The sequence below is a fragment of the Triturus cristatus genome, chromosome 9, assembly GCF_964204655.1.
Source record: "Triturus cristatus chromosome 9, aTriCri1.1, whole genome shotgun sequence".
NCBI lineage: Eukaryota > Metazoa > Chordata > Amphibia > Caudata > Salamandridae > Triturus > Triturus cristatus.
Window position 1 is genome coordinate 1,181,089,316 of NC_140592.1, and position 144,179 is coordinate 1,181,233,494.

Sequence of the window (144,179 nt, forward strand, 5' to 3'; positions counted from 1 at the left end):
TCAGGTGAGATGTTAGACCAGGCACCTTGGCGTGAGTCTCCCTTCCACTTTTTGTCGCTGTGCCTCATGTGTTTTGCTGGTGTTAGCTGCTCAGAGCACTGTGCCACTGCCAACCAGTGCCACAGTGCAAGTGCTCCCTATTTAAAATGTATATGTTGGTTGGATTCCATGATTGGCTTATTTGGTTTACTGTCAGACCCCAGTAAAGTGCACCAGGAGTGCCCAGGGCTTGTAAATACAAATGCTGCTGGTGGGCTTGCAGCACTGGTTGTGCCACCCACAGAAGCGGCCTGGTAAAATGTATCTAAGGTCTGCCATTGCAGAACCTGCGTGCAGTCTGGTACTGTCATGCTGACTGGGCAAGTGCACACACTTGCCAGTCCCTAAACCTTCCCTTAACTTCATATTAGTCACCCCTATGGTAAGCCCAAGGGCAGGGTGCATTGTAAGCATAAGGTAGGACAAGCCCTGATGTATGTGGCATGTCCTAATAGTGAATTACAGCCATTTTCGTTTTTCACTATTGTAAGGCTACCTGTTCTCCATAGGCCAGAATGGGCTGTCAGAATTGTTACATTCTATGATCCTAACAGACCCAGGGAACATGGTAGAAATTCGAGTTTAGTATGCCTGAACTCAGAATAATAAAATACATCTTTTAGTAAAGTTTATTTTAATATTCTGTGTTTGCAAATACCACTTTTAGAAAGTTGGTATTTGCTTGCTTGACCATTTCAGCCCGCCTCTGCTATGATGTGTATCTGCCTGTCTGGTTGTGTGAGTGACAGGGCTGGGGAAACCCAGAGGGGCAGGGCTAGGTAGCCTGGTGGTGAATAGGAAGATTGGCAGTCAGATGGGTGGGAGGAGTACCCCTGGGCTCTGAATAGGGTTGTGCTCTGCTACCACAATGCTGGCTCCACCTCCGGCGGAGCGGCTGATGTCTCTGCTCTGCACCCTGAATAGAAAGGCAGAGTCATGTCAACAGAGTGCTCAAGAACTGGTTTGGACTGGGCAAAGGCCCCTCTACCCCAGAGGAACAAAGGAATTAGGGGTATAAGTATTGGGACTCTGCTCCCAAGAAATGAGATCCTGCTGAAACAAGAAGAACCTCTGCCAGAGGAGAAGGAACTGGGAAGGCTGTAGGAGGAGTACTGTCCCTGACCTGGGGGATTGGCCTGCAGTGGTTGCCTTGCTGCTGAAGGAGAGGAGAAAGACTACTAAAGACTTTGCTTCAACTTGTGCTTTGAAAAGATCTCCAAGGGCTTGAGCTGAGCTTGCCCCCTGAACGAAGTCCCAGGACCAGTGGACTTCACCCCCAGCTCCCCAGAGTCTTTTGGAAGTGCCTGCTGCTGTTGTTGGGCCTTCTGAGGGACTGCGTGTCGCAAGGAGCTGGAAGCGCGACGCAAGGAAGAGAAGCGTGCCGCCGTCGGAGCTGTTGCCGTCGCATCTCGCAGAGAGTGTCGCCGCTGCAGCATCGAGCGGAAGCGTCTCGCATCATTCCGGAAGTGTCTCGCAACGCCGAAGAAGCGTGTCGCCATCGCAGCCATCGTAGCTGTCGCATTGCACCGCATCGAGAGAAGAGTCTCGCATCAAGGAGGAAGCGTGTCGCCATCGTAGCCATCGTAGTTGTCGCATTGCTCCGCATCCAGAAAAGTGCCTCGCATCCACGGAGAAGCGTGCCGCCGTCAGAGCCGCTGTCGTCGCATCTCGCAGAAGGGGTGTCGCCGCTGCAGCATCGCATCGAGCGGAAGCGTCTCGCAACGTCGGAGAAGAGTGCCGCGGCCAAGGCCGCTGTCGTCGCATCTCGTCAAGGGTGACGCCGCTGTAGCTGACGCATCGAGTCGAGCCTTCTCGCAACATCGGAGAAGCGTAACGCATCTGGAAGATCCCGTCTTTATTTCTTTTGCACAAAGAACTTCAACGCATCTGCATCGCTGCAACACATTCGTTGCCCTGCGTGTCGCATCAAAGGTACATTGACTTAAAGTGTCGCATTTAAGAACTTAAGAGAAACTAAGCAATCTTCAGCCAACTAAGCAACCATATTGTGTATTTTTAATCGTTTAATGGTCTTGTGATAATCCTATATAAAGAATCCTTATTTTTAATATAAATACCTGTGTGGTGTCCATTTGTAGTGTTGTCACTTGGTTACTGTATGTGTTCACAAATGCTTAACCTATAACGCTCTAAGATAAGCCGTGCCAAGCTACCTAGAGGGTGAGCAGGGGTTGTTTTAGTAGTGTAACCCCTTGCCCTGACTAGAGGAAAGGTTCCCTGCTTGTCACAAGTACCTACCTGTGCCAACCAGAGAACCCGGATTCTAACATGAGAGAATGCCAGACGAGGGATCCAGGTATTACAGCGGCGGCTCCTCCATTAAAGCGGAGAAGCGTTGCCCCACTGCTTTTCAGCAGTGCAAACAAGGAAAAATGATAACACAATGTTATTATAATTTTTTCTGTCCCTGATGAGGCAGTTTTGCGGGGCGGGGCTGGGCTGCTCACAGAGCAGGGGAGGAGTGGATGGGACTCTTTCTAAGTACGCATGGCTGTTTGGCTGGCCGTCTCGGGCCGGCCAAAAAGTAATGAGCATTTAGCATGTTCTCCACCCGGCTGCATTGCACAGCCTGGGTGGAGAATGGGCACAGGCCTCCAGTCCCTGTGAGCACTGGATCACAGCGCTAAGATCAATTGCAACACTGCTGTCATGCTGGTGTCAGCAGAGTCGTGATTGGCTTAGGGTGGCCTGTGTGCTTTCTGCTTCCGTTCCAGGACTCATCGGAAGAGAAGTGGAGGAGAGATACGACCGAGAAGAGGTAAGTGTATTTTTTTCTTCACACCCCTCCCAACCCCGCCACCCACAATCCATGCCAGCTGCCACTGCAGGTAGATACCCTTTTATTTAAGCTATAATGAAACAAGCAGGATGGCCTGGGGAGCAGTCATGCATTTCCAAGGTCTAAGGGCCTCTGGGCCATACAGACTGTGAGGTTAGAGAGAGGTTTGACAACTTAGAGAGGGGAAATAGAGGAAGGGACTTCAGTCACTGAAGGGGATATATGCCTGGTGGAACCCGGTAGCAGGGTCACGAAGAAAAAAGCAGCCCAGGCAGCAGGGTCACAGAGAAGACAGCAGCCCAGGTACCGGGGTCAGAGAAGAAAGAAGCCCAGGTAGCAGGGTCATAGAGAAGAAATCAGAGTAGGCAGCAGGGTCACAGAGAAGACAACAGCCCAGGTAGCAGGGTCGCAAAGAAGAAAGCAGCCCAGACAGCAGGATCGCAGAGAAGAAAACAGCCCAGGTAGTAGGGTCGCAGAGAAGAAAGTATCCCAGGTAGAAGGGTCACAGTAAAGAAAGCAGCCCAGGCAGCAGAGTCACAGAGAAGAAAGCAGCCCAGGCAGCAGAGTCACAGAGAAGAAAGCAGCCCAGGCAGCAGAGTCACAGAGAAGATAGCAGCCCAGGTAGCAGGGTCGCAGAGAAGAAAGTAGCCCAGGTAGCAGGGTCACAGAGAAGAAAGCAGCCCAGGCAGCAGGATCACAGAGAAGAAAGCAGCCCAGGCAGCAGGGTTGCAGAGAAGACAGCAGCCCAGGTAGCAGGGTCACAAAGACGAAAGCAGCCCAGGCAGCAGGACCACAGAGAAGAATACAGCCCAGGTAGTCGGGTCGCAGATAAGAAAGTACCCCAGGTAGCAGGGTCACAAAAGAAGCCCAGAAGAAAGCCTGCCCTACTTTGATTCAGAAGCCAATCAATCCCATGTATTTCTGTATATGATATTTATAGGGTGGATAATGGATACTTCCCTTTCTGTGGGTGGCATAGTATAATTCAGGTCCAGAATGTACACTGCATTACAACTCACATTTGATTGCTCTCACATGCTATCATTTGCAGTGCAAATATAGCATTCATAGCCTCTAGTACTGAAAACCACTAGCTAAGTGACACAGTTGGGATGACTCTTTCTTTGATGCCACACAAAGCACAAAATGGAAAATATTTGTGTTTTAGTTTCCGTGCATAGCAAAACAGTGCACCAGAATGGATAAAAAGTCAATAGCATTCTTCATTAACTCTGAAGATTGTAAAGATGCTTTAAGCATACCATCTAACAAGTGGCAAGGACCTCTTACAGGGAAGCACTTCAAACAGAATAATGTTAGCCCAGACTTTCTTACTGCTACCTAATATTACAAAGTTACATTGTATTGGCCCCTTCAGGAAGAAATAAAAATGACTCTTTCACTCTCCTTTTCCTTTCTTTGAATGGAATTTAGTTTGTGGTTGTGCAGGTTTTTTTTAGTGTTTATATGTTTACACTGGTGAGGGATATTTCCCTTTCGGTGGGGTTTTATCAGTTACTATAGGTTTAAACCTAAAACCAGACAGCCTATTCATGTGTTAGGGAGAGTGTATATGTGTGTCCCCGACACCTGGCAGAATCTCCTGTCAGTGACCTTCAGCATTTTGAGCCTGGTGCAAGCTAGGTGCAGCTTGTCTGGGACCAGATTTGATTGATGAGGTCCACCTTTGCTATAGTGGATGCAATTCATGGGTTATTTGGGGCATCAATGACATGATGGTGCATACCCCAGCAAGAGCCACCCCTTCCATATTGTAAGGATCTTTCATACTTTGGTGCCCAACCCTATCTAGTGCAGGGCATGGCAAAATGGTGGTAATTATTGCCAACTTGTGAGCATTTAAGGCATGCCATGGGGATGGTGGAGATCTATTGCATGCATGTGTCCATCCTGATATAATGCTGGCCGTGGAATAATTGTGGTCATTCTTGACATATTTGGAGACTGATTCAACAGAGGTCCACAGCACGACATAATGTTTGCACTGGTATAATGCCTACTATGAATATTCAAGAGACTTCAGTGTCCATCCCCAATATAATGTTATCCAGACATGGCATACTGTTGGACTTGGCCCTTTTGCAGGGTCATCCCTAAACGTTTTGCCTTCCTCCTGTATTTTGTCTGACCTGTTGTTGGTTGTTTTATGACTCTGGGCACTTTACCACTGCTGATCAGTGCTAAAGTGCATATGCTCTCCCTATTGTAAATTGATATATGAATTAGTGATTCAATAACTGGCTGGTTTGGTTTACGTGTCAGACCCTAGTACAGTGCACCAGGAGTGCCCAGGGCTGGTAATCCAAATGCTACTGTTGGGCTTGCAGCACTGGTTGTGCCACCCACAGAAGCAGCCTGTAAAAGTGTGTCTAAGGCTTGCCATTGCAGAGCCTGCATGCAGTCTGGTACTGCCATGCTGACTGATCAAGTGCACCCACTTGCCAGCCCCTAAACCTTCCCTTTTCTTCATATCAGACACCCCTATGGTAGGCCCAAGATCAGGGTGCATTGTTAGGATAAGGTAGGACATGCCCTGGTGTGTGTGGCATGTTCTAATAGTGAATTACAACCATTTTCGTTTTTCACTATTGCAAGGCTACCTGTTCTCCATAGGCCAGAATGGGCAGTTTGATTATTACATCCTATAATCCTAACTGACTCAGGGAACATGGTAGAAATTCGAGTTTAGTATGCCTGAACTCAGAATGATAAAATACATCTTTTAGTGAAGTTGCTTTTAACATTCTGTGTTTGAAAATACCACTTTTAGAAAGTAGGTATTTTCTTGTCTCACCATCCAAACCTGCCTCTGCTAGGCTGTGTATTCCTTGTCTGGAGTTTGAGTGACAAGGGCTGAGGAATTCCAGTGTGGCTGGGAAATTCCCAGAGACAGAGTGAGTCAGCACAGGGCTGAATAGAAAGATCTCCATGTAGATGGGTGGGAGGAGTTTCACCTGGGACCGGAATAGGGCTGTGCTTTCCCTCCACAATGCTGGCTCCACCTCCTGTGGTGCGTCTGATGTCTCTGCCCTGCACTGTGAAAGGAAAGAAGGAGTCATGTCAACAAAGTGCTCCAGGACTGACCAGAACTGGTTTGGACTAGGCAAAGGCCTCTCTGCCTTCAGAGGACAAAGGATTTTGGGGTATAAGTATTGGGACCCTGATCCCAAGAATTTAGATCACTTTGGGAAACAAGAATAAAACTCTGCTGAGGAGAAGAACCAAGAAGAAACTGAGGAGAAACTACCCCTGAAACTGGGGGATTGGCCTGCAGTGGTTGCCTACTGCCAGAGGGAGGAAAAAGGAACTGTGGGGCACATGCATCAACAATGCCATTTGCGATTCCTTATTAGCGAAAAATAAGGAATCGCTAATAAGGAATAGCAAAAGGCTATGCATGTAGGAATCGCTATTCAAATAGCGATTCCTTAACTTTCCTTAATTGCGACTAGCAAATTGCGAGTAGCAATTAAGGAATGCCGTCCCAATCATTCCTATGGGCCTCCAGGCTCACCAGCAATGCACCCTTGGCTGATCAGTGTGGCCCCGGTCTTCAGTCAGCTCTCCAAGCAAATATCCTTGAAAATGTTCAAGGTTTTAGGGTTAGGCAGGAGGAGTACACTCTAACACTTATCTAAGGGCCCCAGGACTTTAGGGACACCATGTAGCTGCCAGGACTCACTCCAGAAGAAACCACCAGATGGGTCCACGACAGGAACATTTGAAACTGGCCAGCTGGGATCTTCTTGCAGCTTTTGTGTCCTTGTAGCTCAACAGGAAGTATGCTACTGACCTTTGGAGTTTACTTGTTGGGTCTGGGTACAAATGAGAGCAGATCCAACTCCTACTGTTGTCCTCACAGGTCTCAACAGCAGGTTCATGCTTCCTCTGTCTTCTACAGGTGCAGTAATGTGCTCAACAGGGTGAGCAGGGGTGCCACTTGTATTCCTGTCCCTAGCCAGGGGCATAACAGGCCCGCATCCCCTGCAGTGCGGGGGGGCCCCAAGCTGCAGGGTGCCCCCTCAGCACAGTACTCTCAGGCCTCAGCGCTCTGTATTAAATCCGAAGCGGGGGCCCCTCCGCGTGCACTGCCAAGAAGCCATGTGTGAAATCTAAACTCAGTCATTGCTTTTAGCCAACAGATCTTTGCATTCTGGAGTGTGTGTGTGTTTGCTTTTCATTTGAAAGTGTGGGCTTCAAAACCCATGTATGAAAAGTGGCATTGGGTAAAAAGCCCGCACTGACTGAAGGTGTTACTCAGGAAATGTACCGGGTGCTTCTGTAAAGCAGCAAGAAAACATAAGGGTTAAAAAACTTTTAACATCACTTCACGTTCTCTTGTGTCTGCTTACCAATGACACAAGGCACAGAAACACACACGGCTCTTACCCTTCGCTTGTTGAAGGAAACGTACTGTTGACAATCATGCCTTTCTCGCCTGCCTTCCTTGCCCCTAATTAAACAAGGAAACGTCTGACGGGGCCTTCTTGACGCTCTGCATCTTCGAATGTACACACGGAATACACAGGAGGAAACAAGCGTCCGGTGGGGACCTCGGGAATACGCACCCCTCCGCCTTAAAGGAGGTACTCCGAGATTGTTTCCGGAAGGAGTGTGGTTGTAAGCACTGAAGACAGCTGGGTATGCTAATGCACCGAACAGCAATTACAGCGGAGATGACGTGTGTCATCCAAAATTCACAGGTACAACTCTAAGGCAGAAACTTTGCCTTTATTTATCTTTTCAAGTTAATAACGTTGTCACTCTGACTCTTTATCGTTATATAGTCTACTGGAGAAGGGGGGCGTAAAATTATGCGGCACGGTCCGACTGGAATCTGATGATACCTTTTTTCTACAAGGCTTTGCATAGAATCTGACACACCTAGCCTTTTAGTTAATAGCTCGTTGAATTCGGGGACTTGTAGTTTCACTTTTTACACAGTAAATGTGCCCTCAAAAATCTCACCATGCAAAGCGTTGTTGGCTCCAAATTGAGCACTGTCTGAAGATGTCACACATGGCATGGGGCACTTCTAACTATGGGGCATATCACAACAATCAGCGATAATAATCGCTAAGCGCTCTTATCGTGAGGATAATTATCGCCGGGTAACGTGGATTTTTATCGCTGAGATAGCGTGCTATTAGCAACGCTTATCTCCTCAGCGATAAAAATCCTCACGCTAACTGCCTAACGTGAGATTATCACTGGAAACCCAGCAAAAATCTCACGTAGTGTTGAGTTAGCTTGCTGATAGGGACTCACAAACTTAGCCATGATATCCACCTTCCATAGGATATCATGGCTAAGTCAGTCCTGATCAGGAACAACAGGGCTATACCCAAATCACCCTATGATACCTGGGTATAAGGGACAATATATATATATAGAAAAGGGAGTACCACGGAAAAAATATACATACAATTATTCATAGAGAGAGCACATTTAATTACCCTTTCAAAAATATTAAATAATCGAGATAGAATACATCTGGCACCACGATTAAGTTGGTGAAACGGTGTTCTGATCACTGCCGAAGGCAAAATTATGAAGCGCGATTAAGTTTCTACTAGAACGTTCCCATCGATTGCGAGTGAGCTTATTTTGGATTTGAATTTGGAAGATACATTTGCCATTTAACCCCTGTCCTGAAGAGGCCTGAAGTTTACTTTGGCTGAAACGTGGTCACGTCGACAGATATTGAATGGAGGAGTCACTTGAGTTTCAGTGATTTACAGACTGTCGCCGGGACACATGTAACAAAGTTCGGGTTATATTTGCCCTCATTGCTTGTGTTCCCCATTGTTTAGTTTGACTACCTCCGAGTGGTCCGCCTGATACCTCGTAAGGGGACACTCTCAAAAAAATGTTTTTGTTTGGGTTAATTGTTTGTTGTTATATATTGTATTGATGGTATGTGATATATGTGTCTGTATCTTCCTTTGTATAAACGCCTGTTTCCTTGTGATATACTGCAAATGATGCCAGATGTATTCTATCTCGATTATTTAATATTTTTGAAAGGGTAATTAAATGTGCTCTCTCTATGAATAATTGTATGTATATTTTTTCCGTGATACTCCCTTTTCTATATATATAAGTCAGTCCTGAAGCAGGCGTAAGGAAAGTAGCGATAACAGGGGTTATAGCTACTTTTCCTGACGCTATGCTTCATAGCGTGGGGCTTGATGATAGGAGAAATGGCGCTTAGCGACATTTCTCCTGTCATGTTAGGTCAGGAATGCCCACTTTGCATCTCATTAGAGATGCAAAGCTGGGCGTTAGGAATCCCGACACTAAAGCAAGGTTTCACGCGTTAGCGTGGCCTTGCTAATTAGGCGATAAAATTATCGCCGCTTTTCAGCCGAAAACGGCTGAAAAAGCGGCGATAATTTTTTATCGCCAGCTTGTAAATATGCCCCCATATTTTTAGAGGGACCCATCGAATGAGCAAGTTATGAGTGTCTTGCTTATGTGGGACGCTGTGCCCCTGGGGATCGATTAAAAGAAGCTGCTGTGCTGAGTGGGCGAGAACTTTCAGGCAGAAGATTGCAAACAGCTCTGGTCACTAATTGGGTGTGATTCACTCAATGTTTAGTCCAGCTGTTCCCCTTTCTTTTGTTTGTTAGGTATAATGCACACCTAGCTCAAAGAAGGAAGGCAGTCCTTAAAGAAATATAAGTTCTGTGCTCAAAATGCCGGCTTTGAGTAGTACCAAGGCTGCCAGATTGTATTCCATCTCACACCCCTTTATTCCACCATCCTACAGTTGCAGTCTCTTTATTTCACTCTTGCATAATCTTTTCATCCCTTTCTCTCGTTGTCACAGTTATCCTTTCTTGTTCTCTTCCTCCGTTTTCTGCCTTTCACTCTCTTGCTCTGGGTCAAAGTCTGATGATGAAAAATACCACAGCCCCAGAAATGAGCCCCAAACCTAATGTATGAGCATCGATGCCTACCACTCTCAACCACCCACAAATTAGGCACCGGCAGAGGAATGCTGTACAAACTTTTAAGTAGGAGCATCAATCTCAAACACAAGGAGTTATACTTCGAGCAACCTAGGGGCCGATTCCGATCCTGGAAAAACCGGGTACGAACCGTCGGTCGGAGCGTTTTCTCCGTCCGACTCGTACCCGGGAAAAAAACCCTACAAACTTGCAAGTACGATTCGTACGGAAACACCATTTCCGTACGAGTCGGACAAAACACCGACCGACAGTAAAATACATACGAATGTGATCCGGGACACCGCAGACGTGACGTCCGGACGGAGTTAGGCATGTTTTTACGTACCAGCAAGTACGATTCGTACCGAGAGCAGTCCGGACGGCAATATTTTTACGGCACCCAAAAAGTGCCGGAAAAGGTAAGTACGCCGCGATGCGATTGGTATAGGGGGCCTGGTACACGCCGCCACCCTCCCCCAGCCCCCGTATGTATGCGCCATCCCCCCCAGCCCCCCGTGTATGTACGAGACGTACCCCCACCTGTGTATGTACACCCGTGTATGTACGAGACGTACCCCCCCGTGAATGTACACCCGTGAATGTACACCCATGTATGTACGAGACATACCCCCACCCATGAATGTACACCCGTGTATGTACACCCGTGTATGTACGAGACGTACCCCCACCCGTGTATGTACACCTGTGTATGTACACCCGTGTATGTACGAGACGTACCCCCACCCGTGAATGTACACCCCTGAATGTACACCCGTGTATGTACGAGACGTATCCCCACTCGTGAATGTACACCCGTGTATGTACACCCGTGTATGTACACCCGTGTATGTAGGAGACGTACCCCCACCCGTGAATGTACACCCGTGAATGTACACCCGTGTATGTACGAGACGTACCCCCACCCGTGTATGTACACCCGTGTATGTACGAGACGTACCCCCACCCGTGAATGTACACCCGTGTATGTACACCCGTGTATGTACACGAGACGTACCCCCACCCGTGAATGTACACCCGTGTATGTACACCTGTGTATGTACACCCATGTATGTACGAGACGTACGCCCACCCGTGTATGTACGGTGCGGACCCCCAGCGCATACATACACGGGTGTACATACACGGGTGTACATACACGGGTGTACATTCACGGTGGGGGTACGTCTCGTACATACACGGGTGTACATACACGGGTGTACATTCACGGGTGTACATTTACGGGTGTACATTCACGGGTGGGGGTACGTCTCGTGTCTCGTACATACACGGGTGTACATTCACGGGTGTACATTCACGAGTGGGGGTACATCTCGTACATACACGGGTGTACATACACGGGTGTACATTCACGGGTGGGGGTACGTCTCGTACATACACGGGTGTACATACACGGGGGTACATACACGGGTGTACATTCACGGGTGGGGGTATGTCTCGTACATACACGGGTGGGGGGACGGCGCGTACATACGGGGGCTGGGGGGGACGGCGCATATGCGGGCACATGTCTCCATGGTTGCTATAGAAGTTCGCTCCGTACGGTGTTTTTTCCATACGGTTGTACAATCGGACGCACGGGACAGATCGTACTTGCGCGCTCGGACTTCAGTTTTACGATTCGTACGGAAAATCATCCGGGGACGTGTCGGACACTTTTCCCGACCCGAGGACGTGTCGGGGAATTTTCCCAATGCGATTCGTATGTTTTTTTTCCCATACGAATCGTACTTGCCAGTTTGTACGGTACTTGTACGGAAAAAAATCCGGATACGATTCGTACGGGGAAAATTTCTCCAGGATCGGAATCGCTTGAGGCACCAGGCCATAAAGTGATTTGTCCTGAGTCACAATATATATATATATATATATATATATATATATATATATATATATATATATATATATATATATATATATATATATATATATATATATATATATATATATATTGATCATTCTCAAAAATTAAATTTGGTTTCAATGCCTATTGAGTAAAAACTCTGCAATGCAGCCAACAGTACCCTGTTCTGTGGTGCTGCAGGCATGGTGGTCGGTCTGCTTGTGACTATTCAGCCTACAGAGGACTCGAGTACAGAGTTCAACCCTCCTCTTGATGATAATGCCACAAGCGGTGGCGTCACTAGGGGGGTACGGGGGTGCGGACCGCACCAGGTGACACCATCGCATGGGGTGACACCGACAGACGGTGCCCTGTGTGACACAAGGCTTCGGCTTCGGTACTCATTACGTGTTCTCTCGGGCCGGTGAGAGCCGTGTGACACACGGTGAACTGTGGGGTGAGGTGGAACCACCGCGCTTTGTATGTTCCCATCTCGTGCGTGTGTGCGTGCTCCGAGCTGCACTAACCCATTTACGCATACAAAACAGACCAGGACAAGACAGGCAGCTGCAGAGCGCTTCTTAATTGAAGGTGCGGGGGGGGGAGTTTCAATTAGTTATGGCTATCTGTGGGTAGAAAGGCGCACCCCTCAAAGCGCTATTTCCTCATTCTCCCTACCGTCACATTGTGGAAATGATTTAAAAGTTGACAGGCTCGCACCTCTTTTCACCCACACGATGCGCTGGCTCAGGCCTGTGCCACCTTCGTGGGCACCAGAACTCCAAATAGCGAGTACCTGCACTTCTATATTTCTTTTTAAATCACTGCACAACTACTCACCGCTCCACAAACCACGGAGCCATACACATTCTCTCAAAGGAAGCCACGCTTCACAGCTGCAAACCTCTGACAGGTGGAAACCCCGAAGGCTGACTGCATGACAGCATGCAGGCAAATCCTGGAGGGGGTTCGCAAACTGCCATGGAGAGCGCACCTTTCTTCTCAAAGCACACTGCCTGTTAGTGCATTGCTGGGATTAGATATAACACAGCAGCTTTCCAGGTTACAATACCAAATGTAGGGCCTAATGTGGAGAATGGAGGGCGGGATATACTGCGTCAAACATGGTACTATCCCAAATCCGCAGTACTATAAGTGCCGAAGTCTATAAAGCAAAACTCCAAATAAGGCCCTTCGTTCTTTATGAAAGCGGACGGCATTTCTTTCGTTAAGGTCACATTATAAGTGTGACCATTGACCAAAAGTCCCTGTCTGCAGATCTCCCAAGTAACCCACAGTGCGCACTCACTCCTTCAGTCATCAGTTTCACCTAATTTATCAATAAATAACTAGACCGTGAAAGCGTCCCTCCCCTACCTGAGACGATGTAGACAGGCGCGAGGACAGCCTCCTCAGCTGCCCCTGGCCAGCAAGTCGACCACGGAGTTCGTCTCCAGCCCAGGGACACATTAGCCCGGAAGCGTGGGCGCTTCTCACCTTACACCAGATCGCTCCCTACGGGGAAACAGAAGAGCCGAAGCCCCACCGGTGTCATCAGCAGCAGTGGCGTCACTAGGGGGGTGCACCGTGCAGACCGCACGTCACCATGAGTTACCGCACTGGGTGACACCAACCCAAGTGACGCCGCTGGCCACAAGTAAACTATGAGGCAAGTCAATTGTCACGTGTACCCTATATTCCTTGATTTATATTATTTTGCACAGAGCATATTCTGAACTTAGACACTTGAAGGCGCTCTCATATGTGATAATGAAGGTAAGGGAGGCTCAGTAAAGTAAAATATTTTCCTAGGATCACACAATTTGGTGTAGCAGGGAAGTCAGGATTGATCCCAGGTTTCTGGTTTCATTCAGCTACTAGATGGGCATTGTCTATTTTTTACATTAAACATCACTACTGTTTCTTTAATTCTTTGTCAAACACAAAAGTTAAATCAAGCTCACGAAAGGTGATGGAAGGAATGCTTGCAATTTGTTTAACCACTGGCAGTCGCTCGGGGTAGCATCGTAACCCATCGTTCTTTTGCTGACCAGCCACCCCAGTTCAGACTCAGCCATATGCAAATCAGTCCTGACCCTTCTCCTCATGGGAACAGTCACGCCCAAGCTGCCAAGCCAGGTCCTCCCTGAACTGGTACACATGCAACCCAGGACCGGTTTCTCCAAGATATGGGCTCATCAGCTGGGTATAGCTTGGTTCCTGTGACACAGTGAGCATGGGACCCACGTCTGGGCAGAACCATGCCACTTGGGGTGGTATATGAAAAACACAAATGGTGATGGAAGGAATGCTTACAATTTGCAATGCTCTGGGTAGCACTCCAACCCATTGTTCCTTTGCTCCACATGCCACCTCGGTTTGGACCCAGCCATGTGCAAATCACCTAATTGCACATGGAGTTAGAGCGTGACTGCAGGCAGAAGCCACATTAAATCTTGGAAGCCACATTAAATCTTAAAAGCCACATTACATCTCTGCTTGTCTTGGGGTCCAGGGTCTAAGAGGGTCTCAAATTGAGCTTGAGCCAGGTATTCTGCTGGAGCCTGGCTCGAACAGTGGAGCAACAATAATCCCCACAGCCCAAAGGATACAAAGGGCGCGGAGCTCCAGGGGGTCCTCTGCGGCACTGTGAAAGGGTGGGCCTGAGAGCTCCTTACTTGATCCGTAATGTGGGGGGCCCCCTCCATGCACTTTGCAGGGGGGCCCCCGCAAGTTTCGTTACGCCACTATCCCTAGCCTGTGAGTTAGAGCGACCCCTACCCCTCCCTGAGCTAAAAGGGAAAAGGTCCCAGGGGTTCCTCTACCGACTATTACAGCAGTTCCTATATGCCATATTGAAAATGATTCCACAGTGCCTTTCTCTACCTAAAACCAAGATGACAGAACCTTTCTTTCTGCAGAGCTCCTGTGCACTCTCTAGAGGTGTGGACAGGCAAATGAGCAAACCTTCTCCTGTGGTCAATCCAAACCTGTTCTGGGAACAGCTCCTTTCCCACTGAGATTTGTGCCTGGCTAGCTTGAAGGACAATGGGGGGATGGAGGGAGGCAGGCAGGCCCAGGTGCGAGCTACATTTGCCAGTAGCAGGGTAGGCATTCTTTTAAGTTAATTAAATCCCTGGGCACAGCCCTATGGTTATCCTGTCAGGAAATGGTCAACCTATCTGTATTGGCTCTGGGATCCACTTCAATCCTAATCCTATGAGAGATCCAGCCTTGCCACAATGAAAAACAAGGGTTTTCACAGCCAAGACATGTAAAACCTAAACTACAGATGTCTACTTTTTAAATACCACTCACCTTGCCTATGGGCATTTAGGACCTACCTGAGGTGTGAATTATAAGTATTAAGAATTAAGGTTTAGGCAAAACAAAAGATTGATTTTGCCATGTCAAGTTAGCAGTTTTTAAACTGCACACCTAGTCTGCAGAGATATATATGTATACTGTCTCTGATGCTTTTGGGACTCTGCCATGCAATGAGCTGCAGAGCCCCCACTTGGGATGTGCAGTTCATGTGGAGATGAGGAGAATGGGAGAGGAGGAGTCAATACATTCCTCTTCATGTTTACACTAAGTGAGTTGGGAACAGGGGCATAACACGGGACCCTGCAGAGTGGGGGAAGTGGGAGACCCTAAAGGGGGCTCCAGGAGCCCAACCCTCCAGAGAGACCACCAACCTTTCCAGGGTGTCCCATTTAGTCCAAGGTCAAAAAATATCTGTGAGATATGGGAGACTCAGGGGCACCTTACAACATTCTGCAGGGGGACGAAATCATGTTACATACCATTGGGCCCCTAGCTGGCCAAATACTAAGGGAGGATTTCCGACTTATGGCTGAGTCTGTGTGGGCACGTCTATGTGCGTGGGTGTGAATGTTTGAGTGTGCATCTGTGTGTGTTTGAATGTGTGCATTTGGTCTGTGTGTGTGCGCACGTGTGTGCATTTGTGGATGTAGGGACATGAGGGGCTTTAAGTGGGCTGGGTCCTGCTGGTGCTCAGCACCGGAAGTTCTAAAAAGAGAGATTCATATCACACGCTCCATTTTTTCCCTCACACTTATTGAAAAAAAAATGTTACGTCTGCAGCAGTACCATCTTTATTGCCTTTGATGTACCTTCACAGAAACTTGTTATAGTTCCTTTACAGTCTCGTCATTTCAGAACTGAAGCATTTTCAATATTGTATACAATGGAGCCACAGTTGCTGCATTTTTTTATCTACCAGCTATGGATGCAATGACAGAAGCAACAAAATACCAGTCGGGTGGCACCCTATGCTTAGGGCCACTGGAATTATGCAATTGTGTGGCCGCTGTGATTTTTAAATAATCGTAGATTTGCCGCATTTGCCACATAATCTATCATCTGCTGTATAATCTGCAGATTTTAAGAAAACATTTTTTTTGTTTCTAACTCAAACGTCTCAAAAGTTAGTAAAAATGCAGCAACACATTTTGCTGTGCAGTGGAAGGCCCTTTGCAAAGGCTGTCTGGTCATCTTTCTATAGATTATTGCTAACTTTTGTTGTTAAATTGGAACTAATGAGGTACAACTAATGCCCAGATAGTGATAACAAGTTTAACAAGCATTTGCAATGCAATAGGTCTCGCATTCGTGAGAGTTTAAGCTCTTGGCATTGAAAACAACAATGCCTTTTATTTATCAGTTTTCAAACCCAACTCATAAATAAAGGGCGTCATTTACAATGCCAATAGATCAAACTCTCACAAATGCAAGACCTATTGCCTTGCAAATGCTTGTTATATAAATGCCTGTACATTGTGTATTATGAGTGAAGCATATTGGTTTTACACAATTTAGTAAGGTTTTACTACCAAACACCGTTCTTTTATGTGGGTCCTACATATAAGATAGTCGCACTCTCTGCTGTCTCCTATATTGTTTGTCCTATACTGCACCTTTACAGGACACAACATAGACTAGGACAGCTGTCACAGTTCTATAGGCATATGACCCTTTCCAAAAGCTGTTGTCAGACTTAGTTTGTACTCTACTATGCCGTTGCTAACCTCCTTAAGTTTCAGTCTATATATAGTAGCCAGTTCCCACTCCCATCTCTACCAATGAAGTACCTAACTAGCGTTTCTCCTGTTTCTCATGTGTTTTTAAGTAGAGAGTCCTTGATTTTAGTTATGGTAATGAAGGTTGTGAAAAGCACCTGATGGCGTGAATAACGTCACAAACTTCAAGTCAAGGTGTCTGAATGAAACATTTATTAGAGGGACTGCAGTTTTCCCCTTTAAAGTTTTGTATTTGCAGTTATTCGGCCCTTCATACCCCTGAGGAGGTGCCAAACTGCTGTAGCATACGAGGAACACAGTACTCCGTCAGTGTGTGGAAGACTGAGTCTGTGACGTGGCCTGTATGGGAAATGTTTTGATGTCCTGCATGATGACCAGAGTTGTTCACATATTAAGTTTAGTTGCAGTACCCATGTGTGACTCGAATCAGAAAGAGGAAGAACAGGCATTTAAGCTTTAAAGGTAGGTGAATGTAGAGGTGGAAAGAAAGTATGCGAGTACAGTGTGACCTATGAGGGAAGCGTGTTTGCATAGTGTATGTTTGCAAGAGACTCATTCAATCCCGTTGCTGCAAGTGTGTACATACACATGAGTGTAGGAGCAAGAGGTGAGATACACGGCTGTGCATCTACATGCCCATTCCAGTTTAAGTGGGCTATAAACATTTATTCAGTGAATCTAAGTGCTCCTATTGAGATGCCACCCAGCACACCTCTCGCAGATGTCTCCTAGCACACTGAGAGAGCGTCACTGGTGTTAAGATTTGTAGGGGTGCACCATATTCACTGTTAGTCAGCACCCATATATAATTCAAGAGTGTTTAGAATTAACATAGAAATATATTTGTCGAGATAGAGATGTAGAAATGTAATCAGGCCTTGAAAGAAATAGTGGCCATCAGTTATTATGAAATGTATTTGTATTACGTTTAATGTTTAAGTTCTGCAATGATGCGATGTATTAAGCAATTGTAGATCATGTTAAAAAGTTAGAATGTAGGTTGCTCACGTATAAGTATGCTGAAATAATGATTGTAATGCGTTTTATTTTTGCAAGGCCTAATTGTCTATGTAAAGGAGAAGGCCTCTTTGTTCCTTCTTTTAGCTATGCTTATTAGGCTGACAGGGCTTTTAGTAAAACTTAAATTGCAGTGAAATGTAAAACTTCATGATGTGTGGGTTTTTCCGTTCCCTGTTTTATTGCAGGTGCAAGGACATTTAGCTCGTTAGTTAGAATAAGTCTTTGTTGAAGGAATCGAGACAGAAGGAGTAGACTGGAGGGGAGTGAATTTGAATGTGAAATCGCAACTCCTGGTACGGAAGGAGCCTGGGACGCAAGGTCGAATTAACGAACAAAGAAAGATGAAAAAGTCTAGATGGAAAATCACAGAAGGAAGACCTGCTTGAAGGGGTGTGCTGAAGGGCGTGTACACAGATTTTGGGGTTTCGTATTAGGGACAGTGCCCCGTGGGTTGGGCAGACGAGACTTAGGAGGGAGGCTAGAAGGAGCACCATAGATCGAGCTCTCATTAAGTGAAGACTTCTTAGGAAGTTTCACTTCTGACACCTTTTACGCTTTTCTCACCTGAAAGGGAATGTGATGTAGGGATGTCACTTTAGAATAGAGTAGGGACAGAAATGATTTGATTAATGACTTTGAAATTTGACATCACAATAGCCATTTTGTACCTGATGCTTTTAGAAGCTGTAATCCTTTTTATCTTTAGTCGAATGCGGATACTTCGTAGAATAGCATTTGTGTTAGTTCCCATTTATCTTTTGTGCCTTGTATTGAGGTGCCTTTATATTCAGATGTTTTTTTGCTGATAATAAAAGGTCAACTTCCCAGACTTTGAGTCATCCTTTACGAGTAATGTCAAATTGCGGTAAATACGTTCTGATAATTGTGTTTCTTCCCTCTACGCTATTAAGCAAGTAAAAAGATCCTGGCGACCAGAGTGGGTTCTTGTAGATAATTGGGTAGAAACGAGAATCCGGCTTTATCAGTTGGTAGCAGAGGATGGTTTATTTCTGGTAGCGAGGGAAGATTTAGACTAGGATAAGTGACCCTCGAGGCCCATAAATTTTAAGTGACGGTGAATCATCAGAAGGTGGGCCGCAGACGACCTGGCGGACGGACATTGATGGCGAGTAGCAGTGCGGCAGAAAGCAGCAGTTCGAGGAGTGAGTATGAATAGGATGCGATGTTGTAGATTGCGGTGTTGATTTGTGTGAGATGTCTTGCGGAGTTGGTGTGAATGTTGAGTGATTGTGAGATCAGGCTGTGAGCGCGCGCAGCCCGGGAAAGTCTTAGGCGATGAGAAGCCTAAGCGATTGGGTGTAGAATACACCTGTGGTAGATTTTGTGGACCACCCGAAGGGGATCGTGAGGTACCATCGATCACCTGGACCGAGATAGGGGGAGCGAATGTGTGAGTGTATGACAACCTGATGCTGGTCGTGGGTTGCTGTATGTGGATTTGAGTATCTGTAACCTATCAGAAGCAATCTGTCTGCCCGGACGGGGACAGATAGTTGCCAACCGAGGTTGACAATTTCGAGAGACTGTGGACGGACAGTCAGAGGCTGTGGATGGACAGCCAGAGAAGTAACTTGTTTGGGACAAAAGGTTATTTCAGTGTATGGATGGGACGAATGCAAGAGTAAGAAGTGAGTTGAGATTAGGGAAAACGGCTGCGAGTGGAGAGAGAAGTGACGTCAAGAGGTGTCGCGCTGCGATAGGTTGGTTGGTGTGCGAGACGTTGTCATTGGTGGACAGTTTCCAAGTAGTAAACCGAAGATTGTACGTGTTCAGAATTTGGCCATTATGAAATGTTTTAAAGTTTTTCGAGAATTGTGCAGAGGTGATGAACATGTGGTTACTCGTGAGGGAGAAGAAGCCCCTCCCGAGGATACGCCAGCACACTACATGGCAAGAAATGCCATTAAATTATCGGAACTATGGAGTCGATGTATGAACTTGAGCCAGAGAAGGTGGAAAGCTCAGAGCAGTCAGAGGTAGGGGTGAGGAGTGTGGTCGAAGGAAGTGGGTCGGTGTGGAGAATGGAGCAGACTCCGAAGCCTGTAGAATGGAGTACGCCGCTGCCAGCTACAGCCGACTCCTCGGGAGGACAGGGAGAGTCGAGACCTGGTAGATCAAGGTCTTTAGCTGAGTCAAGATCAGACTTAAGAATGTGGACGCCACCAGTGAGAACCCAAAGTCAGGGCGTGTTACAAGCAGAGAGGGAACGAGGGACGATTGTAAATCGTTCTGTTCCCATGGGTATGTCAGGAGAGAGTAGGCCACAGGAACGAGAATGTGGGTACGACAAAAGAGATGGTGCAGGTTGTCGAGAAGTCCTGAGGGGAGCCCTGAGAGGGAGGATGCTGGATGTCGTAAGACTAAAGGTAGAATTGGACGAGATAATATGTAGAAATTTACCCCTTGAGAGAATGTTAACGTACGAACAGGATGAATTACTCTTTGTAGCGAAGGATGTGACTCGCAAAGCGAGGCCAGCACATGAGAAATTGTCAGAGCTGGCAAAGAGATATGGGGTGGACTTGTCGAAGACTAAAGCATTGCAAGGAAATCACAGGTTACAGTACAGTGAGCAGGAATTGGAAGAGAAAAGAGTCATTGGATTGAGAACCCATGTCAAAGATCTAATCATAGCAATGAGGGCATGGATCATGCTTGATAAATGGGAAGAAAGGTGGTCAAAGAAGAAAAGCTCCAGGAGTGTAGTGGGAGAGACGCCACCTCCGGGTGGAGGCCTAACGGAGATAGGGAACTTCCCTTTACGGGAGGTACAGAATGGAGGGTACGTTCATGTACCTTGGAGTAGGGGTGATTTGGCTGCCTTTACGAATGATTTTCCCCGTTTGAGGGAAAAGCCTGTGGAGTGGTATAAGCAAGTTGATCGCTTTGTTAAAATCTCGAAAGTACTGTGGATTGATTTGAATACGTTGTTTGACATAGTGGTTCCGGGTGATCTGTGGTCGGCATGTAAAATTGCGGTTGAGTGGCCGGCCTCGGAGCCTGACAGGAACCCGATTACAAATGGTCCGTCGCCGATAGTGATGAAAAAGTTCGAACAGGTAATCACATGGTTGAAGTCGAAAATCTCACCTCAAGACATTGACTGGGTGAAGATAGACAGGACAGTGCAAGAGCCTAGGGAGACAGTGCATGAGTTTTACGAGAGGCTTTTGCAAGCTTTTAAACAGTACAGTGGCTTTGATGCGTTGGATACCAAAGACATGGGACAGTTTGTTTCTAAATTTGTGTTGGGGTTGAGGCCAGAGGTTAGCCTCATGATACTGCAGCATTTGATTTGTTGGCAGAACAAGCCAGTGGATGAGATTCTACGGTATGCTAGATACTGTAGCGATGAGATAGAATCTAAGCACAGGAAATTGAAAGACAACTTGCTATTGGTACAGATGCAGACAGCCCAGGGACAGCCTAATGGGGGAACTTTGGGAAGGAGGCAGGGAAATTATCAAGGAGGAGCACAGAATGCCCAGGGACAGGGAAGGCCAAGGGGAGTAGACCCTAGGACAGGAATAGATGTGGCGATATTGAAAAAGACCACAGCTTGTCATCTTTGTCATCAGATTGGACACTGGAGACGCGAGTGTCCTTTGAACGTGATGAACCAAATGCAGCAAGAAGGGGAGATAGCTCAGGTCCCTGTGGCGGAGACAGTCCCTACAGTGACGCGACCTAGGATGACAAAAGGGGGGATGGGTGTTCCGCAGGTGCAGGTTCCCCAACCGGCCAGTATACCGAATATGCAGCAGGGAGCTCGGACCTATGTGAAGATGCCCCTGTTCGAAGTAAATGGGGAAGATGACCCAGATCTAGTGGCGAGACCCTGCTGGGAAAGAGAGGATGATTGTACGCTCGGAGCTGTCTTAGAGGTAGATCAGAAGAGACCCTTTGTGGAAGCTGAGATTGATGGACACCCTACGACCTTTTTGGTCGATACGGGAGCTACGAGATCGACTGTGAGGTCTGCAGCGGTTCCGGACCTACCCCTTTCTGGACAGATGATCCAAGTTATTGGTGTGGCAAATAAGAAACTGACAAGCCCACTGACGGAACCCATACCCATCAGGATAGGGAATTTCAGGGATCAACACCAGTTTGTGGTGTGCGATTCTAGCCCGGTCGGCTTGTTAGGAAGAGACCTATTGTGCAAGCTTAACTGTACTATCTACTGTACCCCAAAGGGAGTGGAAGTGCAGACGAGGGACGATGATGCGACCTTTAAGGTTGCGAATCAACGTTGGTGTGTGGAAATGTATCCAGCGCTAACAGTGGACGAACTCCCATTCGACTTGAGGGATTCCGTGTCAGTCGATGTATGGGACCTCAGTGGTGAAGAGACTGGACTTGTTAAAGGAGTAGATCCAGTGAAAATTCAGGTCAAACCAAACGCAGAATACCCGAGAACACTCCAATATAAGTTATCACCTGAAACTATTGAGGGAATTAGACCTGTAATCGAGTCTATGATTAAGCAGGGAATCTTGAGAGAGATCATGGGTAGCCCATGTAATTCGCCCATTATGGGACTACAGAAACCGAGCGGAAAATTCAGGACTGTGCAAGATTTGCGAAAAATCAACGAGATAGTTGTCCCATGTTGTCCCATGGTACCGAATCCATCTGTGATCCTGTTCCAAATCCCATGTGAAGCGGAATGATTCACAGTGGTCAATCTGTGTAAAGCCTTTTTCTCGATCCCTCTGCATGAGGAGAGCCTATTTCTTTTTGCGTTTCGGCTGGAAAATCGTGTGTTAACATGGTGTTGTATCCCACAGGGATATACTGAGAGCCCGTCTATTTTCAATCAGATAATGAAAAGGAACCTTGAAGGTCTGGTGCTTCCACAGGAGTCTGTCCTTGTGCAATACATTGATGATCTGCTTGTGGCGTCAAAAACTGAAGACACCTGCAGGATTGATACGGTAGCGTTGTTGAACTACCTGGCGGAGAATGGGCATAAGGTGTCTCCGCATAAATTACAGTACTGCTTGAGTGAAGTACAGTATTTGGGTCACCGGATTGAAAAGGGTAAAAGGAAGGTGTCGCCAGATCGTATGGACGCTATTTTGAAAATGCCTGTTCCAACTACCCAGAGGGCAGTTCGAATGTTTTTGGGAATGGTTGGTTATTGTCGCCAATGGATCCCAAACTTTTCCTTTGAAGCGAAGCCCTTACAGCGGCTGACGCGCAAGGATGTGAGTGATCCGGTACCATGGGATGAAGACTGTCTAAGGTCCTTTTTGAGACTGAGAGAGGCCTTGTGTTGCGCCCCAGCTTTGGGGATGCCGGACTATAACAAGGCATTCGCACTATTCTGTTGTGAAAGGGAAGGTTGCGTATTGGCAGTGTTAACTCAAGTTCATGAGAATGTCCGTAGACCAGTCGCCTATTTTGCGGCTACTTTAGATCCAGTAGCCTCTGCGTTGCCCGGATGTCTCAGATCCGTTGCTGCAACAGGTGTCAGTATCGAAAGATGTGAGAGCATTGTAATGGGTCACCCGCTTACTGTGCATGTACCACATTCTGTTGAACTTTTGATGACCAGGACTAAAACACAGCACCTCACGAACAATAGGTTGACGCGTTATGAACAAGTCATCCTTGCAGCAGAGAATGTAACTTTGAAGAGGTGTTCTGTTTTGAATCCTGCCACATTGTTACCTACCCCAAATGTAGATGATGAAGATTGTGAGGATCATGATTGTCTCGATGTGACTGAATTGTGCACCAAACCTAGACCTGACATTGTCGATGAACCACTTCCAGAGTCAGACGAAATCTACTTTGTGGACGGTTCATGTTTGAGCACAGTGCTGGTCAGTTGAGAGCAGCGTTTGCTGTATGTACCATCACTGGAGTGGTTGAAGCCGCTTGCCTAGAAGGGGTATACTCGCGCAGGTGGCTGAGCTTATTGCCTTGACTCGTGCCTGTTTGGTCACTGACAAGATCCGTATAACGATTTATACGGATAGTCAGTATGGGTTTGGTGTCGTTCACGGCTTCGGACAGCTATGGTCCCAGAGAGGGTTCATGACATCTTCTGGGTCACCCATCAGAAATGGGGATTATGTGAGACAATTGTTGGAAGCGTTGCAATGTCCAGATGAAGTTGGGGTTGTGAAATGTTCTGCTCACACGGAGGGAAATGATTTTGTGTCGCTAGGCAATAATTATGTGGATGAAGTTGCTCGATTTTGTGCAGAACAGGGATGTAATTTCACGGAAAGACATATAGAGGGAGGCCAAGAGAGAACCGACTTTAGTGTGATGTTAGCCATGGCTGATACATGGGAAGAGCTAAAACAGCTGCAGAACGAAGTGCCTGACCAGGAACGGGATAGCTGGGTGGGAGCTGGATGTGAGAAAGGAGATGTGGATGTTTGAGTTTCCAATGATGGGAGAGCTGTGTTACCGGAGTGTCTGTTGAACCCAATGGCAAGATTAATACATGGTGCTGTACATCTTGGTAGAGATGCGATGGTACGAGTGTTTCGTCAAACATGGTATAACACGAAATTTAGAGCAGTGGCCAAAGCTGTGTGCCAGAGGTGTGTCACTTGTCAACAAATGAATGTAGGGAAGAGAACAGCCGTGACACTGAGTCATATAGGGAGATCAGGTGGGCCTTTCAACAGGATGCAGTTGGATTTCATTGAGATGCCAAAGTGTAATGGGTTGAGGTACATATTAGTCATAGTATGTGTCTTTTCCAGATGGGTGGAGGCTTACCCAACACGTAGATGTGACACACTGACTGTAGCTAAGTTACTGCTGAGGGAGCTTATTCCGAGGTTCGGTTTCCCGACCTCTCTTGAATCAGACAGAGGAACGCATTTCCACAGCGAAATCATGAAATTGCTTTGTGCTGCCTTAAACGTAGATCAAAGGTTGCACTGCAGTTACCGACCTGAGGCTTCTGGGATTGTGGAACAAGTTAATGGGACATTGAAGGCCCAGATGGCCAAAGTGTGCTCTTCGACTTCTCTGAAGTGGCCAGACGCATTGCCTTTGGTTCTCATGAGTCTCCGGAGTGTGCCTGATAGGAGAACTGGATTGTCACCCCATGAGATCCTCATGGGGAGAGCGATGCGTGTGCCAGCAATACCTGCCTCTGCTTTGATTAATATCACTGATGATGTAGTTCTCGACTACTGTAAAGGCCTGGCTGATGTGATCCGTTCTGTGTCCCAGCAGGTGCAGGCAGTAGCTGTTCCAGCCGCAAGTGACCTGTGCCACGACTTGTGCCCAGGCGATTGGGTATTGGTGCGCAAACACGTGAGGAAGAATTGCTTGGATGTTCGGTGGCGTGGGCCCTACCAAGTCATCCTGGTCACGAACACGGCAGTGAAGTGTGGGGGATTGCCAAACTGGGTGCATGCCTCCCATACCCGTAGAGTCCCAGCACCCTTGGAAGATACAGCCCCTCTTGTGAACGAAAACCCAGCTGAGGTGGCAGAGCCATTTGAGAGGGCAAGTCAAGCTGTAGGGGTGGCTGACGCAGCTGGTTGTGCACTAGACCGAGCCGAAAGGGGATGTGAGAGTAACTCTGAATCGGAAACGGAGGAAGGAGAAGTTGCAGTGGGCGGCATTGAGTCAAATTCTGCCGAAGGAGAGAGCAGTGCACAGGGTATTCGGTTGGAGGGCAGTGGTGTCACCGAAGCAGAAAGAGTTTGCCCGTGAGCCAGAAACGGGTAAACTTGAGATTGGCACCAAGAAGAGATCTTGCCCCAGTTTCTGAAGTGACAGAGTCAGAGCAGAGTGACGAAGATCAAGCCCCGGATGCTCTGAGAAGATCGAGGAGAACAAGAGTGCAGTGTCAAAGGTACGCCTCGCCAGAGTGGACATACGTAGTGACAGATGCCAGGTTTGCAGAATACGAGGAGGCTGAGATCGATCATATTGGTCAGCAGTTATCTGACTCCGAAAGTGGAAGTGCTGCTGAAGATTCCAGGATTGGAGATCGAGGGGATATTGACCATCAATATTCCGGATCCACCGCTTCTGAGTAATGTCCGTGGTCTGATCCTGGATACTTTGGCTTTCCCGACCTTTGCTGTTAATCCCGCTCCCCAAGAACTGAAAAATCTCAAACTTGAAATCTTACAGGGGGTCCTAGAGCTGTTGGGACCGGCAATTATTCTGGACTAATGAACTGAAATTTTGTTAGGGAATACTATTTACAGAGGACGATTGCCTTGGGTTGAGACGCAAATCTGGATGAGGAGGAGACTCTCGCCCATTGTCATTGAACTGGGCTTTGAGCACAGTGGGAAGATGGCTGAAGTTGGAGATTCTCATCGTAGAGCCAAATTAGTGATAGGTACACTTTTAGGTGTAGTGATAGTTGCTATTTTTGCAGTAGTTATAGCGTCTTATGTAGTGGCACACAAGCAGGAGGAGGAGGTTCAGGGGACACCTACACCTACCACTTCCAGTAACAAGGGGGATACCGTAGGAGACCGAAGAGCTTCGATGTTAGAAGAAAGTCGTATGTTTCATATAGATCTGTCTAGAGGCGATTTCAAACTTAACGCTTATGCAAAGCTGTTGTATGAGTATGTTGATGCGATGGACACGAAGGATTGCTATGTGTGTATGCAGCTGCCTGCTTCCGTAGATGAGGGTATTAGATACCATCACCTTCCATTGACATATGGGATTTCTTGCAGTTTATTGCCTAGTCTGTTTTATGAAAGGAAACAGTTCGAGTATTATTTTTCTAATTATGACACAGTGCTTCCTGAAGTATCGGCATTTAAGCATTTGAATAAGTATGATTATTATAAGTCAGAAGAAAGACTTCGGACTTATTTCATACCGACTACAAGTTTAGATACAGCTTATGCGCATAGACATAATCTGATGTGTTCGTTATCGGACACCGAAAAGAAATGTATTGGTCAAGTTGAAGACAGGTATAGAAAATTAACCCAGAATCAAGATGAAGGAAAGAAGTCAGTAGACTGGACTGATGAGGAAAAACTTCATAAGTCAAAGGAAAGTTATGGACCCATAGCCTTAGATCATGTACAGAAGGGGAATTTGTGTGTTGCTCGTCCTCAGTCTGATAAGGACAAAACCTGGGTTGGACATAGTACGTGTGATCATACCTTTACGATGGAAGACTCAGCTAGGAATTTCTTGCAAGGCCCGGTACAAGTGATTCAGACAGTGTATTATGTATGCGGAAGGAATGCATACGTGAGATTGCCTGCGCAGTGGTATGGTACTTGTTATCTGGCTGTTATTTTCCCGAAGATATATCATGCAGAAGATTTGAATTTGCTGGAGACTGGACAGCATTCTAGAGTGCGGAGAGCTGCAAGTGCAGGAGTAGTGATTGGTGATATTTTTGGAGCAATGATACCCAGTTTGGGCGTGGTCTTGAATGATGTGAAAATTCGAAAGTTAGCAACCGTGGTTGATGAGTTGTCAATGAACACGGCAAAATCATTGCTTTTGGTGGATGGAGAGATGTTATCGATAAGAACGATGGTTTTGCAAAATCGTCTTGCATTAGACGTATTATTGGCAAAAGAGGGCGGAGTCTGTAAATTGTTGAAAGTTCAGGAATGTTGCACATATATTCCATACAATAGCAAGGAGTTGAGGAAATATATAGTCAACATTACTACGATTCACCAAGAGATTGCAAGTTTGGCGGAAGAGAATGTGTGGGAAAAGATTGCCAAGGGATTTGGGCACGTAGAAAACTGGTTTGCAGATTTGGGGAAAGGAGTTCTCGGATACGTGCTGAAGCCAATAATCATTGTTGTGGTTTGCGTGATTTGTTTGTGGGGACTTGTAAGAGCGTTTAAGTGGTACAGAGGAAATAGGGCTGAGAGGACTCTCAGAGCGCATGAAAGACGAAAGGCGCATATACAGGATAGTCAATATCAGGACCTTAAAAGAATGGAGGGTTTCCGACAGAGCAGGATGGCTACCACTTCTGTTTAGATGGATTTCTTCAGGATGAAATAAGATTGAGATGATGTGATGACAGTTGTCATCAAAGGGGGGAACTGAGAGAGCGTCACTGGTGTTAAGATTTGTAGGGGTGCACCATATTCACTGTTAGTCAGCACCCATATATAATTCAAGAGTGTTTAGAATTAACATAGAAATATATTCGTCGAGATAGAGATGTAGAAATGTAATCAGGCCTTGAAAGAAATAGTGGCCATTAGTTATTATGAAATGTATTTGTATTACGTTTAATGTTTAAGTTCTGCAATGATGCAATGTATTAAGCAATTGTAGATCATGTTAAAAAGTTAGAATGTAGGTTGCTCACGTATAAGTATGCTGAAATAATGATTGTTATGCGTTTTATTTTTGCAAGGCCTAATTGTCTATGTAAAGGAGAAGGCCTCTTCGTTCCTTATTTTAGCTATGCTTATTAGGCTGACAGGGCTTTTAGTAAAACTTAAATTGCAGTGAAATGTAAAACTTCATGATGTGTGGGTTTTTCCGTTCCCTGTTTTATTGCAGGTGCAAGGACATTTAGCTCGTTAGTTAGAATAAGTCTTTGTTGAAGGAATCGAGACAGAAGGAGTAGACTGGAGGGGAATGAATTGGAATGTGAAATCGCAACTCCTGGTACGGAAGGAGCTTGGGACCCAAGGTCGAATTAACGAACAAAGAAAGATGAAAAAGTCTAGATGGAAAATCACAGAAGGAAGACCTGCTTGAAGGGGTGTGCTGAAGGGCGTGTACAAAGATTTGGGGGTTTCGTATTAGGGACAGTGCCCCGTGGCTTGGGCAGACGAGACTTAGGAGGGAGGCTAGAAGGAGCACCATAGATCGAGCTCTCATTAAGTGAAGGCTTCTTAGGAAGTTTCACTTCTGACACCTTTTACGCTTTTCTCACCTGAAAGGGAATGTGATGTAGGGATGTCACTTTAGAATAGAGTAGGGACAGAAATGATTTGATTAATGACTTTGAAATTTGACATCACAATCGCTATTTTGTACCTGATGCTTTTAGAAGTTGTAATCCTTTTTATCTTTAGTCGAATGCGGACACTTCGTAGAGTAGCATTTGTGTTAGTTCCCATTTATCTTTTGTGCCTTGTATTGAGGTGCCTTTATATTCAGATGTTTTTGCTGATAATAAAAGGTCAACTTCCCAGACTTTGAGTCATCCTTTACGAGTAATGTCAAATTGCGGTAAATACGTTCTGATAATTGTGTTTCTTCCCTCTACTCTATTAAGCAAGTAAAAAGATCCTTGCGACCAGAGTGGGTTCTTGTAGATAATTGGGTAGAAACGAGAATCCGGCTTTATCAGCACACCTCTCACAACTAAGTCTCTCCTCAGGAAATGAAATATCCGAACCCTGTAATGACTCTCCACCATTTTACTAATTTTGAGCTCGTTTAACGGTCACATACACAGCCTTTACTTGAGCCAAAGGGGTGACAGCATGCGTCCTGGAGCGGATACAAGGACCTGCAGTGATGAAGTGCACAAGCAGAGTCTGGGGCCTTGGGCTTTATGTGTGCTGGAAAGGAAGCTTTACCACTATGAGGAAGTTAAGGACAGCTAGCTACAGCAGACGTTAAGCCCACTGGTTATCACGTAATGGACTCTGCCTCCCGCTTTAGCCTCTGACATTCTGCGTATTTGTTCACCATGAAGGCATCTTTCTTTGTTCGCCCTGGGCTCACCTGGACACTCTCTCTGAGATTTTGCAGAGCAGTGCGGGGACCTGCTGGTGCATTCCGGCAGGACCACATGATGAAGGAAAACATGGATAAGGCACCAGAACGGTTGCTCAGTGTGTGCATTGCTTGTAAACGTGGGTGAGGGTCAGGCGCGCAATGCTCATTGGATCGGTAGGGCTTCAGCACCCCTCTCCCCCGCCCAGTTGCCATGGACCGTGCTGGGACTGCAACCGGTAACCCAGAGTACTGCACTGCCCGTCCAAAAGCCCTGGCATTCACAAGCAGAAAAAAAGCCTCTATAATTATGATTTGTCATTTCTTTTAGCATCTTCCCCTGTTGAGCCTTTTCATGGCTTAATCGCTGCATCTCTGCATGAGAACAGTGAGGAGATGGGCTCGAAGATAAGCAATGGGTGTTACGTTAAGGCAGACCTCACCATCCAGGAATGAACAGTAAGAACAAACAAGCCTAACATAAATTAAACAACCCCGTCCCATGAGTGGTGTACGCGCGCTGGAAAAACTAGTCACATGAGGTGATACCAATAATAAAGCTGCATGATCGCACTGGAAATCAAAAGTGGTAACTACTCAGCTCAGCTTCACTGCAGTTGTGTTAAAACAAAGCACAAATTACTACATTTAAGTTATAGAAAAACTTACCTTCCCTTCACCACTGCCCCGTTTTTTTTTTTGCAGTTGTGTGCCAGTTTTACCTTCGCAGTAGACACAGAAGTGAATGCCTGCTTTGGCCCATGGGGGACTACTAAGTATGCAATGATTGAGCAGCACTAAAGCCTGTGCGTGATTGTACCCTGGGGGGGACTACTGAGTGCGCGCTCCATCGGAGCGGAAATACCTTTTGAACCACGCACAAACATTCAATCAGAATGAAGTCTAGCCCCATAACTATTGAAACGCCACTTTAAAAAAAAACATTACCTTTTTAAGCCACGAAAAAAGAACACCGCAAAATCCAGTGTACAAAAACCGTGTGTCCATTGTAAAAAGAAGGGGGCAGGTTAGCATTGCAGTCTGGGAGCCGCATACGGCTGCGAGCATGAGCAGCGCTCATGAAAAGTACTCATAAAGAAAAAAATAAAAGAAGCAGCAACAGGTGGAAAAGCACACGCGGGTAGAAAGCTGCAATAGAAAAAACAAGGAAGTAGTCCCTACATGGAATAATAACAGCCCAGCAGTGTAACTAAACAGTAGTTGGTCGGTGCTGCTTCCTGCAAAACGGAAGCAAAACGGAAGTGATGTTTTGCATCACGAGCCAACCATAAGCAAGGTAAGAAGAGCAATGCAACATGAAACAAATGGCGAGTAGGAGGATATATTAGCCTCCAACAGGCAGAGTTTCACTCAACATATAGATTACTTTATGTCTCGGAGAGACAGCGTATGAGCTGCCTAGGCGAGACCTAATACTGATTAAATAAATTAGTAATACTATCACCAGATGTTCCACTTAAAACGGCATAATTTGGATTTTCTTGCCACATAGTTTACTCAGCCCTGCCCCATGCCACATAATTCCAGTGACGTCTCCCATGCCAAACATGAAATTTAGACCCCTCCAAATTTTTCATCACACATAAAGCCCTGGGTAGCCCTGAATATATATCTGGGGAGTGTGTGTGTGTGTGTGTGTGTGTGTGTTTCTGCACGCATGCAGGCAGCTCCTCATGAAGAATATTTACACTGCTAATGTCACAAACCAGGGGCGGTGATCATTCCTTGCAATCTAGGACTCATTATTATTCACTTGCCACGCATCTCTGAAACAAAATTCCCGAACCTTGTCAAACAATCAGTCAGGATTTAATGCAAACATTTCATGCATATGGAGATCCGACGTGCTCCATCCACAGGGTTTAGGGAGCTCAAGATGAAGCAAGCACCCTACTGCACATTCCTAATTATCATTTCTCTTGTGCATGTAAATGCTCTGGCTCACATTTCTTACATGAATTCAGGCTCATCTTCAGGCTCTTCCAAGGGCAGATAGACATATTGAGCATCTGGGAGAAGAGGCATTCTCAAAATTCGAACATGAACATGTGAGATAATGTATTTACAGATTTTTTAATGACGTTTTATACAGGCCATAATGGGTATCAGGGCGCTATACCGCAAAGCATCAGGGACAATCAAGCACAGCAGTAGGAATACAGAGATAACACACTCCTGGCAGGGAGCTGTAGTGGTAGGGACAGATAAACATAGCACAACTGGTTGGTTATAAAAGACGCATCTTGTATTAGTATGTAATCATAAGAGCATCTTGCCGCTATGTCAGACGTCATGAGGTTCGTCAACATCCGTTTATCCAGAGCGCTAGCAAAATTAATAGGGTTTCAGAACCTTTTCTGAAACATAAGTGATCTTATATGCCATAAAAAAGAATGCAGATGCATCCCTACAATGAGCTAATCTACGTCAATGCGCAAATACAGGGGGGCAGATTTACAAGAAACTGACGCATCTGTAGAAATGCCTCAGTTTCCCTGCGCCAGCCTGCGATACCCTAGCGCCACCATGGATGCGTAGTATTTACAATATGGCACACCATGGCGCACGGATTGACAGATGCGTCAGAAATTTAGACGCATCTGTTGGCCAAAAAGTCACGCATTGTTGGAGTTGTTTCGCAAGCACAACGCAACTCCAGCAATGGATGGGGGGCCCTATATTCATTATACTGTGTCACTACTTACGCCTGCTTCAAGCAGGTGCAAGGTTTGGACGCAGAGGCATCCTAGAATTGGCCGCGTGAAATCTTGTAGATTTCACTGCATCACTTCCCACAGGCTTTCCTGCGTGGGAACGCCTACCCTGCATCCATTATACCTGATGCAGGTGTAATGTGACGCAGGGCTTTACAACGTGACGCATCTCCCTAGATGCATAGATGTGTCATGTTGTAAATTGTGCACATTGTTTACACTGCCGCTCAGTGCTTTAAATGGGCCGGTTCGTACCGGTACTGAGTACCGGCACTTCCGAATTTTTGGCCCGTCAGTACCGGCACTTTTCTGTAGACCAGGAGAGTACCGGTACCCTGATGGACGGCATGCTCAGGTTAGGCATCTCCTACAGGGCAGGGCTTCCGAGCAGCTTGCAAGTAAATGAGCCGTGAAGTAGCCGCCCTTTTGCAGAGTTGCTGCAGAAGATTAGCAGCGCCCATTTCAGTGTTTCCAAACTGCAGGGGTTTGAGTGGGCACTTGTCACACTGATTTACAGGGCAGGGTCTCTAGACAGGCCCTGCACTGTCAATCTGGTGTGAAGCTATGAAAGTGCTTTAGCGCCCCTACCCCCACCCCTCCCTCAGGTGTGTGAAATGAGTTGGGGCCTCCAGTCACTAATCCAGTCCTATTTACGGTATGGCACTGGCCGTAGTAAAGTGAGTGGCAGCGCATGACAGTCTTCCACCATAGGTAAAGTCAGGGTTTTTTCTTTTCATGTTTTGTTCAGCACTGTAACTGATTCCCTTTGTGTGTTCTTCCAAAACTAATCGCTGCATTTACATGATAACAGCGACTGCCCTGGGTAATAGGTTCATGGTGTGAAGTTAGCCCTGCCTTTAGGGCAATTAATAGCAGGGAACCTGCAGCGCTCCAGCAATGAGCTCCCATGACAACTGGTGATGTATTTGGTTTGGGGAATAATGGCAGATATTTGTTGAGTTCTGAAATCATAAATGGGCTTAGAAATGGTATTTTAACACACATTTCTGTAAAGTCAAAACTCTGGTGCATTTCTTGGGTATATATAAAACATCTTGCCTGAAAAAACAAGTGGTTCGTATCTCTTTCTTCGCTGCCGAGGCTTTGGTAGAGGTGGAAGGAGTATTTTTGATATATATATATATATATATCCAAACTATTGCCGATTCCTTTCATTCAATCAACAGCCGAAGACCATAATGTTGCAGAAAGCGGTGATTTATTGTCGCTTCACACTCAACCCAACGCGTTTCGGGGACAACCCCTTGATCACGAGTAACAGGTATCGTTTGGCCAATCTACTTGAAATAAACAAACCATCATGTGACAAATAATAATGGAAAACAGACTAAAAGAGTTACCATCACTCCAACAGTTGTTTTAAAATTAAATAAATGTGCCAAAAAACATGAAATGTTCTTTAAAGTATTAGAAACAAAATAATTGCTGATTTAAATTGTTTTTCACAGTGTTTGCTTTCACAGTGGAAAGATAAATAGTCTCAAGGATAGGCTTGAAATTCATTAACCATATCATTATTAGCTATTAGTCCATTCAATAGAACCCTAGGAAAACTTTATTGTTCCTTTCTTAAATTAATGAATCATAACTTGAGTGATGCTACAGAAAATAATAAAGCCCCAGTGGGCAATCATTGTGTATCTCAAAATGATTATATATAAGGGTGTTGGACGGAAAATCAGCTGATCTTCTATAATATTGAACAGAACTCCATCCTTTTCATGACTGCTTCCTAATCCAACCAATCTGTGATCTAAACAAAAACCAACAATGATCAATAAATTTCATAAATATACATGTCAAACAGATACACATAAACATACAAAAATGTGTGATGTTGAAGGCTATAAAAAAGATCTTGCTACTTAGAATAAGAATGTTAAAAAACAGTGTTAAATACAATCCCTAAGGAAAGTCTGTTGTACTGTTAGAAAAGTCAAGTAAATGCAGCTCAATAAAGTTTGTGAAAAATGCCTATCACAATAAGTTGCTTAAAACATTGACAATTGTGGAGGCATGGATGCAGAAAAAACTAGCAGTAATAAAAGGCGAGAGTGATGTGGACTTCTATCCTAAATGTACAGACAATTCTTCGTCACAATTATGTCCTTCAGGGGCCATCGTGTGGTATTGGATAATGAGCCTTGATTCTAACCGTCTTAGATCTTGTACACGATTGCCTCCTCTTATGTTCACATTAACCGAATCCAACACCACAAAGGATAATAATCTTTCATCTTTGTTGTGGGCTGCTTGAAAATGTCTAGCCATGGGGTATTGTTTGTCGCCATTTCTTATGGCTCTCAAGTGTTCTAGTACTCGTTTCTTGGCTTTATGTAGAGTGCTCCCTATATATGTCTTTTTGCAAGGACATTGCAGAGCATACACTACGTGATCTGTGTTGCAGGATAGATGTTTTTGGATTGTGAATGGTTTGCATGAGGGTGATAATTTGCATTCTTTGCAGTTTTTGCTGTATTTGCATGCTTTGCAATTGCGACAAGTGAAAAAACCCCTGATGTTGAAACCTTTCTCTTTAGATGGCTCTAGTGTTTTGCAAATAGTGTCCTTTAAAGACTTAGCCTTTCTATACGTGATCTGTGGGTAGGTTTCCACTTGTGAAACCAGGTCTTTGTCAGTGGAAAGTACATTCCAAAATTTGTTGAGACTCTGTCTTACTTGCTGGGCCTGTCTGCTAAACGTGGTTATAAATCTGATCTTATCATCAGGGATGACAGCTTCTATATTGGCTTCAGTCAAAAGATCAGTTCTGTTGCGAGCCCTGACTTCAGTTTTAGCTTTTCTAATGACTGTCTTGGTGTAACCTCTCTCAAGAAAGCGTTTAGTCATAGCTTCCTCTTCCAGGTGATAGCTGTCATCTGTGCTGCAATTGCGTTTTGCGCGCAAAAATTCCCCCAAGGGGATGCTGTGGATCAGATTTCTTGGGTGGCAGCTTCTTGCGTGTAGAAGGCTATTCCCTGCTACATATATATATTATCTATAGTTATAGTTAGGACCGTGTTTCCATAGGAAATCTCAAAATTCTATTTTGAATAACTTTGGCGCTGGTTGACGAATCTTCGCGAAATTTTCAAAACTAATGGGGCGCTCTGCTCAGCTCCTACCCTGAAAGTCTCGGGGGGATTTGTCAAGCGGGGGCCGAGAAAAAAGGGGGTCCCAAAACGCGTTTTCCCCATGCATTTTCCCATAGGACGTTTAGTCGAAGGTACAGCCCGAACGGCTGAACAGAATTACTTGAAATTTGGCAGGGAGGTAGCCCTCAGTGCAGGCATGTGCCTTTTGGATATATGGTGTCAATCTGTTCAGTAGTTCCTGAGAAAATTGCAGGTAAAAGCACATACATATCTATAGCCGCGCACCCTAACGTGCGCGGGCGTAATTCTGATTGGTGGTTACATGTCAGTCAACATTCGAATCGGTCGAAATCAGGAAGTGTCGGCCGCCATTTTGTTTGTTTTTAGCCGCGCACGTTAGGGTGCGCGGCTATAGATATGTATGTGCTTTTACCTGCAATTTTCTCAGGAACTACTGAACAGATTGACACCATATATCCAAAAGGCACATGCCTGCCCTGAGGGCTATATATATATATACACACACACAAATAATGAAATATAGCAGAACAAAATAGTGGCCATGTGGCAATCTTGGGGATGAGTACAGCATGGAGGGGAGAACTGGAGGCAAGTAGGGGGAAAAAAAAGTGAGAAAACGTAAGAGACTTGTGGAGAGAGTAAGGCAGAAGTGGGAGTAAGAGAGACAGATATGTGGATGTAAAAACAGGGAACCAGCAAGAGAGAGGAAGAGCCTGGTCGTAGGGAAAAGGGCTGTGGCAGTGCTTTGAATGGGCCAGCACTCACAGGTACTGAGTACTGGCAGTTCTTATTTTTATCACTATAAGTACTGAACTTCTCTACTGTGAGGAGAGTACCGGTACACATGAAAGGTAGGCGGATTGGCTGCAAGTGCTGGTGAGCACTAGGCTGTCAGCGTTTGAACCTATCTGACAGCCAAGGCCCTCTGTATTCCTGAGCTGAGCTGCGGCTGAACTATTCAGGGTAGGCTTTTTTGCATGATGTCCCTTGTTCACCATCGCATTGTGTTTGACAGTGGAGGCCCCATTAAGGCCCTGTGCTGATAATCACATTCACACTATTATGTGGATTTGTGCAAACACAGGTATGGAGGCAGCAGGCTGACAACAGCTATTAAAAAAGCCATGGAAGGGTGGAGTTTAAAATGGCTTTAAGCCCACCTGAGACTTTGTGTGAGCGTTTGCATATGGCTGTGTGCTTGCCTGCTTGTGTCTGCCTGCTTGTGTGTGCCTGTTCTTCTGTGAAAGAGGGAGAGAATCAGGACACTCTCAGGAGATTTTTTAAGGGGACTGTGTGGAATGCTTTTTTGTACATGTGTGCTTGTTTCTTTCTGTGTGTGTGTGTGCACGCTTGAGAATTTATAGTATTGTGCCAAACAAGTAGAAATAACAGGATAGCATTAAGAAGTAGCAAATATTACAAAACGAGGAAATGTTAACATATCACTGTTTGGCTTTCATTTTGTGAGAGGAGTTAATCTGTTTTGTTCACATAAACACATTTCTCATGTGTTTTGATATGTGCTGCAACTGGTACAGAAGTTATTATGTATGATCATAACTTCCTGTAGCCCCGCCCTCTAGCCCCGCCCACTTGCCACACCTCTAGTTCATTTTAATGAGTACCTGCACTTATTTTTGACCATTTAAAGCACTGCTGCCGCTGCATCACAAAAGTGACGCAACGGGGGCGCAAAAGTGTCGCAAGGTGCTTGTAAATCTGCCCTAGTGAGAACATCACCGGGTAAAAAGTGATGTGCTACATGCCAGCACACAGGCAATTATGTAGAAGACAGTTATGTTATGACAGGTCCTCCAGCAGAGCCGGGGCTAAGTTAGGGAGCAAGGGAGAGCCTTGGCAAGCATAATAATACTACATTCCATTATTCCATCCTTCACCTTCCAAGTGGATTGTCAATATTACAATATGACCGGCAATCGTGTGCCGAAAATTACACACACCTTACAAGTTAGGGACGTAAAAGCATAGTTAGGCAGACCTTGAAGAGTCACATAGCAGAACTACCAGTACAAATCACGCAGGCTCAGAACTCAAACATCAATAGTCATAATGTCATAAAAAGCATAATCAATACAGTAGGTACAATGCCTCCACAAGTCATGAAAAGGAATCACATGAAGGGAAAAATATCAGCAATAAGCATTCAATACACAGCATGAATTCCAATAATTTTGTCCGCAGACATTGGATTCTCTGTTTTTAGAAACATATACACTTTGTCATAAACTGTAAAGTTTTATTTGAAATACACCAATTCAGCAGTTTAAAAACGCATGACATTCTCAAGAAAAATACTATTTTGTCCAGAAATCCTTTCATTTTTTAGTAAATAAAAATCTGATAACAAAATACTAGTGTGTCATCTGTGGACAGATTCTACCCTGTATGCCTACCACTTTACAGGCACTGTAAGTTTAGTACATGACAAGTATTTTCCCCACTGGTATTTCAGGGGTGGACATCATCATGCAATGGGTACCCATGTTATAACAATTCCATTCTTATCACATCTCCCAGCATTGCCGAGACCTCAATTCATATGCTGCATGCATAAAACATGCATTGGCGCTGTTGTTAACTGTGAAATTATTGACACACAAGACCAGTAGAGGTGTTCTGAATGTACTACATTTGGCTAATCATGTGATTGCATACATGCAATTTCCAGTGACACTGGATGTTACTGGGAACTGTGCAAAATTGTGCAAAATTTTCAGAGCTTCAGACAAACTACACCTTTTAAGGTTCTTCCTATACTCTAAAACAATAGCGTTTTTTTGGGCCTGTTGTAATTATTCGGTACCACCACTAGATGGCGGCTTGCATAGTGTTATGTAAGTATTGGGATGTGCTCATAAACTTTGTTATGTAAGAGGTGGCTTCCCCTAGTATGAATGAGTTGTGGGTCAAGTCCATAAGATGTCTACATGAGCAACAGGTAGCAACTGGTTGACAAGAATGCTGAGGTAAAATAAATGTTGCTAATGTTCAATTTATTCCTATTCAAGATAGTTGAGTTTTAGACAGGCAGGTAAGAGGTGGCCAGTTTAAGAATCCCAAATGACACAGGTTAAACAGAAGCCAAATATAGTTCTTGGTTGAACACCTGGGGCTTGGTAAGTATTCCAGAAAGCTTTCAGCTTTCAGATAGAGATTGCTGAAGATTACTGACTGACTGACTGACTGACTGCCGCAGCCAGACTAGTCCTCAACATCCTCTGCTGCAGCCACATTACCGAACACTTTCGAAAACTCCACCGGCTTCCAGTCAACAAAAGAATTACCTTCAAGCTCCTTGCATATGACTACAAAGCCCACAATGACGCAGGACCAGCATATCTGAACCATTGCTTCTTATTGCACTTACCAGCCAGACACCTTTCTTCCACCCAACTGGCCCTGGCTACCGTCCCACGGATCCACAAGACCAAAACCAGAGGATGATCCTTCTCTCACCTCGCAGCCAAGACCTGGAACAACCTGCCTGTCCACCTCATGCAATCCCATCGCTGACCCAATTTAGGAAGGATCTCAGGACCTGGCTCTTCGACTGAACCATGGCACCCAGAAGGATCAGCAGCCCCAACTACCCCTTTCAGCACCTTGAGACTCTCACGGGTGAGTAGCTGCACTATATAAACCCCTGATTGATTGATTGATTGATTGATTGATTGAGGTTTACTATTAGGTCGAAGTGCCTGCGGTGACAAACATGGTATGAAGTGCCAATGAGTAGGTAGTAGGTAGAGTTTAAAGAAGGATTACTTTATTAAGTTTCCTTTAAGGTCTGCCAGAACACTGTTGCTATCTGTTATGGATTTTGAAACCAAGACAATATAGCCCATACATAATAACAGGCAGCGAGGGGCTTCAAGTAAATCCTCACCAATCAGGCTTTCAGGCCAATCATAGTACTGAGTTAATGAAGCTCTCGGTTCCGGATGAACTTAGAGTAGTGGCTAATGAGAACAGGCCCTTCGTGTTGATCTTGATGGATCCTCTGGCAGCATTTGATATAGTCGACCATCAAGTGCTCCTGTACCGGCTAATGGTGTGCAGACTTACAGGTTCCAGGCTCCGCCCAACTGGCACTGGCTACCGTCCCACAGATCCACATGACCAAAACCTGAGGAAGATCTTTCTCACACCTCGCCACCAAGACCTGGAACAACCTGCCTGTCCGCCTCATGAAATCTCGTCGATGACCCAATTCAGGAAGGATCTCAAGACCTGGCTCTTCGACTAAACCGTGGCACCCAGAAGGATCATCAGCCCCCCTCCTCCTCCTTTCAGCACCTTTAGACTCTCACAGGTGAGTAGCTGCACTATATAAACCTCTGATTGATTTACTAAGGTTTACTATTAGGTCTAAGTGCCTGCGGTGACAGACATGATATGAAGTGCCAATGAGTAGGTAGTAGGTAGAGTTTAGAGAAGGATTACATTATTAAGTTTCCTTTAAGGTCTGCCAGAACACTGTTGCTATCTGTTATGGATTTTGAAACCAAGACATTATAGCCCATACATAATGACAGGCAGCGAGGGACTTAGACTAAGTCCTCACCAATCAGGCTTTCGGGCCAATCATAGTACTGAGTTAATGATGCTCTTGGTTCCGAATGAACTTGAAGTAGTGGCTAATGAGAACAGGCCCTTTGTGTTGATCTTGATGGATCCTCTGGCTGCATTTGATACAGTCGACCATCAAGTGTTCCTGTACCGGCTAATGGCGTGCAGAATTACAAGGTCCACACTCCTGTGGATTTCGTCGTTCTGAATGACCAGTCACAGAGGGTGCAGATGGGTGGGCATGTCTCTAGAAAGAGCGTGCTCTCTTGTGGGGTTCCCCAGGGATCTGCACTATCCCCACTGCTGCTCACTATTTATTTATGTCCTTTGATTGCAGCATTATCACAGTTCAATTGCCAACTGTTCAACTACGCAGATGACACCCAGCTGGTCTTAAGGGTCGAGAGTTCTGTGCAGGCACAGTTGAACGTTCAGAATATTCCGCGGTTCATTGTGAACTGAATGACAGCAAACTCGCCAAAAGTGAATCCTGATAAAACCAAGGTTCCAGTTATCACTATGAAAGGGAATACATTAAAGGATTTGCTTTGGCACTGGGAGTTAGGTCCCTACTCAGACTCCATGCCTGTAGTGAAAAGTCGTGGCGTTAAGTTGATTATTAACCTGTCAATGCTAAGCAGGTGGCAACAATGTGTGGGAGCTGCACAGGTCTCTTGAGGCAGCTCCAGAAATTGGTTCCCATCCTCTTGTTTGCTACTATGCGAACAGTGGTGGCTGAATTGATCATGTCACAGCTGGATTATGGTAATGCCCTGTATATCAGACTCCCCAATTAGCTGTTGGGCAAGCTTCAGGTGGTGATGAATGATGCTGCAAGACTACTGTTTAAGCTACCAAGAAGGGCATACTCTATGCGACTGTTGCAGCAACTGCTTTGGCTGCCAGTCGAACAGATGACCATGTTCAAAGGCTTGTGCATGGCACACATGGCACTGTGCCAACCTATATTGAGGAACGTCTAAGACAATATATGCCTGAATGCCATCCACGCTCCTCTGAGGCGTTTTTGCTGACCTGCCCACTCTTCAAGAAAACTAATTTGGGCACTTTCTGTTATGATACCACAGATCTGGAATGGACTTCCGGAAGGTTTGAGGAAAGAAACTGCCCTCCTCCCCCTTTGGAGGAGACTGAAAACTCTCCTATTCAAATGAGTTTTCAGAAGTAGCAACATGTTATCATAACCCTTGGGTAAGCACCTAGAGACCAGTGGAATTTGGGTGCTATGTAAGTGTTATTAACATAACATAACATAACTTCAGCCTTTGCATTATTGGATTTTCATTCACAGTTTGGATCAGTCCAGAGGACAGCCATTTATAGAGATTGAGGTGTCAGTCACTTGACTGCATTTTTCCTCTTTATGTCTAAGTCCATATCAGTACCAGTAACGGGCAATAAAGACCCCTCATCTCTTGTTTTTACTTCAAACATCTACCTGCACCGTGTAAGTGCTGCCAATGAGCTGCTGGCTCTGCTGTGATAGGGCAATCAAGCAGCTACTCCATGTGAGTTCCTTGATCAGTGTGAAGTATGAAGTGAAGCATCTGCGCACCAGTAAGTCCACCCCACTCGTGTTGCTCTGCCACATATGTGGCCTAACTGCTAGAGCTGTCGACTTTGGAACTGGGAAGCCAAATTCAAATCCTGGGGTGGCTCAGCATCCTGTCATTCTTTGAAAATCACATAATCTCCCCAGGTCTAAAATGGGTAACACCTGGTTCTCATGTAAAGTGCTGTAATGACCAAGTTTTCATTCTAAAAACTGAAACAATGCAGTCCACTCATGAGTGGGCATCAGAGTAAGGGCTTCAGTGATGTTCACAGGCAGCCATATGATTTCAATTTTGACGTGAGATATCAACGCCAGAACCCGTGAGGATGGAGTACTCTCTGATCCCTAGGAGATTCTAGTCAGTGTTATAAGTCTCTATGGGTGAATTTATTTGACGTCTCCATAACATATTGGAGTTATGGAGACTGTCTATAATGGATTCTTATAGGGTTGTTACTAACCACCACTTTTTAAAATTATACTTTGTACCCGAGCTACGGCATTTGCAGCTCGTACATCACATTTAGATATTAGAGGGCTGCCTGCGTGTCCTAGTGATGAACATGTTCCTTGCGCAATATTTATATTCTTGAGAAGGGTAATGTCGCAAGCACAGCATAACCCACCGTTTGCATTGCTGGATATCAGTGGTTTTACTCATGCCTGTTCTATATGTGATAATTATATGCCTGTTTCAGGACAAATAGACATCAGCATATAGTGAGACTTATGCAGCAATATGGTTACTTTATGGTACCGTTAATAGTAATTACTGTATATTAGAACATTGGAATGTTGGGAGCTCCATTGAAAACAATGGAGTGCTCCGGGCTTATAATGGCTGGTATAAGCCCGGAGCGCCAACATTCCAATGTGTCTTTGTTCACAGCTCTGGCTGTGAACAAAGACTTCAGGGAGCCGGAGGGGATTTGAATCCCCTCACGCTCCCTGAAGGCTTCGTTTTGTTAGAACATTCTGCCCTCTAGTGGCAGAATGTTCTAATAGCCTTATAGCCCTTCGTAGCAGGGCTATACCGGCTTTTAAAGTCCCGCTGCTGTTGTTAAAGTCCCTCGCCTTCGGCTCGGGCCTTTAACGCTGCAGCGGGCCTTTAACAGCCGGTATAGCCCGCTACGGCGGGCTATAAGGCTATATTAGAACATTGGAATGTTGGAAGCTCCATTAAAAACAATGGAGTGCTCCGGGCTTATAATGGCTGGTATAAGCCCGGAGCACCAACATTCCAATGTGTCTTTGTTCACAGCTCTGGCTGTGAACAAAGACTTCAGGGAGCCTGAGGGGATTTCAATCCCCTCGCGCTTCCTGAAGGCTTTGTTTTGTTAGAACATTCTGCCCTCTAGTGGCAGAATGTTCTAATAGCCTTATAGCCCTTCGTAGCAGGGCTATACCGGCTTTTAAAGTCCCTCTGCTTTGTTAAAGTCCCTCGCCTTCGGCTCGGGCCTTTAACGCTGCAGCGGGCCTTTAACAGCCGGTATAGCCCGCTACGGCGGGCTATAAGGCTATAGTGAAAGGATATTGACGAGGTAACGGAGGGATTATCTTTCTGACTGTTTGCTATATGCCACTAAGTTTCTGGATTTTCTATTTAGATATATAGGGGCAGATTTACAAGCCCCTTGCACTGCCAGTACGTCAGTTTTTGTGACGCACTGGTAGCGCATTACACTGCCTCATATTTACAAGGACAGGAAAAGACACACTGCGTGGCTTTTCCTGTCCTTGTAAATATGGCCCCTTCACAGGCAGCACTATGCGTGAAAGTTGCGTTGCATGGGTGTTGCTGTCGGTGTTCCCACGCAACACCCATGGAATCAGACACATTTCCAGATTTACGAGGAATTGTAAACCTGGAAATGCGTCAGTGTACACACTACCCTAGGGGTGGTGTAGCGAGGCGCAACAAGGAGAAATGTTTTCATTTCTCCTCGTGTTTTTCCTCTTTCAATGCGTGCTGCATTCTACAGCATGCATTGAAAGAGGAAAATGCCTGTAGTGATTGTTTTTGTGCAGGAACGTGCCTCTTCCTACACAAAAACAATCTCCTCATGACGCAGGCATCCTTGCTCCATGGTACAAGGGTGCCTCCGCCGGCGCATGGCAGCTGTTTGTGCGCCAGCGCAGGGGAGAGCATAACAATGCAACATATTGTTGTAAATATGTCGCATTCCTGTGCTCTGAAAGTGCTGCAGCGTGGCCCAGCCAAAGGGCTTGCGATGCCACGCTGTGGCACCTTCTTGTAAATCTGCCCCATAGGATGTACTCATTTTCACTTGTTATAAATCCCATTTAGTTACGAAGCTTACTGTCACCATTTAATTTACATAGCACCCTGAGCCTACATGGCAGGAAATTACAGAAGCTTTTGATTTTGATACATATAAGGAGGCAGAGACGTATCTTGGCACGCTTAAGGTTAATTAATTTTGTATTACCTGGCATGTCCCATTCAAGGGCATCTGGTGTCTTGCCTGACACAAAGGGGTGATCCCATGGCTTTGAGTTGACGACCTGGATGATGTAATATCTGCACCCTTGTTTATTTATTTGTTCATCTTTCTCTCCTTGTCAGTAAGATACACCCATCTATATATTTGTTTTCTTTATATACTTTGAATAAGAGATTCAGATCTTTTTCGTGAAAAGTATTTATTGGGCCATACTATTGCACGTGAAATCTATATATTTTTGGTTTTTGCACCTACTGGTGGGTGAAGGTACCATAATTTTGCATGCCTTTATATTTTTGGATGAATGGTCCTTTATTATTTTAGCTCTGAGGAAGTCAGAAGTGAATGAGCCACAACGATGAAACACGTGTTGGCTGAGTAGAGTGTGTAACTTCTGTACATGAACTGCTGTAAAGAAATAATGAATCAAGGAAGTACTTGTGCATCCAAAAAAAAGACAGTGGAAACTTCACGACTCCTTGTTGGATGGTTAAACGTTTTCTACATCTGAGTGCTCAGGACAATTTATTGTATACATTTTAAGCCTCTTTTGATTGGGTTATATTTTAATTGCCAGGTAGCACACCCCTGCCCTAGAGCACCGAGCTGTGGTTTGACATTCAGGTATCCATTACCCTGATACTTTGTGGAGAACACCCACGTGCCTGACTACTGGCCACCTTTTTCAGTAGTGATTGCAGCAAGAAAACAATAAAAACTATGTGCATATATATAATTTGTGTGATAGTGCATTGCTTTTCAGCCTGTCAAAGGAAACAAGAGCAGGTTTCATATGCTCATTAACTTCAAATTGTTGACTGAACCCCAAATTACATATTCACATCCTTTAATGTTTCTACTAGTCACCACAGCATGATGTTTACCTCTACAGATTGCTTTGCTCATTCTCCAACAAAGACTTGAATAGATCTTTAAATAGCTGTAGCATTTCAACAAATCACTTCTAATTGGAGAAATTCAGCAAATGTCAGCTTCATAGCATGATGGCATGCTGTATGTTTCAATCATAGTTTAGATAAAGCATACTTTTCACCTATGTCTTTGGCTACTGAGAGAGAAAAAAATGTAATTGCCTGTGACAACATTTCTTAACAAGTCTGGCCTTATAAATTGCACTAACATCTACTGAAGAAGTGACTAAAGCTCTGTGATTTCATTGCATTGATATTATAGTATCCTATTGTTTAGCACAGATAATAACATTTAGACAGCATTAAACTGTTTTAATTGTGCTTGCAATAACGTTTTAAAAATATATGCACATATTTCTTCCAAGGGACCCCTCTTATCAACCATGCACAGTGTGGCAGGCACCCACAGGGTGCAAGGTTTTCTGCAACCCCCTCATTTTTCAATGGGAGCCTGTCGGAATGCTTTCCGACCGACACAGTAATGAATCCCTTAATGTTTAAATAATTTAAAAGTAATTTTATATATGAAAACATATTTATTATTGTGAGAGTACATAATGGCAATGAGAGAGATGGGGTTCGAGTGCCCTCAAAATGGCTGCCTAGCGTCGATGCTCCTGATTACTTGGGGTAATTAAGGCAGAAGCATCTGACCTCATTTCGAGGTCCAGGCTACGGATGCGGGCGGCAGAGTGGTGGTGGAGTGATGCAGTGAGTCTGTAGACCCAGGGCCAGTCCTGGGATTTTTGGTGCCCTGGGCAAAAGGAAAGATGTGAGGGCCCTCTAACTTGCATGAAATATCAGAAGAAGTGATATCACAGAAGGTGACACCACAGGACTATTAATCTTCTTTGGCATTGCTGAAGTGACCCAGTGTGGATATCAGTAACATTGATTAAAAGACAAACACTCAAATGAAATAAGTCTATCTATTTTAAAGCTGTATTAAGTGGATTACATTAGTCACATTGAACAGAAAAGCTAGGCACATGTCTCACAAAGATGGATTTCCTGACTCAATTGTAACTGATTGTTTCCAGATTAGAGCATGATAAAAATTCCAGAAGATAGCAGAAATTTAATTGAATAGCATCACTATGGTAAAAATTATGCAACAGGGTAAAGTGAAATAAAGCTGAGTTCAAATACATGTACCATTCCATTTTAATTTGAAAGCTTTATACTTCACAGATCAGAACTAAAAAAGGGCAGCTCAGTTCTGCAGAAAATAAACAAAGCATGTATTGTAGAGTACCGCCATGCCTTCATGTGAGGCTGCATCAAAGAAGGGTTAAATCACCCCTGTACTGAAAAAGGATGTCGAAAATGTGAGTTTTTGGAGTTCTCAAGCTTATACTTCATTTCATTTATTCCTTTCATCTGGATCTTCTACTGCTGCATTTATAATGGAAAATTTAAAAGGCAAGTCACAGAATTCAAGGAATTAACAGCAGGACGCGCTACTTACATGTGGTATAAAGAAGCAACTTGAGACCTCCTCTGGTGCAAGTCTGTGCTAGTGAAAGCTACAGTTTTCATATAAATTCCTTTTACTGTGACTGGGATAGAAAGTAGATGATGCACTTACTTTGGATCCATTAGTGAAGCCTGTTGTGAGGATAAGCCAGTGATAGATTTGGCGTGAGTGTGTTCACGCAAGAGTGTGTGTTTGTTGCAGCAGTGGGCTCTTTATTCCAGCTGCTACGATGAAAGATTAGGCCTTTGTTTCATCTGGACAGAGAAACAGTATCAACAATTATGTTTAGCTTTGAGACTACTGCGGCACAGCTCAGTTTCTTAGCTATAGACTGGAAGCTGAACCCTTACTCATCCCTGGAGAATTGGTCTGATATACTCTTGGAGTCATTAAGAAGGTCTTGCATCATATTAATGTAGGGATTTTACTAAAGGGCACTTGCTGTGATGGTGAACTAAGGGGGCGATTGCTGTGATGGACCCACTGTAGGGAACGCATTATGTGTGTGTCAGCAAGTGGGACTCAAAATAGGGAGTGAGACTTTGTTTATGGGGGCTTTTCAGAGAGCTGCACTGGCTGACAGAGGTCACAAAGGTGCTTTCCCTGCAGCTTTCTGGAAGAGTTAAGCTTCTCTGCGATACACACAATTCATGATTCCGGCCCTATCATCCAGCGATCTAACAGAGATTTACAAACCTACAGGATACCTGAGATCAGTAAATCTAGCCTTATCCAAAACCAAATGAGTAAAAAAAGACAGAGCCGGAGGCCGCTCCTTCACCGTTCTTGCAGCCGCCCAGTGGAATGTACTACCCCTGGATCTCCACCTCACTAGCAACTATGTCAGATCCAGAAGGAAGCTTAAAGCATGGCTCTTCCCAGAGTAACTGACTCGATCCGATGCATTGCCTCTCCCCACAGTACATTAGTAGATAGGGCGTGTGGCAGTTTCAGCGCAGTGATATCCCTCTGGAGATGAGTGTTAGTGTTCTACAAATACTGCAAATAATAATAAATGAGGCACTGAGGATGCACTTTTACACTGTTTATTTTGGACACCTTTCCCATTGCTACAAAGAAAATATACAAATGAATCACAGCTCATTGCACCATACTGCTCTCTCTCGAAGCTTATACTTAAAACAAGACATGCTACAGTTTACAATTACTAGTTTAACATTCAAGTAGCAGTTAGGTGTCAGTCAAAATGACAAACATATGCTGTAGAAATGCCACATGTAAACACATGGCAAATACAAAAATGTCACACATAGGTAAGGGAGTAACCAGAAAATAAAAATATCCCTCGCTTTGAACCAAAGCTCCTATGGCACTAAGCAAGCGAAGCAAGCCAATGCAACCCTCCCCAGTAGAACTCTCTTGTCTCTTACATCTAAGCATCTATCCATTCATCCTTTCATCCTTCCACCCACTCACTGATATCCACCATTTAACCTTTACATTCTGTCATCCATTCATTCTTTAACCCTTCATTCAGTCTTTCACCATTCTGTACGCCCGTCCATCTGTGTGCCCATCCAAATCCAAACCTATCCATTCATCTTCAAACCTATCCATCCATCCTTCCGTCATTTCACTAGTCCATCCCTCTATCCACCCTATCACTCATCCATCCATCCTATTGCTTATCCATCCATCCATACTTTCACTCCATCCTTTCGCTAATCCATCTATCCATTTATCCTTTCACCCATCTTTTCACTTATTCAACCATCCATCCATTCATCCACCCATCCAGTCACCCTTTCATTCATCCATCGGTTCTTGCATACCTACACCCTCATCTATTCATTCATTCAATCATTCAACCTTACATCCATCCTTTCACTCATGTATCTATCCTTTTGCTCATGCATCCATCCTTTCAGTCATCCATCCATCCTCCCTTTCACTCATCAATCCATACTTTCACTCAGTCATCCATCCTTTACCTAATCCATCCACCCTTCCATCCATTCATCCATTAACATTTTCACTCATCTATCCTTTCATTCAGTCATCCATCCAATCTCTCATCATCCACTCTTTCACTCATCCATCCATTCTTTCACTCAGCCATCCTTACATCCACCCTTTCACTAATTGATCCATCCATTCACCCTTTCAATCATCCACTCACCCATCTTTTCACTCATCCATCTACCCTTCCAATCCATCCATCCTCCATTTCATTCATTCATCCATCCACCCTTTCGCTCAGCCATCCATGCTTTCACTCTACCATTCACTCTTCCATTCAGCATGGGATTCATGAGTCATTCATGATGCACATTGCCTGGACATGAGGTGACAGTAACATTGCATTGTGGTTTCTTTTTTTGTAGTTTTATATAGCACAAACACGGCCCAAGGTATAAGGAGTGATTTACACTACTAAAGGTCAGAATTTCTTTTTTCAGGGATGGTCAGATTTAATAATTTGTCCAGAATCACAGGATTTAGAGCTGATGACAGGTCTTGCACCTGGTTCCCAACTTCTATTAAACCACTCCATGTGCTGCAAGGCCCAAGGGAGGGAGTTTCATTTCCTGGGTTTCACAGCAAAAGTGTGGTACTGAAGCCTAAGTGAGAGTCTCCTCTCCCCGGTCCTGGGCCTTGTGGCACTGGATAATGGCTGCAAGGCCCAAGGAAGGGGGCCCCATACTTGGACCTTGAAGCCTGATGCAGGCTTCAAAAGAGAAAGGACAGGGGAACCCTACTCACTAACGGAACCAGGGTAATGGTTATATAAGGGGAACCAACGGTTCCTGTGGACTCATAAAAAATGATTTAAGCAATATAATTTGCACAATCGCAATAAAAAGAGGGTAGCATAATGTCAGAGGGTAAGGAACCACCAACACATTTGTACAATTATGACTTGTTTTATAAACACAACAGACTTATTATATACATTGTTTAAATTTACAATAGAACAGATATTTGTGCACTGTGAACCAAAGGGAAAAATGGAACCTAATCGTAAGTGACAGGGTGTATATTTATATACAAGGTTTCCATAAATCTTAAAAGGTGACTATTCTTGTATAATTTCTTTGTAAACAGCAACTGTATATAATAATACGCGCTAGGCAATGGTTCGCTCTTTCAGCTTGTCGACGGCGTTTCGACCCTCTATCAGTACGGGGTCTCCTCAGGACTAGTGATACAGGGACATCTATAATGAAATAATAAGAGCATAAGGCCCATGTACCGGCACAAATGCGAGAAATAAAAAAAAGGGGACATGGAGTGTGAATTACCTGTATTGCTTAATGCGCAGCCTTGTGAACTAGTGATGTGCCACAAGTGAGAAGTGAAAGGGTATTACTACCAAGAGGACCCGCCCGGGTACTGCAGGTGAGAAATGGGAGAGAAGGAGAGTATGGTTAAGGGAAAGCAGTGAGACAGGGCAGGATATGTGATGCACTTTGATTCAAAAGGTGCTCTTACCTCAGTGTGAGGAAAGGCTGGCAGTCAGGGGTACGGTTTGGCCGACCGCTCTTTACATCAACTCGCTATAGCCATAGCGGTATGGTTAATCCCTGGTAAATTCTGGAAACAGTGACAATGCACTGTGTAGGTCTACGGATTTAATAAAAGGGGAGGTTGGTTTCTAGAGAAGGTGGTGAGCGGTGTTGGCTGAATAAGATAGAAGGGTGTTTCTTTCAGTAGTCTTTCTGTGGAGGGAATTTGCCCTACATGACAACAATGTGTACCGCTCCGACATTAAATGTTGGAAGCGGTATATAGACGATATCTTTCTGATCAATATATTTTGGCATCCCCCGTTATCTCTCAAGACGTTTACAGATAGTACAAAATCAGACTGCTCGTCTGATTGTTCACCATCCTAGGCATCATCACATTACTCCTCTTTTGAAGCAATTACACTGGCTTCCGGTTGCTCAGCGGTGCGCTTTCAAGACTGGGTGTCTTATTTTTAAATCACTTTATGGAAAGAGCCCTAAATTTGTTGATAAAATGATCAACAAATATGCTCCTACACGAAATCTTCATTCAGCTCACAAAAACTTATTACTCATTCCTCATTTTAGATTAAAGCGCACTGGTGGTGCCAGGTTCTCTACCTTGGCCCCCATATTTTGGAATTCTCTTCCCCTCGATATTCGCTCCTTTACCAATCTTTTCGGTTTCAGGAGTCTTCTAAAAACTTGGCTCTTCTGATAGGCTTTTTAAACTCTCTTTTTATGACCTGGATCCCAACCAAAATAGCACCATGAAACCTCCCCGGTGTACGTGCTCTCTATAAATTCATTTTAACATAACATAACATAACACTGTAAATTTAAACAATGTATATAATATGTCTGTATGTGTTTATAAAAAAAGTCATAATTGTACAAATGTGTTGGTGGTTCCTTGCCCTCTGACATTATACTACCCTCTTTTTATTGCGATTGTGCAAATTATATTGCTTGAATAGTTTTTTATGAGTCCACAGGAACCGTTGTTTCCCCTTATATGATGCAGGCTTCAATGACCGACTGGTCCCTGTAACAAAGGGGCCTGTCTGTTGCCCTAGAGGTGCTGCCCCACCCCTGACATTGTTAGTGAACACAATTGTTGGCTTTGCTGTTGCCCACTTCCCCACCCACTGTTTCCCTTCACCCACCCCTGCACTTCAAGAAATGCCACCACACCCTTAGCAGGGAGGTCAAGACACCTCCATTAGAAGAATACATTTGTGATGTGATCAGATGAAAGAGGGGGCACTGGAGGAGAAGGTGGACTGCCTAACAATGTGACATTTCACAAAGAAGCGGGCCCATGTTTTCGGCCTGAATGCAGGGCATTGGGCAGCTGCCCACATAGCCCATGCATAGAGCTGGCCCTATATAGACCAACATTTGATCTAAAAGCGTTTTTTAGCTCAATTTTATGCTCTCATTACATAAATGATCAGAGACCTCTGGCTTACACCCAATTAGCACATTTAATGTACTTGTAAGTCCATAGTAAAGTACAGAAACCCAGGGCCTTTCAGCTAAATAATTCTGGTGTGCCTGCAGAGTTTATTGTGCCACACATCTAAGTAGACTATTTAAACATGTCTAAGGCCAGCCATTGCAGCCTCTGTGTGTAGTTTTAGAAAGCTTTTTCGAAATGGCAAAATAAACTGTTTGCCAGGGCTAAAGCTTTCTTTGTAATACATATAAGTTTCCCTAGGGTAGGCCCTGAATAGAACATAGGGCAGAGTGAACTGCATTTAAAACGTTGGACATGTACTTTCAAGTTTTACATGTCCTTGTAATGAAAAACTCCTAAATTCATTTTCAGTAATGTAAGGCATACCTCTCCCTTAGGATAACTTTGGGCCACCTTATTACATTTAATAATTGATAGCTTTAGATCGTGAGCAGGTAGGAATGCCCTGACGCGAGTCACTGATTCGGGCTCAACCGGACTCTGAAAGCTTGAAACGTGCGGTTGAATACGAGTTGTGACCTCACGGGTCACAACTCGTATGCAACTAAACGTATAAAACGTAGAGCGCGTGGCGTCCTCATACGAAAAATAAAGGAAGGATTACTAATAAAAAGGCAGTGGCCATGTTGGATAAGTGTGGTAATGTATGGTATGCAAACTCGCCCAAGCCGAGGGAAAGATGAAAGAGGAATAAATAATGAAAAAGAATGGAAGACAGTAGTGTGAAGAATGAGTTCATGCGATCAACCAGAAAAATGTCAATGAATGAATACATGCAAAATGAACAAAAATGCTAGTACAATACATGTAATGAATAAACAATTGGTAACAAATACAAACAAGGATGCTCTTGCGAAACATAAAGGAAGGACTACTTGTAAACAAACGATGGCCATGTTAGATAAGTGTAGTAAAGTGTGGTGTGAAAACTCGCCCAAGCCGAATGAAAGGTGAAAGTAGAATCAATAATGAAAAAGAATAGAAGACGATAATACAAAAAGTGAAACCATGTGATCAATCAATAAAATATCAATGGTTAAATGCATACAAAAACGAACAGAAACGCTAGTGCAATACATGTAATGGATAAGCAATTGGTGACAAATACTAACAATATAGATTAGAAAATCACATTGACCTATATATATTATTCTTCCTAAGGGGATCAACCCAGAAATATATGTACTGTTGTGAAATATTCTGTGTGCTCAAGTGAATAAACAAACACAGTGACCTTGATAATCTCGTCATGTTCTATACTAAACATATACATGAATGATCTACTCTACTCTAAACAAATCTAATAGCATAGCAGATTATCTAGTTGAGGCAATATACATGTATGTTTGTATTGTCAACACATCAGAGATCTCATATGTATGTGACTGAACTTATCTGCTTCAGACAAGTCTAATAGCATTGTAGTTAATTTAGATAAAGCTATATACATATATGCTTATATTATCAACTCATTCAAGTTCTCGTATAGTGAATATAGATACTGAACATATATGTGGACGATCTTGTCTGCTCTAAACAGATCCTAGAACATTGCAGATTATCTGATTGAGGTAATATACATATATTATCAACACATCAAGTCAACTATGAGTGCATGTACAAGAATATAACGTGAACCCATATTACTCAATTCTACCCAATCAGTATTGACACTATACTTAAACTAAATTGCGGGTTATGGAAGAGCCATACTAAATGGTGGACATGGAAACAATGAAATCAGTATCACATAATCTAAAAAGTGTGTCTGAAAGATGAAATAAACAATGTTCTGTTGCAAGCATATAGTCCTACAGGAAACAGGATAGCTCGAGTTTGTCATTCAAGCCTCTAGGGCTCATAGTATCCAAATATCTGATCCAATATGTCTCCCTCTGGGTGATGTGTTTTGTCATCTCTCTGTCATGACGATTCTCCAAAATTTCTAACACAGTAAACCTCAATTGTGTGATTGTGTGATGCGCATCTACCCAATGGCTTACTAAAGGTGAGCTCAATGTTCTCGTTCTGATCCTGCTCTTGTGTTCTGTTATTCGCGTCCGCAATGCTCTTTCAGTCTTCCCCACATAATACATGCCACAAGAGCATCGTATTATGTAAATGACATTTCGCGTATTACAGTTGGCTGTGAAATTAAGTTTAGCGTATTTGCCTGACCATGGGTGTGAAATAGATGTTCCTACAATCACATTATTGCAGTGGGAGCAGTTATGGCATTTCATCATTCCTTTATATGGATGAATTTCATGTTTCTCTTTCCTCTTCAACATCTCTCTGAGATTTTTAGAACATTTATATGCAAAAAGCGGGCTATCTTTAAATAAATCCCCAAAATCGGGTTCTGTCTGCAACAATTCCCATCTCCTCAAGATCACTTTCTCGATAGCTGTAGATGGAGTTGAGAATGTGGACACAAATACTTCTCTTTTCTCTGGTTGTTTCACTCGCTTTTCTAATAACATGGATCTGGAAAACTCATGTAGTCGGGAAGCTGATGCTTCTACCACTTCATTGAGGTACCCCTGTCCAAGAAACTCTGTTTAGCTACTTCTACTGACTCTTTAGCTGTCATGGGATCCGATGTAATGCTTTTTATCTTTAAAGATTGTGAAAAAGGCAAATGTATTTTTAGAAAGTGCCGATGAAAACTATCAAATAGTAATGTGTTAATGCAATCTGTGGGTTTTTTAAACACCTTAGTAGTGATCATTGTATCTTGTAACTCAATTTTTACATCCAAATAAGATATTGACTGCCTGTCTAGTACAAACGTGAACTGTATTCTTGGGTTGATGTCATTGAGAGACATTAATTTTCCAACCAGCTCATCATTCGCTACTCGCCACATGATGAAAATATCATCAATATATTGTCGATATATGATGAGATGATCAGTCCATGATGTATCATTAAGTATGTTCTCCTGCTCAAACTTCATCATGAAAGTATTAGCGTAGCTAGATGCCCCTGCAAAATCCATGGAAGTACCATTGGTTTGTAGGAAGTATCTATCCTGCCATTTAAAAGAACTATTGAATAGACAGAATTGTAATAGTTCTAGAAGAAAGATTTTGTTGGCTGGTATATCCTCCTGCTGTAGCAGGGCCCACTCAATGGCTTCAATTCCCTCCGCATGGGGTATGGAAGTGTATAAAGATACAACATCAACAGTTCCTAGCCAGATCTCTTCTCCAACTGGTAAATTGAGATCGCCCAACAGTTTCAAAAAATGAGTAGTATCTTGCACGTAGGTGGGTGCAGACTGTACAGATGTTTGTAAAAAAGTGTCTAGATAATAACCCAAAGGCTCATGAATTGAACTTCACCCTGACACAATGGGACGTAACAGTGGATTTCAGAGGCTCTAATGGATTTTGGGCAGCATATATATGACTGGCTTGCGTGGAAATTTGGAGTACAGAAAATCAAATGTCTTGTCACTGATCCAACCCATATCTTTAGCATGAGATTAAATCTTGAAGAGTGGATTGAAAATCAAATGTAAGATCACTAGTCAAGGATAGATATGTCGATTCATCAGACAGCATCTCATTTACTTTAGTCTCATAGAAACTGCGGTCCATGACCACTAAAGCGCCACCCTTATCTGCGGAAGAAAACACTAGGGAGTCGTTCATTCTCAAAGTTTTCAGTGCCATCCTATCGGATGGTGTCAAGTTGTGGCGTTTCTTCGATGGAGTAGGTAAACGAGATAAATCTCTCTTCACCAATGTCTCAAAAGTATCAAGAACCTTATGTGAAGTAGGGGCAATGAAAGTACATTTTGGTTTGAATTCTTTAAATTCAGTGATGTTGGTATCAGTACCTGTAGGACTTAGGTTTGAAAAGAAGTAGAGCAACCTGAGTCTTCTCATGAACTTTTAAAATTCTATGTCTGTGTTGAAGGTTGAAGTATGAAATGTGGTCACAAAAGACGTGCCCTTGTTTCAAACCGCCATTTGTGTTTGTGATAATGAAACAGAAGAAATGTTTACAACTAATGTTTTTTCTGCCTGCGACCTGTGCTGGATTGTTTTGTGCCTTACATGACCTCTACGGGTTTTAATGTGTTTGTTTGTGTTGTAGTTTGTTCTAAGGGTCGGTCGTTGGCAGCAGGGCTGGTCTCCAAAAATGAAACCTTTGAAGCAGATGTAGATGGTGCCTCTGTATGTGTTAAGTCAACTGTGGAGGGTACTGGTGGTCTAGTTAGACGGGTGTCACTGATTGAAGCTATACTTTCTTCTGAAGAAGTATTCCCGGGTTTCTGGTATGTGCGCCTCTGCGCATACATTTCCGCCCAGGAGTAAATTTCGTCTAGCTTGTAATCTATAGTGTCTCGTCTAAATTTTCGTACCTTACGTTCATGAATCTCTTTCGCATGAAGATCTAGGGCCAGATGTAGATAATCCATAAATACCGAATTCTTAATACCGAATTTTACCGATTCGGTATTAAGAAATCGGTATTTCTTATGTAGCTAATGAATCGGTAAAAAATACCGATTCCTTAATATTCCTTATTACCGAATCGGTAATACCAATTCGGTAATAAGGAATACCTACCCATTCATTCCTGTGGGCTTGGAGGCCCATAGGAATGAATGTAAAGCCATTCTGTATTAGCGATTCGGTATTACCGAATCGGTAATACCGGGAGGTATTTCAAGGGTGCCAGGGTGTCCTTAGGACACCCTGTTGCACCCCTGAAATGTGCCTGTTTGCACATGTGGCGCACATATATGCCCTAAGGGCATGGAGGTGTGCCACATGGCACTTAAAAAAAATTCAAGAGTGAATTTTTAAAGGAATTCGTTAATTACCACCAACTTGAAGTTGGTGGTGATTAACAAATTATTAAAGCACATAAGCACTCTTTTATGTGCTTTCTACATTGCATTTACCGATTCGGTAAATACAGATTTGGTAAATACCGAATCGGTAAATACCGATTCGGTATTTACCGAATCATCACCTACATTAGGAATGGCTAAATACCAGTCGGTAACCCTGAAATTTACCGAATTTCGGGGTTACCGACCGGTATTTAGCCACCAACATCGGGCCCCTAGCTTCTTATTAATTTCTTCTAATGCTGCCGACCAATCATCTTGCATGCGTGTTTTAAGAGAGTCTTGTAATTCCTGAATTTCCTGTTCTAAACCCACTAGAACACTTGAAAGTTCCTCCACAATTAGAAGGATCAAGTCCAATGAACACTTATTAAGGATAGAGAACCACTTATCCATAAATTTCTTGTTCATTTTGAACATCATAGGTTTTAACGGTCACCTCAGCCCTCTCGGAATCCTGCTCGCTTTATGATATTGTACTAGGGTTGTGGCATGCAAACGTTGATTCATTTCACGTCGCATTAAGTATTCTAACTGTCTCAATCGCTGAATGACCGGTCCTTGTGTAACATCGAAGGTGCGAACCTCCCGAATGAGGCCATATATTTCTTGCACTTCTAATGCGCTGTAAACTTTGCTTTCTGCCTTGTTTTCTGTGAAGTGCAAAATCTCTTCAAACGACATGATGTGGTGCTACTATTGTCGATGTGTCGGGTAGAAACAGATTTAATGAATAATAGTATTAACAACAGCTGCAGTGCACTTAAATTCAACTAATTAAATTGGTAAACCTAGTTATCAAATATAATCTCACTTGGTGTGCACTCTCTGAGGTGGTTCCACCCCTCCACTAATCCTAAAAAAAAAGCAAACTAGAGCACAATGTTCTAGACAGAGTGTGCACTACCTGGTACACTCACTAATGAGTGTGTATTGTCACAACATTTTTACAAATATTTACACAAAGAGAGGACAATAATAAACACAATGTCCAAAACAGTTTCGTAGTGAATAATCTCAAATAAACGATAGTGCTGTGATGATTCTTGTTTTTATTTGGCTTTTCGCAAAACGTAAGTCCAAATCAAAAATAGGCTTCAAAGTACATTCAAATGATCATAAACAACGTAAAAAAGCTCATTCCCCATCCCAATGCATTTCAGGTGTATCCTGCACCCTTCATCAGGGGCTATCTATGAAAAAATACATACACTAGTAAATCAATGATTCGTAATGTAGACTTTAAAAAGACTGAGATTATAGACCCACAACCCTGTGGAGGTTCATACAACGCTGCTTGAAAAATAGAGTGATAAATGGAATGCGATGTGACTAAAATATGCACAAGGCGATACTGAAAATGACATTGTCCATGGCGGTGCTCATGAAAAAAATAGTCAAAGTAAGAATGCCAAAATCACCAAAACTGTGTAGACAGTGCAAAACTACTCCCAGAGCTATCTAAAGAAAATCTAACAAGAAATCCTAGAAAGTACCCGAGTCCTGAAAGATAGAAAAATAAAAAATAAAAGTAAGCGAATCTACCTCACTAGCGTCCACCTGAACACAGGAGCCAAATGCAAATAAATCGATTGACTGCGCGGTTCAAATATTACCTATTGAGTAAAATGCGAGAAACTTAGAGTATAAGAGGCGTGACTCGCGCAGTATTACATTGCAGAGTGGCGTTTTCAGAGGGGTCTGCCACTGGTGTAATTTGAATCGTTTAGCAGCACTAGTGAGTACTCTTACTTTTTCTTGGAGAGTATCGTTCCTGTTTGAGTCATGTTGTTAGTGGCAAACTTACATTGATTACATATATCATTTTCAGCGCCACGCTTATTGTTGGGATCGGCACATTGCGTGCCTTTTTCAGATACAATTTGGTTGGTGCTTGGTGTTGTGGACGCCTGGTGAGTTTTTGAATTTTCCATTCACGTTGACTATGTTCCGGTATACTTCGGTTTATCCTACTTCTTGTCACGCCTCTTATACTCTATCTGAACTCTAAGTTTCTCGCATTTCACTCCATAGGTAATATTTGAACTGCGCAGTCAATTGATTTATTTGCATTTAGCTCCTGTGTTCAGGTGGACGCTAGTGTGGTAGATTCGCTTACTTTTATTTTTATTTTTCTATCTTTCAGGACTCGAGTAATTTTTGGGATTTCTTGTTAGATTTTCTTTAGATAGCTCTGGGAGTAGTTATGCACTGTCTACACAGTTTTGGTGATTTTGGTATTCTTACTTTGACTATTTTTTTCACGAGCACCGCCATGGACAATGTCATTTTCAGTATTGCCTTGCGCATATTCCACATCGCATTCCATTTATCACTCTATTTTTCACGAAGCGTTGTATGAACCTCCACAAGGCTGTGGGTCTATTATCTCAGTCTTTGTAAAGTCTACATTACGAATCATTGATTTACTAGTGTATGTATTTTTTCATAGATAGCCCCTGATGAAGGGTGCAGGATACACCCGAAATGCATTGGGATGGGGAATTAGCTTTTTTACATTGTTTATGATCATTTGAATGGAAGTTGAAGCCTATTTTTGATTTGGACCTACGTTTTGTGAAAAGCCAAAAAAAAAAGAACAACAAGAATCATCCAACACGATTGGACGTCTCATCGTTTATTTGATATTATACACTACAAATCTGTTTTGGACATTGTGTTTATTATTGTTCTCTCTATGTGTAAAACTGTTGTGACAATACACACTCGTTAGTGAGTGTACCAGGTAGTGCATACTCTGTCTAGAACATTGTGCTCTAGTTTGCTTTTTTGTTTAGTATTGGTGGAGGGGTGGAACCACCTCAGAGAGTGCACACCAAGTGAGATTATATTTGATAACTAGGTTTACCAATTTAATTAGTTGAATTTGAGTGCACTGCAGCTGTTGTTAATATTGTTATACCTTTAGAAAGTTGGCATTTTATTGCCCTAACCATTTGGCGTCTGTAGCTTGCCCTAGGATCACATGACTAGGTGTAGTTAGCAGTTGTTATTTGTGTATTAATCCCAGACAGCTACACAATAGAGAGTCTGGGTGTTGGCAGGATGGGCTATCCTGACTAAATGAGGGGGCATAGATGTCACCTGTCACACTTGCATTTCCAAGACACTGCCTCAGCTCATACACAAAGGCCTTCACACTAGTCTGTTGTGCCTCTAGACATACTGGGATGAGGGCAGGTAGGCAGGAAATTACAGACACCTTTGTAGGGGAAGACTCCAGAAGTTTCATCCACAAACCCACTCTTGAGTACACTCCTGGGCCTGTGGATACTACTTTTTCTTGAGGCCTGACCTGCTTGCTGAGAAAGTAGACTGAAACTGCATCCTTCATCCTAGGCTGAAGTGGCTCCGAGGGTCAGCTAACTGACCTCCTGTTCTGAGCTAAAGGGGTACAACAAGCTACTATCCAGCTGACCTGCAGCACTGGCCATGATTGGTCCGGCAACTAGAGTCCTGATTGCCTCTGCAAGAGTGGGTTTATGATCCCCAAAAGGTGCCTCTCAGGCCCTTGACCCTTACTGTGGCATCAGTTAAGCTCCTCCTTGAAGAAAAGGAGAAATCCTGAAGTTTGGGGCTCTTTGCAACAAGATCTTGCAGCCCGCACCAACAGCCAAGCATAGCTCCGGCGAACCCAACTCTTCAAACTACAGTGACTGACTGCAATGACCGGCAATGCAAGATCGGCACTTTGCGCTATAGCATTGATAACCCACGGTGATTGTCAACGAGAATCTTGAGCATTAGCCATCTATGATGCCCAACAGGATCTTTGTGATACAGTGATTATTAACTGCGACATTCCGCCTGCTCTTTGTTGTACAGTTACAACCATCCGCCACACCCTCCCTGCTCCTCGTGATCTTCTCCAATTTGGATGGAACTCTTTGGGCTGGACTGTAGAAGGTAACTTTTTCAGCGGACTAGCCTTGTCTCTAGTCCCTGCGCTCCATTCGCAGTAAGCCTGAACTTGTGACTTTCTCCCGGTCTCTTGGTCTTGCATGACTGGTGTTAGAAATGGGGGTCTCTAGTTAGTAATGGTTCGCACCGTTGCCCAAAGTAGGGACCCTTCTTCCTTGTCAGGGTAAGGGGGATACACTTCTAAAATAATCCCTGCTCACCCCCTTGATATCTTGGCATGAGCAGGCAGGCTTATCTCAGAGGCAGTATGTAAAGCATTTGTGCACACATACAGTAATGCAGTGAAAACACTACAAATGGACACCACGCCAGTTAGAAAAATAAGTAATCTTTATCTAAACCAAACAAGGCCAAAATGACAACAATCTACAATACAGTAATCAAAATGAACTTCTTAGAAGGTAAAAACAGTTCTGTGCATAGCAATCTATTGATGCAACACTCTCACCACAAAGTACCTTAGTTGCGTCAAAATCATAAATAAGAAGAGCCGCAGGGAAGGCGATGTATCGGTTTCCTACTGCACGGGAGGTGATGCATTGGTTTCTTACTGCAGCCCTGGTGTCCTCGTAGACTTGGCACCCCGGTGCAATGCATGGGGATCGGGGCTGCATCAGTTCTCGATGCGGCGGCGGCAACAGTGCTGCGTTGATTTCTCCAGTTGCGGTCCCACTATGCTTGGTTCTTGCAGCTGCACAGCAGGGCTTGCATTGGAATCGGTGCAGTGATCTCAGACTCTATAGATCGGTGCAATTTCTCCAGCCGCGGACAGGCGATGCTTCGCTTTCTTCAGCGGCACGATGACGATGCGTGGAAATTCTTCCCACACAGCGGCAATTTGTCAGAAACAGATGCAGATGCGTTGCACCTCTCTTAGTTGCGTGCCTTTTCCAGCTCACAACAGCAGGAACAACCTCCAAAGGCCCAGAACAGCAACAGGCACCTTTTGGCAGGTCAGAACTCCCAGCAAGGAAGTTCAAGGGAGCTGGGGGTGAAGTCTTTGTATCCCTGAGACTTCTAAACTTACCTTACATCTTCAAAATTACCTATATCTGCTTCTACTAGTTGGTTTTAGGTAATTTTGGTGTCAAGTAATGTATTACCATTTATTCTTTTTTTCTAATTTGGTGTGGGATTTGTCTTGTGTTTAACATTACTCTTATTTGAGTTCTGCATAAATACTTTACACATTGCCTCCAAGTTGAGCCTGACCTATTTTGTACCAAGCTACCAGAGGGTTACGCACAGGTTAATTTAGTGATTTTTGTGGTTTACCCTGAGGATGATTGTGGCAAATGCTTGAGTTAGGGTTCACCCCACTCAACCAACAACCCAAATACTCACACAAACTCACTTCAAAGAACACAGGGAAAATAGCTGAATACTAGTCACAAAGTTTACCAGTTGACCATAGAAACAATGATGCTCAAGATTTCATAGCCAAAGATGACACAATGGCCAAAGAAATTATTTCTCTTGAAAAATAAATTGAGTTATTAGAAAACATAATAGATGAACAACCTATGAATTTTCTGAAGGGGGTTAAAGGATCTGATATGATCTCATTGTTGAACACTACAATTCTTACACTTGTTGGCATGATGGACAACTCTGCGCTCAACATTCAATTCCCTGGGCTGACCATATAGGGTTCTAAGATTTCCATTTAAATAGTTCCCCTAAGACAAGAGGCATTTCATGGTCCTTTTCGTGCAATTCACTGACCTAATGAAAGTTCTGTGTAGGAGGCTGGCTTGGTATATGGTGCTCACTTATGGAAGTGTAGCACCCTGTACCAATCCAAACAACCCTTATGGTGATTTTAGTTGTCATAGACAACCTTAGAAAGCTCTCTAAGTGGTAGCCGTGGAGAGCAGCCTTCAGGCTTAGTCCAGAAGGAGTTTAAAGCAGCGTGTTTTACCAGTACTTAATCTTATAGTGTAGGTTAAGTGCAAAAGAACAACGAAGTGTAGTTATAAAAATAGGTATTTATTATAAACATTTACTAACGCATTGCAATATCTCCTACCTGAGGATATAACCACAATACACACAATTCTTTGATAATAGAACACGTAAGTAGGACAAATACACAGTGGTCTCAAGGGGGAGACCAAACCATATACTAAAATAGTGGAATGCAAACCACAACCTAAGTCGAGACCCAGAAGATGTAGAAGAATGGGGGACCCAAGGAACCACACAAGGTAGTAATCAGGAACCCCACGGAGGCTGTGTGCAGAGCGGGAACAGGACAGCTGACTCAATACAAGTCAATGGGTAAGTCACAGTTGAAGTTTTTACAAAGAAGGAACCTTTCCAGTGGAAGATGGAAGTTTGGAGAGTCACCCCACCTGTGGATACCCCAGGAACCCGGCTATCTACACAAGGAAAGCCGGGTGCATAGGTGCAAAGTGACGTCGGAAAACACTGTAGACCACAATGGAGGACTTCAGTGAAGGTGCAGTGTCGGGACAAGAAAAGTCCAAGTGACTCACTATGAGCAGGTAAGTCAGAGCAGGCCCCGAGCAAGCAGAGGAGTCCATTAGAGACAAAGAAGACCCTCAAGAGGACCCAAGGGCCGATGGCACTGGAGTCGCAAGAGGACCTCGAGCAGCTCACCAAAGGATGAATTCCCATGGTGCATAGGTTGCTGTGCATGTGAAGATCTTGGCTGCATGAGATACTTGAGGCTGGAGCTTCCTGGAGCCTGAAGATCTCTGGCAAAGAGAGTCAACAAGCATTGGCAATGGCAAGACAACATGGTGCACAGGGGTACTGCTCCAGTGGTTCAGACGAGGGATACTGGCTTCAAACTTGCTGTGAAGGCAGTGCAGACCTTAAGGGAGTTGCAGGACCACCAGGGCAGAATCGTGTCTCTGGTCAGCAGCAGCCATAGTTTGCTGTCCGGGTGTAGAATACTGGTACCGGGACCACTGAGGGCCTCCCGGATGAGCTTTACAGTAAATGGAATCATACCTCTGGTGTTGGAGTATGATTACAACATGTTTGATACCAAACACGACAGGGTTTGTTACAGCAAGTTTAGAGTTAGCCATCATGTAATGACGCATGGCCACTCTATATAGCGTAAAGGCCGATGTACTTACAACCCAGGAGAATGAACTATGTGGATTGTAGGGGGGTTCCGCTCATGCACCCTCACACTTATAACCGAGCACCCTGCCTTCAGGATTGAAAGGCCTGCCTTAGGTTTGACTTATAGGTTTTAAGCGCTGTGACCTCAGATATAAGGAAACTTATATCTGTTGTGATGCTAGCACCAGCTTACACAGGCTGCACTGGCAGGCCTGTAGTAACAGTTTGAGTTGTCTCCCATGGGTGGCATAATACATGTTCAGCGCATGGGGGACCTAGTGTACTTATGCCCAGGGTATCTTAGTACCATATACTAGGGACTTACAAGGGTGCTTCAGTAGCCAATCTGGGGTGTACCTAAGTACTCACCATGTCCAATTTAGGGGAGAAGCACAGAGACCGGGGTCCTGATTAGCAGGGTCCCAGTTAGACTAGTCAGAAAAACATAATGACACCAGCAAAAAGTGAGGGTGACCATGAAAGCCGATTCTACTTTCCTACATCCTGTCAGAAGAAAAAGAATTGAAGGATATGCCCTGGTTTGGGAAAAGTGTATTTTTCTCTCAAGATGTTTCAAGAGCCACAGTGAATAATCCCAGGCAGGGTAAGTCAGATACAGACCCTAAATTAGCTTGTGCTAACCCTCTGGTAGATTGGCAGAGAGTAGTCAGGCTTAACTTAAGAGGCAATGTGTAAAGTATTTGTACAGTAGTTCATACAGTAACACATTGAACACACCACAAAAAGACTTCACACCAGTTTAGAATAGAATATATTTTTATGACTAAAACAAGACAAAAACGACCAAAATTTCATAAGTAGATGTCAAGATATGAATTTTTAAAGAATAAACTGTTTGTAGTGCACAGTACAAAAAGCACCAACTGGTGCTATCTGATCCAGCCACAATGGAGCACAGGTCAGATAGAGGGACCAGCCTTGGCCCTCTGAACAGTAGCTTGGATGCTTCGACTTCAAGGGTGATGAGTGGAGCAAAAGAGGCAATACGTTGCTGTCGATCCCGCAGATGGCGGCTATACACCGGTTCTGAGCTTCGCAAAATGGAAGATGCATCGAGAGTCAATATGTGATGTGGATCATGGAGATGCGTTGTTGTTGAATTGCTGGGTTATAGGTGATGCGAGCATCGCAAAGTGAAGCATTGGCACAGAGCCACAAAAAGTCTGAGATGTGTCAGAAACAGTGCGCAATGCATCATGCTATCGGTGATACAGTGCCCGCGGTTCGAGCAGCAGTGGCGGTGCATCAGTGCCAAGGGGAATATGCTGGTTCTGATCGGCACAATGCCGCTGATGCACAAATTATGCAGAAAACAGCCAGGAACCCCACTTCCAAGGGCACAGGACTGGATTGCCACCACTTGGCAGTTGGCAGAGTCTAGAGGCTGTAGGAGGGCTGTTGGGAGTTTCTGATGTTCCTGAAACTCTATAACAGGTGGCAGGCTAGGAAGCGCCTGAAGTCACTTTGATTCTAGTGATGTAGAGAACATGTCCAGTCCTTCTCACTCAAAGGCAAGGAGGGCAGCAGGCAGCATGAGAGACACAACAAAGCCGGAGTCCAGCAAAGTCCAAAAGAGTAACAGTCCTTTCAGCAGCACAGCAGTCTTTCTTCCTAGCAAAATGTCTACAGGTCCAGAAGTGTACTGAAGTGGTGGTGTCTGAGGTTCTATACTTATACGCAGTTGTGCCTTCAAATAGGGGAACACTTCAAAGAAAGGCCTTTGAAGTGCACAAAACCCCTGCCCTCTCTGCATTGGCACCAGACACACTACAGGGGGTATGCAGCTCTTTGTCTGGAGACAAGCACAGCCAATTCAGTTCCTCCCTCCCATCCTACCCATGATGACCCATCAGGATTTTAATTGCCCATTAGGATGCGGATGACTCATCAGGCACCCTTAGCTCCCTTTGTGTGTGGCTGTCTAGAGGGACTGCACAAAGCCCAACTGTCACCCACCACAGACGTGTATTCAGAGACAGACAGAGGAACACAATGGTTGAAGTAATAAAAGGCCAACTTTCTAAAAGAGGCATTTTCAGACTTGCAACTCAAAATCCAACTTTGCTATATGTTGTGATTTTAAATTGTGAGTCCAGAGACACCAAACTCAAAATATCTATCTTTTCCCTATTGTATAAAAGGTAATACCAATGTTAAACTATGGGAGAGATAGGCCTTGCAGAGAAAAAAACGAATTATTTACTGCCTGGATATGTAACACTTACATGTCCAACTTTTTAAATACACTGCACCCTGCCCTTGGGGCTGACTAGGGCCAATCTTAGGGGTGGCTTAAATGTATTAAAAAGGAAGGTTTTGCCTGGCAATAGGGTTAACTTGCCAGGTCAACATCACAGTTAAAAACTACACACACAGGCTTTGCAATGGCAGGCCTGAGACAGGTTGAAAGGTCTACCGAAGTGGGAGGCACAATCAGTGCTGCAGGTCCACTTATAGCATTGAGTTCACAGGCCCAGGTAGTGCACTTTACTAGGGACTCATGAGTAAATGAAATATGCCAATTGTGGATTAGCCAATGGTACCATGTTTTAGGACAAGAGCAAATGCACTTTAGTACCGGTAAGCAGTGGTAAAAGGACCAAAATCCTAAAGCCAGCAAAAATGAAGTCAGCTAAATTGAGGGTCAGAGAGCAAAAAAGTCAGGGGAAACCACGCTAAGGATGCCAGGTCTAACACGAGGTAATGGATGTTGGCAAAGCTTGATTTCACTATATGTTTTGTTTAATACGTTGTATTATGTTCTCCTGAGCTCAGACTTTATATTAATTGGCTCCTACTTACTATTACCATGCCTTGTGCGGTATTGATTGTGTTTATTGTGTTTCTTTTTGCAGGTATCTTATATGTCTTTCGGAGTTTGATGGCTGTACTTCATGTGGTCTACTGGTGTCTTAAGTGTGCCTCCTCCCCAGAACTTTTATCCCATCCACTCACTCCTCCTCTTATTTCACACCCGTGTATCAGTATTCCCTCATTGGTGTTTTCTTTATATTATTTCTTCCATTTACTTTCTGTATGTTAACTTCCTAGGGCAGCAGGGTTTGGCTGGTCATTGATTAAGGCGCTTCACCAATCCTCATGTTCATAGTGCTCTTTTACCTTATCTCAAGTTTTATGGTTAAAAACAATTTGACTTCTTATCATGATTTTTTTCATAACCTTTGGGGATTTTCTTTTGAATCCCATTTTTTATTCCTGTGTCTATCTTTCTCTATTTTCCCTTACAGATATTATATTTTTCATGTTTCTCCTATGCTTTTTGGTCTATCTGGTTCAACTAAATGCTTATCTAACGCCAGCCTCCTGCTTGCTATCAGTCATATATGTTTTCCTTGTTATGCTCAATGAGTAATCTTCCTGTTATAATATGGAATGTCAAGTGTTTAAGTAATCCCATTTAAAAAAAAAAGATATTTCTCATCCTTTTGTCCAGGATGAAATATCAAACTGTAAAGGTGGGCCATATGTTTCATTCTCCTGCAATGAATAATATGAACTGTGCATTTGTCCCATTTCACAAATCACTGACTTTAGATATCACCAAACAGAAGGCTGACAACGAAGGTTGTTCCTGGATTTAAGGGTTAATGAGACTTTATTTTCTATTATCAATGTGTATGGCCTATGATGGTTGATGTATAATTTTGGGGATCAATTTCATTGAAGTTTATGTCCCGTCTTAATCCAAACCTGATAGTAGGTGGTGATTGTAACTAGTTAATGGATTGTATTGTGAACAGTAGCTCTAGCTTGAAATGCATACCAAATAGAATGCCAAAGGCTTTTCAAACTGCAATCTCCTCTAGAGGCATGATTGACATATGGCAAATGTGTTAACCTGATCTCATAGCCAACATCTTTATCTCTTCCGCCCCTCTCTCTAAGGCCAGAATCGATTGCATTGCAAGTAAGAATTTCACCCAGTCCTGTGAGGAAATATGAATTTTTATGATCAATTGTGTCCCCTATCTTAGACCCCAACGGCTCCATGTACGTGCTACAAGTACATGTATGTTCCCTCCACTTCCAGCTATGAAGACGCAAATACATGTGCGTCCAACGTTAACATGCCCTCTTTCAGATCCACTATGAATGGGTTGGATATTCCGTTCCTAAATATGTTTGGCCACCGACTTTATATGGTGCACCTTTCACGTTTTACAGCTCTGGCGAGTAGGCCCTGAATTCTGCCATCAAGCCTTTTCCTGCCTTCTGCCTCTGAAAGCTCCAGCCTGAGCCTACGTCTGTATCCATGACCTTTGTCCTACTCCCTGCGCGGCTAACGGTGCCTGACTCGGCCTGTTGCCTGCCAAAGACTGTATCTCGCCTTCAAGTTATCTGCTCCGCTCCTCACCCAATACATTCCTGTCTAGTAGTTTAGGTAAACATCCTTCCAGCTACAGAGCAAAGGGCCCGGCCTCACTGTCTCCATGCAAGTAATTCATAGCTCCCGTTACCATGGTAGGCCCATGCCCCCTCGCATCTCCTGTAGACACATAGACGCCTGTACACGCACTAGCAGTCAGTATAGAATAGACTCTGTCCGAGAGACCTTTCCTTCCAGATAATATAGTTCCTTAAACACAAGATATTAGATACGATTTGGGATTAGGTTGTTCTGACATCCCAGACTTCTGTCTCCTCATGTAGGGCTAAATGTCAAGTCCCCTTCACCCTCTAGTTACACGTCAAGCACACGTCATGCGGCTGCGCGCGCATCTCTGCCATATATTTCTGCTGACATTGCAGGATTCCTTTATGGATCCACCCACCTGTGACATCCTCTTAATGACGTTTCTAGTATACGCCTTTATGCACGCCTATTGTAATGCCTTTTTCATTACGTATGTGTATTCTTATCTTTCCTATCAGCTGTTACGCCTCCTGCATCTGTCTTACTGTAATGCATTTACTATATATATGAAAACCTGTCAATAATGTATTGCCTATCCCTTCCTGAACCTTCGTGGTGACGGAATCCGATTGCCTGGTTCGAACCATAATTCCTTTGTAAGGAATAAATTCCCTTTTATAACGTCAAATACCACGGATTCTGCCTCTTATTTTTACTGAGTTATTCTTATTGAATTTTACCGCATAAATTAAGTCTAGGTAATTTAAATTTACCACATAATTGGCGCCCGAACAGGGACACCTTCCCCACCTCACGCGCCGGAGGTGCGTTGCAGGCCCGGTCTCCTGCCACAGCCGGACGGACAACTACGCGTACCCGCAGGATTTCCTGTATCTCCCTCCGGCCAAGCGGAGGTGACTGAGGCTGCGATCAACACCCAGACGAGGCGGTGAGGAGTGCGGAGGATCCCGACCAGAGCCTAGCTGAGAGAGCAAGATCCGAGGTATACAGAGGCCCACCAAGGTTCCGAAGTTCCGAAGTACCTATGTCACGAGTCGAGTCCAGTCCGATCCAGTCCAGTTCAGTTCCGAGGCCTTCCGTTCCGTGCTTCCCGGTGAGTACCGTTGCTGGGGACGCATTTAGACGTGCGCATTAGTTTGTGCCGGTCAAGACGGGTTTGGGTACACAGATCCGGTCTGCACTGTTTCAGCAGTGTATCTGTACTGTTTAGCAGTACATCCAGTATATCTCGTATTATGTCAGTAACTAATTCTATTCTAATTATCGTTGTTCGTTTTAAATGTTAAATGTTTTAATATGTTTCAAAAATTGTGGTATGAGTGATTGTTCGATCTTCATTATTGTGTTTATTGTATTAAATTGTGTTCAAGTTCGAGTAAGAATCAAGTAGCAAGGTTTAAAGATGCCGTTCTTTTCAAAATTAAGACAGATAAAAACTAGAAAAGGGATACTCGAAGAAGCCGTTCCCATTCCACCTAGGGACACTCCAGGGTACTTTATGTACCATAAACATGGCCTAGATGCCGTATTATACCTTGATTTATGGGTGGACTACACCAAGGATTTAGCAGAGAGTCAGAGATGGCCCGCTGCTGGAACATGGGATGCAGATTGCATCATGAGAGTAGAAGAAGTATTATGGAAAAAGAAAGCCAGACAGTCACAGAAAGATGCCATTGAATTATGGCGTAAAGAATCGCATAGACGCGCAGAGAAAGCGTTCAGAAAAGAAGAGAAAAGTAGGGAGAATTCAGACAAAGCCCGAGAAAACATATTAATTGAGGAAGGTAACCGAGTAAAAACAGAACAAGTAGACAGACAACGAAACACTCTTATGAATGGTATGTATCCTCTTCTGGCCGAGGGTTTACCTAAGGCCACCCTGGAGGTACCAAAAGATCTGCCACCTCCATTACTTCCGATTAAAGTACATCCCAAGACCGCAAAGGACATTTTCCTTTCTTCCTATTTAGACGATGCAGCCCCCGAATATGTTAATGTTGCGCATCAACGCGCATCACCTGTTGACAACGCTCAATCCCAAGATCATCCGCCCCCACCTCCGCAGCAACAAACTCCTCCTCACATTCCAAACGTTCCGCCTGTTTCTACAGTCCTTCCTGCATCCACACTATCTACCTTACATCCAACAAATCCCTTTGGACTTGGCACCTCAGGAGGTGCGACAGGAGGTGCGACAGGGGGTTTTTCCACACCACCGCCAGCACCTAGATTGACTTATAGGGATTTAGCACACCAACGTACACCTCAAACAGCTAATCACAATATATTAAATGAGCCTCTTGCAGATTGTAGATATGATCCAGTACCCGGTAAAAAAGACAGAATGTTGCTATCATCAGTACGTTTACGACGAGTTTCGACCTACCTAATGACGCTACCAGGAATGATTGATCATCTAGACAAAATATATCACTTTATCCAAACAGGGCAAGGTCCTGAAAGTATTGGCGAGGCCATGGAATACCAGAAAGTGGACATGCAAAAATTATTGTTACGCTTCTTCATAAACTGCTTGATCAGAAACAGAGATAGGCCTGAGGTAGATCCGGAGGAAATGCAAGTACTTACCAGATGGGGTCAGAATATAGCAGACGGAAAACATGATAAACAGAAGAGTATAGAAGTTATGTACCGAAAGATCCGAAAAGAAGTAGAACGAATACATGAAAGTAGATTAGAGGCAGATAAAACGGAATCAGAGGGAGAGGAGGAGGAACAGTCAGAAATGACCACAGGACAATTAGAATTACCAGCTAGAGAAATGATAGCTTATGTAGGTAAGGGAAGATCTTTTAATAATCAAATACGTCCGATACGTCCAGAATGTAACAGAAATTTTCAAGCAGCTATGTCAAATCCAAGGTCCCCTGAACACTTATTTCAGGCTACTGATAAAATACTTCGAGAACGAATGGGGTACCACGTGCTCGATTCTATGGATGAGCAAGAATTAGCCAGGTCAGCAGTACAATGGGCTGACAGTTCTGAAAAATACAGTGATGATGCGCTAGCACACACGTTTTTGAATCTTACACCAGACGAACAGCGTTTAGCTGGTATATACATGATACAACACCTCCTTATACTATATAAAAGCCAACACTCCGATCCTGGTCCCCTACCTGATATACTGATAGAATTACTCATGAATAAATGGAGAGGTCTGGGTACCGATCTAATTAAAGAAATTCTAGAACATCGGCACAGATACAGTGCCTTCCTATGTCCAGAACATGATTCAGCCCCCTCCATGGAAAGAAAAATGTATTACATAGACAGACAGAATCCCTTACGCGAAGTGCACCCAGTTAAAAATGTGGATGATTCTTTTTCGCGCGTGTTTGTGTACACGCCCATAACTAAAATAGAACTATTGGAAATGAAAAAATTAGTGCCCAGCCATGACAAAGATCCAGCAGGTTTTCACCGTGAAATTAAGGACATGTTACTCATGGGTGATTATACCTATCCTGACATTATGAAAATATTAAAAGTATTATTGCCTGCCGGTATTTACGAGAAACTAAAAGAAAAAGAATGGGAAGTGGGAGACCAAAAGATTGATTGGACCGCATTAGAAAACGAAGAAAAGGCCCGAACTGCAGGCCGAGGGCTTGGGGACAAAACTAAAGCGCTGCCAGGATTATTAGTGCAAGTATTGCCACGTTTATTAACTACGAAAAAGGAAGACTGGGGTGCAATCACAGCATGTAAACAGAAACCCGATGAAGATACTAGTGATTTTTATTCCCGATTTGAAAAATGTTTTGGTATTAATAGCGGCCTAAAAGCAAACAGCGAGTCATATCCACATCTTTTTGTAACAAAACTAGTCGAGAATTCCCTGCCCCAAGTTAAAAACAGAGTATTGAAAGTCGAGAGCACTTGGCAAGCTAACACCCCTTCACAGATGTTACAAATGTTACAGTATCACCAGAATAGAATTAGAGAAGAACAAGAACACGAACAAAGACGTATGAAAGACACGAAAATGAAAATGCTTGTTGCTCAGTCAGTTCCAGCTGACGGTCATAAAAAGGGTGCGACACAGTCCAGTAATTCAGCGGTTCCTGTAAAAGGGACATGCAACTATTGTAAACAGCCAGGTCATTATATAAACGATTGTACGGTTCTGAAACACAATATCTCTACGGGTAAAACTAAGGAGAGACCACGTCCACCTAGACAGGATCAGATCCAACAACAAGTACCTCAGCATGTACAGCCTATGCCAGTTCCACAACAGACCGTAGCAGTATCACAGCCACAGCCTATTGCTGCAACGCAAAACACGACACAACAGATGTACCAGTATGCACAAAATGATTATCCCGATTATCAGCGATACACATGAAATAGCCTAGAGAAGGAAGTTGGCTTACCCCTTATCGAGGTTCCTGTAGATCATGAAGGTCCTTATGTACATAGTCAAATATTAGGGAAAAATAGAAAGTTTTTAATTGATACAGGGGCAAGCAGAACTACTATAAGTCATGACGAAGTCCCAGGGGCACCCCTCTCAGGCTCACAGAATATTTCCCTTGGTTTTTCAGGAAAGCCTATTATTAACGAAGTATCGCAACCGCTTCCACTAGCAGTTGGTCCATTGACACGGACTACAGATTTATTGCTTACTAAATCATGTCCAGGAAACTTGTTAGGTATAAAGACACTGAAAGCTCTAGGAGCTATAATATGTTGTACTCCGGACGGGGTACGACTATTTTTGCGTGACTTTAAAGGTCACTACGTGTCAAGAGACATGGATCACCGGTTACAGAATCTGCCTGCACATTTATGGGCGCAAGGCCCCACTGATGTAGGTTGTATGCACATTACACCATATCGAGTCACACTCAAAGCAGGAGTGGTATTACCATGAATGCGACAATACAAGTTACCTCCAGATGCTGTAGTGGCTTTGCTGCAAATCATTGACGAGCTCATTGCACAAGGAGTGGTTGTGGAAACTGACTCCAATGTATGTAATTCTCCGATCATTCCAATTCTTAAACGAACTGATCCAAAAGCACCCCCAGTATATCGATTAGTTATTGATCTGCGCGAATTGAATAAATGCACTGTACCACAATATCCCGTGGTCCCAGATATCTCTTCATAACTAACAGCCATTGATTCAGAGGCAACGTTCTTTACTGTAATTGACCTCAAGAACGCCTTCTTTAGCGTCCCAATCGATCCGGAAAGCCAATATTTGTTCGGATTCTGTTTAAATGGACGAAGTTTTAAATTCGCACGCGCACCTCAAGGATTCACAGAAAGCCCCAGCATCTATAGCCAAGCACTGAAAAGACAACTTGACAGTATCCACATGCCTGTTAACACTGCTCTGCTTCAGTATGTCGATGATCTACTGATCACCGCCCGAAGCGAACCTGAATGTGAAAAAGCATCACTGACGGTTTTACATTTTCTGGCCGACAAGGGGCACAAGGTGTCCCCTTCAAAGCTACAATTCTGTGTTCAGCAAGTTGTGTACCTTGGGCACTTGCTGTCCAAGGGGGGGAGACAGCTCACACCTGACCGCATCCAGTTAATTGTAAACATGCCACCACCCAAGACACAAAAGGAGGTACGGGCCTTCATAGGCCTCACTTCGTACTGTAGGCAGTGGATCCCCCAATATGCATTTCTAGCAAAACCACTCATTCAGTTGACAACCCAGGAGGCAGCAACATCGACTGTTCTCCCTTGGACTCAAGAACATACACAAGCTTTTGAAGACTTAAAGAAAGCCTTATGCCAAGCACCTGTTTTAGCAACACCCTGTTATAGTAAACCTTTTACACTTTTTGTTACAGAACGTGAAGGTACTGCCTTGTCAGTACTCACTCAGGAACAAGCAGGATCACACAAACCGTGTGCTTACTTTTCTAGCACATTAGATCCAGTAGCTCAGGCTCTTCCTGCGTGCCTGAAATCCGTCGCAGCGACAGCTTTAGCGATCAGACAAAGTGATGCCATAGTATTAGGACATCAATTGACAGTACAAGTACCACACGCAGTAGAGGTTCTCTTGAACCGGACACAAACACAACACTTGACTATAGCACGACTGACGGGTTACGAACTAACATTGTTCCAGCCACACATAGAAATCAGACGTTGTAGTACATTAAATCCTGCCACACTTTTGCCATTAAGTGGAACACACCCATTGGCACATGATTGTATTGAAGTCATTACTATTACGACGAAACCCAGACAAGACTTGACAGACATTCCATTATCAGATCCAGACCTGACATTATATGTAGATGGTTCATGCATGAGAACAAGTACAGGAGAGTTAGTGGCCGCTTATGCAGTCACAACAGACACTGAAGTCATTGAAATGAATTGTATTGATACCTTGTCAGCTCAAGCAGCAGAGCTCATCGCTCTGACACAAGCCTGTATTCAAGCCAAAAATAAGAAAGTTAACATATACACAGATTTGCGTTATGCATTCGGAGTTGTCCATGACTTCGGAGTCCTTTGGCGAGAGAGAGGTTATTTAACTTCTCATGGTGCCAACATTCAACACGGTCCCCTCATTCAAGCTCTATTAGATGCAATACATCTACCTACTGCGATATCTATTATGAAGTGCAAGGCCCATACAAAAGTCACCGACATTATTTCCCAGGGTAACGATTTAGCAGACCGAACAGCTAAGCAGACAGCTCAGAATCGGACTCACGCAACGGACGTGACAAAGACAATAGTTCCGACATCAACACACTGCATGACAGTTAAGGATCCCGCCCTTGATGTAATTGACATACAGACACATGCTACACCAGAGGAAATGAAGAAATGGACTGAATTAGGAGGGATCCAAACAGATCAGGGATGGATGACGAAGGGAAAATCTATATGGTTTCTCCCCGACTCCATGGTTCAAGTTATCATTAACACCATACATAGTCCAGCGCACCTAGGAGAGAAAGCTATGCTAGACAGTATTCAACACATTTGGTTCAACAAACACTTACGAGCAGCAGCCAAACAGAAAGTGCGTACTTGCATGATTTGTTGTCAGTTCAACCCCGGTAAAAGCATTCCTGTAGAGCAAGGTGGATTTCAACCTCCCGATCACCCTTTTGAAGTCCTCCAGATGGATTATATCCAGATGGAACGTTGTCGAGGATTCAAATATGTCCTCGTAGTTGTATGTGCTCTTTCCCGTTGGACAGAAGCATATCCCGTCTCAGATTACACTGCCCCGACTACTGCCAAACAGTTAGTTCGCGAATTCTTCCCACGGTATGGTTTGCCCCGTATCGTGTACTCAGATAACGGCCAGCCGTTCTCATCCGAGCTAATGAAACACATTTCACTCCTGTTAGGCTATCAATGGAAATTCCACTGTGTCCGACATCCCGAGGCAGCAGGTCTCGTGGAGCGTCATAATCAGACTCTGAAAATTAGACTTTCTAAAATCTGCAGAGAGAAAGGTGTCGACTGGATAGTAGCTTTACCAGTTGCGCTCTTTTACATGAGAATGGTAGCACATTCTCGAACAGGGCTATCCCCGTACGAGGTGGTCTTCGGTAGGCCACCAAATATGTGGGGGACGCCTATACCTCGAAAAATAACTGATGTTGATTGTAATATGCTGACAGATTACCTTGCTTCCTTGATGTCTGCACTACAATCTTGCCGTTCACAGGTAGCTGCAGCCTTTCCCGACAACACTGAGGTGAAGCCCCATGAAGTGGTTCCCGGAGATTATGTTCTCATAAGAAATTTCGACAGGAGGAGCCCGCTGGAGCCTCGTTGGCAAATGCCGAAATTGGTACTTCTGACCACGAGGACAGCAGTGAAGATTGAGGGTCGCAAGGGTTGGCTACACTCGAGCCATATCAAGAAATTTCATGGACCACTTTCTGATTTAAACTTTCAGCCCTGCCTTCCCCCACAGACTGACTCAAAACTTCCCTTGGTTGAGAGAACCGAATCACAAGACTATAAACTGAAACTAAGGTCTAGCAAGTCAGACAATTTGATTGTTTAAGTCCTCTCCAAGGTGAATCGGTTAAATTAGTCTCTGACATGTATCCTCTAGACCGAAATAGAGAGAGAAATAGACAGAAACAGCTCAAGAAACATGCATACTGTAAATCACTTCGTAGTCACTGTGTAGTGACATTATTGATTATGTTTTTTCTAAGTCTTCTGATTATTGCTGCAAGTATACTGTTGCACATATACTATCCCATTTCCAAGCGTGCTTTCAATGTTACTGCCGAACACTCTTTTAGTGAATTACCTCCGCATGAGTTGTCCTACAGATTTGCGCTGCGCAACAACACATTCATTAGTATGTTACATCACTCCCATCAGACCAGCAACGCTACAAACTGTTGGATATGTGGCCGACTCCCTCCCTACCAGAAATACAAGGGAGTTCTGCCTCTCTTTCCGTACCCGTTCACACACAATGGCTCCTGTGGAGCATGGTTTAGTTTGATTAACTCTTTAGATTCAAATTCCGTAGTTTACCAGGACAACTGGGTATGGGGAAACCTGAACTTAGTTTTACTTAAAGTCTGCTATCCTAACAAGGAGGGACTTCCCAAAAGAACAGGAACTGACCTAGAAAATGAAGTATATGGATTAGGTAACTTTACACTTAACCTCATGATTCTGAATGTTGAATCCGAAGCTGTACCAGTCTTGCCTGCTATGTCAGTATTTCCAGTTAAAGGTGAATTATGTGTAAGAAAGAATGGTTCAGTACACATGGGTCATAGCAAATGTACCACTGTGATCGAATTCAGTGATCAAGGCAAGTCTACATTTAGAGCTTCCCGTCATCCCTACTTCATATGTGGTCAGACCGCATATATACGTTTACCTCTAGATTGGGATGGTACCTGTTACATTGCATTCCTTCTGCCACCTGTTTTCCTAGCTCCTCCTGATTATCATAGAAATACCCATTTAGTACACAATAGACCCCAGAGAGATCTCCCGATTGTCGACTACACTGAAACGGCATGGGAGCAATACATAGATTTCAATAAAGGTTTCTTTCCCTACATAGGTGTTGTCACGAATAGTAAACTGATACGCAGATTAACCAGAACCCTTGAAGCAGTAGTGAATGAAACTACTTCCGCCCTAGGCAACTTAACAGAGGAGCAGTCTGCGATGCGGATTGTTGTTCTTCAAAATCGTCTTGTCCTTGACGTCATCCTGGCCGATAGGGGCGGAGCCTGTAGGGTCATCGGATCAAGTTGCTGTGTTTTCATTCCAGAAAACGCGCCATCAGTATATAAAGCCATAACTCGTCTTCATAAGATTGTAAGCCAGATACACCAGAATCCAGGCACCTGGACTTGGTCCGGTTGGCTCTGGAGCGTGTTGTCAGCCTCGGGATGGAGGATCCTATCCTTCCTAGGTATTGGCCTTCTCATAATATTCAGTTGTTGCCTGTGTCTACAATGTGGGCCAGCGATTTGTGGTCTGTGTGCCACATCGTGTATCCCACATTCAAGTTTTCATTCAAAATCTCGTAAGAAGAAAGAAGAGCAAATGATGTTGTATGAACAGATTGATGGATTGATGAAGATCGATATTTCATGAAGGGTCCGTAGGGGACAAGGAGGGAATGAGGAAATATGAATTTTTATGATCAATTGTGTCCCCTATCTTAGACCCCAACGGCTCCATGTACGTGCTACAAGTACATGTATGTTCCCTCCACTTCCAGCTATGAAGACGCAAATACATGTGCGTCCAACGTTAACATGCCCTCTTTCAGATCCACCATGAATGGGTTGGATATTCCGTTCCTAAATATGTTTGGCCACCGACTTTATATGGTGCACCTTCACGTTTTACAGCTCTGGCGAGTAGGCCCTGAATTCTGCCATCAAGCCTTTTCCTGCCTTCTGCCTCTGAAAGCTCCAGCCTGAGCCTACGTCTGTATCCATGACCTTTGTCCTACTCCCTGCGCGGCTAACGGTGCCTGACTCGGCCTGTTGCCTGCCAAAGACTGTATCTCGCCTTCAAGTTATCTGCTCCGCTCCTCACCCAATACATTCCTGTCTAGTAGTTTAGGTAAACATCCTTCCAGCTACAGAGCAAAGGGCCCGGCCTCACTGTCTCCATGCAAGTAATTCATAGCTCCCGTTGCCATGGTAGGCCCATGCCCCCTCGCATCTCCTGTAGACACATAGACGCTTGTACACGCACTAGCAGTCAGTATAGAATAGACTCTGTCCGAGAGACCTTTCCTTCCAGATAATATAGTTCCTTAAACACAAGATATTAGATACGATTTGGGATTAGGTTGTTCTGACATCCCAGACTTCTGTCTCCTCATGTAGGGCTAAATGTCAAGTCCCCTTCACCCTCTAGTTACACGTCAAGCACACGTCATGCGGCTGCGCGCGCATCTCTGCCATATATTTCTGCTGACATTGCAGGATTCCTTTATGGATCCACCCACCTGTGACATCCTCTTAATGACGTTTCTAGTATACGCCTTTATGCACGCCTATTGTAACGCCTTTTTCATTACGTATCTGTATTCTTATCTTTCCTATCAGCTGTTACGCCTCCTGCATCTGTCTTACTGTAATGCATTTACTATATATATGAAAACCTGTCAATAATGTATTGCCTATCCCTTCCTGAACCTTCGTGGTGACGGAATCCGATTGCCTGGTTCGAACCATAATTCCTTTGTAAGGAATAAATTCCCTTTTATAACCTCAAATACCACGGATTCTGCCTCTTATTTTTACTGAGTTATTCTTATTGAATTTTACCGCATAAATTAAGTCTAGGTAATTTAAATTTACCACACCTGGACTAGCAGACAAAGCACTATTTAAATCTCAGATCTCAGATAATGCTCTGATCATTGTAGATTTTTACATACAATTGCAGAACTCAACTCAAACAGATGACGATTACATAATATTTTGTTATAGGATCAGTTATATCTTGAGGAATTTGAATGATTCACCACTGAGTTGTTTGATATTTATAAAATTCAAGATTCTGATTTTCATGTCAAACTCTTTCAAAGCGATGGTTAGGGAGCATATTTCTAAGTATGTTGCTACCAGGAAAAATAAATCACTTCAGGAGTCCTCTGACTTATTACTACTTATTAAGAAATCAGAGCATGAGTAGTATTCCTCTACTCAGAAAACACTTTAGTTTGCTGTACTCAAATAAAAGTGCAATTTAATAAGAAACCTATTGAAGGTGCTGGTGGCACACTGTAAGAATTAATGAAAGGTGTAATGGAGAGTGTATTAAAGCTGGGAACTTGTTAGCCAATTACATGAAAATTAAAAAACAAAAAACAAAGATCTGTGTTATTACTGGCACTAATGGAAATAAGCATAAAAAAACTGAAATTCTTAAATAGTTTACTCATTATTATGCTGAATTATACATTGCAGAGCATATCCTGCGGGCTGAAGCGTTGGGTGAATTTTTTAAGTCTATACACAAACGTCAAGACAAATTGATAAATCTAGCCCTGCATGAACAAAATATTGAAACAAATTAAATGTATGCAATTTCCATGCTTCCAAAAAAACTATTTTTCTGTTGAGTTTAACTCAAAGTTCAACAGGATTACAGTACCAAAATGTATTTTGCTCTTTGAGTACTTTCTTTATATTGGAGGTGAACTTGGTTCTTTCCTGGAAGTAATTCTGTATCTAAGACTTATAAAAGATAGGGATCTCTAAACAATTACGGACATATTACTTTTTACGAAACAGAATGTAAAATGTTCGCTACAATTTTAGATTGCGTATTAACAAATACATCCCTGATTTAATTGACATAGAACAATCCGTTTTTCTAAAAGGTAACTCCCATATATTTCCCAAACTTATTTATGGTGCCTCAATATACACACTGCTGCAATAACACTTGATGCTGAGAAGGCTTTCAACAATATTAGTTGGGATTTTATGGTTAAAGCTCTGAATTTACATGGTTTTGGCCTCAGAATCCTATGAGACAGTGCTTCATGCTGGACCTTTAACCTCAGGTTTTCTAAACAAAATACAGTCTTCATCTTTTAATTTTTAAAAAGTTACAAAACAGGAATGTACCCTTTTGCCATTACTCTTCATATGTCACTTGAGCCCTTTTTAGAGAACATCCTCAGATCTAATAGATTTGTTGGATGTAAATATAAGGAAGAAGAGGCTACATTTACAGCATATACAGATCATATGTCACTTCCATTCTAGCATTCTCTGAGATATTTTTATCTTATTCTGCTATTTCTGTCACTAAATGCAAATTGAAAAATCGGAATTTATGTTGCCTAGTAAATATTGTTTTAAAGATATGTTTTAAAAAAATCTAAATTTGTATGAAAATCTGCTAAATATATGCTTGAGTATCTTATATTATAATTCTATACCAGGTACAGTTACAGGTAACCTATACGAGATTAATCACAAAAACACGAGATAGTATACCCTCTTTTTTACCCTGGTAGGTAGACCTGGCAATCTTTCAACTCACGCTGGAACCAGTTCATTTTTGTCAGCATGTCGTCCAGTATATGGTCTACTAATACTTTAACTGGGATGTTTGTAGATCTTATTTTCATTGGTTTACAAAAGATCTCATCCGATTAGAAGAATACTAATAACAGTCCCTTAAACAAGTGGTAGAATATTATCTCTTCATCTCTTCTCAACTCTTCATCCTTCTACACCACTAGGATGGTAAAAAATATCTTCCCTTTCTCTCCCACCAAACTGCAGAAAATAGTAGTGACCTTTAGGGTCTTATCGAAACTAGACTACTGCAATGGCCTATACATCAATATGCAGCAACAATACCTGAATAAATTACAGGTTTTGCAGAACACAGCAGCTCGGTTCCTTTTAGATATTCCTAAATTCATATCTGCCTCCATGACTTTAAAACAGCTACACTGGCTGCCAATTAGATAGAGAATAGTTTTCAAAGCTCTCTGCATCACCCTTAAGGCAATTCATGATACTAGTCCTGACTACCCAAAAAACATAATTTCAACTGGTGTAGGCCAACACGATCATTGTGGTAAGCCGCGGCTATGAATGGAGCAGTTCCTAAATTCAGACATGCCGACTAGGGAGGAAGAAGCTTTGCGATCGATGCATCGCAGACCTGGAACACCATGCCTCGCCATCTAAAACCTATTAACATTCTGCTTCCCTTTAGGAAAGCCTTAAAAACCTGGCTATTCACCTCCTTATGAACTTTGCATTATGAGGCTTTTTATTCACATTAGTTCTGTTGACAGGTGACCATCAGTGATGCTTTAGGTAGAGCTTTCGATTGAGCTAGCGCCAAGAGACCTTCAGGTATATGTACGCTCTGGAAATTAATTTTACATAATTTAACATACGATATCACTAGTACAGATTGGACACGTTAAATGTGCCATCCTCACAAATAACTATTAAAAGGGTCATATAGTGGATGCCCTAGTTATCAAAGCATGTTTATAGGGATTTTTTAATGGCTTATAATTTTTGATCCTCCTTGAAAAATTACATTTATACTTGATTACATGAGCTTTTATAATGTGATATTTCTCGACACATGATCAATAGAATGTCTCTACTTCTGAATTAATATTACATTATTATGTTTGGGCTGACCTGTTTCTGCGTATTTGCATATAAGCATTTTCGTAATGCTTTCCTTTCTTTCTCTTCCTTGTTTCTTGTTTCATCTTCTTTCTTTCTGCCTTCCACTATTTTTTCTAAAAGGTAAAAAAATAAAATCTTATTTTGTCTGATCACAATATATTTTGTATTCGAAACATGTTACACATCAGGTAGTAAATTGTTAATTACAATATATAGATAGGATTCTAAGGTACCGTTTCTGCAAGTATTAATGTTGCAGTACTGATGTTTCCTAAGTATTACGTGGTAAAGTATTATTTCTGCATTGTCCATGCATTTCACTTTTTGTTTTAATAAAACATTCTTAAAATAATAAAATTGAGATGAGAGGTGAACGTTTGGGAAAAGGGGCTCAAGTGAGGTACACTGCAGTGTATAACAAAGACAAGTGTGAATAAATGGGGAGTGCAACAGCTTCCGCATATTTAGTTATAGAAAAGGCACTGCACCTTTTGTAATGCCAAAGAGTAGGACCAGCATTAAAGAACAAATCACCAAGCGCTGTCTGCGGATCTCTATTACAATCATCTGGTGTGGCCAGTGTAATAATTAAAGTGAGGGTCAGGGAAGGCTGAGACCAGAAGTAACTTTAGAAAATATTTTGTCGGGCTAGGGTATTAAATAGGTCTAACAACTCCCCAGCAGAGGAGGCAGTATGGGTACGGTAAGTGTTCAAGGACTGGAACAGATGCAGATGAGTGTAATAAACTAATGTAACATCAGTCAATTGTCATGCAACAAAGGCAACAGGTGAGGCACCTCAGCTCTGCCAGGGATGGTAGGAATAGACATCTGCAACATATAATAGTGTTTGACGGTTACCACAGGAACTGTGCATGCAGGTTCTTTGGAGGAGGAATGCTATCTCTCTTGCTCCTCGTCCAGGATTTTGTGTTGTGCTCTTTAATAAAGGTCTGAATGTTTTCTGTGCAATGCCATCCTTGTACCAAGCACTCATATTTCAAAGGCAGGGGTAAAGTTGTGGTATGTAACCAGGCAAAGAAATGATCTCATCCGGTGTCAGGTGAGAGGTGCATGAGTTAAAGACAGGACTGAAGAATTTTATAGATTCCACAAATGAGAGATGTGGACTGAAAGCACTGGGAAGGCATAGAACAGGGGATGAAATAAGGCACCGCAATGGGTAACTGCAGTACAGAGGTCCCACCACAATTTCGGGGCCTCCGCCACAAATGTGGAGGTCCTTTGTGAATCAGGCCCTCTGTGTCCCCATGTAAGTGCCTGGAAAGAGTGTGAAGGTGAAAAGAAAGCAATGCCGCGTGGTCATGCTGGAGTAAGGTAAAAGGAAGACCAAGAGGGACAAGTTATATCTCCTCGTAATCCTCCTGAGAAGGGCAAATCTCTGTTAATTTGTTACTTGACATGTTTTCCACTCCGGAGCATTACAGACATTTCGAGTAATTGTCTGGAGCTAAAGAAGTAATGCCTGGGGTATCTGTCCTGTAAGTCCACACACCTCCCATTAACCATTCCAAATGTCTCAGGCAGTCTTTGGCTGTTCTAGGTGATTTGTGGGAATGACCAGCGGAACATATGTTTCCCTCAAAGCCCTCGGCTTGCTTGGAATATTGCGAACTAACTGCCGTTGGTATTACACTGCAGCCACCATTCCTGTAATATTTTTTTGTGTGCACAAAAGTACCTTTTTAGAATTAAGGCTGTGCGAAATAGCACAATTATTTCTAACATTTTATGAAATATTGGGAAAATTACACAAAAGTACCTGTAGATTAAGAAAAATTTACTTTGTGCTATCTCGGCTGAAAACAGAATCCGAGGGTATCTCCCATTCAAACATCATTTGAGACACAGGCCAGGGGTCTCTTGCAACACATTTTGTGCATGAACCTGTCCCATGAGACATTTTCTGCTCAAACCAGTCCTCTGCATCAAAAGATTATGTGAAATTGTATATTGCAATACTTTCTGAAATGATCCATAATTTGCATAATGCAAAATTGTGCAAATTACCCAAGTGTAATACAAAATGTATTGAGTTCCTACTTCACTCTTACTAATTCTGCACCAGAAGAAGCTGAGCAAGGCATTTTATATTATGTTATGTTATGTTACGGTATATTAAGTTGCTATTACTTATAAAGCACACCTACATCAAACGGTTTCTTGGCGCTGAAGTAACTAAGCCAACATGGCTCGGGATGCTCTTAATAGTAGGGGTGGGCGGAATTTGCGTAATCGCGTTATGCAAATCTCCGCGAAACGGTAAAAAATCTCCGCGAACACGCAGAAATTCCGCGAACACGCGGAATTGCTTGTTCGCGATACTTTTTTCCTGTTCGCGATCGCTGTTTGCGTGCTCGGGGTGAAATATCTTGTGAACACGCATATTGAGAACGCGAGCAAGCGAAAAATTTCGCGAAGTCGCGGAACGCAGATTTTTGGGTAATTTCGCGTTCTCCGCGGAACGCGAAATTACGCAAATTACGCAAATTCCGCAAATTCCGCGAACGGAACGGAATTTGCCGCCCAGGCCTACTTAATAGGCGTGCTTGAAGAGCCAGGTCTTCACCATCGGTCTGAATTTCCCATAATTGGGAGTAGTCCTGAGTTCCAAGGACAGAGACTTCCACATACAAGGGGCAATGACTGAAAATCTGGCTCCATCTGTCCTTTACTTATTGAACTGAGGGATCACTAGATAGTGTGGATGAGTCGATCTAAGAATGCTAATGGGTAGTTCTTTTGGATGCAAGATTTAATAAAAGCTGGACTTTTCATGTGCAGGAATTTAAATACTATGCTACATGTTTTAAATGCGGATCTCTGGGCAACGGGGAGCCATAGAAGATCTTTTGTCACTTCAAAAAAGTGGCAGTGTCTGGAGAGTTGGTAGATAAGCCAAGCAGCTTGGTTTTGAACCAACTGGAGTCTACGGATGAGATAGTTTGAAAGGCTCGAATAGAGAGAATTGGCATAGGTTAATTCTTCACCGAACCAAGGGACATACGACTTGGATCAAGGCATGAACAGTGAGACATTTCTTTATCTTCTTCATTCTGCAAAGTTGGAAGAAGCAGGAGAACACCACTGAGCCAAGTTGCGGTTTCAGGACGAGATCCTCATCAATGAGGAATCCAAGACTTTTTACCAACATCTTTCGGGGGTAGGAGGGAATTCCCATCTCAATAGGCCAGGGCTCCAAAGAATGAGCTTATTTTGGGGGATTACTATTTCTGTTTTATCAGAGTTTAGTTTCAGTTGATTGCTGTTCATTCAATCCCGGATGAACAACATGGTGTCCTGGAAAGGCATCGTGTAGTTAGGGGTATTGTCAATTGTGAAGAGAAGTTGCATGTCGTCAGCTTAGTTATACATTTTGACTTTCATGTTTTTGAGAGAGCAAACCAAAGTGCGAATATATAAGTTGAAAAGGTGTGGAGAATGAGAAGAATCTTGTGGCACCACACAATTCTGTTGTACTTTAAGGGAATGGGGAATAGATGGATGAAAGTCTGACCGATTGTGATCTGTCTTTAAAAAATGAGATGATCCACTTGATTGTCGAGTCCTTTCCTCCTGTGGCTCTGACACTGTCAACCAAAAGGTTATGGTCAATCAACCATGTCAAAGGTCATTGAGAGATCGAAGAGGATGAGGGCTTGAGTTGTGCCTTGCATAGCCTCCTCCCGCATGTCCCCCACTACCAAAAGGATAACTGCTTCTGTAGAATAAGCGAGGTGAAAGCCAGCTTGGCAGGGATCCAGAAAGTCTGAATCCTCAAGGAAGGAGTTGAGGTGACGAGCTATGTGCACCTCAAGTATGTCTGCCAAGTAATGGAGTAGAGAGATCAGGTGGTAAGTTTTTAAGTTGAGGAGATCCTCACCTATCTTCTTTTGTAATGAACTACAACTACCTCTTTAAAGGAACTAGAAACTGTCCCATGCACTACTGTACTGCATATCATGACAATCAACTAGGATGTCACCAGATAGAAGTAGTGCTTAATTTGTGCACTGCATGTGGTTGGATGTGGTGGGCACCGGCACTTATTTTTGGGGCGTGTTGACTTAGTTTTCATCATCAGATTTTCAGTGTGAGCAAAGGAAAGAAAGAGAGAAAAGGAGGGGATGAGAAAACATAGGAAACCAGTTACAATGGGAGAAAGCAGAGATGAACACTAACCTGCAAGATAGGAAGTGGAGGGTGGTGGAAGAAAGACTCATGAGGTGGAATCGGTTCTAGGCCACCTCGGTATTTGGCACCACCGCGGCGGGCTCCAAATGAAAACTTTGGACCCCTCTGCTTTTTTTCTTACAGACAAAGCGTTGGCTCAAAATCTAGAGCTGGGTCTAGATGTATTAAATATTTGGCGCCATTGCTGGGTGGAGACAGGATGTAGTAAAATATCACGCAATAAATCATAGCACAATCACAGGCGTAAACAGCCGCCCACTGTGGGTATTCGATTGCAGCTCTCTTAAAACATCCGAAGCAAATTCGTTCTTGTTAATCTGTCAGGCTGATGGAGACCAATGGATGGGGCGGAAGAAAGCTCTTATGCAGGCGAATTGAACTGTCACTTTTTGTTAAATGATGAATCCGACTCTGTTTCTGTTGTCAAGCCCCTGGTGTAGAAAGGAATGACAGAGCTGTACAGTAGGGGACGTTGACAAATAAGATGTCATTATTGAGCAGTTAATGAAGGCCCGGATTCGGCGCTTTTGTTCCTTTTAGTTAACTCCTGCTCACGAGGTCTGGTTTGACAGAGACATGGCACCGATGTTGGGATTTCTCAAGTGTGTGTTTTTTTCAAGCACTTTTGAATTACATTTCTGCGTTCCAATTTTGTCCCAGGTCTACATTAGAGTAAGTAAAACGTACAGAGCCATTGCAACCAATGTAGCTGTCATAAAAAAAAGAACAAGCATTTGCAATGCAAATAGGTCTCGAATTTGTGATTTAGAGCTATTGACATTGCAAATGGCAATTGTTTTACCTACACGTTTTATTTTTGAAGTGAATGTATGTAGTGTGCAAAATCCCTTGGAAAGGTTCTGCACTTCGTAATAAATATATTGAAAAAGACGCAAAGTGTGGATTGTGTCAACAATTGCTTGGCACGAACCTCATGTGTGAAGTGTCGCCACACATGCACACCATGGTGCTTTACTAATGCGAAACTCATTAATAAAAGTAGTGCTTACACACTAACCAATGCGATCGGGATCGGAGCATGTGAATCCGTATCCCGGCTTCTCTTTCATTTTCTAGACTATTTGACTCCTGCGTCTTGGTTATCCCCCAAACACTTGAATGCAATGGAGTTTGTCATGGGGGCGGGGGCAGGGGTGCTTCGGAGGTACATGAAAATGTATTCATTGCCTAGTTGTCAAAGGTCCCCTGGTGCTATTAGTTAAAAGTGTGCAGATTTCATTAAGATATTAAGAGTACTTTATTCGCATCTATGAGAAAATCGACATTAACTAAACAAAATGCCAGAATGCGTGTCAGTTTTCACAGTGTTTTAGACAGTACTGAATGCTTAGTTTAATTTAATTCATTTTTGTATTTGCTCTTTTACACAGCATCCAAAGTAGGTTACCTAACCCCAAAGCCCCGAGTTGTTAAATGACCCATAGAAGGGAGTGTTTTACAGTTGAGCAAATGTGTCCAAATGTAATTTTGGTAGTGCCATGGAATGATCAGCCAATGAGGTACTCGATCAGCAGGTATTTAACTACACGTTCAAAACGTACGGTATTGTGGCTGTCTCTGAATGTGTTTATTAGCTTCATCTACCAGACGGTGCTCACATAGGGGAGACTAAAGCACAGAACAAAATGTATTCATTTATCCTGAGTGTGAAGACACCTGGAAGGCCTAGGTGCCCGCCCGTAGAGGCTAGGGATCCCAGCGCTTCCACAGACTCTGCGGTGCTCCTCTGCACCAGCAGGGCACAGCTCAGAATCTGCAGCTTCTGCTAAGAATAGGTGAGGGGGATGAAGTTGGGGCATGCGGGAGTTGCCGGCAGATTTCCAGGTTATTGAAAGTGATGATTCTGACGTGAGGCAATGGAGACTGACTTTGTCTGTTTGTCTGCACCAGTTTATTTCTCTACCATCTACCGGGCTCACTGTCATGTAACCATACATCTCTCTTTGTTAGCGGTGCGTAAACCAATATATTAATTAACAGGTAGAGCCAGCCGGAGACGAGTCAAGCGCATACGAGCCAGTGGGCGAGCCATGAAAATGATCGGCATGTTAATCATACAGTAAACATGATGTAAATGTACGATAAAGTCTCTTCAGAATTCAAAAAAGTGCATTTCTTTAGCGCGTCGCGCGTCACCTCAGTACACAAGATTATAGCACTGAATTAAGAGGAAGTTATTAAAAGTGCTAGTTTTAAGCACGAGTTAAAAAACTGCCGCTCCTCCCGCCCGACGACAATGCCATTTTTGAACTAAGGGGCGTCAGTTGCCATGCATACCCCGAATGTTGCCTAGAGTCTTATTATATTTAGAGTAACATTAAAATCTAGTTCATTAAACACGAGAAGTTTTTGTACAGCACGCATCTTGAACTCGCATATTTCAAGGTGGCAATAATAAAGATGAAAACGGAAGTGCCGGCAGGCAAGAAAACCCGAACAGGAGTGGGGGGGGGCGGTGGAGTGTGAGAAGTCACAGACTGAGGGAGGGGGCTGTGGGGTGGGGAGAGAGGGAACTAAATAGTGTTAGGAGTAAAGAGGCCAATAGCCGTGAAAGGATACAAATGACAAATGAGGAGGGACTACCAAACCAATCGGAAGGCAGCATTTAAGACAAAAGCCAATGGGCAGAGAGTGGTCAGGACTTCCACCTTACAGTATATACTGCATGTCTCGCAAAGCGATGGCAGCGCATTCGCGCTGCAACGCTAGGCAAGACCTAAAAGAAAATAGTGTCAGGAGTAAAGGGGCCAATAGCCGTGGAAGGATACAAATGATGAATGAGGAGGAACTAACAAGTCTCAAACCAATCGGAAGGCAGCATTTAAGACAAAAGCCAATGGGCAGGGAGTGGGCGGAGCTTCCACGAAGCTTTCACACTACAGTATATACTGCATGCCTCGGAAAGCGATGGCAGCGCATTCGCGCTGCAGCGCTAGGCGAGACCTAAAAATTGAAACCGCCTGGAAAGAATGTCACATTTTCTACGTTTAAGAGCAATCTGGCATCATACCTGCAGAGGGTGCCGTGTCATAGAACGGGCACTTTATAAGTAGTGAACAGGACACAATCCTGCATCCTTTGCTGCTCCAAACACAGAATAAACAGCTCCTCTTTTGCCAATGAGTTCTGGCCCCTGACGAATTCATGCCTGTCCTCAAAGGGCATGTCACCTAAAGGCATTTGTGCATCAGAGTAAGGGGGGTGCACAAATAAGGGCTTGTAGGATATCAGATCTCCTTTAAGATTTCTAGGAGCACCCTAAGGGGTATATTTACAAGAGGATAGCACCATCATATTTACAAAGCAGCATTAAGCCACTTTTTGTGGCTTAACACAGCCTCGTAAATAAGTCCCCTTTACACGCATCACTTAGCGTGAAAGGGGCGGGCAACAGGTGTTGCTGTAGGCATTCCACTGCAACTCCCATTGCTTTTTGATGCTGCCCCAGATTTACAAGGAGGTGTAAATCTGAGGCAGCGCCAAAAACTAATGCCATGCAAGAGCAGGCATTAGAATGGTGCAACGAGGAGAAATACTTTTATTTCTCCTTGGTTTTGCTTTTTCTATGTATGCTGCATTCAGCACACATATAAACAGCAAAATGCCATTAATAATTGTTTATGTGCTGGAAGGTGTCCCTTCATGCGCATAAACAATCATTAAATAATGACGATTTGCTACTTATATGTGTCCTGCATTCTGCAGCACACATTGAAGTATCAAATTGCCATTGTGGATTTTTATGTGCAGGAAGGGGCCCCTTCCACACATAAACAATTATTCCCTGTAACACAGGCACCCTTGCACTACTGTGCAAGGGTGCCTGAGTTTATTCTAGGCAGGTAATTTTAGCGCTAGGGCAAACACAGGGTTGTGCCATATTGTTGTAAATACGGCTCATCTCTGCATTTTGGAAATGTCAGAGAGCATCACTGCCAAATTTGACACTGCTCCACGCTCTGACATTTCATTGCAAATATGCACCTAAGAAGTCTTGTAATGAGTCGCTCTATCATTGACAGTGTCTTCATGCACACCCATAAACACGGAGAAAAGCTTCTTCTTCCTCACTCTCATATTCCACAGAGATGAGACCAAGTTGGCAACAATCATTTACTAGTATCTCACATCTTGTGACCAAGGTGGAATAACCCATGGGATTCATACAACAGTACCGTTTTAGTGATTAGCAGATTGAAATCAAACTATCTACCTAACCTATGTACTGCATGTTCATTTTTTAAATCTATTGGGTCAGCATGCGGGAGCATGTCTGTGTTACTTGTGATGTTCCAGAGTAAAAAGTGAGCCAAATAATGAAAGAACACACAAAACAATAAAACAATGTATCTATAACTAATAAAAAGTATCAACACTGGGTATCCAAGCTAAATTTACATTCCATAATTAGTGTCTGCGATCAGTACATTGATTGCAGTCCATCAGCTTTTTGTCACCTGATGTCGGCAAACGCGAAGAATCATGATCCTCCCTCATAAGACACAAAGACCAACATTTTCACAGGTGAGAAGATCTAACCCCCAGTCCTCCCACCACATTTGACAACCCCATCTCGGATCACCATGTGCAGTTCCCTTTTCTCATAGGAACCAATAACTAATTTGTTCTGAAGTGAGGTGATCTAAAGACAAGTCTACCAGGCCAATATAAATAAGATCTTGTTACAATGTTCACACTCACTAGCTTATCAAAGTCACTACAAAAAATGCAAAATAGAAACAATAAAAAAGTAACATGAAAAACCTTTAGAAAAAACTTAAACATTTGCATTTCGATTCTCAATGCTTGCTTTACAGTTTTCATAGCAGACATTTGTTCCAAGCAGGATTGGTCACTCCTCCCTTTAGTATATTTGTGCCCCGAAAACGTAAAGATGCAGTAGCTCATGCAGGGCCAGCATTAGCGCTGGTGGCGCCCGGTGTGACAATCATTTTTGGCGCCCCCTCCCAATGGCCTCCTCTTTGGATTCCCTCACTACCACCCAGAAAAAGTGTTCCTCTTCTCTCAATAGCAGCTCTCTCACATACATTTCATTTGTTTTAAAGCGCTGGTATAGGCTGGATTTACCAATCCACTGAGCTATCCACATACAATACAGATCTGTTCTTTGCAGCAGCTATACTAACCCTCTGCGTGAACATTAATCACAAAAGTGACACTTTATTACTGCCTTAAAGCTGGACGCACAAGAAACACTGCAGCAGATTCTATTAAATCATAGGTTATTTGCTAAACACAGCACCCCCCCCCCACCCCCAAGGTCAGTGTTCCAGGTCAGTGCCCAGTGCGGCCGCACCAGCCGCATTGCCCTAAAGCCGGCCCTAAGCTCATGACACTTTGGTGCTGCACCGTGTCAGTAGCTCAGGGCCCCAGCGGACAGGTTTCGCCCAGGGGCGGAACACAGGCCCCCGCATCTCCCGCAGTGCGGGGGGGGGCCCGAGATTCAAGGGGCCCCCTCAGCACAGTACTCAGGGCTGAGCGCTCCAGATTAAATCCGGAACGGGGCCCTCCGAGTACATTGCAGGGGGGGCCCTTAAACTTTCGTTACGCCACTGGTTACGCCTATTGCCGAGAGAGAACCACAGGGGTGTTTCAGATGGATGTGCGACCTGCAGGGGAAGCTGGGCTTACACAGCCCTTAAGAAACTGCCCTTCTCCAGCCACGAGGTAGAAATGTGGGAAAACCCAGTGCATCAATCGTGGCTCATCAGAACCCTGGCGCTAGTAAGGTTATCTCATACCAGTAGAAGGAGGGGCATGCTGTATTATCAATGCAGATTCTTTAAACACTTTTTTAAAAAAAAAATATGAAATCCCAATCATGAATTGTTCTTGAATCACATCTTGATTTGACCAAACAACTCAACATAGCATGATGATTCCCCAAAGTATAAAAATATATTGCTGAATCTTCTGATGTATTAGGACAAGACCTTGATGCTGCACTTTCGTTTATCTTGCCTTGCTTGACTGGTGACCACTATTATAAGTATTGGGGTTCCACTAACTGCACAGATGCTTCTGGGAAACGTCTTAAGTGATATGAAATTTGCAGAGGTTGTCAAGTCATCGGGAAATGATATTTCATTTATTAATATTTGGAAAGAATGTACTGCAGAAAATGCTCTTTGTTGATAACAGGTAGGTCCATTGTGTATGCTGGAAATCCTGACTCAGTAAAAGGGGTTACCAACTATGAGAAAAATCTTCTTTTTTGTGCAATCACCTTCCATTTTTGTACAGATGGTATTGCTGCTTTTCAAACTCTTCCCACTGGGGCACTGCTGTCCAGTCCCCAGTGTATGTGCTCTGACACCTAAAACATTGTTAAATTGGATAATCCCCAATTGGCATATTTATTTACCTCTAAGTGCATAGTATATCGTGCAGGAAAATACACCAATGGAATGGAAAGTTAAATGTCATTTGAGATCTGCAACACCTATTGGGCCATCCACTAGCGTGACACAGGAAAACATGGCTTCAGGCCTACCAATGTAGTCTAACTGGTGCAGCTTTTAGATCAGCAATTTATTCTGTCAAAATAACTATTTTTGAATTAAAAGAATACCACTTTTAAATATATATATATTTAAAAAATGTTGTTTCTTTCGGTTATCTAAGTGTGCATTTGCTTTCCAACAACTTTAACAACATAGGATTGATGCTAACACAGTCCAAATAATCTCCCTATTTTCATTCAGTATTATATTAGTGTAAGTACTAATGTATAGTATTTCAGCGAGGTCTGGATTTAGATGCTCAACCTCAGATCCATAGCAGTCACATAACACCCCTTCCTTCCACTTAGTCTGCATGTATACATTTATTGACGAGCCCGGTGGGGGGCTGAGTTCATAATAGGAGCTCATTTATTAAATAAATTCTAGGGGTGGCGGGGCGGACACAATACACATTAGGTAGGGGATTCCCACCTACAGTCCTATAATGTTTCACATCCAGAACCCCATTTCAATCTCTGCTGCATACATCTCCCGCCTACTCTATCTCATGGAGGCCTCTCATAATTCTTGTTCTACAAGGTCTGCCCCGTATGGTCCCAGCTTGCTGCTCAGGCTGACGCTTTTTCCACTGGCAGCTCCCGAAGCATAGCTGTGCCTTCTGCTTCCCCCACCTGATCGATAAATCTAGCTTCCACTCTGGATTTCTTACTCCTAGACATCAATACCAGCAGCCCTGCTTCTGGATTTCTGAGTATTGTCCATCTTACCACCCTTTCCGCTACAAAGGTCACCCCCTTCCATCAAACATTTAGGCTTGTACCTCCCCCTTCACACATGCATTAGATCAGCTTCTTGTGCTATACACCTAGGGCATCTGTGTGACACCAGGAACTAGTTTTACTTTATATTTTTTGCAAAGTCCATTTCTGCCACTGGCATAGATGTATTTTGCAATAGTGTTGTTAAGTACTCCAGGAAAGGGTATGTTTCCTGAAGGTGTGAGAACATGAAAATGTGAGAAATTAATCCGTAGGAGAATATGGCATTCTAAAAATAAAAGTGAAGCAGGGGAAAACTTTACATGTAATTTTATAAGTTCATCATTTAGTTATTATGTGAAAATTGAGCTGTAAATTGCACTATTTAGCCAATTTTTTCGAAAAGTTTTCAGAGGTAGAATCGCCTCAAACCGACTTTAGGATATTGTGTTTGCTCACTCTGCGCCCTCTCTTCATGTAATTTGGACTGATGATTTGCCCCACCACTTTCAACGATTATTAGCTTATTTTATTTTAATATGGGAAGGAGTGACATACAGGCAACACAAGGGGCTTGTAAATAAGCACCTCAGTCTTGGAGGGCTGGATCCATACCTGATTTTTAGCATATCCCCAGTTAGATAAATGTAGTAATCTTAAAAATCTGGCATGGATGAGGCATTCCAGGACCGATTTTGGAAAACCCTGCTCTAGACATACCACATGCATACATACATAGACAGGCCGCCAAACACCATAACCTGCACTGTGGGGGACTCCAAGCCCCAGAAGTCTCTTTGCCTGCCCTGGAGGAGGGGCCTCAAGTGCTACAAAGCACCAATGCACACCCGCTACGCGGGACGCGGGAGGAGCTGCCAAACACTTCAACCTGCACTGTGGGGACTCCAAGCCACAGAAGTCTCTTTGCCTGCGGGTTTGATCCATCACCGTTCTTTAATCCACTCTGCCCGGACTGGCTTGGCAGTTCGGGCTGGACTGTTCCCATGAGGCACAGGGTCAGACTGATTTGCATATGGCCATGTCTGAACTGGGGTGGCAGAGTGGGCTAAAGAACGGTGATGGATCAAACCCAGATCTGTTGACTGGGTGTGAGTGTTTGATAGGATCTGATGCTCCGTCCATCACCACCCCCTTTTGTACCGCTTTGTTCGCCATAAGTTGGCAGGGTATGCTCAGACGTGAGTCCCTTGCTCACTTTGCCACTGGATTCAAGCAAGCCGGGCTGAAGACGGCTGAAATGCCAGAAACCGGTCCTAGGAAGCTTGTTTCCGGTCCAGGGAAGGCATGGCTTGGTAGTTCGGGCTGGACTGTTCCCATGAGGCACAGGGTCAGACTGATTTGCATATGGCCATGTCTGAACTGGGGTGGCAGAGTGGGCTAAAGAACGGTGATGGATCAAACCCAGACCTGTTGACTGGGTGTGAGTGTTTGATTGGTTCTGATGCTCCGTCCATCACCACCCCCTTTTGTACCGCTTTGTTCGCCATAAGTTGGCAGGGTATGTTCAGACGTGAGTCCCTTGCTCACTTTGCCACTGGATTCAAGCAAGCCTGGCTGAAGACGGCTGAAATGCCAGAAACCGGTCCTAGGAAGCTTGTTTCCGGTCCAGGGAAGGCATGGCTTGGCAGTTCGGGCTGGACTGTTCCCTTGAGGCACAGGGTCAGACTGATTTGCATATGGCCATGTCTGAACTGGGGTGGCAGAGTGGGCTAAGGAACGGTGATGGATCAAACCCAGATCTGTTGACTGGGTGTGAGTGTTTGATTGGTTCTGATGCTCCGTCCATCACCACCCCCTTTTGTACCGCTTTGTTCGCCATAAGTTGGCAGGGTATGCTCAGACGTGAGTCCCTTGCTCACTTTGCCACTGGATTCAATCAAGCCTGGCTGAAGACGGCTGAAATGCCAGAAACCGGTCCTAGGAAGCTTGTTTCCGGTCCAGGGAAGGCATGGCTTGGCAGTTCGGGCTGGACTGTTCCCATGAGGCACAGGGTCAGACTGATTTGCATATGGCCATGTCTGAACTGGGGTGGCAGAGTGGGCTAAAGAACAGTGATGGATCAAACCCAGATCTGTTGACTGGGTGTGAGTGTTTGATTGATTCTGATGTTCCATCCATCACCACCCCCTTTTGTACCGCCTCCTCCTGGGCAGGCAAAGAGACTTCTGTTTCATGGAGTCCCCCACAGTGCAGTTCAAGGTGTTTGGCGGCTCGTCCCGCGTCCCGGTGTGCATTGGCGCTTTTTAGCGCTTGAGGCCCCTCCTCCAGGGAAGGCAAAGAGACTGCTGGGGCTAGGAGTCCCCCAGAGTGCAGGTTACGGTGTTTGGCGGCTCGTCCCGCGTCGCAGGTGTGCGTTGGCAGTTTGTAGCGCTTGAGATCTGTTGACTGGGTGTGAGTGTTTGATTGGTTCTGATGCTCCGTCCATCACCACCCCCTTTTGTACCGCTTTGTTCGCCATAAGTTGGCAGGGTATGCTCAGACGTGAGTCCCTTGCTCACTTTGCCACTGGATTCAAGCAAGCCTGGCTGACGACGGCTGAAATGCCAGAAACCGGTCCTAGAAAGCTTGTTTCCAGTCCAGGGAAGGCATGGCTTGGCAGTTCGGGCTGGACTGTTCCCATGATGCACAGGGTCAGACTGATTTGCATATGGCCATGTCTGAACTGGGGTGGCAGAGTGGGCTAAAGAACGGTGATGGATCAAACCCAGATCTGTTGACTGGGTGTGAGTGTTTGATTGGTTCTGATGCTCCGTCCATCACCACCCCCTTTTGTACCGCATTGTTCGCCATAAGTTGGCAGGGTATGCTCAGACGTGAGTCCCTTGCTCACTTTGCCACTGGATTCAAGCAAGCCTGGCTGAAGACGGCTGAAATGCCAGAAACCGGTCCTAGAAAGCTTGTTTCCGGTCCAGGGAAGGCATGGCTTGGCAGTTCGGGCTGGACTGTTCCCATGATGCACAGGGTCAGACTGATTTGCATATGGCCATGTCTGAACTGGGGTGGCAGAGTGGGCTAAAGAACGGTGATGGATCAAACCCAGATCTGTTGACTGGGTGTGAGTGTTTGATTGGTTCTGATGCTCCGTCCATCACCACCCCCTTTTGTACTGCCCAGGAGGAGGGGCCTCAAGCGCTACAAAGCAGCAACACACACCCGCGACGCGGGATGAGCCGCCAAACATCATGACCTGCACTGTGGGGGACTAAAAGCCCCAGAAGTCTCTTTGCCTGCCCTGGAGGAGGGGGCTCAAGCACTACAAAGCACCAACACAAACCCCGACCGAGACGAGCCGCCAAACACCATGACCTGCACTGTGGGGGACTCCTAGCCCCGAAGTCTCTTTGCCTGCCATGGAGGAGGGGCCTCAAGGGCTACAAAGCGCCAACGCACACCCGCATTGCGGGACATGTGCCGGCCGTTCCCTGGCAAAGAACGGGCCAAGGAGGGGCCGGTCCTTGCCCATCATTGACAGGAAGAGGTAGTGCAGGGCCACCCTCATTTCATCTGGCCCTGATTAGCTGAGCGAGGAGCCACGCAATATCCTTAAAGGTACTGTAATTTCACGGTCAGGCTCCCTGCCGGCTCATGGTCAAATTTTGCTTGTCTCACTAACGGTGTTTGAAAAGGTCCAGAAGACTGCCATCGAAGGGACCTCCACCCACTAAGCAAGGAGAAACCACTCATATTGTAAGTGTTCATTCGCCATCCCAAAGCTCCTCTACATACCATCTAAGTCAGGATGAGCCCACACCTATGTGCACAAACAGATTTGCCCCCCTTATCGATCTGAATGACCATGTACTAGACCAACAGTTTTCAGACGGGTTAGGTGACGCAAAACTTGCACCAGTACTCCAGCAGGGTTGCACGAATCAGCATTCCAACCAGTTTATTGGTCAAATTGTGGACCTAAAAGCACAGACCAGCAAACTAACCGAGGAGGTCTGTGCTCTTAAAGTAATAGTTGTTATGTTAACGGACTCCATAAAACAACTGACTCAAGACTCCCCCCCGCGTAAAGGATAGATTGTTCACGCCCCAAGAGTCCAAACTCAAAGAACAGCATAATGGCAACTTAGTTGTCAATAGTAGGGCCTCATTTAACAACTCAGCAGATTCTCAGCAACACAGGGAAGTGTGTCCCCCCAACAAAAAAGAAGGGCCTACATTTAATCACATTCTCATTGTAATCAGGACAGGTTGCGTGGCTTAGGGTCCCAGCGCATAGAGGCTGGAGTCGCCAATTCAACTCTTCCAAGAATAAATCATCTGGTCGGACAAATGGCACAGGGAGCACACTTTAGTAACAAGAGGTCAATGGTGTATAATTCAAACCGTCAAATCTTCTTAAACAATATCCCCAAACTAACTTCCAGCTTAATTAACGAAGATGAACATTCCCTTATAAATAAATGCACACAATGGTTAAGGCACATGAGGAAGTGTAGATCAACTATTAGGGAAGATATACTCTCAGCCAAAAGATCCTCAGCATCTGGTATGGAGCTGGATTACGTTTGCTTAACATTAGCCAACACTGATTTGGTAGACAATCTACTAGCCTTTGATATTAGGACCTCACATCTGAACCAAACAAAAATTAGGATGAAGTGCAATCCCCCAGATCCACTAACCAATTTGAGAACTTGCAATACCGATCAATAATGCACAGAGGGTTCCACTTTACATCAGATTCATTGAAGGTTATAGAACACCCCCCACCCAAAAGAAGTTATACATTTGGGTGGCGAAGCCCCAGGTTGTCTGTCATCCCCCCCTATCAGCAGTATCCCTGAACAGGACATGGACCCTATGGTTACTGGAACAAAGAGATACACCCTTGGTGATGCACCTTGCGCCTCACGTTTGCAGGAACCAGCCCGGCTTGCATATGTTTCATGGAACCATAAGGGTTTACAGTCCAAAACACACTTTTTAGAATGGTCAGCATTAATTTAGGCCCAGGATATTTGTATGTTCCAGGAAACATGGTCTATTAATCCAATTTATCACTGCGGTTACCTTAACTTTTATAAACCTGCAACCAGCAGTCAGAGGGGTAAACCATTAGGTGGTTTAACAATCTGGGTTAGACAGAGTCCCTGTTATAGGTTTTAGGAAGCTTACATCGATAATCCCAATATAATGGCTATTCGCCTACGATCTAATCCGCATTCTCAAATAATGGTATTCAATGGTACGCTAGGGGTCTTGCAGGTGGTAGACAGTCAAACACAGCCTCACCTTTAGATGACCTCCTGTATAGTTGTAGCGGACTATGTAACTTTGTAATAGTAGGTGACTTTAACACCACCTTTGAGCACCTTTGACCAAGATGATAGTAACCTCAGTGAAGAGGAAGATGCACAGTGGAACATTCCCTTGTTAGAGCTGCCCCCGATTAAGAAATGGACGGAGAATGCTCTACAACTTACAGCACTGTGAATGGAGCGGGGCATCAGGGAAGTCAACGGCAGAGCTCCCTCAGATAGAACAGGCTCCCATACATTTTGTAACAGCCAGAGAAGGAGTCGTATCTACTATTTCCTTATTAACATAAAACACTGATTGCTCCTAATCGATATGGAGATAAAAGAGAGAGTAGAAAGCGGCCATAACCCTCTCATACTTAAGATGTCAGCCCCAGGCTTTGTAATGGCTCAGCAACAGGCAGCTCAGTGTACAACAGAAAATGCCCTGATCTGTAACGATATGAGGCGGGTCAAATGGGATAGAATCTTGGGAAACGAACAATTGCTTGCTTCAATAAGGGCAGATGTTGTTAACACCTTAGCAGTTCTTCAATCTGCTACCACACAGACCAAATTAAACAAGACTATAAATCGAACCCATGAAGACTTATTTGGCAAAATAAAGACCTACTTTTTAAAATCCCATAGACAGCAAAGCAAGGACAACATAATCCATGCTAACTGGTATAACAAGTCGTGCAGAGAAGCCTACAGGTCTCTGGCCTTAGCTATAAAATCAAAGGACATGGGTAAAATTAAACAAGCATGAAAGAGTTATAGAGCCACTCAGTTAAAAGCCAAGAAAGACTTGGACGAGCTTAGATGGCACGATCTCTAGCAGGCTAGTAAAGAGAAAAAACCCCAAAAGTTCTGGCAACTGGTCAAATGGGGTAGTGGAGGACAGGTGCCAACACCACAAAACCAAGTAGCACCAGAATAATGGATCACATTCTTTGAGGCACAATTTGCTGCAGAAGAAGAGGAGGGATAGACGAACAGTTTCAAGTTCCTCAATCTGATCCGGTCCTGACATTTGATATTGGGGAGGTTGCATCGGCATTAGGAGCAGTACCATGAGGAAGAGCTCTGGGTCCTGATAGTATACCGGCCGGCCTATTACTGTACGATAGCGATATCTGGCAAAGGTACATACAGCAACTAGCAAATGCAATCGCTAGCGGAGCCTCAATACCCAAATCCTGGCGTTGTGCAAAAATACTACCCAGTCACAAAAAGGGAGATCGATCCAGTCCTAGCTACTACAGGCCAATCAGTCTCATAGACTCAATACAAAAGATAATGGCAAGGTTTGTGCTGAGTAGAATTCTAAACTGGATTGCAGAAAATGATATATTAACTCCGTTTCAGGCAGGATTTCGTGCTCATGTGAGTACCATTGATCAGGTTTTCCACTTCATCTTAATCTATTGGCGGGTTGTTATGTTAGCAGGAGGCAACATTTACGCCGTCTTTGTGGACCTCAAGTCCCCTTTCTATATAGTTCCCCGTAACAAACTGTGGGTGGTCCTAAAACATTTAGGGATGCCACTTGACCTACTATCCATCATTGTGAGATTACACAAGGCCAACTACGCCCAAGTGTGCTGGGGTTCACAGGGCAACATTACAGATCGGTTTCCCGTATCTAAAGGGGTCTGCCAAGGGTGTTTTATGGCCCCAACATTATTTTCAATATTTCTAGATGGGGTCATTAACTATTTTTCATCTCACCCAACAGACGCTCCCTTACTTGCCTGTCCTGGAGGAGGGGCCTCAAGGGCTACAAAGCGCCAATGCACACCCGCATTGCGGGACACGCGCCGGCCGTTCCCTGGCAAAGCACGGGCCAAGGAGGGGCTGGTCCTTGCCCATCATTGACAGGAAGAGGTAGTGCAGGGCCACCCTCATTTCATCTGGCCCTGATTAGCTGAGCGAGGAGCCACGCACTATCCTTAAAGGTACTGTAATTTCACTGTCTGGCTCCCTGCCGGCTCATGGTCAAATTTTGCTTGTCTCACTAACGGTGTTTGAAAAGGTCTTCTTGGCCGGACATAAAGTTTGTTCATTACCCCTCCTGGACATTTGACTTTTGGCAAACTGATTTGTGCTAATTAACTCGTTCCGTGCTCATGACGGAACCACGCCGTCATGAGCCACGGTTGCCGTGTGCTCATGACGGAGTGGTTCCGTCATGCTGCGGACGTTGGCGGCCGCGCCGCCCACGCGGCGCTAATTCCCCACCTGTACGGGCGATTAGCGCCGTGGGCGGAGTCATGACGGAACCACTCCGTCTAGAGCACAGCCCAACCGTGGCTCATGACGGAGTGGCTCCGTCATGAGCACCGCGCCACCGAGCTGCCCCCCCGCACCCCCCAGCGCTGCGGCGGAACGCTTGTCATCTCAAAAACACGAAGTGGGCTGCAGAGAGTGCGGACGCGCTTTGAAGTCTTCTGTAAGGATAAACGCAAATAAAACAAAATTCATGGTCCTCCATAAACATAGAGCAATAAAGGGCAGGGAACACCTCAACAAGGAAAATCTCAAACAGACAGATGTGTTTAAATTCATAGGGATTACCCTTGGGAGAAAACTAAATTGGAAACCCCAGATTGAGATCATGGCCCTAAAGCATCACCAACTAGCTGGAGCATTGCTGAGAGAACATAAGTCCTCACAAACTAAGCCCAATAGCCCAGCGTTGTAGATTTACAATACCAAAGTTATGGCCTCGACATTATATGGAGCAGAACTTTGGGGCTTCGACAATCTGACACCATTAGTCTTAGCCCAGAATAAATTCGTAAGAGGCCTCACAGGCCTTTCGCAAAACACTCCACTAAAGCCACTTTTCTACGACCTACGATGTAACCATCTGGACGAGACAGCAAGGTTCCGACCAATAGCATTCTGGCGCAGACTTTGCAAAAGCATTAAAGGATGTTAGAGATTCTGATACATCGTGCAAGAAAACCTGGCTACAAAAGGTGAAGAGTACTTTGGTTAATATGGGCTTGAGCCACTTGTGGGAAGATCCAGAAGGCCATCGGATCCCAACCAAAAGCGATTTAAAGGAGCTTTATTGGTCCATGGTCATCACAAGTAGTTCACGTACCATTGAGAACACTATATTAACTGTAACCTTTATAGAGCCGTCCAATGTATGAGCTTTACTGGGATGTTATAACTAAGCCTCGTGAAAGGAGATTATTATTTCAATTCCGGGTTGGTTCACTGCCTGTAAAATCTTTTACTCATAAATGGCACAATGCCAAAGACAACAAATGCCATCTCTGCACAGAGCAGGAGGAGACAATCCCACATATCCTTTTTGCTTGTCCGGCATACAAGGCTTCTCTGAACAAATGGCTCAAACCCTTATACAACACATTTGGCATAAGGTCTAGTACCACAGCGCTAAGAATCATGATGTTAAATACCAATGAGCTCTGTGCGATTTCCGTTGCCAAATATCTAGGTTGGATGTGGTGAATACGAGCTAAACTGCTAAAGACGCTGGTGGCAACCCGAAGAAGTAGCTCCCGGTAAAAAGATGTTGGTATAGTCATGACAGCCCTTGAGAACTAATTGGCCAAAGTTGGACAAACAATATGAATCGGTAAATTGTTTCATTGCTGTGTAAACAGTGTCCCAATCTTGCATACAAACTCCTGTTTTATATAGCCCTGGTCACATAGATTTGCACATGTACCCCTCCCCCAGTTTTATTGGTCGGTGTACCAGCTTCTTTTACTTTTTCAACTTTTTTTAGGGGTTTTATGAGTTGTCATTTTATTGATAATTGTTCAACTGTTTATGATCCCATATTAACTCCACTTTTTACACTATTTGTATAATGACAAGTGATGAGCTTAAAGTGAATGTTCTAACTGTAACAAAATGCTTTTTACCGTGATTTTTTAATATAACATTGTAAATGTCTTTTATAATCTGTGTGATCGAAATAAAGACTATGAACTGAACTGAACATACATAGATACATACATACATACTGTTATATATCTGTAACTGGGAGACGTGTCACTTTAAGCACCAGTGCCAATTTCATTATTTAGAACATCAAGCAAAATAAAATATAGCCGTTCATAAAACTGCCTCCGCTCCGGCACTGCTCGGTAACCTCTAACACAATTGTTTGAAGTGCTAAATAACATGGTAGACTCTGTGGACCCGAGGGTTAATAATTAATTACCGTCAAGTTTCCACCAAAGAAGCTGTCAATCAGAATTTAGGCGGGGCCAGCAAGAAGCTGTCAATGAGAATTTAGGCGGGGCCAGCTTGAATGCAGCAGTCCTTCCGGGTCGGCCATCCTTCTTCGAGACAGTGTCATTCCTATGCAGGGAGCAGGCAGGGGGCGGGGCCTGGAGTCAGTAGGGGCCCACGGTAATTGCCAGACGCCGCTTCTCATAAATCTGCTGGAAGTCAGCAGCCATTGAGCCTCTCTGTTATCTGGCAAACTAATTTTGTTCAGCAGCCCCGGCCTATTTATTCAGAATGATGAATCATTTGAAAAATGGCTCCTTCGTGTTTTTGTTGCCTGTATTTTAGCACCACGGGTGCTTGCAAACACATACATTACACACAGGGGGAAACAGCAGATTGGAAGAATGCAGCGTTTTAAGATAAAGCGGAAGCCACTGAGCGCTGTCCTCGCTGCGTGAAAAATATTGAAGCCATGTTTTTTATTCTGAAGCATCTCCAGTGCGTCTACCGCTGAATATCCATCCCTGAAGTCTCAGCCGCGCTGAATTGTTAATGTTAAAGTGTATGTAGAGGCTCATTTAAATACATTGCACTTTTAAGGGTAAACCCATCCCACCTCATTGAAATATCGAGGATGGTTTCTGCCAGCGATGGGAGATGGAAGATACCACCCTGATTTAGAGTTGGATGGACGCACTCTGTCCGTCAGGGTGGCAGGGGACATAACCTGACGGGCTACCCTCTTCCAAATTTAGAGACCACTGGCCAAGCGGTCATCTCTGTGCCTCAAGGTACTGCTGTTAAGGCAGTTCTCTTCAAGGTACAAAAAGTTCGGTGGATGGCCACTGTCAGTTTTGATGGCTGCAGTAGCATAGGTAGCCCTCTGGCCGCCCGTGGCTGTCCCTGCGTTTGCCGCCCCGTGGCGAGCGCAGTGAAAGGGGGAGTGCTGTCGAGCTTTCTACGTTTGCCGCTCTGCTGCAAACGCATTGAGGAATTGAGGGGCGCGTGGGTGGGTGTGGGGGAATCTTTCCCCCCACCCCTCCCTAGCCACCCCACTGGATTTCTGTCCACCAAACTGTTATCATTTTTTTTCTTTGTCATAAAAAATCTCCCAAAGAGGGAGTCTGATTTTAAAATACAAAAAAATTAATGACCTCTACATTTTGGACGTTTTCTTCCAGGGGGTGTAGGTAATTTTTAGTTTTTTCTATCCCTTAATGCCAGGTTTTCCCCAAAATTGGGCAGGTGTTGTAATGTCGTTTCCTCTGATGGCCCCTACTCCGTTGGTCCACTGGAGGAAGCTTTCTGTCAACTGACCCAACGGGGCTTCGCAGTGCTTAATTTGAGTCAGTTGCTGCAGGGGACTCCACCGGCACTTATTTTTGGGGAACCACACTTATTTTTCCCCGTCAAATTTTGATCCTGAGCAAAAGAGTATCAGCTTCCATTACAGCCATAAGGACATTCATGGCCTCCTCATTGTTTTAGACGTAACAACATTTCCGTTGCTTCAGAAGTTTTATAAATGCAATTGAAACAGAGTATTGACTGCATTTGACCACAAATGAACAAACTATAACCACCTATGTGAATACTGCTTGAGACCACAGATGCACAAACTAAAATAAAATGTTCAAAATAAGTATAAAAGTCCACAGCAGTCAACTTGGATTGAAGTCCTAATATGCTTTATCTCCTGGGGGCCACCCGTCTTAGTGTCTGTGGGTAAAGTGCGGAAAAGTGCAATAAGTTGATTTTAACCACATTCAGAATATTCTCAATATACATTTGCTAAAAACAACCGGGCAATCTTAATAGACAAATATCAGCTCTTGCTCTACCAGTTAAACTTGAAGTGCCAGAATGTGTTAGGCTTCTTGATAAACTTGATTGTTCAATTACGATTGCACGCCAAATCGCTCAAAACCTTAGTAGTTTATACTGTTCAGTGTTTCGTTTTCTATGTACTGCCAGGAATTTCGTTCGTTCGATAACTTTATTTCGGCCACCAAGGACCATAAAAGTTCATAAAAAACATGTAATACAAAATTTAAATTAATGAATAAAAAAGCATTTAAAATACATTACATATACAACTTTACATATACATACAATACTATACATCGATTAAAACAAGGATTAAACTTGAAATTCATTATTGAGCGTTATATTAATTTAGAGCAAGAAACTCGTGCACAGCACTGGGTTCAGTAATCAATTTCCTCCGTATGTGCCATATTGCATTCAAAAAACAGGAGACAGCAAAAATTATGGGGGGGTGGGTATCCTTTTTTAACACCCAAGTGCCAGGAATTTCAGTAGTTTACAATTTATCTGAGGGTCTGTGGAATCGAGATGCTATATAATGGTCAACCAACAGGTTTGATTCTCCCGTTCATTGAAGAGGGATTTCAACAGTCGATTCTGCGGCTTCTCTAACGTTGGGCATATGCAAACCAGATGTATAATGTCTGCACAATTTAGAGCATTGGGAGCAGATTTACAATTCCTGGCGCATCCCTGCAAATCAGCAGGGATGCGCCAAGAAACTTGCGACACGCATTAAAATCCTTGCGCCACCACGGATGCACTGCATTTACAATGCGGCGTGCCATGGCGCAAGGAAATGCAGATGCGTGTCGCATCTGCCGGCGTAAGGTTGGCCCAGTGCTGGAGTCGTGTCGCGGGCGCGACACAACTCCAGCACTGTTCCAACCCAGCCAATCTGCAACATGGTGCGTCAAGCCTTACGCCTACTTCAAGCAGGCGTAAGGTTTTGACGCAGCGGCCTCAGAAAAGTGACTGAGTGAATTCTTGTAGATTTCACTCAGGCAGTTTTCCGAGGCGTTCCTGCGACAGAACGCCCACCCTGCGCCGGAACGCCCACATGAAACCTGACGCAGGTTTCATGTGGCGCAGGGCTTTACAACGTGACGCATCTCCCCAGATGCATCACGTTGTAATTCCATCGCAGCATGGCGCTAGCATTACGCCGCCGCTGCGTCACAGAAGTGATGCAACGGCAGCGCAAAAGTGGCGCAAGGGGCTTGTAAGTCTGCCCCTTAGTGTTTCCATACTGGTTGATCAGCCAGAGATGGCAGGACCTCAAGCCTGATGGCCAACAGTTTCCTCTTTACATACGCAGGGTAGGTCGTGCTAAACAATGCTTCTAGGTTTAAGGTGTCATGTGATTGTATTGTCATCCAAGCATGGGTCCGAGCAGTGAATTTGTGCTTTTCGTCAATAAGGGAGTGCAATCTAGCGGATTTATTGATGGCACAACAGAAAGCTGTGTATGGTAACTTTAGATGCCATAAGTCTATTGTGCTTGTTTCTTGCAGTGAAGACTTCAGATATTTGCTGTAGACCGAAAGGGGGTCACTTTCCAGGGATTGCCACAGAGTGCTGACCAGAGGACTACCATGATTTAACTGTACTTTGTAGCACGTCTTAATGGTGTGATATCTTCTTGCTATGGTTTGCTGCGGGAGCCCGAATTCTATTTGGACTTGTGTGGGGGAGACACTCCGTGGTAGCCCAAAAACTTACCTAAAAACATTTATTTGCAATTCATCCCAAATTGGTGTGTCTTTCCCATGCATGACAGCACTTTAATAAGTTACCGTGGGGAGTAATTTTGCAGTAATAACAGCCAATAATGGCTTGAGAGAGGGACTATTTAGCTTCTTGGCGAGAGCACAGAAGGTATAGGTCAGAACTTTGCTTTTTTTTGGCCTTGTACTGTTTATGCACCATGAAATTCAATTTCTTGTTAATGTAAAGACCCAGATATTTGTAGTTACTGATTTCTGCAAGACGTACATCACCTGACTTGATTTTTAGGGGGAGCAGGGCCATTCCGAATGGACATGATTTTCATCTTGGTCGTGTTTATCTCTAGTTTGTTAGCTACGCAAATGCAGTTAGTTCAGCAAGAGATCTCAGTAGGCCCACTGTTGTGTGGGTCAGTAGGATGATGTCATCCGCGTAGGAGAGGTGGGTAAGGGTTAGTGATATTAGTTTCAGGGGATGTGCGTCAACCTGATCGAGCCTGGAAGTCAAATCGGCCATAAAAATGTTAAAGAGCTGAGGGGTCAGAACACAGCCTTTTTGAGGCCAATGGCTGTAAATATTCACCTGGACAGTCTTGATCTATTTCCCAGCTTAATTTGTATCCATGTATTTGTAAACAGGTGCTCAATGGCTCGCAATGCTTTGTTGGGAAGACCCCATCTCCTTAGTTTTACCCACAGGAGAGCTCTACTCACCCGGTCAAACACTGCTTTAAAATCTATAAAACACAGATGTAGTTTCTTCTTAAGGCACTTGCATTTGGCCGCAATTGTTGTAACTGCTAGCATATTGACAGTGGTTCCGTACCCTTCCCGGAACCCTGTTTGGTTTCGGGGAACCAGGTTGCTAGCATTGGATCATGCGATTGGATCTTTCAGAATTAATGTGGCATAGTATTTAGCTTCAGAGTCGATGAGCACAATGCGCCTTTAGTTTTCTGGGCTCTTTGTTGGTTTGTTTAGAATTAAATAGGAGCTTTGCCCAGAACTTTTCGGATTTAATTTACTGCTCTACCCAATGTTGTTTTTTATGTAGCGTCTTTAGTGTTTTCATGCTCTCCCATTTGGCTCTTGTGACATTTGGTTTTCTGAGCTATCTAACTGCGCTTCTCAGTTCTTTCCTCAGATTTAAGTTTTTTTCAGTCAGAATCTCAGGTTGCCACGATGTTAGACTTGTACTTGTCTTTAATGCTGCGCCATGCATTAGCAATCTTGTTGAGAAGAGCGTCCAGACTGTTATTTGGACTGTTATATTCCATATAGGTACTCTGATATAGGCCCAGGTAACTTCGTAACCCTTCACCTGTAATCTTCCCTACATTATACTTATAACGGTTTACAGGCACTGACCTTTTACCTAGATACGACACTGCATTCAGAATGCAGGTTTTCCCGAGTTCGAAATCTCATACATTATGCATGAGGATTCTTGGAAGCGCAGCAGGACTAACATCTCCTGTATAATATCTTTGTACAAAGTTCATTCCCGAAGTCATCCTAAGTCCAACACAGTAAGACTGCGAGGTAGGACCCTTGGGGAGACCTATGGGTATATATACATCACATCTTGCTAAGATAGACATAGGAGACCAGGACTTCCCGGCCGACACACTGACCAGAGACACTGAGGTTCCTGCATGCAGACACTCCAGCTCGCAGTGGTCTAAAAACATCCCTCACGGGGTGTCCAACTTGAGACCAGGACGGGGTCCCACAGTCTTTCACTTCAGGTAATGAGGTTGGCTTTATCCTAGAGGGATTCTTGGCTTAACACCTACACACATGCTAGGTACACTTAGGTACATCTAGTTAGAGAGGCATCGTAGGAGTACACATCTTTTTATTATCATGTATTTTATATACTTGTATGTATTCATGATTATTGCAAGATGGTAGAGCTTTACGATCCATTCACTTTCATAGTGCTTCTAATCCTATATATCTGCTACTGTCTAAAGGTTGTTGCTGCTCATCTATTTTACACAAGAATAACAACCGTTCAACAAATACTTATTGAAAACACCCAGCCTGTTTATTCTGTGTATCTCTCTAAGACAGACAAAGTAAGCACGAGTGACTGAGCGCAAAGTAGTATATTGTTTCCATGGTCCTGAGGTATCAGGTTTGTCATGTTCGATGGTTGCCAAGAACTATTCTCTCCTTGGTAAGAGGAGATTCTAGTGGCACTGTGAGCTAGCTGGTACTAAAGGCCAACATACCCGGTGGGGGTGTTTAGAATCAGTCTGACACCAATCCTACAGTGTGTGCTGTCCAAACGCGCAGATCCTGTATAGGTTTTATAGGAACTACATGACAGGGCTGCTTGGAAAGTTTTGCTAGACTCAAATATTTCTTTTGACTTGGCAGCTAGCTTTGTAAGTGTGTGTTGGGAACATTTTAAAAGTTTCAAGTTGATTGTTTCCAGGCTTCCAGTTTCCACCGGGGCTAGAAGGTGTCTTGCTGGGTTTAACCTCAGCTCCAGATGTTGGCGCAGGTGATCACTCTGCAAGGTGCTTTTGATTTTATATTTTCTTAACTGATTTAATAGTGGCAATGAGAGTATTATGTAATCAATAACTGATCCTGAGTTGTTCCTAAGTATGTAAACCTAGCTGGGGTGTCATCTTGAATTATAACATTAACTATTATTTGGCCCAGGTGTTCAACGGCGGAGACCAGATATTCCCCTAAGCAGGCAGGTTGTTTTCGGGGGTGGCTGGCCTGTGGGAAAACTGCCCAGAAAGCATTTTCATCAGACAATTGTTCATCTACGTCCGGTGTGTATATGAGGTTGGTGTTAAATTCCCCTGTCACCAGTATTTCGCTAGTAGTAATCCTAAATCTTAGTACCGTCAGCTCATTGATTAATTTCTTAAAAAGTACAATTTTCCTTTTTGCATTTGAATGCGTTTAGATGTTAAATAACATTACTGAGGGTAGCACATGTTTGTGGGCAAAATGGAGTTTAATTATCTGTAGCTCAGGTGCGTGGCTTAGGCGCCGTGCAAGATGGCCGTCTAGAGGGGCTTCTCCGTCGCATCGGGACGTTTCCTGGTCCATCCGGTGCATTTTTCTTCAACCTTTCGACAAAATAATTGCTGCATCGTGCACCGGAATCATGGGAGCATTTGGTGAGACCTTCAGTGCTTTACACCTGCCTTGCTGAAAGCCTTATTCACTCGCTACATCGTCTGCCTCGCAACGGCCGCCATTTTGTTTATGCGCACCCGCGTTTTGAAACTCGGCGCCCTCGAGGAATGCTCCATGTGTACTGGTTCCTGGCTGCTTGTTTCTGCCCAGTCTCCCAGCGAATTTATTTGAATTGATGTTCCATACAATTTAAATAGTCATTTCCTTTATTCATGACACCAGGTTTCATGGCTTCCCTCTAATGTTTTTCTCCTCATGATTTCCGCCATTTTGAACACGATTTACCTCACGTTCCTTTTTGGATAACTTTCTACTTACTTCTTTGTTGGCTCTGCGAACTGCATCTTTTTCATTACTATGCGCACATTTTGCTCTCGCTGTGGAAGCTTTTAATATGTGTTGGGGATCATTTCATGCCTGTTACTGGATGTGCCATCATCATTGATTTTGTCTAATACTCTGCTGGGCTTCACTGAACATTTTGCTTCCTCATGCTGAAACTCAATTGTCCATGAATTAACTCCATTGCACCTCTTAGAACTCTGCTGCACTACCAATCCTTATTATAATTGCTTTGCGCATTCCATGCCCTGAAGTTTTGAACTCATGAGCAAACTGCGCAACCCGAAATTTGTTTTTGTCCCTGCCAAGAGTATTTCTTCAGCAACGGCCTTATCGTCTTTGGTGTCAGTCTCACCACCCCACACAACCCAAATGGTAGGTGTCGCTTCTAATCGCTTGTCCCCGACACATTCCATCGCAAACAAATCTTCTCCACCTGCCACGCTTTCTAAACGCTTAAAGCAGGATCCTCCGTCTCCTGATAAACCATTGTCTCCTATTTCTATGGAATTGATTTTAGAGGAAATTCGCGCCTTGCGCCCATTTGTAGAAGAAACCAACAGCAAGATGCAATTTCTTGAAGAGAAGTGGTCTGCCATGGATAACAGAGTGACGTCAGTGGAGCAACAAATTTCAGAATTATCTGTTCATTCGCAACGCATCTCCTCTTTGGAAAAGAAGGTTCTCGCTCTCCAACAACATACAGAGGACTTAGAAAACAGAAACAGGAGGAATAATCTGCGTATTTACGGATTACCGGAATCTTTGGAAGGGGACGATCCTGTAACATCCTTTACTTCCTTCCTTCCGAAACTCCTGGGCATGCCAGCAACTACTTCTCTCAGCATCCAAAGAGCTCACAGGCTTGGTTCTCGTTCATCTGCTTCAACTAAGCCACGTGGTGTCATTATCCTTTTCTTGAAATTTACGGACCTTCTTTCAGTTATTACTGCAGCTAGATCTAAACGTCAAGTTTCCTGGTTGGGTCAGAAGGTCTTTCTATCACAAGATGTCTCCAATGCTACTGCTTCCAGAAGAAAGGAATTTTTGAACCTCCGTGCTCCCTTGCGAACTCTGGGTGCTAGATTTGGTTTGTTCCATCCTTGTATCTTCAAAGTCACGCACCAAAATCGTACATGGACTTTTCAAGACCCCGCAGAGCTTAAGAATTGTATTCATATACAAACTAATAGTCACATGGATACTTCTATTTCTCCTAATGGCTGATCATTAACCTCTTTTTCTTTACAGGATTTCCGGTGTTTGTTCCTCATTTACCTGCTATATGTGGTTGATGTTTTGCTCATGTTTTACCTTTTTATGTTTCTCCATGGGTTTATTAAGCTTTTCTTAGATGTTTTAACTTTTCAAGGTTCTTAATTCCCCATGTTCTATGGTGGCTGTTATCTATTCCCTTATGTCTTTTTCCTGATATTAACCGTTTCTTTTGTTCATTTATATAGATCAGTTGGTCTCTATTTCTTCGTTCCAAATGGATCTCTTCCTACGTCCCTCGTCCTGTTGCGGTCGGACTCCCAATCCTGGGAGGCTTGTCTTGTTGAGTGTCTCCATCACCCCTCCGTCCCTTTTGTGTCCCCCTCAGGTATGTTATTCTCAGTCATCCTTTTTGGATATGTACTGTCTCTTCTTGCGTCTCTTTTCTCCTTTTCCTCCCTTCCTTTCCCTCGTTTTCCTTTTTGTCGGATAGTTCTACTCCCTTTTCCTCTGTTTATGTGTATCTTTTTTTTCCTTTATATGCAGTGTTTCTCTCTTCCTCTTCGTACTCTTTGAGCTTGTTCTCTACATTCCCTTTCTACTTTTATTCTCTTTTTCCTCCATTTACAAATAATTTCATCTCTTTTCCTATTAAGGCTTCTTTACCTCATCCTTGCTTTTTCTTTTCGGTTCTTTATCACATTAATTTTTTCCTTCTCTTTCTCTCATTTATCGGGTGTATGATATATATATGCATTCTTGTACTTTTTGTTTCTACTAATTTTACGCTACATGTAAATTCAAAGTTGTTTCCTGGAATGTAAAAGGTTTTATTAACCCTGTTGGACCCGGCCCTTCTGGCAGGTTCACCCCCGAGACTTTTCGCTTTTTATTGATGACTTGGTTTGGTGATTTTTGGATTTCTGCGCACTTTACCGCTGTGTCTCAGGGTAAAGTGCGTGCGTGTGTTGAGGTTGGCCTGCCCGCCCATAGGAATGCATGGGGGAATGTATGTGCCCTGGTAGTTCCTGATGCGTGGGGTGTGCAGGCCCGTGTTTGGTATGTGCGGACTCGTGTGAGTGAATGCTGCGCGATGATGTGTGCGGCGTGCATGTACCTGGTGTGGAAGTGCCACTTCTAGAAGTGGGCACTTCAGTGTGCAGTCTGGAATGTGTGGCTTGTCTGGCGATTGGCTGGTGAGGTCAGGTGACGGACTAGGGAATTCCCCAGAGTCAGGAGGAGTCACCCAGTGGTGAATGGGGAGTTAGCATGTTGATGGCTGGGGAGGAGTGTACCTGGGTCCTGAATAGGACAGGGCTCCCCCACACAATGCTGGCGCCGGCCCCTGTGGTGCGTCTAATGACCCTAGCCCTGCCAGTGAATAGGGAGAGGGGCTGAGCAAAACAAAGTGCTCAGGAACCAGATGGAACTGGTTCGCCCCTTCCCTGCACCTTAGACAAAGACTTGTACAGTATAAAAAGGGGCTGTGTCCCCTTACATTTGGTGTTCTCTTGCAGGATCCACTTGAGGGGGGGCCTGCTGCTGCTGGGCGCCAGGAGAGACCGCCACTGGGGACTGCCTCCCTGCTGGAGGGCCCTGTGAGCTGGCTCTGGGCCCAGCCTTTGCCCCCTCCTCTCTGAAGGACCTCTTTGTTGCTGAACCCTGCTTGCAGCGCCTGGGAGCGCTTTTTGGACTTCCTAGCGCTGGGCGCGCTGTTTTTGCTGGACCTTCCTTTGTTGATAGCGCTGGGAGCGCTGGTTTACTTTATAGCGCTGTGTGCGCTGGGATCCTGATAGCGGGTGCCCACCCCGCGATTCCGCCGGTATCTGCCAGGGCGGGCGGGTGCCACCCCGCTTGTTTTCGTATTTCGAGGGCCGGTGCCCACCCGGCATTTACCCCGCCAAAGATTGCCTTTATCGAGGGAGCCTACCCCTCTTATCGCGGAAACGATCACCGCTGCAGCCCGGAGTTCCCGGACGCGTCATCCCCCTGCCGCGCTGTGATTGGACCAGCGGGAGGGGGTGTGGCCCACGTGATCGGGGCCGCCAGGAGGAAGCCGCGAGGTAGAGGGAAGCGGACGGGAGCCTACCCCGCGCTTCCCGGAGCCGAGAGAGAGGAGAAGTGCGGCCGGAGCTGGTGCGGAGGGGGCGCGAGGCACATTGTCGGTGCCTGCCCCTCCGCGTTGCAGAGGAAGCTCCAGAGTCCAGCACCGCCGGGAGAGGAGACGACGCGGGAGTCCCCGGAGAGCAGCCCGGTGAGTACAAAGGGCTGGGGGACTCCGCGCAAGTGCTGGGGGTGCGGGGGCTCCAAAGGTTGCCACAGTCAGTGTGTCGAGCCCCGTGAGGCTCCAGAAGGGGCATAAGAGCGAGAGCGCGAGGCGCTCCAACGTGAACACAGCTGGGTGTTCAGAGCGCTCCGAGCGCTCCAACGTGGGCATTGTGTTTTCTTGAGCCCGTGAAGGCTCCAACGTTGCCTGGCCGAGTAGTGGCCACCGGAGCGGCCCCAGAAGGCAGTGGGCTGCTCCAGCGTGAAGGGCACCATTCTTTCCGAGCCCCGTGAGGCTCCGACGACGGGGGCATTTCTTGTTTAGAGCCTGCGAGGCTCGAGGGGGCATTTTGGCTGAGCAGAGCCCAGAGAGGCTCCAGAGGCACGCAGAGTGCCTGAGTTTCAGTTCTACAGCTGCCCAGCACTTAGTGGGCAGCTGCCACGTTTAGGTGGGGGACCATTTTCGTTTTAGCTTAACTGGGACAGAGTGTCCTAAGCTTGGACAAGGCCAGTTGGCCTAGGGACTGCCACAGGTGGTGGATCACGTGAGTTTCACGCTAATGTTCCTACCTGCACCTCTGAATGTAGTTTCTGCATCATGTGTTTTCTTTCAGAGCACCGCTGAATGTTTTATGCATCATGTGTTCACCATGTTCTGCACCTCTGAATGTTCTATGCATCATGTGTAATATGTGTTTTCCCATACAGGTATTGTGATACCTAGGTGGTAGTGTTCCCCTGGTACCGGTGGTACTAGGGAGGTTCTGAGCCCCTGCGTGATAGTCTCCTAAAGTGGTTAGGGTTGCGTAGGTGGTACTGTCTTGTTGCCAGTAAGTACTGGTTGTGTGCTATATGAATATTATTCTTTTGTGCTACAGTCATTTTATATTTGGTGCTAAGTGCTGAATATCTACAAGTGCTAATTCTGGACAGTGGTCCACGTGGCCCTGTCCCCTGTATATATATAATCCCTTGTAAATTCTGCCCGTGCCTGTTGGCACATTGTAAAGTGTGTGTTCTTATCTAATGTGTTGTGTATAATACAAAGGTTATTTTTATAGAATACCTTGTGTGGAGTTTCCTTTGTGGTGGGCCTTGGGTGTTGTTGCTGGGTGCGCGCGCAAACGCTTTACACATTGCCTCAGAGATAAGCCTGACTGCTCGTGCCAAGCTACCAAGGGGGTGAGCAGGGGTTATCTTTGGCGTGTAACTTCCTTGCCCTGACTAGACTGGTGGTTTCTGCCTGACTTTGGCGCAAGCCTTAGCCAACCGGAAATCGCCAGGTCTAACAAACCCCATTAAACGGCAGAGAGTTCTTTCCCATTTAGCTTCCTATAATCCTGATATAGTTCTCTTGCAAGAGACCCACCTTACTGAAATTGAATCCCTTAAATTAAAACGGAATTGGGTGGGTACAGTCCTTTTTTCACCTTCCACCAACAAAAAGAATGGAGTTGCCATTTTATGTCATAAGAAATTAAAATGTAATGTTTTGTCACAAGAAAATGATACTGATGGTCAATGGATACTAGCTAAGTTGCTCTTTAACTCTATACCTTTAACTGTTTTTAATGTCTATGGCCCTACACAAACTGATTGTTCTTTTCGGCTTTTAATCACGAAGAAATGTATTCAATATAAGGATGACTTATTTATTTTAGGTGGAGACTGTAACCAGATTGTTGATCCATTCCTTGATCGTAAATCCACGGTTCGTTTCATACCTCACAAAACTCATAAACAATTTCTTGACACCATCTTGCAATCCCGTCTTACTGACTCTTGGCGACTTTCGCATCCTGACACTTTGGATTACTCCTTTTTCTCTCCTCTTCATATTTCTTTCTCCTGACTGGATTACATTTTTCTTTCCCAATCTTTGTCTCAAAACTTACTGTCCTCTTCTATTGAACCTATAGTGATCTCGGACCATGCCCCTATTGTAAAAGACCTTGACTTACTTCCGCCGCGACCCAAGTCTTCCCGTTGGCGTTTCAATTGCACACTTCTCACTGATCCAAATTTCTCTTCCTCTTTTCGTTCCTTTGCTAAGGATTTATCTTTATTTAACTGTGATCCTAATACCCCTCCTCACATCCTCTGGGACTCCTTTAAGTCTACTGCCAGAGGATTCATTATTGATTTTGTTTCTAAGAAAAAGAAACAATATCTTCAGAAGCAGAAAACCTCCCTAACGCATATAAAATCCTTGGAGCATAAATTCTATACTTCTTTAGATAAGGCTATGTCATCAGATCTCTTTCCAGCAAAATTGCAATTGAATATTTACTACTGATAATGCATCTTCAATTCTCCTTCGTAGTAGTGCTCGTTATTATGGAGGTCGTAATAAGTCAGGGAAAATCTTAGCTAACTATCTGAAATCCTGTAAAGAATGTACTCTTATAGAATCTGTTTATTCTTCTGACAATACTCTTCTACATAAAGATAAAGAAATACTTGATCAATTTCAATTGTTTTATAAACAACTCTATACCCCAGAATCTCCCCCTACTCCTTCCCTTGTTCAGAACTATTTTGAGAAACTCCCTAAACCTCCTAACTCTCACCTCAATTTTCCGGTTCTTGAACTAGACCATTCATTACATGAACTTTCCTCGGCTTTGACATCCCTCACTAAAGGCAAAACAACCGGTCCTGATAGTTTCCCTGTTGAATTTTATTTACATTTCTCTGATCTTTTATTACCCAAACTTTTAACGCTTTTTAAGTCATTTTATTCATCTGGCAAAGCAGAGGGATGCTACCATTTGTCTTATTCCGAAAGAGGGTTGTGACACCCAATTTTGTAAAAATTACAGACCGATTTCTTTAGTTAATGTGGACTATAAGTTATTTGCTAAATTGCTTGCGTTGCGCTTAGATCCCCTTATGCCCCATCTTATTGGTAAGGAGCAATGTGGCTTTGTTAAAGGTAGGCTTACCTCTGACAACTCTCACCTTTTTCTTAATGTTTTGAATAAAGCCCCATCTCTTTCCACCCCTTTGGCCGCTATCTCTGTTGATGCAGAGAAAGCTTTTGACAGGGTGGATTGGTCCTTCTTGTTTGCTTCTTTACGTTGGAATGGTTTTGGCCCCAAATTCATATCCCTTATCTCTCTGTTATACTCTATGTCCAAGGCTTCGGTGCTTGTGAATGGTCATCTCTCTGCGCCTTTTACTCTTCGGCGGGGCGTTCGTCAGGGTTGTCCTTTATCTCCACTTCTTTTTGTCCTGGCACTTGAACCCTTTTTGTCCTCTATTCGTAACAACAAATCCATTTCTGGTTTTTCTTACGGTATCAACCAATTGAAACTTTCTGCATATGCAGATGACATTCTTTTGTTTATTTCTGATCTGGAAGTATCTATTCCCCCTTTATTATCTGAATTTGACTCATTCTCTCTGGTCTCAGGATATAAGATTAATTCAGATAAGACTGAAATCCTTCCTCTTACCAAAACCTGTCTTCCTCATCTTTTCTCCTCTACTGGCTTTGCCTGGAATAGTTCAAAGATTAAATATCTAGGTATTTGGTTCTCTAATTCTAATTCTTCGTCAATTAAATTAAATATGTCTGCAGTTTTATCCAGAATTGAACAATTGTTCTCCGCCTGGAATCCTCTTTTTCTTTCCTGGTGGGGTCGATTGGACTCAATTAAAATGATGATAGCCCCTATTCTAATTTATACTTTCTCAATGTTACCAGTTCATGTTCCTGCACTCTACTTTAAACGTATTGATTCATCCCTTTCGAAATTTCTCTGGAAAAAAAAGAAACCTAGAATTTCTCTTGCAGCTCTTCGTAAGTCCAAACCTAATGGTGGAGTTAATTTCCCAGATCTCCGTCTCTATCATAAATCATTTTCTCTTCGCCAGGCATCGAGATGGCTTTCTTCAGATCCTTCCCCATTTACCCCTCTTTGGCTTATCATTGAACAAACATTGTTATTACCCTTTTCCTTCGGTGAAGTAGTACGCTTCTCTGCCAAGACTCCCTACACTTCATTTCCTCTGTTCAAACATACCTCTTCTCTTTTAAGGCCCTTGGCTCACCCTACTACCATTACTCGTGAATCCTTTCTAAATAACCCGATTTGGTACAATTCACTTATCCTTTTCAATAATAGACCTATTTTCTGGAACTCTTGGAGAATAAAAGGTGTTATGTGGGTTAAACAACTCTTCGATTGATTATTACCTTGCTCCTTTCCCCAATTTCAGCTTTTATTTCACTGCCCCCGATCTTTTTTGCAGAAATTTACTATTCTCATGGCAATAATTCTTGACCGTTATTATTCTCTTCCCTCTTCATCATCATTAGTGCCTCCACCTCCTCTTCTTAAAATTCTCACTATTATCCCTAAAGCATCTCTTATTTATAAATTTTTCTCTTCCCCTAATCCGGATCGTGTTAAATCTAAATTGGAGCTTTCCTGGGAAGCGTATTGGGACTGTACCTGGTCTGTTGCTCTCTGGGATAAACTTTGGTCCAGATCCTTAAAAATTTCACATTCTGCCTCTCTTACTCAATCTATATTCCATTTATATCATAGACTTTATCTTTCTCCTCTTTCCTTGTCTCGCTTTATTCCTTCTTCTGACTCTAAATGCTGGACTTGTGGCGCTCCTAATGCTGATCTTCTTCACTTATTCTTTTTCTGTCCTGTTGTCTCTGCTTTCTGGGTAAAAATCTGGCTATACCTTTCCCGCATTTTTGCGCTCTCTGTTCCTTACTCAATCACTCTTCCCTTTCTGGGTAGTCTTTCTGATTCTTTAGCTCTCCCTGCACACTCAGATGGTCTTTTCGATCTCATGCTTGCTCTTGCATTCCAACAGATATCTTCTAATTGGAAATCCCTTACAAAATTTTCCATACAAGGTTGGTGGAACGCCTTATGTCATTTTCACAGGCTCGATGTTGCCTTTGCCTCCTACTGCAAACCAATACGTAACGTTGCTCTTTTCTGGTTACCCCTTACTACATATCTTGACCGATTGGCTCTGAAGAAATCTACACATATCAATTCAGAAAATTTTAAACCTCCTTGAAGAACTACAACTCTCTTCCTCTTGTTATCTTCTCTTGTTATCTTTTAAAGTTTACAGTTTATTGTTTATGCTGAATATTTTTAGTGCTCATTTATATTATTTGATTATTAGCCGTAGTCATTTTTAGTGTTTATATTTTGCAAGGTTACTGTTCTCCTCCCTCTTCCTTCCTTTCTATCTTTCCCCCCTTCTTTTTCCTTTCTTTACTCCTTAAAAAATCCCATAAAAAGCTTTTGTTTCTTTGAAATGGATATTAACATTATTAATGTTCTATACAATTTTTGAACATGTTTCCTGTTCTCTGCTGATGTCTTTACATGTTTACATGTTAACGAAATTTTCAATAAAGCTTTTCAAACAGAAAAAATTATCTGTAGCTCAGAAGTTTAATTTGGTAGTTGAGACATATACTGCGAGTCCTCCACTGGGCTGCCCTGATCGATGGAGTTTGTGGTCATCCATGTGGTGCAGGACACACCATCAGTGAGTTTATGCTTTGCCCCAGTAAAATTTCAGGAGAGAGTCCTCAGAGAACCAGGGCCGGACTGGCCGTAGTGAGCCCCGGGCAATCCCCCAGTGCGCCGCAAGGGTGTGGGCCGGTTTTGGGCCACTTTTGTTACAGGGCCGTCTTTGCAGCATAGCTGCAAAATCGGCCCTGTAACAAAATCGGCAGAAAACCGGCCCTGGCAAAGAGCACGGCCGCACCCCCAAACCGGGGGGCGGGTGGCGGCCGAGCACTTTGCCAGGGCCGGTTTTGGTTCCCAGTCCGGCCCTGCAGAGAACTATCCTGCACAATGTTTATTGCTTGGTTTGGAAGTCATTCTTTCATAGGGGCATTTAAAGCAGCCAGCCCCACTTCTCTGGACTCTCACCCATTGCTGTTTTGTTCGGTTGGGTGCCTGTTCTGATATGGTCGTGACCATGTTGTGGGCCACGCCATTAATCTAGCATTTCGTCTGATGTGTGTTTTTTCAATTGGGTACCGATTCCAGTTGTGCCACTTGCATTTTATAGAACAGAATACACGGGGAGAAACCTAGGCCGGTGCCTGACCTTTGAACTGCTGTTAACAAGGGTGATGGATAACGCGGTACTGTTGGTGTTGAAAGAACTATACCCAAAGATTCAAACCGCTGTTTTGCGCTATTAATTCGGTGGGCTCCATGTAGTTAGTGTTAGCTCTGGAAGGCTGAGGACTTCATTAGACATGAATCTGACTGATGTGAAATCTGTAGACTGAATGTTGCAAGCAGCCTCATAATATTTCCCCTATTTAGGATATCCTGAAGTACTTGAGTATGAGGAGTTTAATGACTGCTAGCCTTGAGGTGTGACGACAATTTGTTGAGTTTCACTATTTATGTCTCGAGAAGAACTACTGATGCATGTGCTGCCTGGGATCATTGATGTTTATACTTTTTGTAACTACTGATACATGTACTGCTTGTGATCACTGATTTGTGTACTGTCTAGGATCACGCATGCATGATCATGCATGCGTGCACTGTTTCCTACCATTGATTCATTTATTGCCTAGGACCATGGATGCATCCATTGCCTGGGGTCACGGATGCTCATTACGTCCTGGGGCCAATGTCCATGTACTTCTTAGGAACCACTGAAGGATGTACTGCCTAGGACCAGTCATGAATTTAGCTCATGAGTGCTGTTAATGATCATATAACCTGCTGCCAGTAATACGTCTACTGCCTAGGATCATTGTTTCATGTGAAGCCTGGGGAACTGCATGCAGATTAATTACGGGACCACTGGAGTTTGATATGTGGCTATTGGTGTAGATTACTTCCTGGGTCCACTTATGCATATATTGTCTCCAACCATTATTACCCACTACGACCTTGGACTTTGATACTTGTTGCTGCCTAGGGTCATCTATTACTCATATAGGATCTTTCTTAATACTGGTTTTGTCATAATAGTGATACTTCTTGTCAAACGGTAGACAATTGTGACCTCATGGCGCACACTTTTGATTAAATGAATGGGCCTCACATTCTGAAGAAATCCTTTGCATACTGAGGCCACATTTTGGCATAATATGGTCATCCATGGCACAATGGTGCCCACCAATAGCAGAATGATGACCCTTGGTGGTAATGTTTGGCACACTGCATACACCAAAGGCACAATGGAGAATAATGTTGGAATAGTGTTGGCACTGATATAATGATGGTAATATCTACCATATGTGCACCCATGGCATGATGATACCCAGATTGGGTGAATGCTGCCTATGGCATAATGGTTAATTTTTGCCATCTTACAGCCATCCTTGACCTGATATTGGCTATCCGTTACCTAATGCTGGCCCTGTCATACAGGACATCATTATACTGGGCTCTGGCATAGTGCTGAGTCTCACCAAGGCAGCATTTTAGTCCTACTCCTAGCCTCCTGGTTCTTGAGCACATCCTCCTCCTTCTGGTCCTCCCCAGCCCTACTCCTCAGCTTCCTGGTGCCGGTCCTAGCCCACATCCCATGTTGGTCCTTCTGTTGCTGTTCTTACTCTCCATCATGTCCTTTTCCTCTTCATCATAATCCTACTGGTCCTCCACCCAGTCTTTCTCGTTCCCTAGTCCTGTCCGTCTCATCTTCTTTCTGCCCCTTCTCCTCTTCTTGATCCTATTGTTGCTGGTCCTACTCCTCAGTGTTCAGGTCTACCTCTTCCTCTTAGTCCTCCTCTTTCTGATCAATTATTTTTACAGACACGGGAACAGAGGCAAAGAAGCTGTCAGGAGGCGCGCTGACAGTTCACCACCTAAAAGGTGGTACACTATAAGTGCGCCCCCTAATAGCAGCCCCCGGGAGGGAAAAGGGGCTCCTATGGACCCCGAAGACATCCCATTGCAGGCGGCTACAGTCACTGACTGCACCCACCTGCAAAGGGATCTCCAATCCCTTTTAAAGCAGACTTTCTATTTTTCACCTGAATGCGTTGCTCCCAGGGCAGCACAAGTTCCCTGGGGGCAGTGAATTCATTGCAATAGGGCGTGTTTTCATCGTTTACGCTGGACGTACCTGTACAAACAATGAAAAAACGCTTATTGTGTAATGTGATCCCAGGTGGCCAACAGACCAAGGACCCTCACCCACTCCCTCCATCCACGCCAGAAACCTCTGACTCATAATTGACAACAAGCTCACCATTAAATCACTGATCAACGCTGTCTCCTCCACCTGCTTTCTCACTCTCATGATACGTACGATTTTCAAGTGGCTACCCTTACACACAAGACCCACAGCAACACAAGCCCTCTTCACTAGCCGACAGGACTACGGCAATGCCCTCTGCTTAGGAATCGCCGCACACCTTCTGCAGAGACTTTAGAGCATACAGAATGCCACAGCCGGACTCGTCCTCCGCCTTCCCCGATGAACCCATATCACACCCGACCTCAGTAAACTACACTGGCTCCCCGAACAGAAGAGATGCCAATTCAAGCTCCTGACCCACGCACACAAGGCTCTACACAACCAAGGACCTGCCTACATTTACCACTGGCTGAACTTCCATCAACCATCGAGAAGACTACACTCCACCTCCCTTTCACTTGGCCATGCTCTCTGCATCGACCAAAGCAGAAGGGGAGCATGCTCCTTCTCCCTCAGTGCAGTAAAAATCTGGAAAAGCCTCTCCACACACCTCCAGACCATCACCTCACATCTGGAATTCTAAATGGCCCTCAAGACCTGGCTGTTCGAATAAGCCTCCAGGGCCTGCAGGGTCCTGGATACCATATCGGGTGATATGCCACGCTTTATAAATCCTGATTGATTGATTGATCGACTAATTCACATCAAGTGTCGAGGATCTGAGAGCCACCACTTGGGGGTCAGTAACTCACTCTAGCTGAGGTCCGTGGGGCTCAGGCAGTTCTAGTTGCAGTTTACAGGCAGCAGGTCAGCTTGGAAGTTATACAGAGCCTCTGGAACTTGTTATGTCCCTGTAGATCAGAACAGGAGGTCAGCTGGCTGACCCTTGGAGTCACTTAAGTCTGGGGTGAAGGGTGCAGAGACGAATTTTCCTTCTCAAGAAGCAGGGCAGCAGGCAGCAGAGCAGCAGACTAACAGGGCAGCAGGGTGGCGGTCCTGGCTGTAAAGTAGCCCAGCAGTCTTTCTTCTGTAGTATCCACAGGTCATGGAGTGTACTGAAGAGTTAGTGTCTGAGGCTCAAAATTTATATCTGGCGCCTCCTTTGAAATGGAACAAGCTTCTAGATGTTTGCCTTAAAGTGCATAGGTTTCTTGCCTCCCCTGCCCTGGCTCCAGACTAACTATGGGGGTATGCAACCATTTGTGTGAAAGCAGGACACAGCCTATTCAGGTGTAAGTGAGCAGTGTCTAACTCCGCTGCCACATCCTACCAGTGATGGACCATCCAGGCACACCTAAGCTCTCTATTGTGTGTGACTGTCTAGGAGGAATACACATAACCCAACTGCTAACTACACCCAGTCATGTGACTCAGAGACAGGAGGCAAGGACTAAATGGTTAAGGCAGGTAAATGCCAACTTTCTAAAAGTGAAACAGAACCTAGGAAACTGTCCTAGACATCGGGTGCACTACGAAGAGGTCACTCTGCGAGAGTGTTTAACAATATAAAACATGTAGAGGCAGATTTACAATAACTGGCGCATTCCTGCATATTAGAAGGGATGCGCCAGTTATTTTGCGTGACTCCAAAAACCCCTTGCGCCACTATGGATGCACCGCATTTATAATGCGGCGCACAGTGGCGCAAGGATAGACAGATGCGTGACGCATCTGTTGGCGTAAGGGTGACGCAGTGCTGGAGTTGTGTCGCAAGTGCGACACAACTCCAGCACTGCTCAGGGGTGCCCTATACTTAATATGCTGCGTCACTCCTTACGCCTGCTTCAAGCAGGCGTAAGGATTTGATGCAGCAGGGACGTAAAAGTGACTCAGTGAAATCTTGTAGATTTCACTGCGTCACTTTTACGGGGCTTCCTTGTGATGGAACGCCCACCCTGCATACATTATACCTGATGCAGGTATAATGTAGAGCAGGGCTTTACAACGTAACGCATCTCACTAGATGCGTCACGTTGTAAATATGTCGCATAGTGGCACATTGTTTACGCCGCCGCTGCGTCACAAAAGTGACGCAACGGCGGCGTAAAAGTGTCGCAAGGGGCTTGTAAATCTGCCCCTTTGTTCTCAAATGTCAAAAAACAGATAAACTATGTATACACTAGTAACAGATCAACGTAAAATAAAGTTCATCATTTATGCCTGAACAAAATATAAAGAATTACGCATTCAGATATTTATTGACAAAGCAAAAACATCAGAATTCTTGTGTGGGGAAATGATAAACATTCCTTCGTTGTAACTCCCAATGCATTTCGGGCTTCAAATCACAGCCCTTCGTCAGGGGAATCTATAATCAGGAAAATGTACTGTCATGAAACATAATAAGCACTAACAAGCAATGCTATATTAACATGCAACATAAATGGCCTTAATAGAAAGTGTAGAGAAATAAACAAAAACAATTGTTCCTTACAATGGTGATGTAGACAGCCATAACTGATGGAATGAGCGAAAAATCATAAGCGTATGAAATTGTGAGGCACATGCACAATGCCAGAATCATCATATGTGAAAAAAGAACTACCACAGAGCAAACTGTTGATAGTATAAATCTCAAAGTGGCATATGCCCATGCTTAAGTGTAAAGGTGGAAGTGCTGTCCATGCGTTGCATGCTGTGGGTTGAAAACATGTGTCCCATGCAATATATACATAACCTCGACCGAAAAAACCAACTCAAACACCAGTGAACAGTGGGGACTAAAAAATGCTGATAAACCGAGGGAGCTGCAAATGCGTACCTCCCGCCCAGAAAAGCACTCTGTTTCAACAAATCGTCGAAGCTTGTCCACAACACTGACCCCGTACTGCACATGAAAAAAATACGTGAAAAGTGAGACTAAGAGAAACGGGTGTTAAAAAACGATAACACCATGCACTGATGGAAAAACATACCAACCGTGAAATGCTCGGTAACGCGAATAATTCAAGGAACCCGCTGCAGCTGCGAGAAGCAGACCCCCTGTTGAAAGAGACCAAGCGTATCAACTAGTAGTCGAAGCCGGTCCACAACACTGGCTCCGTACAGTACATAGAGAAAAATAGTATAAAAAAATGCCACTGAGATAAACGGGTGTCAGGGAGTGTCGACATGCAATAATGAAGAGACTTACCTATCATGAGGTGCTCAGTGATGAAAAACGTTCAATAAATCTGCCGCAACAGTGAAAAGCAGCCACCTTGTGCGAAGGAACCAAGCGTCCAAGCTTCAGTATTGCGCTAAAGCAAAGAAATAGAAAAGGAGCATGTCTGACCAGGATGTGCGTGTGAACTAACCCGGAAGTAAATGACGATCGTGGAACCAGGCAAAGTGGAGTGTATGAAAAGTGAAAAAATCATACCTGGCCAATGTGAAAAAACGAAAACAAAAACTGATGCCAGGACTCTGCTTGTAACGTTTAACAAAATAACCTGACAAAGCACCAGTGAAGTGATGGTCTATACCGACAGTCATAACAGAAACAGCATAACATTTATAACTGATGAACGTTGTAAACACATATTGCTAGAAACACATAGTGGATGCCATAATGCACACCGTGGCACTCAGGACACATAATGGGTGACTTATTATCTCACACTTTACCGGTGCAAAACATTAAAAACATTAAAAAAAATGTATAATCAAATAATAAAACAGAAAAGCACAAGCAATGGCGAACATATGTCATGGGTATTCAGTTGACGGTAAAAAAGTCCGCTTGATGCATCCAGCTGTGGTTTAGCAAATAAATAAAAGAAAAAAATGTCATAAACGGGCTTTCCCAAACCAAGTCACCACACAAAAGTAAGTGCACCTCACATTTAAAAATTAAAGCCACTATGATATGCTTCACATCACTCGCATGGGTGACAAAATGCCTCACACTTTACACGTGCAAAACATAATAACATATATGATTAATTAATAAAAAATGTAAATACAATAAGGAACATATAACATGGGTATTCAAATGTACAAGAAGCTTCAGGAACTCGATGAAAAAGTCTGCATGATGCATTTGGCTATGATCTAACAAATGAATGACAGAAAAAACTTCAGAAACTGGCTCTTCCAACCCATGTGACCACACAAATGTAAGTTAACCCTCATGTAGAAATTAAAGCCGCTGTGATGTGCTCACACATCACTAGCATAGTCAAATGGAACAGTATTGCATACTTTATAGAAAACTTGAAAATTCCAGCCTATCATTTAGACCCCTAGGTGTTATGGTGTCAAGAAAACGTATCCAAAACGTTTCACGTTATGACAACAGTCTTGACATGTCCTTGTCCTCTTGAAACCTTACCACATCTAGAACAGTGTACATCATTTGGGCGATGATGTGATGAAATTCGTGCCAATGAGCTGCCAGTGGGGAACTCAAGGTTTTAGTGCGTATCCGACTTTTGTGTTCCGTGATGCGAGTCCGTAATACCCTTTCTGTCTTGCCCACGTACTATAAACCACAAGGGCAATAAATTACATATTGACTATTACAGTCTGTGGTGAAACGAAGTTTAATTGATTTGCCTGACCACGGATGAGTGATACTGTCACCAACTACTGTGTTTTAGAGTGTGAGCAGTTGTTTCAACGGTGCATGCCTTTATAATCAACCCTTCCCTTTACAATAGATCTGGAAAGCAATTCTTTTAAGTTCTGTGATCTCTTATACACAAAAATTGGGAGTTCCAAGAAGATCCCTTGAAACTCAGATTCTGATTGGAGTAAGTCCCATCATCTCAGAATGACATTTATTTTTTTGCTTTTCTCGTAATGTGAACAACAATAACATAAATTGCAGTGCAATACTTATTGTCGGGTCTACTGTCCCGTTCAAAATACCATTACATTTACAACAATCTGAGCACGCCACCACATTTCCTGGAGCAAAAGAGTGCTAATCCAAAACTACATCGAGGGGTATTGTACATCAAAATACATTTCTGGGACATCACTGTACATCACAATCTTGAGAACAACACCACCATATACATACATTACAATCGTAATTGATTCAAGGGTCATCTGCAGCCGCAGAATTGAGCCAAGTCACAAAGGGTTCCCATATTTCTCTCGGACGAGATCTGGTCAGTAAAAGTTCCCAATAGCTTGCCAACTGTGCCCTACAGTATGTCACGCTCGTAACCCACTCCTTTGTCATCGGAGGCAGGGCCGCACCCCAGTGTATAGCCACTAGAATGACATTTTTAAGGCTGCTGATGAAGTGGAGAAGGTTGAAACAAAAACTTCTCTTTTTGTTGGTATTTTGCATTGTTTCTGCAAGAGATTCTCTCTATGTGCATCATGAACCCGTTGTTCTGCATCATCCAAAACTGAAAGTGGGTAACCTTACTGTATAAATTTAGATTTGCATTCTTCAAGCACCACTGGAAATTGCGCAACATCCGACGTGATGCATTTAGCCCGTATAAACTGGGAGTATGGCAAGTGTGTTTTTTAGAGACGGAGGATGGAAACTGGAAAACAACAGAGAGTTATTCCGATTGGTGGGTTTCTTGAATTACGAGGTCTGTATCTGTATGCCCTCAATATTGATGTTTGTTGGAAGTGAGGGTCCTTGTCCCTCACCACCGCCACTAAATGCTGGCGGCAGGAGTCCCTGTCCCACACCACTGTTGCCAGTTGCGAGATCCAGACCCCTCGTTTCAACATTAGGCTAAGTAAGGACACCATCTGAGATAGCCCTGCTCACCCCTTTAGTAGTTTGGCACAAGCAGCCAGGCTTATCTCCAAGGCACGAGTGTACAGTATGTGCAACCACACTCATAGCAACCCACTGATGTCACCACAAAGACTCCACACGAGTTTTTATAAAACAAGTCTAATCTTTAAATAGGAAGATATACGATATAATGATACAAAACCAACATATAATAATGGGTAGTATTCCTTCCGGTGGATTGGTAGGTTCTAATCCCAACCACCGCTTCTAACCAACAGTTAAGTTTACTTCTAACCGTTCCCAAAAGGTGAGGCAGGTCTTATTGCTAGAATACCACACAAAACAGGAGGTAGGGTGAAAGATCGGCTTTAATCCACTAGCAATTGCTGAATGTTTTTAAGAAAGCACACATGACTAGAAGTCATGAAACGGGACTTAATGACGATATACCGTGGTCCACCCTAGGGAGGAAATAACCCAGAATGAGGCATTGGGTAAACCTATGGAGTAGAGAACATGTTGGTGTTGATGTACAGAAATAGTAGGTGAGGGGCTTCTTTGATTGAATAGAAGAACTAACATCATTAAAAATTAAATAATATTCCATCAAATAATGTGTGAGTAGAGGTTCTGGCAAGACGGTCCCTGAAATTAATAATTTGATTAATGAGCACATCCCTGTGGGTGTGGCTGCTGTTGTTCAAATTAACATCTTGTGACAATAGGTTTACACACATTAAGGCATTTTGAAAATACATTTGATCATACTAGCAAGGATATTGGTCTATTTTCTGAGGTGATATGTGCCTTGATAGGATTCATGACTTATGAGCTTACTGCCATATGCAAGGTTCCCTTCTTTTTTCACTCCGTGATAAGAGGTCGTTTTATACATAAAGACTAGTTCCGCCATATTGGTTCATACTAGGGAGGTTAGCGGTATAGTCCCACTGCTGATTGCGCGCTCTGCCGCTAGGTCACGTGTTGCGTGCATCGTCACTCGCACGCATCACGTGAATCGATAGCGGAAGTGTAAATACGGAGGGCACGATATCCAGGCAGTCTACACGGCACCAGGAGAGACTGAATCAGGAGGCAGCGCACCACTCTTGACGAAGTAAGAGGGATATTTGGCCAATAATGGAGGGGGGCTGACTACATCTATGCCGGAGTTACTCGAGGATACTATCTTTGCACTCGAGTATGCGGGAGTAACATAGAGGCCTCATTAAGGAGAGTGAATTTCTGCCCCTGCACTATATGTGTGTGTATGTGAGGGGGATAGAGATATATGTTTATCCGGACACATAAAAGTCATCGGGGCCCCAACGGGATGTGGAAAAAGGGTAATGTTGCATATTCCAAATAAAAAACAAGATATGAGGTTTGGCATAGACACGACATTGAGGGAATTTTGAAACACGAGTGAAATATCGTGTGTAGGTGTATGCTAACCGGTATGAATCACAAGTCGAGGAATTGAATACACTTTGTGTCTCCCTCCCGCAGTGTTTGACTACAGAGGGTCGCTCTCTTCTCCAGTGCCTTTTTAAGCAAATTGCCTAATAAACTCTGGTAAGCTATGGGAATATCTGGATATCGCATGATCCCAGATGAATATATTTAAGATCTTCTTTCTAAAATGAGGGTAGTAATACCTGAATACCCTTGGAATACATGTGGGGGTGATGAGAGATGTTTTATCACATGTGTTTCGGCATGTTTCTCCTTGTGTGTGATGCACAAAAATTATATATACAAGGAATTTTATTTGAATGGGTATTGAGCACAAAAATGAGTGTGCATCTAAGATACCACTGAGAGGGCTATTGTCTGCCTGTTACACTATGATGGTAGATTTAATACCACATAGACTAGAATTCTGGCTACACCAAATGGGTGATGGGCAATTTCTGTTGTTTGTCTGAGAGCACACGTGATTAAGATTTTATTTTATTTCTGTTTTATGTGGAAGTTACTTCCGTATTCTTTTCTTTCAGTTCCTACTCTCTGAAGGAGAAAGTTATAAGAGGAACTCCAGACTGACAGGTGGAGTATAACCCACAACAGTGGGAAAAAACAGGGGTTTGGCAAAAGGGCATGTGGATCAAATTTGTCCTGAGGAATGCCGGAGATTTAGTTTTTTGAACCGGCAGAAACATGTCGACTGCTATGCAGAATGGAGGGGTGGTGAGCACCTAATTAACTCACTCCACCACCATCCATTTGGGTATATAGTCTTTTCACATATATATACCTTTTTAATCTGACAGGGGAATCCAGGAATAAAATTATTAGAGAGATATCCCTGGGTCAGTTTTAAGATTCATCTTTTCTGCACTTAAGGATCCAGCCTTCTTTTGTTTTTGTTTGTATCATTGTTGTACTGTCTACCCCTCCCTATTGCTCCGCCTCTAGCGTTGGTTTGCGCAGAGGCGTTAGTAGCAGCCCGATGATGAAGCATGCCACAACTTGTTGTGGGTGAGGGCAGTTTTCAAAAAACATGTGTGCTTTCTTAAAAACATTCAGCAATTGCTAGTGGATTAAAGCCGTTCTTTCACCCTACCTCCTGTTTTGTGTGGTATACTTAATTATTGAGGAGGTTGAGGTAGGGTTTGCACCTTCTCCCCCTTCCCTTTATTGTGAGTAATAACTTATTGCTAGAATCACACACGTTGCAAAAGAAAAGAAATACTGCAATGCGTAATGATATACCCCCGTGCAGTGCACTAGAGAAACACTGCCATACATAGCACCACAACCATGTACTTTGCAACAGAAGGAATAATCCAATGCATATCACTACCAGCATGCCCTGTATAAGGAAGAAACAAAGCAATGCGTCACGCTACAATCATGGACTTGTGCAATGGAAAAACAAGGCAAGGCACCACATAATAATCCTGGACTGTGCGATGAAGAAATAATGCAATGAGCCACATTACAATCATGTACTCTGCAAGGGAAAAATAGCGCACCCAGCATGTAGTCCGTCAGGCGCAATTAAGGTCAGGCATCATACGACAGTTCGATAGTTCATTAGCAGCAGTAATGCAAAGTGTAATATGACAGTTTAGGTGCTCCGTTAACAGTTGCCCCCAATCATGGACCAATGATGACACAAAAGAACTGCTTTTCAATCCGGCCTCAGTACTGCCCCTCCTTGGGCCAGCACGGGCTTAGATCTGAGCCAAAGCAACAGGATCGCGCAGCTGACAGAAGCGAGAGGCAGAGAGAGTGTCCCTCCGGGCCTGCACCCCACCCCAGGTGGTGATCCACGTTACCTGGGGGGGCGACCCCACTCTCCTCTCCGCCTTCAGCGACTAGGACCTTGATCCAGAGCTCTGTCAATTGGGCACGGCGAGCCCGGGTGTTAAATGGTAGCGGCAGTTTCAGTCGATAACCTTTCAAGTATTGCCCGGTGGTAATCGCCTCTCATACCACTCGATAATTTACCAATGAAAGAGGCAGGCGCCGGAGACTGGAAGGCAGGAAACAAAGTTTTATTCCGTCGGAGCAGAACACATCAGATCAGACAGCAAGGTATCGTCACGAGGTGCTCTAACTGCATCTCTGAGGCCTGGCCTCTTATACACAGGTTTATGACTTTATTGCAGGTTTATCATACATGGCACATTCTTGAGATTACTTTGATGTATAAAAGAACGTCTTCGGAATCCCCGCTTCGAACTCGTTCCCACACATATCTACAGTGGAAGTCCCCACCCCATCTACAGTAGGAGATGGCTATCACGCAGCGGGACATTCCGCCAATTCCCGGGGGTGTGTGCAACCGGCCGGGTCTCAGGGGGTAGGGGCTTTGATCCACTGTAATCCCTTTGATGTGGGGTGTTTCCCTTACAGTAGGGGCAATAAACTGCATCCGCAGGGCTAGGTGATGGCCTGGGATCGGTTCGGACAATGGGGCACAGAGGAAGGGGGTTATCAAAGAGAGGCATGACCATGTATGGGATGTGGGTCAGGCGTGGGATGTGGTTTCATGGCAGGATCACGCAGAATGAGAGGTTTTATGGCCTGTGTATGAGAGAGCGGGGGTGGCCGGCGCGTGGGGGATGCTCGCAGCGCCAGGGGAACGCGCTAGCGATCTGAAATGAGCGGGGAGAGAGTGGGGTGCCTAAAATGGCGGCCGTGCGTTCGCTGTGCGTGGCGCTGGGGAGAGGCAAGATGGCGCAGATAATGTTTAGTTACAAGCTAGATTTCCACAGTCCTCCCTTTTAACATATCTCACCAGCTTGTCTAGCTCGGATCTATCCCCATAATACTACGAATTTCCACCTCATACAGAGCTTTCATTTGCTCTGTTTCAAAGTTCAAAGTCTTAGGGCAGATGCAGTTCATAAAAAGCGAACATAAAGGTGGCAGACACTGAATCCCCAAGCAACATCCACATAGTATCACAATCGGTATTAGGATAAATGAAAACAGCCTCCATCCCCAACTTTTAATAGTGTCCCAAAACCAACTCCCCAGTGACCATTCTTCTTGCTCTTGATGGACCTCTGCGGATAGTCTGTGGAGGTGTTCAATTGCTTTGTAGACTGAGGGTGAGTTATCCGGTACGTAGGTACAACAGCTGGACCCAATGATGCGGCATGCTCCTCCACGATCAGCCAGAACCACATCTAGAACAAGGCGGTTCTGAAGAGCCACTAGGCGGACGGCCTGGAGCTCGGCGGTGTTGTTGGCGAGGATGCCGGCCGTAATGTTCATCGCCGTTTCGACTGCCTGGGTTAAGTGGCGGATGGCACGGCTGTTTGCCATTGGACCCCAGAGTGGAACGAGACCTTTTACTGCGTCCATGAACTGCGCTCCGGCGGAGTCGGCTTGCACAATGTCTTTGGCACGTTTCTGTCGGTGATGGTTTGCTGGAGCCACATATGTCGGAGGAAGGACAAAGGCGATGTAGCAGGTGCCTCCCCAACCTTTCGGAAGCCAGGTGTAGGCCTTAGTACCACAGACGAAATACATATTCGGGGAGGCAACAAAGGAAGGTGGATCAACTGAGTCCAATGTTCGGGTGATGAGGCAGGAGCTGTGGCCCACCAGCTGCGTTCCCAGGCCTTCGAGGCACACAAATCCAGTGATGTTGATGACGGATAGGGCCACTGTTAGGGTGGCAGCCGTCCGTTTCCGGAGGTAAGAGAAAGTGGGTCTGACTGGGTTGTTAAATACTTGCATTTCAACTCGTTCTTTGGCAGGGATGTCCATGTGAAAGGAAGTGTTTGATCTCAGAGGACAGAAGGGGGTAGAAGTTCTTCCAGTTTTGTTCAGCCAGAACCCATGGTAGAAGTGTGACATAGTTCTGCCGGAAGTGGTATTGTCCTTGTAGCTTTCCTGCAGGAGGATTAGCCAGGCGAGGCAGGAGCCATGTACAGAAAAAGGTGAAGGGATGAAAGGGATAGAGTGTCCAGTGGCATGCGGTAGCAATCCACAGATCCAGCAATTAGTGGCGTTGGCAGCAAGATTGTGTTGGTGGAGCAACTGCACAAAAGAGTTATTCCAGAACTCCTTACGCCTTTCTCGGAGTTGGGGTGAAAGTGAGAGCAGATGGTGTTCTTTCATGGTGGTAGGTTGAACGGTGGTCAGCAATGTCTTATGAGCGGGTGTACTCTCCTCCATGATCCAGAAGGTGACCACGAGGAGAAGGCAAAAGAGAAGGGTAATGAAAAGTGCAATAGTCTTTGAGCTGTGCATTCGGTCAGTCTTTGGGTTTTTGTAGTGGATCTTCGGACGTCCGGTTGCTTCCATCATCTTCATGTCGGGCGCTTCCATCACCTTCAAGAGACTCGGTAGCGGGCAGAACCACAGACTTTGTTTAGTTTCTCTCCTGGTGGCCTGTGAGGTGACTAGGCTACCGCTTTGAGATTTCCACTTAGCTTGTGGTCTGCTTAGCCGAAGTTCTCTCCTTTCGTCGCAAGTTATACCCTTCCTTGGATGGCACGGTGGGATCGGGATATTTCGCTAACTCAAGTGTCTCTGTATCCGGGTAGCGGCTCAGGGATGGTCGATCTTTGTCCAGAAGTTCTTCCTGGGCGGTGATGTTGTCCGTGGTCGTCAGGGTCGGTGATACCTTCTTGCAGTGGTGTGCATGCAGCCAATTGCGTTTCCCCTCCACTCGAAGAGCTGTTCGGGTGGTGATCAGGACTTGCAGGGGGCCCGTCCACCGGGGCTCCAGACTCTTGGTGCGCTGGAAGTTACGCACTAAGACGAAGTCACCGGGTTGGATGTCGTGTCCGGGGCCCCTGGAAACATCGGGAATGGCGTGCAGCACCTGCTGATGGATAACAGACAACGTTTTAGTTAGGTTATACAAATAGTCAGACATGAGGACGTCCGGGACGTCGTGGATGGATGTTGGCTTTGGAGCAGCCCAAAGGTTCATGGGCCGCCCGAAAACGACCTCGTAGGGGGTTAAGTGGTGTTTAGTGGGGGTGGAACGCATTGATAGCAATGCTAGCGGGAGAGCGTCTGGCCATCTCAGTCCTGTGGTGGCGACTATTAATGCTATCCTAAGCTTCAATGTGGCATTGTGTCGCTCAACCAAGCCTGCAGATTGGGGATGGAAGACCGCATGGAATTTCTGTTTTACACCCAACCCTTTTAAGATGAGTTGGATAACTTCGGCTACGAAGTGGGGGCCGTTGTCGCTCCACAAAATTCGACAAAGGCCGTATCGGGGGAAGAATTCCTTCAGTAGTACTTTTGCAGTAGTCATAGCGGTGTTGTCATGGGTTGGGTAGGCTTCCACCCACTTGCTGAAGGCACACACAACGACAAGTACGTACTTCAAACCTTGGCACCTTTCTAACTGGACATAGTCCATTTGTAGGACTTCAAAGGGGTGATTGGGGACCCCAAACCCTCCCCGGGGTACAGCAGTTCCTTTCCCAGGGTTGTGTTGGAGGCATACTAGGCATTGTTGGACCAGACGTTTGGCTGAGTCTGGAATTTTGTCGTTGTGCCAGACTTTGGAGATGAGTTCGATCATGGGGGCAGACCCTATGTGTGCGGGGGAGTGTGCCATGGTCAGCATGGGGATCAAGTATGAGTCTGGTAGCAGCCATTTGTTCAAGTCTTTAGTTCGCCAGCAACCGTCATCGTCCTTCAATCCCACCCGGGCCCATTCAGTTAATTCGTGTGGTGTGCTGGCTAGTTGGATATCCCTAATCGTTTCCCTAGCATCCTTCCATTTCTCAGTTTGTGACCTGGTCACGTACATACGGGTCGGGGACCTATTCTCGGCTGTGGTTCGGGCAGTAATGTCAGCTAGTGCATTTCCCTGTCCTATAATGTCTGTCACCCTCTTGTGTGCCTGGCATTTGATCACAGCTAACCATGTGGGGAGGAGGACTGCTTCGGTCAGGGCAGAGACTAGATCTCCATGCAGGATGGGTGTGCCATGAGAAGTCAAGAATCCCCTCTCTTTCCATAAGAGCCCAAAGTGGTGAACTACCCCGAAGGCGTACTGACTGTCTGTGTAAATGTTTGCGGTTGTCCCTGCTGCCAGGATGCAGGCTCGTGTGAGAGCAATTAGTTCCGCCGCCTGTGTGGATCGCTGTGTGATGCGGGCTGTCTCAACAACTGTTCGGGCTGTGGTGACTGCATAGGCAGCTGAGGTGGTGCCATCGGGGAGCTTGATGCATGAGCCATCCACCCACAGTTCTCCATCAGGGTCCGGGAAGGCAGTATCCCGGAGGTCAACCCTACTCTTGGTTTGTTCGTCGGTGAGGGTCACGCAGTCATGTATAGGGGACGCATTGGGGTCAGCGTCAGGGAGAGGCAGTAGAGTAGCTGGATTCAGAGTGGTGCATCGTTTCAATGTGATGTGGGGTGCAAGCAGAGTCAGTTCGTAACCAGTCAGTCGTGCGCTAGTCAGGTGTTGAGTTTTGGTTTGGTTCAGGAGGGTGTCAACCGCATGGGGTACCAATACTGTGAGGGGGTTCGAGAGCACGATCCCCTCGCTTTGCCGGAAAGAGACAGCAGTGGTGGCTACTGCTCGAAGGCAGGCGGGCAAAGCTCTGGCTACAGGGTCAAGAGTGGCAGAGAAGTAGGCACAAGGGCGTTGTTTAGGGCCTATGGACTGGGTTAGGACAGACAACGCGCATCCCTCCCTTTCGTGGGTGTAGAGGGAAAAAGGTTTAGTGTAGTCTGGGGTTCCTAGGACTGGGGCCGAGCAGAGGGCGTCTCGTAATTCTTTGAAGGAGGATTGACATTCGGGTGTCCAGGGGAGGGGGAAGGGGACATCTTTAGCCAGCAGGGAAAGCAGAGGTTTTATGATAAGGCTGAAATTTGGCAACCATTGTCGACAAAAGGAGGTGAGGCCTACTAGGGACCGTACTTGCTTCTGAGTCTTGGGAACAGGGGTTTCTAGGATGGTCTGAATTCGGTCAGGGGTAAGTTTTCTCCCGTCTTTGGATAGTAGGTGGCCTAGATATGTTACTTGTGGTTGGCAGAATTGCAATTTCTTCCTGGAGACCTTGTGACCGTTCTCCGCGAGGAAGCGGAGGAGGTGAATGGTGGCTGTGACGGCAAGTGGAGTGGTGTCGGCCGCCAAAAGAATGTCATCGACGTACTGTATCAACACCACTCCATCGGGTAGTTGGACTGCATCTAGTTGCCTCTTGAGGGCTTGGCTATAAATACTGGGACTCTCAGTGTAGCCTTGGGGTGCCCTGCAGAATCTGTACGAACGGGCTTTTAAAGTGAAGCCGAACAGGTAGCGGCTGTCTGGGTGGATGGGGATGGAAAAGAATGCGTTCTTGAGATCGATAACAGTAAAGGTGGTGGCAGTGGATGGAATCAGGGTGAGGATGGTGGTGATGTCTGAGACCACGGGGTACTGAGGTATGACTACCTTGTTAACCTCTCGCAAGTCAACAATGAAACGGTATGCTTTCTCATCTCCCTCGCCTTGCTTCTTTACAATGGGTAGGATAGGGCTGTTACAAACATTACTGACTACTTCTTCTACCACTCCTGCATCGATTAGGGACTCGATGATTTCCACTAATGCCTTCTCGCCTTCGGGCGATATCCGATACTGTGGAAGCTTTGGGAGCACTGCGTCCGGTCGGACAGTTATGTGTACCGGGTCGATCACCATGCGCCCTACATCTGAGACGGTTCTAGCCCATAGATGTGAAGGTAATGTGTCAAGTAGGGACGTGTCAGCATCGGTTATAGAGAGCATACGCCGTGTGTGACAGGGTCTGGACAGATCTGGGTTATCGTGCAGGATGACTCGAACTCCGTCTGGGGAGCATCTGATGGTAGCTCGAAAATGCTTTAGCAAATCAAGTCCCATAATAGCATCGGGGGTGTTGGAGGAGAGCAGAAAGGTCGTGTCAGTGGTGTTATCCTCTAAGTCAAAGGAGATTGGTGCTGATAAGGGGTTAGTGGAGGGCGTTCCATCGAAGCCTATTGAGGTTACGTGTGAGCCAGACAAGGGTGCCCTAGGAATCAGTCGTTTAGATAACGCACTACGTGTCGCCCCAGTATCTACCAGGAATAGAGATTTTGTGCCCAAGACCTTAGCAGTGACGTAAGGACCTTGCTGGTCAACACGGAGTTCGACTGGATCCCTCCCTTGCCCCTGGCGGTCCTATGCGAAGTCATGGGTGTTTTCATAGTCGGACTGTTGACACTGGTTTTGTTGGGGGCGATCAAAGGTGTTTGGTCTGCCTGGCCTGTCGTTGACGGTGTCGTTCGTGTATCCTCGTCCCTGTCCTCTATTTCTGGGGTCAGGTGCGGTGTCTCTGGGGTCCCTATTTTTGTTCAATTCCAGAAGGACCGGGCACTGGGATTTCCAGTGTCCAAATCCTCTACAGAACGCACATTGGTTCCCATCTAAGTCTCTCCGTCCGTTGTAAGGGGCAGGTGTGTGGTCTCTAGGAGTTAGCTTTCTAGGGGCGGTTGGTTGGTAATTCCCTTTTGGGGGTTCCCTTCCTATGGTCACCCCTTGCAACTGAGCTATCATTACCCTCTCCTTCAGTTCCTTTTTCTTCCTCTCTGACGCCCTGTCGTTCTCGTTCTTTTGGTTTTCGTAGTATTGGGCCATCTGGAGGATTGCTGCGGGCTTTGAGGCTGCCCAACTACTCTCGCTGGTCTGTAGCTTCTGGGAGACTTCTTGTGACAGACCTTTCACATAGTTTTGGACAAAGAGGTGATGTCCGGTTGCAGTGGTCATGTCTTGGCCACTGTAATCGGAAAACACAGTCTCGAACCGAGAGAAGTATTCAGACACATCCTCCTGGGGTTTCTGGCGGCAAGCCGTCACTATCGACCAGTCTACCTTTCTTTCTGGGATTAGAGTCTTCAGCTTCTGTACAATCTTGTCTGGGAGCTCTAATATGGCTTTCGGGGGTTTCTGTCCTGGTTCTCGCTGTTTATCTATGGTATCAAGTTGTACCCAGGTATATCCGAACGGCTCAGCGTGGTCAACTTTCCGGATTTGTTTCCACACATCAGCCGGCAGACATAATCCGAAGAACAAGTCGATATCTGCTAAAGTCATTATTGTTGAGCCTAAGGCTGAACCTAGTTCGCTGTAGAAGGCAGTCGGGTTCTTTCTTAAGTCGGGTAGAGTTTTTCTAAAGGTCAAAATATCTTGCCGGTCCCATGGCTGGTAGACCCAATTATATACAACCCTCCCCTTCGCATCTTGGTGGTTGATGTCGTCATGTGTTCCCTGACCTCGTGGGGGGACCCAGTAGGGGGCGGCCTCTTTGATGGGCATCATGGTATCAGTCCTTCCTTCCTGGGGCTTAGTCGCTCTGGGGGTTTCTGTTTTGGTTGTCTGTCCGTGTTCCTTAAGGTGTCGATAGACCTCGAGTGTACGAGTGAAGAGGTTCGTCACATCGCCCTCTCCTTCTTCCCCAATGTCTACCTTCCTATATAGGGCCGCTAAGCCTTCGGGACCTTTATTGTGGTACCTATCCTCATATGCATTCAGGGCGTGATAACAAAGTCGCACGACAAAGTGTCGTCTGCGGCTGTCTGCATACGAGTTATATACGTCTGTTATATACTCCTCACTTTCCTTACTCTCCACTAGTGTCTTTACTATCTTGTCGATTCCTGCTCGTTCGTCCTTTGTTAGTCGATTCATTCTGGTGGAATCTTTCTTTCTTATCTCAGGGTCATCCAACGTCATTGCCGACGTTGTGTTCAGTACAAGAGGCTCGGCCGGCGCGGAGGCCGTGAGGGCCGAGGCCCCTGTACTGCTTTCGCTCGTGTTTGGGGGCATTGGGTGTTGCACTACCGATTGGGAGGGTGCGTATGGAGGGGGCATGTAAATGATTGGGGGACCTAATAATAATTCGTCATTCGTTCGTTGCTTAGAGGACAACTCAGGGTAGAGCATAGAGGGGGTCCTAACAGCGTACTGGCCTGAGGTTTCGGGCTCCTGTCTTAGTTTAGTTTCCCTTCTCTCCTTTATTTCTTCTTCTAACTTTCTAGCGGCAAGGTGAGCTGCCCTTCGTAATTCCTTTTCTGCTTTTACTTCTTCCCTCTTTTTCCGTTGTGTTGCTTTTTTGCGCCACATGCCGATACTGTCAAGCATAGTAGGCGTAGTTTTATTGTTACGCAGAGCCATTTCTAGCACTTCTATCTTATGGTCGTCGAAGGATCCCATCAGTGGCCACTGACTCTCGGGGTCCTTCCTTGTGTATTTATGCCATAGCGCGCTATAAGCTACGGCGACTAGTCCATATTTGGTGAACATGTCCTTATTAGGGGTGCCTTCCAGTGGAGCCGGATGGTCCACCTCTAATAAGCGGTCCGGGCAGAACCAACTACCAATCAGTGGGGAGAAGATAGGCATGACGGGTTTCAACGGGGACAAAAGTCAGCACTACCTATCTTTTCACTGCTTGCAAAGACTAGACAGAATATCTCTATTCCTCGTTATTTGTAAGCAGAAAATACCTCCAAAGAACCAATATCGAACAACTAGTGTTCGGACAATCAATCAATCAATCAATGGGGAGATAAAGATAGGCACGACGGGTTACAACGGGGACAAAAGTCTGCGTTACCTACCCTTCACTATTTTCAAAGACTAGACAGAATATTTCTATTCTACGTTATTTGCAAACAGAGAATATCTCAAAGAGCACTATTCTTCAAAACAATCAATATTCGGACAATCAATCAGTGGGGAGATAAAGATAGGCACGACGGGTTACAACGGGGACAAAAGTCTGCGTTACCTACCCTTCACTATCTGCAAAGGGAGAGAGAGAGTGTTTCTACTCCTCCCCGTTTGTAGACAGCGAATATCTCAAAGAGAACAATCAATGAGCAATACTAGTATTTCAGACAATCAATCAATTATTTCACAATTTGTCGTGTTTCACGACCTTACCCGGACCGCGTGGACAGTTTCTCGTCTTCCGCCTCCAGCGCCCGATCGTCCTCTACTCTCCGTATTTGCCGCGGCACTCCTGATGGTTCCCAGTCAGGACCGTAGATCACTCGAGAGAGGTCTGTTCGGAACCAGTGAAGTTCGGATGATCGGCTGCCAGACGAGGGTCTATCGGGCAGGAGCTCTCCCGATCGTTACAGTCGTTCACTCTGTCGTCAGGACCTCTCCCACTGGATCCACGTGTCGCTGATGGGCCCCACGTTTGGGACGCCAATTGTTAAATGGTAGCGGCAGTTTCAGTCGATAACCTTTCAAGTATTGCCCAGCGGTAATCGCCTCTCATACCACTCGATAATTTACCAATGAAAGAGGCAGGCGCCGGAGACTGGAAGGCAGGAAACAAAGTTTTATTCCGTCGGAGCAGAACACATCAGATCAGACAGCAAGGTATCGTCACGAGGTGCTCTAACTGCATCTCTGAGGCCTGGCCTCTTATACACAGGTTTATGACTTTATTGCAGGTTTATCATACATGGCACATTCTTGAGATTACTTTGATGTATAAAAGAACGTCTTCGGAATCCCCGCTTCGAACTCGTTCCCACACATATCTACAGTGGAAGTCCCCACCCCATCTACAGTAGGAGATGGCTATCACGCAGCGGGACATTCCGCCAATTCCCGGGGGTGTGTGCAACCGGCCGGGTCTCAGGGGGTAGGGGCTTTGATCCACTGTAATCCCTTTGATGTGGGGTGTTTCCCTTACAGTAGGGGCAATAAACTGCATCCGCAGGGCTAGGTGATGGCCTGGGATCGGTTCGGACAATGGGGCGCAGAGGAAGGGGGTTATCAAAGAGAGGCATGACCATGTATGGGATGTCGGTCAGGCGTGGGATGTGGTTTCATGGCAGGATCGCGCAGAATGAGAGGTTTTATGGCCTGTGTATGAGAGAGCAGGGGTGGCCGGCGCGTGGGGGATGCTCGCAGCACCAGGGGAACGCGCTAGCGATCTGAAATGAGCGGGGAGAGAGTGGGGTGCCTAAAATGGCGGCCGTGCGTTCGCTGTGCGTGGCGCTGGGGAGAGGCAAGATGGCGCAGATAATGTTTAGTTACAAGCTAGATTTCCACACGGGCCGGTGGCTCAGCTCCTACGGGGCTGCCGTTTCGGGCCGCTACTGCTTCACTCCGAGGGCCCGATGACCTGACCCTCTTTCCGGCGGTCTCAGTAGACACCGAGACCCACTCTCAGCACTGTGGAGACCTACTTCGATTTCAGTGCACACTCCACCCAGGCACTCCTCACCAGCGCCTGTGGTTGCACCCCGACACTAACTCTGTGCGTCTGAGACTCGCCTCTTCCCTGGTGCACACAGTGACCAGGCTCTCTTCACCAACACCTCGCCTTGCACCTCGACACGCACCCTGCGCATAGGAGTCTCACCTCTTCTCCCGGTGCACACGATGACCAGGCGCTCTTCACCATCACCTCGGCTTGCACCACGACACGCACCCTGCGCGTCAGAGACTCACCTCTTCTCCCAGTGCACACAACGACCAGGTGCTCTTCGCCAACGCCTCGGCTTGCACCACGACATGCACCATGCATGTCTGAGACTCACTTCTTCTCCCAGTGCACACAACGACCAGGAACTCCTTACCAATGCCTCGGCTGCACCATGACATGCACCATGCGTGTCAGAGTCTCCTCTCTTCTTCCGGTGCACACAACGACCAGGCGCTCCTCACCAACACCTCGGCTGCACCACGTCACACTCCTTGCGCATCCAAATTTCACTTCCTCGCTCAGTGCACACAACGACCAGGCGCTCCTCACCAACACCCTGGCTGCACCCCGACATGCTCCTTGCGTGTCCGTGACTCAGTTTTACTCCTGTGTGCCCACGATCACAAGGCACAACTTCTGAGGGTCTCAAGCTGCAAAACCACGCGCACACAGCATTGCTTGGGACTTCTCCGGAAACGTTTATGTTCCTGTGTTTCCAAACAGGAAGCCAGCTCACCTCGGGCCCTTGTGGTTCAGGACACAGCACAAAGCACAGTCCTGTTCAAGAAGGGAGACACACCACCCACTGCAATGTCCCTTCAGTCTCTTCCTTAGTAAAAGCTACAAACTGCAGGCCTGCCCCAGATCACGAAGGTAGGGTCAGTCCTATCCAGCAGTCTCTTCAGCAACTCCTTCCTTGGCAGAGGTTCTTCTTGATCACGAAAGAGGCCAAAGCCTTTGCAGACTCGACCTTTCCATTTCGCCATTCAAAACTACACCATATTCTAGGGGTTTCAGTTCTCTTAGTTATACTCCTTCATGTCTTTAAAGTTCTTTGTGCTCAGGGGTCACTGACCCCTCTCTAAATCAGTTCTGGGTGTCTCCCTCCCAATATCACCTTTCTCCCTTTGATACTGGGGTCTGTATCCTTAATCACTCAGCTGGAGATGGGTCAATTGGTTTATAGCACCAGAACAGGCCTTATCACCTCCCGGGCTTCTCCCCCCATATACTCTCCAGATGCAGAGCAGCCTGGTGCCATCTCAACCCCTCCCTGGGTCAAGACCTCTCCCAGCTCCTCTCACCTCACAGATCCAGACAGTCAATCCACAGTCAGCAGAGACACACAGAAATGCTTAACGCACAAAACTCAGTCACTTTCTAAAAGGGTGGTTTCTGAACACACAGTGACAAAACCACTTTCACAGAAAGATGTGTTGTGACACTGTGAGTTCATACATACTAAACTTCACCTCTCCATTATAAACTTACAGGAAACTAGGCTACCAAAGCACAATATCCAGCCTCCCCATTCTGTCCTATGGGCAGAAAGGCCTTTCACCTGTGAAAAACGAAATGGAGTGTTTTTCACTGTCAGGACAAAACACACACCTCAGTAGATGTCCTGCCTTTTACCTACACTGCACCCTGCCCAGGGGTTACCTGGGACCTACCACAGGGGTGCACCATGTGTATGCAAAAGGGAAAGTAAGGCCTGACGAGTGGTTGTACTTGTCAGGACAACATGCTAACTTAGCACTCTGAGCGCAGGCCCTACACTGAAGGCCTAAGTTTCTTTCTCTGTGTGCCTTTGCATTACTAGCCCCTGCACACACAGTGCACATCACTAGGGACTTTACTAGTAAGGTCAACATACTAATCATGGCCAACCAATTACCATTACACTTTCCATAGGGAACCCTTGTTCTTTGACACTGATTAGCAGTGGCAAAGTACCCAAGCATCTAAATTGGCAACTCTATGTCAGGAAAACGGTGTAAGGGGAAAGCAAAAAAGTTGAGGGAACTTTAGCCAAAAATTCCAAGTCCTACAATGTTAACATCCAAAAATGACAAACACCGTTGATCCATATTAAAAGTGAACTTGATACGAGGGTGTCTCGTTTTCAGCACCTTTAGATTGTCTTCAAGGGAAGAACGTGTTCCGTTCCAGATGATTAGGATGTCATCAATATATCTACGATAAAGTGATAGATGATCTGTCCAGTTCTTATCGGATAATATGTGTTCGGATTCAATCTTCATCATGAAGATATTTGCCTTGTCTGGGGGCTCCAGAAAAGCCCATAGATGTACCATTGGACTGTAAAAAATACAGATTTTTCCATTTAAAATAACTGTGGTATAAAGAAGAAAAAGTCTGTTAGCTGATAGTTGATCTTGTCGAAGAATCAATCAATCAATCAAGGAATTTATATCGCGCACTACTCACCCGGAAGGGTCTCAAGGCGCTTGGGGGAGGGGATCTGCTACTGCTCGAACAGCCAGGTCTTGAGCTGTTTCCTGAAGGCGAGGTGGTTCTGGGTCAGCCGTAGGTGGACGGGCAGGGAGTTCCATGTCTTAGCCGCCAGGTAGGAGAAGGATCTTTCCCCGGCGGTGGCTCTCTTGATGCGAGGGACGACGGCGTGGGCGAGGTTCGTGGATCGTAGCTGGCGGGTGGGCATGTAGAAGGTCAGGCGGTCGTTGAGGTACCTTGGGCCCAGGTCGTGGAGGGATTTGTGTGCGTGGGTGAGAAGGGCCCATTCCACTGCTTAAATACCTTCCAAATGTGGGATTGAGGTATACAAGGCTACTAAGTCAATAGTACACAACCAGACCTCAGATGATGCAGATACTGTGATATCTTGTAACAGTTTTAAAAGATGAGTGGTATCTTGTAGGTATGTAATGCCAACTTGCACAATGGTTTCTAAAAAGTGTTCCAAGTAATATCCCAAGGGTTTATGTAGAGATCCAAACCCTGAGACGATAGGTCTCAACGGAGGGTCATTCACATTTTTGTGGATCTTGGGAAGCATGTATACAGATGGACGTCGCGGGTGTTGAGTGCATAAAAACGGCATCCGATAGCTTTGGCATTTGTCAAAATGTCCATTAGAGTTCGTTGAAACGCCACGGTAGAGTCTTCGAATAGTGGCAGGTAAGTATATTTATCCCCTAACATGGTTTCCACCTTTTTCTCGTTAAAAGTGCTGTCCATAACAACCAAGGCTCCAACTTTATCGGCTGGCGAGAAGAACAGCTCCTTTTTCTTCCTCAGAGTTCTTAGAGCGGATTTCACCTGCTTAGACAGATTTTGGTGTTTAGCTTGTGAAGCGGGTAATTTGAGTAAGTCTGACCGGACAAGAGATTCAAACATATCAATAGCATTATGGAATGTAGGTGCTGTGAATGTACTCTTCGGTTTGAATTCCAAATATTCTGGAGCCTCCTTATGATTGTTGTCCAAGTTAGAAAAAAGTAGCGTAAACGCAACTTTCTCATGAATTTTTAAAGTGCAATTTCAGTCTCGAATGGGTTGGTATTATAAGTTGGTACAAATGAGACTCCCTTATCCAAGATTGCCACTTGTACTTTAGTCAATGATGAAGACGAAATGTTGATCACAATTGTTTCTTTTGTCTCCGACCCGTGCAGGCGGGTTTGACTGAATCGATGCCCTCTGCGAGTTTTGCTACTTTTGCTGTTGCTGTTGCGGTCCCCAAGGTCGGATGTTGGCAGCTGAACTTGTGTCTAAAAAAGACACCTTGGGTGCTTCAGTGGTATCCGATGTCTCTCTGCTTACTGTGTTAGCAGATGTGGAAGGTACA

The 144,179-nt window shown here is 44.7% G+C and overlaps 1 long non-coding RNA gene across 1 annotated transcript; it reads right to left on the minus strand.

The window, feature by feature from the left end:
- Nucleotides 1-33,393: 33,393 nt before the first annotated feature.
- On the minus strand, nt 33,394-102,396 carry LOC146799587 (uncharacterized). Its single transcript, XR_014969286.1, has 3 exons — nt 102,268-102,396; nt 81,315-81,418; nt 33,394-33,963 (listed from the first exon to the last, which is right to left on the minus strand). It is a non-coding gene; the product is annotated as an uncharacterized LOC146799587 (long non-coding RNA).
- Nucleotides 102,397-144,179: the final 41,783 nt, after the last annotated feature.